Source organism: Somniosus microcephalus, unplaced genomic scaffold (assembly GCF_052327205.1).
Source record: "Somniosus microcephalus isolate GS21.2 unplaced genomic scaffold, FLI_Smic_1.0 unresolved_chr2, whole genome shotgun sequence".
Classification (NCBI taxonomy): Eukaryota; Metazoa; Chordata; class Chondrichthyes; order Squaliformes; family Somniosidae; genus Somniosus; species Somniosus microcephalus.
This window is the reverse complement of record NW_028225180.1, coordinates 83588421-83732599: the sequence shown is the minus strand read 5'-3', so window position 1 is coordinate 83732599 and position 144179 is coordinate 83588421. Positions and strand designations below refer to the sequence as shown.

General features: G+C 48.9%; 2 protein-coding genes across 3 annotated transcripts; one reads left to right on the top strand and one right to left on the bottom strand.

Annotated features, from left to right (window-relative positions):
* Positions 1–56293: 56293 nt before the first annotated feature.
* Positions 56294–105459, bottom strand: LOC147092935 (acylphosphatase-2-like). 2 transcript variants are annotated; one of them, XM_085976257.1, is made up of 4 exons: positions 105279–105459; positions 92416–92432; positions 80151–80260; positions 56294–57193 (listed from the first exon to the last, which is right to left on the bottom strand). In XM_085976257.1, the coding sequence occupies exons 1-4, from the start codon at positions 105337–105339 to the stop codon at positions 57079–57081; spliced, it is 303 nt and encodes a 100-aa protein (XP_085832383.1). In that variant the 5' UTR covers positions 105340–105459; the 3' UTR covers positions 56294–57078. The 2 variants fall into 2 exon arrangements, with proteins under 2 accessions (XP_085832383.1, XP_085832384.1); XM_085976258.1 differs by lacking the exon at positions 92416–92432 and having other exon boundaries at positions 105279–105457.
* Positions 105460–111050: 5591 nt separating this feature from the next.
* LOC147092934 (putative G protein-coupled receptor 75) lies at positions 111051–140897 on the top strand. The gene is made up of 2 exons (XM_085975761.1): positions 111051–111353; positions 138465–140897. The coding sequence occupies exon 2, from the start codon at positions 138530–138532 to the stop codon at positions 140129–140131; it is 1602 nt and encodes a 533-aa protein (XP_085831887.1). The 5' UTR covers positions 111051–111353; positions 138465–138529; the 3' UTR covers positions 140132–140897.
* The last annotated feature ends 3282 nt before the right edge of the window (positions 140898–144179 follow it).

Below are 144179 nucleotides of genomic sequence, written 5' to 3'. Positions count from 1 at the left end.
TTGACCGGACAGTGTAGAGGGAGCTTTACTCTGTATCTAACCCGTGCTGTACCTTCCCTGGGAGTGTTTGATGTGACCGTACAGAGGGAGCTTTACTCTGTATCTAACCCGTGCTGTACCTGCCCTGGGAGTGTTTGATGGGACAGTGTAGAGGGAGCTTTACTCTGTATCTAAACCGTGCTGTACCTGTCCTGGGAGTGTTTGATGGGACAGTGTGCAGGGAGCTTTACTCTGTATCTAACCTGGGCTGTACCTGCCCTGGGAGTGTTTGATGGGACAGTGCAGAGGGACCTTTACTCTGTATCTAACCTGTGCTGTACCTGCCTTGGGAGTGTTTGATGGGACAGTGTAGAGGGACCTTTACTCTGCATCTAACCCGTGCTGTACCTGCCCTGGGAGTGTTTGACGGGACAGTGTAGAGGGAGCTTCACTCTGTATCTAACCCGTGCTGTACCTGCCTGGGAGTGTTTGATGGGACAGTGTAGAGGGAGCTTTACTCTGTATCTAACCCGTGCTGTACCTGACCCGGGAGTGTTTGATGGGACAGTGTAGAGGGAGCTTTACTCTGTATCTAACCCGTGCTGTACCTGCCCTGGGAGTGTTTCATGGGACAGTGTAGAGGGAGCTTTACTCTGTATCTAACCCGTGCTGTACCTGCCCTGGGAGTGTTTGATGTGACCGTGCAGAGGGAGCTTTACTCTGTATCTAACCCGTGCTGTACCTGCCCTGGGAGTGTTTGATGGGACCGTACAGAGGGAGCTTTACTCTGTATCTAACCCGTGCTGTACCTACCCTGGGAGTGTTTGATGGGACAGTGCAGAGGGACCTTTACTCTGTATCTAACCCGGGCTGTACCTGCCCTGGGAGTGTTTGATGGGACAGTGTCGAGGGAGCTTTACTCGGTATCTAACCCGTGCTGTACCTGCCCCGGGAGTGTTTGATTGGACAGTGTAGAAGGAGCTTTACTCTGTATCTAACCCGTGCTGTACCTGCCCTGGGAGTGTTTGACGGGACAGTGTAGAGGGAGCTTTACTCTGTATCTAACCCGTGCTGTACCTGCCCTGGGAGTGTTTGACGGGACAGTGTAGAGGGAGCTTTACTCTGTATCTAACCCGTGCTGTACCTGCCCTGGGAGTGTTTGATGTGACCGTACAGAGGGAGCTTTACTCTGTATCTAACCCGTGCTGTACCTGCCCTGGGAGTGTTTGATGGGACAGTGTAGAGGGAGCTTTATTCTGTATCTAAACCGTGCTGTACCTGTCCTGGGAGTGTTTTATGGGACAGTGTGGAGGGAGCTTTACTCTGTATCTAACCTGGGCTGTACCTGCCCTGGGAGTGTTTGATGGGACAGTGCAGAGGGACCTTTACTCTGTATCTAACCTGTGCTGTACCTGCCTTGGGAGTGTTTGATGGGACAGTGTAGAGGGACCTTTACTCTGTATCTAACCCGTGCTGTACCTGCCCTGGGAGTGTTTGACGGGACAGTGCAGAGGGACCTTTACTCTGTATCTAACCCGTGCTGTACCTGACCCTGGGAGTGTTTGACGGGACAGTGCAGAGGGAGCTTTACTCTGTATCTAGCCTGTGCTGTACCTGCCCTGGGAGTGTTTGATGGGACAGTGTAGAGGGAGCTTTACTCTGTATCTAACCAGTGCTGTACCTGCCCTGGGAGTGTTAGATGGGACAGTGCAGAGGGAACTTTACACTGAATCTAACCCGTGCTGTACCTGCCCTGGGAGTGTTTGATGGGACAGTGTGGAGGGAGTTTTACTCTGTATCTAACCCGTGCTGTACCTGCCCTGGGAGTGTTTGATGGGGACAGTGTAGAGGGAGCTTTACTCTGTATCTAACCCGTGCTGTACCTGCCCTGGGAGTGTTTGTTGTGACCGTACAGAGGGAGCTTTACTCTGTATCTAACCCGTGCTGTACCTGCCCTGGGAGTGTTTGATGGGACCGTACAGAGGGACATTTACTCTGTATCTAACCCGTGCTGTACCTGCCCTGGGAGTGTTTGACGGGACAGTGTAGAGGGAGCTTTACTCTGTATCTAACCCGTGCTGTACCTGCCGTGGGAGTGTTTGACGGGACAGTGTAGAGGGAGCTTTACTCTGTATCTAACCCGTGCTGTACCTGCCGTGGGAGTGTTTGATGGGACAGTGTAGAGGGAGCTTTACTCTGTATCTAACCCATGCTGTACCTGCCCTGGGAGTGTTTAATGGGACAGTGTAGAGGGAGCTTTACTCTGTATCTAACCCGTGCTGTTCCTGCCCTGGGAGTGTTTGACGGGACAGTGTAGAGGGAGCTTTACTCTGTATCTAACCCATGCTGTACCTGCCCTGGGAGTGTTTGACGGGACAGTGTAGAGGGAGCTTTACTCTGTATCTAACCCATGCTGTACCTGCCCTGGGAGTGTTTGACGGGACAGTGTAGAGGGAGCTTTACTCTGTATCTAACCCGTGCTGTACCTGCCCTGGGAGTGTTTGACGGGACAGTGCAGAGGGAGCTTTACTCTGTATCTAACCCGTGCTGTACCTGCCTGGGAGTGTTTGATGGGACAGTGTAGAGGCAGCTTTACTCTGTATCTAACCCGTGCTGTACCTGACCCGGGAGTGTTTGATGGGACAGTGTAGAGGGAGCTTTACTCTGTATCTAACCCGTGCTGTACCTGCCCTGGGAGTGTTTCATGGGACAGTGTAGAGGGAGCTTTACTCTGTATCTAACCCGTGCTGTACCTGCCCTGGGAGTGTTTGATGTGACCGTACAGAAGGAGCTTTACTCTGTATCTAACCTGTGCTGTACCTGCCCTGGGAGTGTTTGATGGGACCGTACAGAGGGACATTTACTCTGTATCTAACCCGGGCTGTACCTGCCCTGGGAGTGTTTGATGGGACAGTGTAGAGGGAGCTTTACTCGGTATCTAACCCGTGCTGTACCTGCCCCGGGAGTGTTTGATGGGACAGTGTAGAGGGAGCTTTACTCTGTATCTAACCCGTGCTGTACCTGCCCTGGGAGTGTTTGACGGGACAGTGTAGAGGGAGCTTTACTCTGTATCTAACCCGTGCTGTACCTGTCCTGGGAGTGTTTGACCGGACAGTGTAGAGGGAGCTTTACTCTGTATCTAGCCTGTGCTGTACCTGCCCTGGGAGTGTTTGATGGGACAGTGTAGAGGGAGCTTTACTCTGTATCTAACCCGTGCTGTACCTGCCCTGGGAGTGTTTGACGGGACAGTGCAGAGGGACCTTTACTCTGTATCTAACCCGTGCTGTACCTGACCCTGGGAGTGCTTGATGTGACAGTGCAGAGGCACCTTTACTCTGTATCTAACCCGTGCTGTACCTGCCCTGGGAGTGTTTGACAGGACAGTGCAGAGGGACATTTACTCTGTATCTAACCCGTGCTGTACCTGCCCTGGGAGTGTTTGACGGGACAGTGCAGAGGGAGCTTTACTCTGTATCTAACCCGTGCTGTACCTGCCCTGGGAGTGTTTGACGGGACAGTGTAGAGGGAGCTTTAATCTGTATCTAACCCGTGCTGTACCTGCCCTGGGAGTGTTTGACGGGACAGTGTAGAGGGAGCTATACTCTGTCTTTAACCCGTGCTGTACCTGCCTGGGAGTGTTTGATGCGACAGTGTAGAGGGAGCTTTACTCTGTATCTAACCCGTGCTGTACCTGACCCGGGAGTGTTTAATGGGACAGTGTAGAGGGAGCTTTACTCTGTATCTAACCCGTGCTGTACCTGCCCTGGGAGTGTTTGACGGGACAGTGTAGAGGGAGCTATACTCTGTATTTAACCCGTTCTGTACCTGCCTGGGACTGTTTGCCGGGACAGTGTAGAGGGAGCTTTACTCTGTATCTAACCCGTGTTGTACCTGCCCTGGGAGTGTTTGACGGGACAGTGTAGAGGGAGCTTTACTCTGTATCTAACCCGTGCTGTACCTGCCCTGGGACTGTTTGACGGGACAGTGTAGAGGGAGCTTCACTCTGTATCTAACCCGTGCTGTACCTGCCTGGGAGTGTTTGATGGGACAGTGTAGAGGGAGCTTTACTCTGTATCTAACCCGTGCTGTACCTGACCCGGGAGTGTTTGATGGGACAGTGTAGAGGGAGCTTTACTCTGTATCTAACCCGTGCTGTACCTGCCCTGGGAGTGTTTCATGGGACAGTGTAGAGGGAGCTTTACTCTGTATCTAACCCGTGCTGTACCTGCCCTGGGAGTGTTTGATGTGACCGTACAGAGGGAGCTTTACTCTGTATCTAACCCGTGCTGTACCTGCCCTGGGAGTGTTTGATGGGACCGTACAGAGGGAGCTTTACTCTGTATCTAACCCGTGCTGTACCTACCCTGGGAGTGTTTGATGGGACAGTGCAGAGGGACCTTTACTCTGTATCTAACCCGGGCTGTACCTGCCCTGGGAGTGTTTGATGGGACAGTGTAGAGGGAGCTTTACTCGGTATCTAACCCGTGCTGTACCTGCCCCGGGAGTGTTTGATTGGACAGTGTAGAAGGAGCTTTACTCTGTATCTAACCCGTGCTGTACCTGCCCTGGGAGTGTTTGACGGGACAGTGTAGAGGGAGTTTTCCTCTGTATCTAACCCGTGCTGTACCTGCCCTGGGAGTGTTTGACGGGACAGTGTAGAGGGAGCTTTACTCTGTATCTAACCCGTGCTGTGCCTGTCCTGGGAGTGTTTGACCGGACAGTGTAGAGGGAGCTTTACTCTGTATCTAACCCGTGCTGTACCTTCCCTGGGAGTGTTTGATGTGACCGTACAGAGGGAGCTTTACTCTGTATCTAACCCGTGCTGTACCTGCCCTGGGAGTGTTTGATGGGACAGTGTAGAGGGAGCTTTACTCTGTATCTAAACCGTGCTGTACCTGTCCTGGGAGTGTTTGATGGGACAGTGTGGAGGGAGCTTTACTCTGTATCTAACCTGGGCTGTACCTGCCCTGGGAGTGTTTGATGGGACAGTGCAGAGGGACCTTTACTCTGTATCTAACCTGTGCTGTACCTGCCTTGGGAGTGTTTGATGGGACAGTGTAGAGGGACCTTTACTCTGCATCTAACCCGTGCTGTACCTGCCCTGGGAGTGTTTGACGGGACAGTGCAGAGGGACCTTTACTCTGTATCTAACCCGTGCTGTACCTACCCTGGGAGTGTTTGACGGGACAGTGTAGAGGGAGCTTCACTCTGTATCTAACCCGTGCTGTACCTGCCTGGGAGTGTTTGATGGGACAGTGTAGAGGGAGCTTTACTCTGTATCTAACCCGTGCTGTACCTGACCCGGGAGTGTTTGATGGGACAGTGTAGAGGGAGCTTTACTCTGTATCTAACCCGTGCTGTACCTGCCCTGGGAGTGTTTCATGGGACAGTGTAGAGGGAGCTTTACTCTGTATCTAACCCGTGCTGTACCTGCCCTGGGAGTGTTTGATGTGACCGTGCAGAGGGAGCTTTACTCTGTATCTAACCCGTGCTGTACCTGCCCTGGGAGTGTTTGATGGGACCGTACAGAGGGAGCTTTACTCTGTATCTAACCCGTGCTGTACCTACCCTGGGAGTGTTTGATGGGACAGTGCAGAGGGACCTTTACTCTGTATCTAACCCGGGCTGTACCTGCCCTGGGAGTGTTTGATGGGACAGTGTCGAGGGAGCTTTACTCGGTATCTAACCCGTGCTGTACCTGCCCCGGGAGTGTTTGATTGGACAGTGTAGAAGGAGCTTTACTCTGTATCTAACCCGTGCTGTACCTGCCCTGGGAGTGTTTGACGGGACAGTGTAGAGGGAGCTTTACTCTGTATCTAACCCGTGCTGTACCTGCCCTGGGAGTGTTTGACGGGACAGTGTAGAGGGAGCTTTACTCTGTATCTAACCCGTGCTGTACCTGTCCTGGGAGTGTTTGACCGGACAGTGTAGAGGGAGCTTTACTCTGTATCTAACCCGTGCTGTACCTTCCCTGGGAGTGTTTGATGTGACCGTACAGAGGGAGCTTTACTCTGTATCTAACCCGTGCTGTACCTGCCCTGGGAGTGTTTGATGGGACAGTGTAGAGGGAGCTTTATTCTGTATCTAAACCGTGCTGTACCTGTCCTGGGAGTGTTTTATGGGACAGTGTGGAGGGAGCTTTACTCTGTATCTAACCTGGGCTGTACCTGCCCTGGGAGTGTTTGATGGGACAGTGCAGAGGGACCTTTACTCTGTATCTAACCTGTGCTGTACCTGCCTTGGGAGTGTTTGATGGGACAGTGTAGAGGGACCTTTACTCTGTATCTAACCCGTGCTGTACCTGCCCTGGGAGTGTTTGACGGGACAGTGCAGAGGGACCTTTACTCTGTATCTAACCCGTGCTGTACCTGACCCTGGGAGTGTTTGACGGGACAGTGCAGAGGGAGCTTTACTCTGTATCTAGCCTGTGCTGTACCTGCCCTGGGAGTGTTTGATGGGACAGTGTAGAGGGAGCTTTACTCTGTATCTAACCAGTGCTGTACCTGCCCTGGGAGTGTTAGATGGGACAGTGCAGAGGGAACTTTACACTGAATCTAACCCGTGCTGTACCTGCCCTGGGAGTGTTTGATGGGACAGTGTGGAGGGAGTTTTACTCTGTATCTAACCCGTGCTGTACCTGCCCTGGGAGTGTTTGATGGGGACAGTGTAGAGGGAGCTTTACTCTGTATCTAACCCGTGCTGTACCTGCCCTGGGAGTGTTTGTTGTGACCGTACAGAGGGAGCTTTACTCTGTATCTAACCCGTGCTGTACCTGCCCTGGGAGTGTTTGATGGGACCGTACAGAGGGACATTTACTCTGTATCTAACCCGTGCTGTACCTGCCCTGGGAGTGTTTGACGGGACAGTGTAGAGGGAGCTTTACTCTGTATCTAACCCGTGCTGTACCTGCCGTGGGAGTGTTTGACGGGACAGTGTAGAGGGAGCTTTACTCTGTATCTAACCCGTGCTGTACCTGCCGTGGGAGTGTTTGATGGGACAGTGTAGAGGGAGCTTTACTCTGTATCTAACCCATGCTGTACCTGCCCTGGGAGTGTTTAATGGGACAGTGTAGAGGGAGCTTTACTCTGTATCTAACCCGTGCTGTTCCTGCCCTGGGAGTGTTTGACGGGACAGTGTAGAGGGAGCTTTACTCTGTATCTAACCCATGCTGTACCTGCCCTGGGAGTGTTTGACGGGACAGTGTAGAGGGAGCTTTACTCTGTATCTAACCCATGCTGTACCTGCCCTGGGAGTGTTTGACGGGACAGTGTAGAGGGAGCTTTACTCTGTATCTAACCCGTGCTGTACCTGCCCTGGGAGTGTTTGACGGGACAGTGCAGAGGGAGCTTTACTCTGTATCTAACCCGTGCTGTACCTGCCTGGGAGTGTTTGATGGGACAGTGTAGAGGGAGCTTTACTCTGTATCTAACCCGTGCTGTACCTGACCCGGGAGTGTTTGATGGGACAGTGTAGAGGGAGCTTTACTCTGTATCTAACCCGTGCTGTACCTGCCCTGGGAGTGTTTCATGGGACAGTGTAGAGGGAGCTTTACTCTGTATCTAACCCGTGCTGTACCTGCCCTGGGAGTGTTTGATGTGACCGTACAGAAGGAGCTTTACTCTGTATCTAACCTGTGCTGTACCTGCCCTGGGAGTGTTTGATGGGACCGTACAGAGGGACATTTACTCTGTATCTAACCCGGGCTGTACCTGCCCTGGGAGTGTTTGATGGGACAGTGTAGAGGGAGCTTTACTCGGTATCTAACCCGTGCTGTACCTGCCCCGGGAGTGTTTGATGGGACAGTGTAGAGGGAGCTTTACTCTGTATCTAACCCGTGCTGTACCTGCCCTGGGAGTGTTTGACGGGACAGTGTAGAGGGAGCTTTACTCTGTATCTAACCCGTGCTGTACCTGTCCTGGGAGTGTTTGACCGGACAGTGTAGAGGGAGCTTTACTCTGTATCTAACCCGTGCTGTACCTGCCCTGGGAGTGTTTGACCGGACAGTGTAGAGGGAGCTTTACTCTGTATCTAACCCGTGCTGTACCTGCCCTGGGAGTGTTTGATGTGACCGTACAGAGGGAGCTTTACTCTGTATCTAACCCGTGCTGTACTTGCCCTGGGAGTGTTTGATGGGACAGTGTAGAGGGAGCTTTGCTCTGTATCTAACCCGTGCTGTACCTGCCCTGGGAGTGTTTGATCGGACAGTGTAGAGGGAGCTTTACTCTGTATCTAACCTGGGCTGTACCTGCCCTGGGAGTGTTTGATGGGACAGTGCAGAGGGACCTTTACTCTGTATCTAACCTGTGCTGTACCTGCCCTGGGAGCGTTTGATGGGACAGTGTAGAGGGACCTTTACTCTGTATCTAACCCGTGCTGTACCTGACCCTGGGAGTGTTTGACGGGACAGTGTAGAGGGAGCTTTACTCTGTATCTAGCCTGTGCTGTACCTGCCCTGGGAGTGTTTGACGGGACAGTGCAGAGGGACCTTTACTCTGTATCTAACCCGTGCTGTACCTGACCCTGGGAGTGTTTGACGGGACAGTGCAGAGGGACCTTTACTCTGTATCTAACCCGTGCTGTACCTGACCCTGGGAGTGCTTGATGTGACAGTGCAGAGGGACCTTTACTCTGTATCTAACCCGTGCTGTACCTGCCCTGGGAGTGTTTCACGGGACAGTGTAGAGGGAGCTTTACTCTGTATCTAACCCATGCTGTACCTGTCCTGGGAGTGTTTGACGGGACAGTGTAGAGGAAGCTTTACTCTGTATCTAACCAGTGCTGTACCTGCCCTGGGAGTGTTTGACCGGACAGTGTAGAGGGAGCTTTGCTCTGTATCTAACCCGTGCTGTAACTGCCCTGGGAGTGTTTGATGTGACCGTACAGAGGGAGCTTTACTCTGTATCTAACCCGTGCTGTACCTGCCCTGGGAGTGTTTGATCGGACAGTGTAGAGGGAGCTTTACTCTGTATCTAAGCCGTGCTGTACCTGTCCTGGGAGTGTTTGATGGGACAGTGTAGAGGGAGCTTTACTCTGTATCTAACCCGTGCTGTACCTGACCCTGGGAGTGTTTGACGGGACAGTGTAGAGGGAGCTTTACTCTGTATCTAAACCGTGCTGTACCTGTCCTGGGAGTGTTTGATGGGACAGTGTAGAGGGAGCTTTACTCTGTATCTAACCCGTGCTGTACCTGCCCTGGGAGTGTTTGATGGGACAGTGCAGAGGGACCTTTACTCTGTATCTAACCTGTGCTGTACCTGCCCTGGGAGTGTTTGAAGGGACAGTGTAGAGGGACCTTTACTCTGTATCTAACCCGTGCTGTACCTGCCCTGGGAGTGTTTGACGGGACAGTGCAGAGGGACCTTTACTCTGTATCTAACCCGTGCTGTACCTGACCCTGGGAGTGTTTGACGGGACAGTGTAGAGGGAGCTTTACTCTGTATCTAGCCTGTGCTGTACCTGCCCTGGGAGTGTTTGATGGGACAGTGTAGAGGGAGCTTTACTCTGTATCTAACCCGTGCTGTACCTGCCCTGGGAGTGTTTGACGGGACAGTGCAGAGGGACCTTTACTCTGTATCTAACCCGTGCTGTACCTGACCCTGGGAGTGCTTGATGTGACAGTGCAGAGGGACCTTTACTCTGTATCTAACCCGTGCTGTACCTGCCCTGGGAGTGTTTGACAGGACAGTGCAGAGGGACATTTACTCTGTATCTAACCCGTGCTGTACCTGCCCTGGGAGTGTTTGACGGGACAGTGCAGAGGGAGCTTTACTCTGTATCTAACCCGTGCTGTACCTGCCCTGGGAGTGTTTGACGGGACAGTGTAGAGGGAGCTTTACTCTGTATCTAACCCGTGCTGTACCTGCCCTGGGAGTGTTTGACGGGACAGTGTAGAGGGAGCTATACTCTGTATTTAACCCGTGCTGTACCTGCCTGGGAGTGTTTGATGCGACAGTGTAGAGGGAGCTTTACTCTGTATCTAACCCGTGCTGTACCTGACCCGGGAGTGTTTAATGGGACAGTGTAGTGGGAGCTTTACTCTGTATCTAACCCGTGCTGTACCTGCCCTGGGAGTGTTTGACGGGACAGTGTAGAGGGAGCTTTACTCTGTATCTAACCCATGCTGTACCTGTCCTGGGAGTGTTTGACGGGACAGTGTAGAGGGAGCTTTACTCTGTATCTAACCCGTGCTGTACCTGCCCTGGGAGTGTTTGACCGGACAGTGTAGAGGGAGCTTTGCTCTGTATCTAACCCGTGCTGTACCTGCCCTGGGAGTGTTTGATGTGACCGTACAGAGGGAGCTTTACTCTGTATCTAACCCGTGCTGTACCTGCCCTGGGAGTGTTTGATCGGACAGTGTAGAGGGAGCTTTACTCTGTATCTAAACCGTGCTGTACCTGTCCTGGGAGTGTTTGATGGGATAGTGTAGAGGGAGCTTTACTCTGTATCTAACCCGTGCTGTACCTGCCCTGGGAGTGTTTGATGGGACAGTGTAGAGGGAGCTTTACTCTGTATCTAACCTGGGCTGTACCTGCCCTGGGAGTGTTTGATGGGACAGTGCAGAGGGACCTTTACTCTGCATCTAACCTGTGCTGTACCTGCCCTGGGAGTGTTTGATGGGACAGTGTAGAGGGACCTTTACTCTGTATCTAACCCGTGCTGTACCTGCCCTGGGAGTGTTTGACGGAACAGTGCAGAGGGAGCTTTACTCTGTATCTAACCCGTGCTGTACCTGACCCTGGGAGTGTTTGACGGGACAGTGTAGAGGGAGCTTTACTCTGTATCTAAACCGTGCTGTACCTGTCCTGGGAGTGTTTGATGGGACAGTGTAGAGGGAGCTTTACTCTGTATCTAACCCGTGCTGTACCTGCCCTGGGAGTGTTTGATGGGACAGTGTAGAGGGAGCTTTACTCTGTATCTAACCTGGGCTGTACCTGCCCTGGGAGTGTTTGATGGGACAGTGCAGAGGGACCTTTACTCTGTATCTAACCTGTGCTGTACCTGCCCTGGGAGTGTTTGAAGGGACAGTGTAGAGGGACCTTTACTCTGTATCTAACCCGTGCTGTACCTGCCCTGGGAGTGTTTGACGGGACAGTGCAGAGGGACCTTTACTCTGTATCTAATCTGTGCTGTACCTGACCCTGGGAGTGTTTGACGGGACAGTGTAGAGGGAGCTTTACTCTGTATCTAGCCTGTGCTGTACCTGCCCTGGGAGTGTTTGATGGGACAGTGTAGAGGGAGCTTTACTCTGTATCTAACCCGTGCTGTACCTGCCCTGGGAGTGTTTGACGGGACAGTGCAGAGGGACCTTTACTCTGTATCTAACCCGTGCTGTACCTGACCCTGGGAGTGCTTGATGTGACAGTGCAGAGGGACCTTTACTCTGTATCTAACCCGTGCTGTACCTGCCCTGGGAGTGTTTGACAGGACAGTGCAGAGGGACATTTACTCTGTATCTAACCCGTGCTGTACCTGCCCTGGGAGTGTTTGACGGGACAGTGCAGAGGGAGCTTTACTCTGTATCTAACCCGTGCTGTACCTGCCCTGGGAGTGTTTGACGGGACAGTGTAGAGGGAGCTTTACTCTGTATCTAACCCGTGCTGTACCTGCCCTGGGAGTGTTTGACGGGACAGTGTAGAGGGAGCTATACTCTGTATTTAACCCGTGCTGTACCTGCCTGGGCGTGTTTGATGCGACAGTGTAGAGGGAGCTTTACTCTGTATCTAACCCGTGCTGTACCTGACCCGGGAGTGTTTAATGGGACAGTGTAGTGGGAGCTTTACTCTGTATCTAACCCGTGCTGTACCTGCCCTGGGAGTGTTTGACGGGACAGTGTAGAGGGAGCTTTACTCTGTATCTAACCCGTGCTGTACCTGCCCTGGGACTGTTTGCCGGGACAGTGTAGAGGGAGCTTCACTCTGTATCAAACCCGTGCTGTACCTGCCTGGGAGTGTTTGACGGGACAGTGCAGAGGGAGCTTTACTCTGTATCTAACCCGTGCTGTACCTGCCCTGGGAGTGTTTGACGGGACAGTGTAGAGGGAGCTTTACTCTGAATCTAACCCGTGCTGTACCTGCCCTGGGAGTGTTTGACGGGACAGTGTAGAGGGAGCTATACTCTGTATTTAACCCGTTCTGTACCTGCCTGGGAGTGTTTGATGCGACAGTGTAGAGGGAGCTTTACTCTGTATCTAACCCGTGCTGTACCTGACCCGGGAGTGTTTAATGGGACAGTGTAGAGGGAGCTTTACTCTGTATCTAACCCGTGCTGTACCTGCCCTGGGAGTGTTTGATGTGACCGTACAGAGGGAGCTTTACTCTGTATCTAACCCGTGCTGTACCTGCCCTGGGAGTGTTTGATGGGACCGTACAGAGGGAGCTTTACTCTGTATCTAACCCGGGCTGTACCTGCCCTGGGAGTGTTTGATGGGACAGTGTAGAGGGAGCTTTACTCGGTATCTAACCCGTGCTGTACCTGCCCCGGGAGTGTTTGATTGGACAGTGTAGAAGGAGCTTTACTCTGTATCTAACCCGTGCTGTACCTGCCCTGGGAGTGTTTGACGGGACAGTGTAGAGGGAGCTTTACTCTGTATCTAACCCGTGCTGTACCTGCCCTGGGAGTGTTTGACGGGACAGTGTAGAGGGAGCTTTACTCTGTATCTAACCCGTGCTGTACCTGTCCTGGGAGTGTTTGACCGGACAGTGTAGAGGGAGCTTTACTCTGTATCTAACCCGTGCTGTACCTTCCCTGGGAGTGTTTGATGTGACCGTACAGAGGGAGCTTTACTCTGTATCTAACCCGTGCTGTACCTGCCCTGGGAGTGTTTGATGGGACAGTGTAGAGGGAGCTTTACTCTGTATCTAAACCGTGCTGTACCTGTCCTGGGAGTGTTTGATGGGACAGTGTGGAGGGAGCTTTACTCTGTATCTAACCTGGGCTGTACCTGCCCTGGGAGTGTTTGATGGGACAGTGCAGAGGGACCTTTACTCTGTATCTAACCTGTGCTGTTCCTGCCTTAGGAGTGTTTGATGGGACAGTGTAGAGGGACCTTTACTCTGTATCTAACCCGTGCTGTACCTGCCCTGGGAGTGTTTGACGGGACAGTGCAGAGGGACCTTTACTCTGTATCTAACCCGTGCTGTACCTGACCCTGGGAGTGTTTGACGGGACAGTGTAGAGGGAGCTTTACTCTGTATCTAGCCTGTGCTGTACCTGCCCTGGGAGTGTTTGATGGGACAGTGTAGAGGGAGCTTTACTCTGTATCTAACCCGTGCTGTACCTGCCCTGGGAGTGTTAGATGGGACAGTGTAGAGGGAACTTTACACTGAATCTAACCCGTGCTGTACCTGCCCTGGGAGTGTTTGATGGGACAGTGTGGAGGGAGTTTTACTCTGTATCTAACCCGTGCTGTACCTGCCCTGGGAGTGTTTGATGGGGACAGTGTAGAGGGAGCTTTACTCTGTATCTAACCCGTGCTGTACCTGCCCTGGGAGTGTTTGTTGTGACCGTACAGAGGGAGCTTTACTCTGTATCTAACCCGTGCTGTACCTGCCCTGGGAGTGTTTGATGGGACCGTACAGAGGGACATTTACTCTGTATCTAACCCGTGCTGTACCTGCCCTGGGAGTGTTTGACGGGACAGTGTAGAGGGAGCTTTACTCTGTATCTAACCCGTGCTGTACCTGCCGTGGGAGTGTTTGACGGGACAGTGTAGAGGGAGCTTTACTCTGTATCTAACCCGTGCTGTACCTGCCGTGGGAGTGTTTGATGGGACAGTGTAGAGGGAGCTTTACTCTGTATCTAACCCATGCTGTACCTGCCCTGGGAGTGTTTAATGGGACAGTGTAGAGGGAGCTTTACTCTGTATCTAACCCGTGCTGTTCCTGCCCTGGGAGTGTTTGACGGGACAGTGTAGAGGGACCTTTACTCTGTATCTAACCCGTGCTGTACCTGACCCTGGGAGTGTTTGATGTGACAGTGCAGAGGGACCTTTACTCTGTATCTAACCCGGGCTGTACCTGACCTGGGAGTGTTTGACGGGACAGTGCAGAGGGACCTTTACTCTGTATCTAACCCGGGTTGTACCTGACCCTGGGAGTGCTTGACGGGACAGTGCAGAGGGACCTTTACTCTGTATCTAACCCGGGCTGTACCTGCCCTGGGAGTGTTTGATGGGACAGTGTAGAGGGAGCTTTACTCTGTATCTAACCCATGCTGTACCTGCCCTGGGAATGTTTGATGGGACAGTGTAGAGGGAGCTTTACTCTGTATCTAACCCATGCTGTACCTGCCCTGGGAGTGTTTGATGGGCCAGTGTAGAGAGAGCTTTACTCTGTATCTAACCCGTGCTGTACCTGCCCTGGGAGTGTTTGACGGGACAGTGCAGAGGGACCTTTACTCTGTATCTAACCCGTGCTGTACCTGCCCTGGGAGTGTTTGACGGGACAGTGTAGAGGGAGCTTTACTCTGTATCTAACCAGTGCTGTACCTGCCCTGGGAGTGTTTGATGGGGCAGTGTAGAGGGAGCTTTACTCTGTATCTAATCCGTGCTGTACCTGCCCTGGGAGTGTTTGATGGGACAGTGTAGAGGGAGCTTTACTCTGTATCTAACCCGTGGTGTACCTGCCCTGGGAGTGTTTGATGGGACAGTGTAGAGGGAGCTTTGCTCTGTATCTAACCCGTGCTGTACCTGCCCTGGGAGTGTTTGATCGGACAGTGTAGAGGGAGCTTTACTCTGTATCTAACCTGGGCTGTACCTGCCCTGGGAGTGTTTGATGGGACAATGCAGAGGGACCTTTACTCTGTATCTAACCTGTGCTGTACCTGCCCTGGGAGTGTTTGATGGGACAGTGTAGAGGGACCTTTACTCTGTATCTAACCCGTGCTGTACCTGACCCTGGGAGTGTTTGATGGGACAGTGTAGAGGGAGCTTTACTCTGTATCTAGCCTGTGCTGTACCTGCCCTGGGAGTGTTTGATGGGACAGTGTAGAGGGAGCTTTACTCTGTATCTAACCCGTGCTGTACCTGACCCTGGGCGTGTTTGATGGGACAGTTCAGAGGGACCTTTACTCTGTATCTAACCCGTGCTGTACCTGACCCTGGGAGTGTTTGACGGGACAGTGCAGAGGGACCTTTACTCTGTATCTAACCCGTGCTGTACCTGCCCTGGGAGTGTTTGACGGGACAGTGTAGAGGGAGCTTTACTCTGTATCTAACCAGTGCTGTACCTGCCCTGGGAGTGTTTGATGGGGCAGTGTAGAGGGAGCTTTACTCTGTATCTAATCCGTGCTGTACCTGCCCTGGGAGTGTTTGATGGGACAGTGTAGAGGGAGCTTTACTCTGTATCTAACCCGTGGTGTACCTGCCCTGGGAGTGTTTGATGGGACAGTGTAGAGGGAGCTTTGCTCTGTATCTAACCCGTGCTGTACCTGCCCTGGGAGTGTTTGATCGGACAGTGTAGAGGGAGCTTTACTCTGTATCTAACCTGGGCTGTACCTGCCCTGGGAGTGTTTGATGGGACAGTGCAGAGGGACCTTTACTCTGTATCTAACCTGTGCTGTACCTGCCCTGGGAGTGTTTGATAGGACAGTGTAGAGGGACCTTTACTCTGTATCTAACCCGTGCTGTACCTGACCCTGGGAGTGTTTGACGGGACAGTGTAGAGGGAGCTTTACTCTGTATCTAGCCTGTGCTGTACCTGCCCTGGGAGTGTTTGATGGGACAGTGTAGAGGGAGCTTTACTCTGTATCTAACCCGTGCTGTACCTGACCCTGGGCGTGTTTGATGGGACAGTTCAGAGGGACCTTTACTCTGTATCTAACCCGTGCTGTACCTGACCCTGGGAGTGTTTGACGGGACAGTGCAGAGGGACCTTTACTCTGTATCTAACCCGTGCTGTACCTGACCCTGGGAGTGCAGAGGGAACTTTACTCTGTATCTAACCCGGGATGTACCTGCCCTGGGAGTGTTTGATGGGCCAGTGTAGAGGGAGCTTTACTCTGTATCTAACCCGTGCTGTACCTGCCCCGGGAGTGTTTGACGGGACAGTGTAGAGGGAGCTTTACTCTGTATCTACCCCCGGCTATACCTGCCCTGGGAGTGTTTGACGGGACAGTGCAGAGGGACCTTTACTCTGTATCTAACCCGGGCTGTACCTGCCCTGGGAGTGTTTGATGGGCCAGTGTAGAGGGAGCTTTACTCTGTATCTAACCCGTGCTGTACCTGCCCTGGGAGTGTTTGACGGGACAGCGCAGAGGGACCTTTACTCTGTATCTAACCCGGGCTGTACCTGACCCTGGAGTACTTGGCGCTAAGACTCAGTGCCTGAAATGAAAATGTGACATCCCTCAGCTGGATGATCACAAAATTCACACCAACAAAAAAAACCTCTCAAACCTACAGAGTTGAAGACACAAAGACCAACTATAAGTAAAAGGGAGCATGGTGCCAGACCAGTGTGGGTGACGGCGATACGGACTGATCCTTGTACAACAGGGCGCTTTCTGCCTCCACCACAAGTCCTGTTACCAATTTACATTCTCTTCCCAGGAGGGAACATTCAGACAAGAATTCCACCCAAATGACCCGTTTCCTGTTTCCCAAAAGATGTTTAGATCTGCTGGCTTCAAAAAAAAAACTGGTGGAGAAATCATACAACATATTTTAAAAGGAACAGATGCTCTTAGCTTTTCTCCTGAATATTCGTTCTTTTATCTCACTGTTTTCATTTGTTTATTAACCTTTATAATATTCCATAGAGGTTTGTCGGACTTTTGTTAGAATTCAGTCAACCTAAACGATGTCAATCGTTTAAATTCTGATAAAAATGAACTTGTTTCAGTGTACTGGTGATAAAAATGACAATTTATTCCATACACACAATTCAACCATTAATCCCACAGAATCACAGAAACCCCACAGTGCAGATAGAGGCCATTTCAGCCCATCGAGCCTGCACCGACACATATCCCACCCGATCCCTGTAACCCCTACACCAACACATATCCCACCCTATCCCCGTAACCCCACGTATTTAATCCCCCTAACACTAAGGGTCAATTTATCATAGCCAATCAACCTAACCCGCACATCTTTGGACTGTGGGAGGAAACCGGAGCACCCGGAGGAAACCCACGCAAACACGGGGAGAATGTGCAAACTCCACACAGACAGTCGCCCGAGGCCGGATTCGAACCTGGGTCCCTGGCGCTGTGAGGCAACAGTGCTAACCACTATGCCACCGTGCTCCCAATAAACCAAACTACTTCTCATTTACTCCCATGTTTTGTCATCCCAATCGACCTTCGCATTTATTCCCATTATATATGGAGAAACAATGGGCCAAACAGTTTCCTATTCGGTTCTTTCGTGTGGAATCATAAAGGACGGGAGGAAAATTGAATGAAAGAAATACAGTAAGCTTGCAAAAGAAAAATTGAACAATTGGAAAAAAAAAGTTGCTATTTAAATTCTGAGCGCTCGAATTTCCAAGCCCCGTGGAAGTGGGTTTGGAGGCGGGAGTGGTGGGAAAATTGAAGAATCGGGGGGCAGGAACCCATCCCGCCCCCAAGCCACCTCTGTGCCAATGTCCCAGGAGGCAAGTACCCGACCTGTGCTGGGAGCCGCCTCCCCGAGGCGGGAAGGGGATTAGTGCCAATTAACTGCCTGTTAACAAATGTGGAGTCTCATTCCTTCAGAATTTAATTAGTGTTGGAGATTTTTAAAAAAAGTAAAAATATTTTCTTTTACTTTTTCTGTCTCTTATATCTCTTGTAATCCCATCTTTCTTTCCCTCTCTTTATTTCTCATTCTGTACAGGTTCCAGATCTAACTTATACTTCCTGGTTTAGACTCTGCCGGCTGGATTTTCTCAGCCCCGAGGAGGCGGGTATGGAGGCAGGACTGCCGGGAAAGTTGCATAATTTGGGGGCGGGTGGCAAACCCACCCCCAACCCGCCTCTGTGCCCTCTTGCCAGGAGGTGGGAAGCCGTCCGGCCCCGGGTCCCGTCTCCTTGGAGGCGGGAAGGGATTAAAGCCTATTAACTGCCTGTTAACAGGTCGTTAACAGGCATAAAATAGGATTATCCCCATTTTTTGTGCTGAAATGCGGGCTTCCCGACCTGGGGGAACCCCGCCGGGTGTAGGAGGTGAGTAGGAGGTCTGCGGGGGGTCAGAGGGGTCTGAAAGTGCGATGTAGAGGTGAGTGATGGGTGCAAGTATGTGATGGAGTGGTAAGTATGTGAGGTGAATGTAAAGTGTTAGAAAATGTTAACTTACCTTTGTTTCTACCTACAGCCTTCAGTTGCTGTGGAGCTGGAGTCCCCCTCCATCTCCATTGTAGAGATCACAGACTGGCTGTTGCATCCTCTGATCCAACAGCCAGCTGGTTTCTGCAAGGTAGAAAGGTTTGATGAGTCCTGAACACAAGGACTCATCAAACTACACAGAATGTCATTTCTTCTTTCAAAAGTTCTTGACAGATGACACGTCAGACGTTGACGTGCTCTGTCACTGACTTCCCCCTAATTGGCCTGCTGAGCCTGCCGGGCGGGCTTAACAAGGTCAATCAGGGGAAATTCCCACTGGTTGGCCAGAAGTCGATGGAGGCGGGACTGAAACCCGACAAGCAGCAGTCCCGCCTCCAAAAGCTCCCCATTCAAAAAATCCAGCCCTGCGTGTCTCTGTGAGGATTCTTCAATCCGATTGGTTGAAGAGCCATGTTGTTGTTTTCCCTGCTCCACACACACCACAGATCCCCCGTAGAAGGCGCCGCGCAGGATGAGATGCCCGATGACAGCAAGACTCCGCTCAAAAGCCCTCAAAAAAACTCTGTGGGCAGCTGTCAGTGTAGTGAATGGCAAGCGCTATCCCTTCGCCGCTGACCACAAAATCCGGGCCATTGTTTCCTAACCACTCACCCAATTAGTCGCTCGTGTTGTTTGTTCCGGTCAGTTGTTATTAAAAAATTCCATCGCACGCAGTGAGATGCTGTATTGGTTATCGGTTATTTCATGAGCTCAATATTTGCTCAAATTTTTTAAAATACATTTTCAAGAATTTACATTCAGAGATATATTTTTTTATGAAGCCACTGTACGATTTCATAGTGCTGATCGCTATCCAGTGAGGCCTGTTACATAACTGCCAGAGTAAGAACAAAGAGATGTTACATTCCAATAATTCCTTAAGTGCTCAGGGAGGAAAAAAAAGCAGATATTCATTTCAAAACAAACAGGAACTACATTTCAGATCTGACAAAAAAATGTTGTTACGTTATACAACCAAAAAATAAGGGAGAACGCTTATCACTTGGAGGGTGCGAGTCTAGGTGGGGTAGAGGAACAAAGAGATCCACGGGTACAAATACACAAATCACTAAAAGTTGTGATGCAGATTGGCAAGGCCATAAAAAAGCAAACCAAGCACTAGGGTTTATTTCTAGAGGGTTAGAATTGAAAATTCTGCAGATGCTGGAAATCCGAAATAACAACAGAAAATGCTGGAAAAACTCAGCAGGCCAGGCAACATCCGTGGAGAGAGAAACAGAGTTAACGTTTCGGGTCAAAACCCTTTGTCCAGACTGAAGAAGCACAGGAAATGAAATAGATTAAAAGGCCAGTTTAGGGGCTGGGAGAGAACAAAAGAGAAGTGAAGAGACATTAAGAGGTATTCAAAACCAGACGAGATGGTGATCGGACTAGTGGAGACAAAAGACGGCTCTAGATTAGGTGTGATTAGCGCATTTTGACCTGAAACGTTGACTCTATTTTCTCTCCACGGATGTTGCCTGGCCTGCTGAGTTTTTCCAGCATTTTCTGTTGAAAAGTAGGGAAGTTATGCTAAACCTGTATCGAATCTTGGTTAGACCGCACTTGGAGCACTGCGTACAGTTCTGGTCGCCATATTATAAAAAGGATACAGAGGCACTGGAGAGGGTGCAGAGAAGATTTACAAGGATGATCCCAGGAATGCGAGGGTATACCTATCAGGAAAGGGTGAACAGGCTGGGTCTCTTTTCTCTTGAAAAAGAGAAGGCTGAGGGGTGACCTAATAGAGGTCTTTAAAATTATGAAAGGTTTTGATAGAGTGGATACAGAGAGAGTGTTTCCACGTGTGGGGAAGAGTATAACTAGAGGCCATCAATATAAGATCGTCACTAATAAATCCAATTGGGAATTCAGGAGAAACTTCTTTACCCAGAGAGTGGTGAGAATGTGGAACTTGCTACCACAGGGAGTGGTTGAAGCGAATAGTATCGATGCATTTAAGGGGAGGCTGGACAAGCTTATGAGGGAGAAGGGAATAGAGGGTTACGCTGATAGATTTAGATGAGGAAAGACGGGAGGAGGCTCGAGTGGAGCATAAATGCCGGCACGAACTGTTTCTGTGTCGTATATCCTATGTAATTCTACGTAACAGAAAACAGTTTCATTGATTTGTTTGCGGTGCAGCGAGGGGGGGGTGGGGGGTCTGTGCGGGGTAGAGAATTTATAATCTAATCATCACATGGAGAGTTTGCTTGTGTGAATGTCAGGTGAGGATAGGTTTGGGCTGTGATGTCCTCAAAGTTGAATAGCCTGCCTCTACTCACTGAACTCACACAAGAGGAATGGGCATGTGCGCAGGGTACTAAAGTATTGCAAGATATTTACAGCACAGAAACTGGTCATTCAGCCCAACTGGTCCGTGCCGGTGTTTATGCTCCACACCAGCCTCCTCCCACCCCTCTTCATCTCACCCCATCAACATAACCTTCTGTCCCTTTCTCCCTCATGTGTTTATCCAGCTTCCCCTTAAACACATCTCTGCTATTCGCCTCAACCACTCCCTGTGGTAGCGAGTTCCACATTCTCACCACTCTCTGGGTAAAGAAGTTTCTCCTGAAATCCTTATTGGATTTAGAAACATAGGAACAGGAGGAGGCCATTCAGCCCCTCGAGCCTGCTCCGCCCATTCAGTGAGATCATGGCGGATCTGTGACCTAACTCCATAAACCCGCCTATGGCCCATATCCCTTAATACCTTTGGTTAACAGAAAGCTATCAATCTCAGACGTAAAATTAACAATTGACCCAGCATCAATTGCTGTTTGTGGAAGAGAGTTCCAAACTTCGACCACCCTTTGTGTGTCCTAATTTCACTCCTGAAAGGCCTGGCTCTTTATTCATGATTGGACTCTTCCACAAGTGGAAACATCTTCTCTACGCCTACCCTATCGAACCCCTTCATAATTATAAAGACCTCGATCAGATCACGTCTTCTCTTTTCTAGAGAAAAGAGTAAGGAGTGTGATGGAACACTCTCCACTTGCCTGGATGAGTGCAGCTCCCAACAACACTCAAGAAGCTCGACATCATACAGGACGAAGCAACCCACTTGATCGGCACCCCATCCACCACCTTAAACATTCACTCCCTCCACCACCGGCGCACCGTGGCTGCAGTGTGGACCATCTACAAAATGCAGTGCAGCAACTCGCCAAGGCTTCTTCGACAGCACCTCGCAAACCTGTGACCTCTTCCACCTAGAAGGACAAGGGCAGCAGGCGCACGGGGACACCACCACCTCCAAGTTCCCCTCCAAGTCACACACACCATCCTGACTTGGAAGTATATCGGCCGTTCCTTCATCGTCGCTGGGTCAAAATCCTGGAACTCCCTCCCCAACAGCACTGTGGGAGCACCTTCACCACACGGACTGCAGCGGTTCAAGAAGGCGGCTCACCACCACCTTCTCAAGGGCAACAAGGGATGGGCAATAAATGCTGGGCCTTGCCAGTAACGGCCCACATCCCAGGAACGAATAAAAACTTTAAAAAATTAAAAATTCAATGTATCCAAGTTCTGAAGTAGGACTTTGACCCACAACTTTCTGATTCAGTGCCATCAGCTGAGCCAAGAAGACACGCATGTGGATGTGTTTTACACACACACAGTCACTGTAGATTGTACGAAGATTATAGTAACTGAATACAATCGTAGTGTTACAGTCAATGCTTTGGTTCAGGTCTTTACAAACCAACCGGAATCAGCGATTCTCTTTTGCCCCGATAATAAATTCAATAAAATAAAAACAAACAACTCTGTCAAAGAGCCAGCACAGGCACGACGGGCCGAATGGCCCCCTCCTGCGCTGTAGGTTTCTATGAATCGATTGAAGTAAAAAAAATTCTCCCCACCCACCCCCCCCTCTCCACCCCCTCAGGCACAGATTCTTGCCGGGTTGCAGTTCCAGTCACTCGACCAATTGGCCACTCCTCGTGAGTGTGTGAACCTTGACAGCAATTGACGGGGTTGTTTTTGTTTGACCTTGGAAGCGCATCACAGGCGGCCAGATCCTGCCCTCCACCCAACAGATACTTGCATTGGAGGCAGTTCAGAGACGATTCACTCGGTTGATTCCTGAGATGAGGGGGTTGACTTATGAAGAAAGGTTGAGCAGGTTGGGCCTATACTCATTGGAGTTTAGAAGAATGAGAGGTGATCTTATTGAAACATATAAGATACTGAGTGGGCTCGACAAGGTAGATGCAGAGAGGATGTTTCCCCTCGTGGGGAAATCTAGAACTAGGGAGCATAGTTTTAGAATAAAGGGTCGCCCTTTGAGAACTGAGATGAGGAGAAATTTCTTCTCTCAGAGGGTCGTAAATCTGTGGAATTCTCTGCCCCAGAGAGCCGTGGAGGCCGGGTCATTGAATATATTTAAGGTGGAGATAGACAGATTTTTGCAAGATAAGGGAGTGAAGGGTTATGGGGAGCGGGCGGGGAAGTGGCTTTGAGCCCCAAGATCAGCCATGATCTTATTGAATGGCGGAGCAGGCTCGAGGGGCCGAGTGGCCTATTCCTGCTCCTACTTCTTATGTTCTTTGTTCTTATGTAACAGGGACGCAAGTTTTAAAAAATTTATTCTCGGGATGCGGGCGTTGCTGGAAAGCCTTGCTTTTATTGCGCATCCCTAGTTGCCACCCCGAGTGGCTGGCTGGGCCACTTTAGAGGGCAGTTAAGAGTCAACCATCTTGGCGTGGGGACTTTTTCTAAATTAGTTTTATGGGATGTGGGCGTCACTGGCAAGGCCAGCATTTATTGCCCATCCCTAATCGCCCTCGAGAAGGTGGTGGTGAGCCGCCACCTTGAACCGCTGCAGTCCGTGTGGTGAAGGTGTTCCCACAGTGCTGTTAGTCATAATCATAATAATCAACTTTATTGTCATTGTTAGTGCACAAGTGCAGTACAACGAAATGTAGGCTTGCAGCTCCCGAGAGTGTACATTTAGATTAAGACATTTAAACATTCAACATACATATGGCTTGTAATACATTAACATAAAAATAACCATAATAAAGTGCATTGGCAGATGTGCAGGCTTTAGAGTTTACTTGTGGAGTTCAGTAGGATGACAGCCCTGGGAAAGAAGCTGTTCCTAAATCTGGTCGTACGGGTGCGAATGCATCTGTAGCGTCTCCCAGATGGCAGGAGGGCGAACAGACTGTGGCTGGGGTGGGTAGGGTCTTTGATGATGGACCGTGACCTCCGTAAACAGCGTTTCTGGTATATGTGCTCTATGGTCGGTAGGGAGGGAGTTCCAGGATTTTGACCCAGTGACGATGAAGGAACGGCCGATATATTTCCAAGTCAGGATGGTGTGTGACTTGGAGGGGAACTGGAGGTGGTGGTGTTCCCATGCGCCTGCTGCCCTCGTCCTTCTAGGTGGAAGAGGTCGCGGGTTTGGGAGGTGCTGCCGAAGAAACCTTGGCGAGTTGCTGGAGTCACAGATAGGCCCAGACCGGGTCAGGACGGCAGAGGTTTCCTTCCCTAAAGGGACATCAGTGAACCAGTCGGGATTTTACGGCAGCTTTGTGGTCACTTCTTATAGCCAGATTGCTTTAAGAACTGAATTCAAATTACCGTGGTGGGTATTTGAACTTGCGCTCTACTGGATTATTAGACCCAGCCTACTGGATTACTAGTCCAGTACACTACCGTACCCCTTTTATTAATGTGCCCCTTTCCAGCAGGGTCACTGGACAGCAGGCACCCTGGATGACTTTTTCACTCCCTGGCAAAGAGGCCCGTTATCGCACCCCTGTTGCTCCCCTTGCCCAGATCAGCGGACTCATAAGAACATAAGACGCAGGAGCAGGAGTCGGTCACCTGGCCCCTCGAGCCTGCTCCGCCATTCAATAAGATCATGGCTGATCTGATCTTGGCCTCAACTCCACTTCCCTGCCCGCTCCCCATAACCCTTGACTCCCTTACCTTTCAAAAATCTGCCTATCTCCACCTTAAATATATTCACTGAGTCCGCCTCCACAGCTCTATGGGGTAGAGAATTCCAAAGATTCACGACCCTCAGAGAAGAAATTCCTCCTCATTTTCAATTTAAAAGGGCGACCCCTTATTCTGAAATTATGCCCCCTAGTTCTAGATTCCCCCACGAGGGGAAAACATCCTCTCAGCATCTACCCTGTCAATCCCCCTTCAGAATCTTATATGTTTCAATAAGATCCCCTCTCATTCTTCTAAACTCCATTGAGTATAGGCCCAACCTGCTCAACCTATATAAAATTCTAACAGGACTAGACAAGACTAGATGCAGGAAGGATGTTCCCGATGGCGGGGGAGTCCAGAACCAGGGGTCACAGTCTAAGGATAAGGGGTAAGCCATTTAGGACTGAGATGAGGAGGAATTTCTTCACCCAGAGAGTGGTGATCCTGTGGAATTCTCTACCACACAAGGCAGTTGAGGCCAATTCATTAAATATATTCAAGAAGGAGTTAGATATATTTCTTAAGGCTAAAGGGATCAAGGGATATGGGGAGAAAGCAGGGACAGGGTACTAAATTTGGATGATCAGCCATGATCTCATTAAATGGCGGAACAGGCTCGAGGGGCCGAATGGCCTACTCCTGCTCCTATCTTCTATGTTTCTATGTAACCTTTCCTCATAAGACAAGCCCTTCATCTCTGGAATCAACCTCGTGAAGCTTCTCTGAACTGCCTCCAATGCAAGTATATCCTTCCTTATCTTCTTCTTCTTCTTAGGCAGTCTCTCGGAACTGAGGGTGACTCGCTTCCACATTAAAAATGAGTTCTCAGGTGACTGATGAGTCCAATGCGGGACAGTCTCTGTCACAGATGGGGCAGACGGTGGTTGAAGGGGCGGGTGGGTGGGGTGCTTGGGTTGACGTGCGCTCCTTGCGCTGCCTGCGCTTGGCTTCCGCTTGCTCCCGGCGAAGAGACTCGAGGTGTTCGGCACCTTCCAGATGCTCCTCCTCCACTTTGTGCGGTCTTGGGCCAGGGATTCCCAGGTGTCGGTGGTGGGGATGTTATACTTTTTCAAGGAGGCTTTGAGGGTGTCCTTGAAGCGTTTCCTCTGCCCACCTGGGGCTTTCCTGCTGTGCTGGAGCTCCGAGTAGAGTCTCGTATCGGGCATGTGGACGATGTGACCCGTCCATCGGAGCTGATCGAGCGTGGTCAGAGCTTCGATGCTGGGGATGTTGGCCTGAGCAAGAACACTGACGTTGGTGCGCCTATCCTGCCAATGGATTTGCAGGATCCATTCCTTATATACTCAGTATATACTCAGCACAGGCTCAGGACTGAATCTGAAACCTTCTGGTCTGCTTAGATCCACGCCAGCTGGTGCCTTTTACCTGCTGGTCCGTTGTCGGAGTGGAGGAAAAACGCTGGCTCTTTAAAAGGAAAAAAATACCAAAACGGTTTGTGATGCAATTTCTAGCGGCCCCAGTAATGAAAGAGTTTGTCCAGTCCCCTGGCCTTGTGATGTTTTCAGATTTGCGAGCGCGACTGATTGGCACTGGCGAAGTACTGAAGAAATATTGCAGGCGTTGGAACTGACTTTAAGGACACTTAGTGAAAGTAAAAAGTAATAAATCTAACGTATGTAAACATTACACGGTGTCTTTGTTTCCAGCCTGTTCCCTGACTGAGCCCCACTAAGTGTGAGGCTGTGAGCCTCAATGAAAATGTTTTCTTGGCATCTTAGTTGTTTAGATATCGGATTCCGTTCCATGACTGATACCGTCTGTAGCAGAGATAAGAGCCTCACAAAAAAAAAACCCACACGCTGTGTATTGAACTGTGGCATTCTTAACTTCAACAACTCCCAAAGTAAGGGGGGGTGTGAGAAACAGAATTTTTTTTTACATTTGCCCACCACCCCCCCACCCCTCCCCCCGATGCCTTCCAGGCTGGTTAACAAAATTGAGGCTCATGGAATAGGTGGGTCAGTGGCAGCTTGGATAAGGAATTGGCTTAAGGACAGAAAACAGCGAGTTGTGGTAAATGGCTGTTTTTCAGACTGGAGGATGGTAGACAGTGGTGTTCCCCAAGGGTCAGTGCTGGGGCCACTGCTTTTTTTGATATATATATAAATGATCTGGATATTGGAATACAGAGTAGAATTTCTAAATTTGCCGATGACACCAAACTTGGGAGTGTGGCAAACAGCGAGGATGATACCAATTGACTGCAACAGGACATAGAAAGGCTAGCAGAATGGGCAGACAAGTGGCAGATGGAATTTAATACAGAGAAGTGTGAGGTGATGCATTTTGGCAGAAGGGACAGGGAGAGGCAATATACACTTAATGGCACAGTTTTAAAGAGTGTGCAGGGACAGAGTGACCTGGGAGTTAATGTGCATAGGTCCCTGAAGGTGACAGGACATATTGAGAGAGTGGTTAACAAAGCATATGGGATCTTGGGCTTCATAAATAGAGGTATTGAGTACAAAAGTAGAGAAGTTATGCTGAACCTTTATACAGCGCTGGTTAGGCCACAACTGGAATATTGCGTCCAGTTCTGGTCACCACACCTTAGGAAGGATGTGAAGACCCTTGAGAGGGTGCAGAGAAGATTTACCAGAATGGTTCCGGGGATGGGGGATCTTAGCTACAAGGATAGGTTGGAGAAGCTGGATTTGTTTCCATTACAGCAAAAGAGGTTGAGGGGTGATTTGAAAGAGGTGTACAAGATTATGATGGGTTATGAAAGGCTGTTCCCACTAGTTGATGGTACAAGGACTAGGGGACACAGATTTAAGGTTTTGGGCAAGAGATACAGGGGGGACGTGCGGAAAAACTTTTTTACGCAGCGAGTGGTGAGGACCTGGAACTCGCTGCTGATGGAAGTGGTGGAAGCGGAGACACTCAATGTTTTCAAGGGGAGACTGGATAGGCACTGGAGGGAAATAAACTTGCAGGGCTACGGGGATAGAGCGGGGGAGTGGGACTGACTGGATTGCTCTAGAAAGAGCCAGCGCGGAGTCGATGGGCCAAATGGCCTCCTTCTGTGCCGTTCTGACTCTATGACTATTTGTCCCCCTCTCCAACACTGAAGCCTATTGTTCCTCTAGCTGAGATCAGCTGCCTTAGCGCTGAATTGAACGTCAAACCTGGGACCTCGCTAGAATGTACGGCTCAGTACCACTCACATGAGCCATCAAGGAGCTCCTAAAATATCTTCTATTTAAGTTATTTTTTTCCTTTACCCCCCCCCCCAACCTTGCCCCAACAAGTGTGGCTGGAAGCACAGTGATCTACCGTGTCGGAGCTCCGAGTACAGCGCTTGTTTTGGGAGTCTTGTATTGGGTGACAATGTGACCCATCCATCGGAGCTGATCAAGCGTGATCAGAGCTTCGGTGCTGGGGATGTTGGCCTGAGCGAGAACATCGACGTTGGTGCGCCTATCCTGCCAATGGATTTGCAGGATCTTGCGGAGGCAGCGTTGGTGGTACCTCTCTGGTGCTATGAGGTGCCTGCTGTACATGGTCCATGTCTCTGAGGCATACAGGAGGGCGGGTACCACTGCTGCTCTGTAGACCATGAGCTTGGTGCCGGGTTTGAGGTCCTGGTCTTCAAACACTCTCTTCCTCGGGCGACCGAAGGCTGCACTGGCACACTGAAGGAGGCAGTTCCAGCACGTGCTGTGACTGCATTCACAGGTCTGACTCCAATGGTGCAGGTCTTGTCGTTTTAGCACCACACCACAGGAAGACTCACTGGGATAAACGGCAGCTCTCTCTAACACAGGTGGTGACAGCACTGCTCTGAGAGCAGAAAATAAAAGTGTGACTGATAGCCTCCGGTTCTGCTGTAACAGCTGAGTACCACCCTGAGGGCCATGTTTGTCAAAGAGAGAATCTCCGCCAGTTTCAAAAAATGCACAGCGCCGGGACAGTTCCAGTGCCGCTATATTCTTGCAGCATCAAGGTAAATAATATGGGTCGTTTTCCGAGTGGCAGGCAGTGACTAGTGGGGTACCGCAAGGATCGGTCCTTGGACCCCAGCTATTCACAATATATATTAATGATCTAGACGAGGGAACTAGATGTAATATCTTCAAATTTGCAGACGACACAAAGCTGGGTGGGAGGGTAAGCTGTGAGGAGGATGTCATGAAACTCCAGTACGATTTGGACAGGTTGGGTGATTGGGCAGAAACATGGCAAATGCACTATAATGTGGATAAATGTGAGGTTATCCACTTTGGTGGCAAAAACAGGAAGGCAGATTATTATTTGAATGGCAATAGATTGGGAGAAGGGGAAGTGCAACGAGGCCTGGGTGTCCTTGTGCACCAGTCGCTGAAGGTAAGCATGCAGGTGCAGCAGGCGGTTAAGAAGGCAAATGGTATGTTGGCCTTCGTAGCGAGAGGGTTCGAGTACAGGAATAAGGATGTCTTGCTACAGTTGTACAGGGCCTTGGTGAGACCACACCTTGAGTATTGTGTGCAGTTTTGGTCGCCTTATCTGAGGAAGGACGCTCTTGCCATGGAAGGAGTGCAGCGAAGATTCACCAGGCTGATACCTGGGATGGCAGGAATGACGTATGAGGAGAGATTGCGTCGATTGGGCTTATACTCACTGGAGTTTAGAAGATTGAGAGGGGATCTCATCGAAACCTATAAAATTCTGTCAGGTCTGGACAGACTAGATGCTGGAAGGATGTTCCCGATGGTCGGGGAGTCCAGAACCAGGGATCATAGTCTAAGGATAAGGGGTAGGACATTTAGGACTGAAATGAGGAGGAATTTCTTCACCCAAAGAGTGGTGAACCTGTGGAATTCTCTGCCACAGAGGGCGGTGGAGACCAGTTCATTAAATATATTCAAGAAAGAGTTGGATATATTTCTTAAGGCTAAAGGGATCAAGGGATATGGGGAGAAGGCAGGGACAGGGTACTGAATTTGGATGATCAGCCATGATCTCATTGAATGGCGGAGCAGGCTCGTGGGGCCGAATGGCCTACTCCTGCTCCTATCTTCTATGTTTCTATGGAAACCGTGCTAATCAGCAAGGCCGTCCATGACAGTCTCAAGGTGGTTTAATTTACCATTGAGCTGGATCGGATGGCATAATGCATTTAGACCACCGGCGCAAACCTCCAGAGAGCTGCAGGACTCATGTTCCCATCCGCAATCAATTCTCCACACGATGAGTTCCACACGGTGGGGAAGGGAGAATGCAACCACAGTTTACATTGATACAGCGCCTTTAACGTGGTAAAACGTCCCAAGGAGCTCCCACAGGAGCGTCATCAGGCAATGTGACACCGAGCCACATAAGGAGATATTAGGACAGGCGACCAAAAGCTTGGTCAAAGAGGTCGGTTTTAAGGTGCATCTTAAGAAGAAAGAAAGACTTGCATTTCCACAGCGCCTTTCATGATCACCGGACGTCTCAAAGCGCTTTACAGCCAATGAAGTACTTTTGAAGTGGGGTCACTGTTGTAATGTGGGAAACACGGCAGCCAATTTGCACACAGCAAGGTCCCACAAACAGCAATGTGATAATGACCAGATAATCTGTTTTTAGTGATGTTGGTTGAGGGATAAATATTAGCCCAGAACTCCCCCTGTTCCTCTTCAAAATAGTCATAGAGTCATAGAGTTATACAGCACAGAAAGAGGCCCTTCGGCCCATCGTGTCTGCGCCAACCATCAATCCCTGTCCAGTCTAATCCCATTTTCCAGCATTTGGTCCATAGCCTTGTATGCAATGGCATTTCAAGTGCTCATCCAAATGCTTCTTGAATGTTGTGAGGGTTCCTGCCTCTACCACCCTTTCAGGCAGTGAGTTCCAGATTCCAACCACCCTCTGGGTGAAAAAGTTCCTCCTCAAATCCCCTCCAAACCTCCTGCCCCTTACCTTGAATCTATGCCCCCTTGTTATTGACCCCCCTACTAAGGGGAAAAGTTCCGCTTTATCTACCCTATCTATGCCCGTGGGCTAGTGGCCGTGGGAGCATTTACGTCCACCCGAGAGAGCAGATGGGGCCTCGGTTTAACGTCTCATCCGAAAGACGGCCCCTCCGACAGTGTGGCGCTCCCTCAGTACTGCCCCTCCGACAGTGCGGTGCTCCCTCAGTACTGCCCCTCCCGATAGTGCGGCGCCCCCTCAGCACTGCCCCTCCGACAGTGCAGTGCTCCCTCAGTACTGCCCTTCCGGCAGTGTGGTGCTCCCTCAGTACCGCCCCTCCGACAGTGCAGTGCTCCCTCAGTACTGCCCTTCCGACAGTGTGGTGCTCCCTCAGTACCGCCCCTCCGACAGTGCAGTGCTCCCTCAGTACTGCCCTTCCGACAGTGTGGTGCTCCCTCAGTACCGCCCCTCCGACAGTGCAGTGCTCCCTCAGTACTGCCCTTCCGACAGTGTGGTGCTCCCTCAGTACCGCCCCTCCGACAGTGCGGTGCTCCCTCAGTACTGCCCTTCCGACAGTGTGGTGCTCCCTCAGTACCGCCCCTCCGACAGTGCGGTGCTCCCTCAGTACCGCCCCTCCGACAGTGCGGTGCTCCCTCAGCACTGCCCTTCCGACAGTGCGGCGCTCCCTCAGTACCGCCCTTCCGACAGTGCGGCGCTCCCTCAGTATTGCCCCTCTGACAGTGCAGCGCTCCCTCAGCACTGCCCTGGAGTGTCAGCCTAGCTTTAAGTGCTCAAGTCCCTGGAGTGGAACTTGAACATAAGACATAGTAGCAGGAGTCGGCCATTCGGCCCCTCGTGCCTGCTCCGCCATTCAATAAGATCATAGCTGATCTGATCTTGGCCTCAACTCCACTTCCCTGCCCGCTCCCCATAACACCTTGACTCCCTTATCGTTCACAAATCTGTCTATCTCCACCTTAAATATATTCAATGACTCCGCCTCCACAGCTCTCTGGGGAAGAGAATTCCAAAGATTCACGACCCTCTGAGAGAAGAAATTCCTCCTCATTTCCGATTTAAATGGGTGACCCCTTATTCTGAAACTATGCCCCCTAGTTCTAGATTCCCCCACGAGGGGAAACATCCTCTCTGCATCTACCCTGTCAATCCCCCTTCAGAATCTTATATTATAGAACCCACAAGCTTCTGACTCAGAGGTGAGTGTGCTACCACCCACTGAGCCACAGCTGACACCAAAGGAGGAAAGAAAGGTTTAGGGAAGGAATTCTAGCGTTTAGGGCCTAGACGGCTGAAGGCACGGCCGCCAATGGTGGAGTATTGAAAATCAGGAATGCGCAAGAGTCCAGAATTGGAGGAGTGCAGAGATCTCAGACGGTTGTAGAGCTGGAGGAGATTACAGAGATAGGGAGGGGCGAGGCCATGGAGAGATGTGAAAACAAGGATGCAGAAATGAAGTAGGCGGTTTCCGTACAGGGAGGAAGAGAATATCAGCAACGTTGGACCAATTTAGCGCACCTCCTTGTCATGCAGGAGAGGACTGGGTTGGCTGTTTCTCTTGGTCCAGGGACTGGTCTACTGTGCAAACAGAAACTAGGTACAAAAATATATATTTGTGATAAGGATTTTTATTTGCACCCATTCATGACAGTGCGAATAGGTTCAAAAGAGAATTGATGCGTTTTTGGATAGAAGGAAGATGAAGGGGTCTGAGCTGAGAAATGTTGGCGATATTAGTGGATGACACTTAGCATGTTCGTACGAGATGCCTTTGTTAGCCACTTTGAGAAACAGCTTATCATCCGCATTAAAATGACAAAAGAATTTCACATGGACTTGTTAAGTGTTCACTCAATGATACTGCAACATTAATAGGTAGGGACAGGCTTGTAGGGCTTAATGGCTTGTTCTTGTTCATAAGAACCCTTGAGGGCTAAATTCAGTTGATTTGCGCCTCCCGTTAAGAGGGCGCTAACGGGGCGCAAATCAACTAGTGCCTGGGCGCGGCGCCGCTAACGCCTCCTGCGAAATTCAGTGGGAGGTTAGCAGCGGCGCTAACCGTTAGTGGTGTGTGGCGCTGGGCCACCGGCGATGACATCATCGCCGTGCGCAGCGCCCCGCTCGCGCCCCGGCTGTAATATTGGGTGTCGCCCCCCCGATTGACCGCCGGGCGCTATGTCCGCTGAGGTCGGGGGGGGGGGCCTACCTGCGGCCGGGGCGGCGCTAGTTAAAGAGGGGGTGGTGGGCGGCCATTTTTGTTGCTGGCCGCCTGCCAGCACCTGCCCCCGGCTCCCGTGAGGCCCCCCGTGGGGTGCCGGCTGCTCTCCGTGAGCCCGGCACTCCTCTTGAGTGCCAGGCTCGTTTGCCGGCACTCCCGATCCCTGGTGGCCCAGCTGGGCCCCGGGTCGCGCTACGCCAGGCCCCTCCCCTTTAATAAGGGGAGGAAGGCCTGCAGTATCGCGGCACGTAGCACCACGATATTGGCTCGCAGCGCCCCAAGAGGGATGCGGGGCGCTTCCAGTAGGGCCCCTCCTCCCTCTCAGAGCGCTTCCTGGGAAAATCGGCCGCGGGGGCGCTAACTTTTTCGGGGTGCTAAAATTACCCCCTTATCTTCTTGCTTGCTTGTTCTGGGACCCATGGAAATCAATCCCCCAGCCAAAAGGTGACCTCTTCTGGTACCAGGCTTCATCTGGCTACGAGATCAGCTCTTCGTAATTCTCCCTCCAATTTTCATACCATTTAAGAAAACGTCAAGGGTGCGACAAGACCATATGACCCACCAAAGCTCATCCCTCCGGTGCTCCGGCCAATGCACCCAAGCACTTTGAATTCCTCTCGAGTCTTGGATTCCATTATCCCATCTGGTAGATTATTCCAAAATGTTTATCGGTCTTTGACCAAAGACATTTTTTTTTCTCAGATCTGTTCCGAATCTACTTTTTCACTCATTTCAATCTATGTCATCTTGCCCTACCGTCCTGACTCAGCTTGGCGTAATATTCTGGGTTCATCTTATCTATATCATTTAATATTTTACAACCCACTGTCCATTTTACGTTCCTTGTCCTCGACACTCTGTCCTGATAGCCCAGCTAGGGTCAGTAACTGCAGAATCTTGCTTGGGAAACATGCCAGCTTTTTGTTTATGTCAAGTAAATGCTATTTTTGCTCCAAACCATTCCTTCTTTCAGTTAAATCTGGATTATGAAGTCTTCGCTCACAGTGTCTTGGCGCTAACCAAATACCTAGTAACATCTTAGAAATTAATGAGTGCTATACCTCGATGAGAACTGTTCTGTGGTAGAGCTTAAATGGCTAATTTTACCTCAATATTTCTGTGAGAAAATAGGAATTTCTGTCTTTATGTGCTGTCAAGTGGCTAACCTGAAATGGAGGCTGTTCTCTTAACTAGATACAAAATGGAGGACAGCAAAACAAGAGGAAAGGCCTCTTGTTCAGAAACTAGTGGTTAGCACTGTTGCCTCACAGTACCAGGGACTCGGGTTCGAATCCGGCCTCGGGCGACTGTCTGTGTGGAGTTTGCACATTCTCCCCGTGTTTGCGTGGGTTTCCTCCGGGTGCTCCGGTTTCCTCCCACAGTCCAAAGATGTGCGGGTTAGGTTGATTGGCTATGATAAATTGACCCTTAGTGTTAGGGGGATTAAATATGTGGGGTTACGGGGATCGGGTGGGATATGTGTCGGTGTAGGGGTTACGGGGATCGGGTGGGATGTGTGTTGGTGTAGGGGTTACGGGGATCGGGTGGGATATGTGTTGGTGTAGAGGTTATGGGGATCGGGTGGGATATGTGTCAGTGCAGGCTCGATGGGCCGAAATGGCCTCTATCTGCACTGTGGGGTTTCTGTGACTTCTGTGATAAGAGCTATGCTGATGGCCAAGAGAGCACGTTTGAAATGAAAGAGATGTAGCTTAAATCGTTGAAGAGCAGTCTGGGGGAAATAGGCAAAGGAAGCCAGCAGTCCCAAGCCATTATTCCTTTGTCTGCCAAGTTATGAAGACTAAAATCATCCTCTATTGCAAATATCTCAAGGGGGTTGGAAATGCAAAGGGGAGGAAGTTCTGCTTCAGCTGTACGTAGCCTTGGTAAGACCCCATCTGGAGTGCTACGTTCGGTTTTGGGCATCGCACCTCAGGAAGGATATATTAGCTCTGAAAGCGGTGCAAGCACAGATTCAGCAGAATGACACCGGGGCTAAGAGGTTTCAATTATGAGGCTGCATTAACATGGCTTGTATTCCCTTGAGTATAGAAGATTGAGGGGAGATCAGATCGAGGTGCTTAAAACGTTAAAAAGGGGTTTGAGAGGGTAGATACAGGGAAGCTACTTCCTCTGGTGGGGGAATCAGGAACGAGGGGGCATAATCTTAAAATTAGAGCTAGGCCGCTCAGCTGGGAAATCAGGAAGCACTTCTTCACACAAAAGGGTAGTAGAAACCTGGAATTCTCTCAAAAGGCTGTGGATGCTGGGGCAATTGGAGCTTTCATGGCTGAGATCAATATATTTTTATTAGGCAAGAGATAGGGGGGGAAAAATTCGGTTGCTTTGCGCCTCCCATTGGGCGCAAAGTAACTAGCGCTCTGGGCGCGGCGATGTTTGCACCGCTCGCGAAATTGACCAGACATTTTGTGGCGGCGCTAAACACTACCGCCATGATCTCCTGCGCCCACAGATCGTGACACCAGTCGAGCGTGCAGCGCCCCGGACCAGATATTGAGTGGCGCCCCCTGCCTTTCCGCCTGCCGCTAGCAACGACAGGTTGAGGGGAACGCTTTGCAGTCGGGAAGGGACTGGGGGAGCGCTATTTAAAGGCGGACGCTTCCTGTCTTCTGAGAGAGAGAGAGACTTCTGGAGAGATTCAATGCTGTGTGAATGAGTTTTGGGTACTGAGCAGCACTTTGCAGGTTCATTTTGATTTGACCTTCCTTGCATCGATTTATAAGAGACTATGGGGGCTGCACTCTGAGCTCTTTCCCTGGGCCTCTCCATTGTTCTTTCCAGCAGATTTGATGTACAGGTCTCTCCAGACCGAGATTCAAGGCTGCAATTAGCAAGGTGTGGATGGAGAAAAAGATCGACCCTCCCCTTTAAGAACTGGCCGGCGCCAGTGTGTCTGTGTTCCATTGCTGACTGACATCACATGAGCTTCGCCACCGCTCTGAGGTAGCGCCTCGCTCCTCGGCGTTAGCGCCTTAAGAGAGGTGTGTAGCACCTGATTTAGCGCTCCAATCTCCTCCAGGGGCGATAGAAGCCATGTTTGCAGTCGGAGGCGATAATTAGCGCCAGGCGCTAAACTTTGTGCCTGGCCGATAATTGCGCCCCAAACGGGGCAACACCGAATTTTTCCCCCATGGAGCCAAGGCGGGTAAATCGAATTAATGTACAGATCGGCCGTGATCTAATTGAATGTTGGATTAGGTGCGAGGGGCTGAATAGCCTCCTCTTGTTCCTAAATAATTAACTCATTATTCCCAGCACCTCAGAACTGAGCAACTCCTTATCTAACTGTTTTCCCTACCTCCTACAATCGACAGGCTTTTACAACCCAAACTTGGCAGCATCTGATCACTCCTTTCTGATTTACGTTGTCTTCTCCCTTACTCGTTCGGTATTATGGATCTCAGCCCTTCATGTAGGCTTCTCAGTAAAAGAAAAATAGCGAACAACACTGAGATAGCAAGCTCTTCGTGTTCCGATCATAGGAACAGGAGGAGGCCATTCAGCCCCTCAAGCCTATTCCGCCATTCAATTCGATCACGGCTGATCTGTATCTTAACTCCATCTACCTTTCTATATTTCTATACCATCTATATTTCTTAAGGCTAAAGGGATCAAGGGATATGGGGAGAAGGCAGGGACCGGGTACTGAGTTTGGATGATCAGCCATGATCTCATTGAATGGCGGAGCAGGCTCGAGGGGCCGAATGGCCTACTCCTGCTCCTATCTTCTATGTTTCTATGTTTACCTGCCTTGGTTCCGTAACCCTTAATACCCTTGCCCAACAAAAATCTATCAATCTCCGTTTTGAGATTTTCAACTGACACCGGCCCCCCACCGCCGACAGCTTTTTGAGGGGAGAGAGTTCCCGATTTCCGCTTCCCTTTGTGTGAAGAAGTGCTTCCTGACATCGCCCCTGAACAGCCTGGCTCTAATTTCGATGCTGGGATGGGTTAGAGAAAGATTGGGATGGGGCAGAGTGGGCCGTGGCCTCGGCAGTAGAACACAGTAGAGGCAACCAGGATTGGCTTCAAAGACGTCGTGCACTTAATTACAGAACCAGGTTTGATACTTACTTTATCCCAATTCTGATTCCATTTGCCCAGTAACAGCCTGGAGTCTAATCTGCATCAGACAAAAGCTGTATCATGAGATACTTTGCGCATCTGCTATCATTGAATCACACAGCACAGAAGCCCATTCGGCCCATCGTGCCTGTGCCGGCTCTTTGAAAGAGCTCTCCAATTAGTCCCACTCCCTGCCCCTGCTCTTTCCCCAGAGCCCTGCACATTGCTCCTTTATGAGAACATATCCTTCTGAAAAGTTACTATTGAATCTGCTTCCACCCCCCTCCCCCCAACCACCCCTTTTCAGGCAGCACATTCCAGATCACAACAACTCGCTGAGTTAAAAAAATGTTGTCCTCATCGTCCCCCTGGATATTTTTTTGCCAATTATCTTGACTCTGTGTCCAGCGGATTTACAGGTTCCTGACAGTGCCGCACGCTCGCTGACCAGGCAGGGCCCCGTGTCAAAGCCGATACCTCCACAGTCAGCGTGTCTGGGCTTTCTCATTCAGGGGCAGAGCCTGCTGTGCTCCGTGTGAATGGGAAGTGTCAGATACTGTTTGTCAGGAGCGCAGGCTTGTGATCGCACACAGTAACCGTTCATCCTTCCGCTCCATTTGCTTTCCCCTGCCAGCCATCAGCCTTTATTATTGTTAAGATTAAGCTGACAACGGCCTCGGGGCAACCATCAGACCTCTGATCGACCCAGACAGTCGGTTTTTTTTTTGTGAAAAGAAAACCCATATGCAGTAATAATTGTGCTTTTAACTCCTTTTCAATAAAAAAAGGGTCTCCCGTCGTGTGGTGAAGGGGCTGACTCATGGGGTACCACGGCTACCAGTTGCCTACCAGCATCTCACCAACATGGCCAATCATGGCATGACTTAAGTGTCCCCAGGCTACTGGACTTGAAGGCATCACAACAACAACTTGTATTTATATAGCGCCTTTAATGTAGTAAAACGTCCCAAGGCGCCGCACAGGAGTGTTATAAGACAAAAATTTGACACCGAACCACATAGAGAATTAGGGCAGATGACCAAAAACTTGGTCAAAAAGGAGCGTTCTGAAGGAGGAAAGGTTTAGGGAGGAAATTCCAGAGCTCAGGGCCCAGGCACTGAAGGCACGGCCGCCAAAGGTGGAGCGATTAAAATTGGGGGATGCTCAGGAGGCCAGAATCGGAGGAGGCTGGAGGTTACAGAGATAGGGAGGAGCAAGGACGCCATAGAGGGATTTGAAAACAAGGATGAGAATTTTAAAATCGAGGCGTTGCTCAACCGGCAGCCAATGTAGGTCAGCGAGCACAGGGGGGGGGGTGACGGGCAAACGGGACTCGGTGCGAGTTAGGACACGGGGGTGGCTGAGTTTTGGATGGCCTCGGGTTTACGTAGGGTGGAACGTGGGAGGCCGGCCAGGAGTGCGCTGGCACAGTCGAGTCATCACAGATGAGCCGAGTCCCCGTCCTCACCCGATATCCACAACCACACCCACCATCCAGCAGGGCTCACTGAAGGGCGATCAGGAAGCAGAAACCCTGGCTGATTGTAGTGGCCACCCCCCACCGCCCCACCCACCCGAAAGACAGACTTGCATTTATACAGCGTCAGGGCATCCCCCCAACAAAGTGTTTTCAACCAATGAAGCTCATTGAAACTTATAAAATTCTGACAGGACTGGACAGACTAGATGCAGGAAGGATGTTCCTGATGGTCGGGGAGTCCAGAACCAGGGGTCACAGTCTAAGGATAAGGGTTAAGCCATTTAGGACTGAGATGAGGAGGAATTTCTTCACCCAGAGAGTGGTGAACCTGTGGAATTCTCTACCACAGAAGGCAGTAGAGGCCAATTCATTAAATATATTCAAGAAGGAGTTGGATATATTTCTTAAGGCTAAAGGGATCAAGGGGTATGGGGAGAAGGCAGGGACAGGGTACTGAATTTGGATGATCAGCCATGATCGCATTGAATGGCAGAGCAGGCTCGAGGGGCCAAATGGCCTACTCCTGCTCCTATCTTCTATGTTTTGAAGTGTGATGTAGATGCGGAAGCCATGTTTTTACACAGCAAGCTCCCACAGGCAGCAATTAAATAAATGGCCAGGTCATCTGTTGAGGTTTTTTTTTTGCTGCATGAGGAAGCTCTGAAGGCGGCCACCCTCAGTGCTGCTCCACTGCACCGCCACATTGGGTCCGCACTGCAGCACGCCTGGTCGGAAGTGGAGGCAGACGTGGGACCACAGCTGGCTGGTACTGTCACTAGCCGTGTCAGCCCTGCGGTGAGTGAAAACTTCGGTGCCAGCAGAAAATAAAATTAAGAAAAAAAAAACGCGGTTTGAACGAAGCTTCTTACCCGTCCTTTAAGTTTTCTTCTGTATGCTGCTCAGCGCCCAGCAAGCCTAGAGACCCATTTGCAAGAGCGGTAAATAGAAATGGCGAGCGCCAAGTGTAAAGGCCAAGAAAACGATAGGGAAGATGATAATGCATCAGTTTCAAACCGTTTGCAAGCTCTCGCCTGAAACAGCTGCTCACCCATATCTCCGCCCAACCACTGGCCTGCTGGGAATGTACAATTTAAAAAAAATTTGTTCCCGGGATGCGGGCGTTGCTGGCCAGGCCAGCATTTATTGCCCATCCCTAATTGCCCTCGAGAAGGTGGTGGTGAGCAGCCTTCTTGAACCGCTGCAGTCCGTGTGGTGAAGGTGCTCCCACAGTGCTGTTAGGGAGGGAGTTCCAGGATTTTGACCCAGCGACGATGAAGGATCGGCGATATATTTCTAAGTCAGGATGATATGTGACTTGGAGGGGAACTTGGAGATGACGGTGTTCCCATGCGCCTGCTGCCCTTGTCCTTCTAGGTGGAAGAGGTCGCGGGTTTGGGAGGTGCTGCCGAAGAAGCCTTGGCGAGTTGCTGCAGTGCATCTTGTAGATGGTCCACACTGCAGCCACGGTGCGCCGGTGGTGGAGGGAGTGAATGTTTAAAGTGGTGGACGGGGTGCTGATCAAGCGGGCTGCTTTGTCCTGGAGTATCTGTTTTAGCTATGCATAAAAGAGCTGGAAACTTGGGGTTACATCCCCTTTTCTGTGCTGTTATGCCCTGTGAATTAGTGCACAAAGAAAGAAAGACTTGCATTTCTATAGCACCTTTCACAACCTCAGGACGTCCCAAAGCGCTTTACAGCCAAGGAAGTACTTTTGAAGTGCAGTCGCTGTAATGTAGGAAACGTGGCAGCTGATTTGTGCACAGCAAGCTCCCACAAACAGCAATGTGATCATAACCAAATAATCTGTTTTAGTGATGTTGATTGAGGGATAAATATTAGCCCCAGGACACCGGGGAGAACTCCCCCCTGCTCGTCTTCGAAATAGTGGCCGTGGGATCTTTTACGTCCACCTGAGAGAGCAGACGGGGGCCTCGGTTTGGCGTCTCATCCAAAAGACGGCACCTCCGACAGTGCAGCGCTCCCTCAGTACTGCCCCTCCGACAGTGCAGCGCTCCCTCAGTACTGCCCCTCCGACAGTGCAGCGCTCCCTCAGTACTGCCCCTCCGACAGTGCGGCACTCCCTCAGTACTGCCCCTCCCACAGTGCAGCGCTCCCTCAGTACTGCCCCTCTGACAGTGCGGCGCTCCCTCAGTACTGCCCCTCCGACAAAGCGGCGCTCCCTCAGTACTGCCTCTCCGACAGTGCAGCACTCCCTCAGTACTGCCCCTCCGACAGTGCGGCTCTCCCTCAGTACTGCCCCTCCGACAGTGCGGCGCTCCCTCAGTACTGCCCCTCCGACAGTGCGGCGCTCCCTCAGTACTGCCCCTCCGACAGTGCGGTGCACCCTCAGTACTGCCCCTCCGACAGTGCGGCGTCCCTCAGTACTGCCCCTCCGACAGTGCGGCGCTCCCTCAGTACTGCCCCTCCGACAGTGCGGCGCTCCTTCAGAACTGCCCCTCCGACAGTGCGGCGTTCCCTCAGTACCGCCCCTCCAACAGTGCAGCACTCCCTCAGTACTGCCTCTCTGACAGTGCGGCGCTGCCTCAGTACTGCCCCTCCGACAGTGCGGCATCGCTCAGTACTGCCCCTCCGACAGTGCGGCGCTCCTCCAGAACTGCCCCTCCGACAGTGCGGCGCTCCCTCAGTACCGCCCCTCTGACAGTGCGGCGCTCCCTCAGTACTGCCTCTCTGACAGTGCGGCGCTGCCTCAGTGCTGCCCCTCTGACCGTGTGGCGCTCCCTCAGTACTGCCCCTCCGACAGTGCGGCGCTCCTTCAGAACTGCCCCTCCGACAGTGCGGCGTTCCCTCAGTACCGCCCCTCCAACAGTGCAGCGCTCCCTCAGTACTGCCTCTCTGACAGTGCGGCACTGCCTCAGTACTGCCCCTCTGACAGTGCGGCGCTCCCTCAGTACTGCCCCGCCGACAGTGCGGCGTCCCTCAGTACTGCACCTCTGACAGTGCGGCGCTCCTCCAGAACTGCCCCTCCGACAGTGCGGTGTTCCCTCAGTACCGCCCCTCCAACAGTGCGGCGCTCCCTCAGTACTGCCTCTCTGACAGTGCGGCGCTGCCTCAGTACTGCCCCTCTGACAGTGCGGCGCTCCCTCAGTACTGCCCCTCCGACAGTGCGGCGCTCCCTCAGTACTGCCCCTCCGACAGTGCAGCGCTGCCTCAGTACTGCACTGCAGTGTCGGCCTAGATTAGGTGCTCAAGTCTCTGGAGTGGGACTACAAAAACCACGACCATCTGACTCAGAGGCGAGGGTGCTAGCCACTGAGCCACGGTCGACACCGCAACAAGGAGCGGTAACAGCAGGAAATCAACCCCCAACCTCTTAAAAAGAATAGTCTTTTTGTGTAAATCTGCTATTTTTTTGTCTGGGCTGTTTAGTCTTGTGCCTTTCAAATTGCCTGGTCTTGTTCTGGTCAGTTATGTTTAACAGAACCAGTTCGCAAGAGCCTGGGGAACAGCTGTGTGATCACAGTAACAAAGGCCAGATGGCCTCTGCTGTCAAGGCAAACAATTCCCTCTATCTGCAGAGTTACAAATCAGCAGCAACTCCCTGGGATTCTGCAGCCTGCACCGTCCCCACTGTTTATTTTGTAAAGCCGCCTGAAGTTGAAGCCGGCGATCACAGGTTAGTGCAACCTCACGCGCCGTGACATCAATGAGAAGTTAAAATAAAAACGGTCCTCTTGTTACTTCTTTTCTCCGATCGTCTCCCGAAGCCATTCTCGGTCGGGAACGGGTTCCGCAGGATCCAGCGGCCCTGCCTTGCCAACATGGCCATCCTTCGTGTGTGAGTTCAGACAAGTGCTAGCGGGCTAATCGGATCTGCCCAATCCTGACTCCACTGCTCATAGAATCGTACAGGAGGCCATTCGGCCCATCGTGCCTGTGCCGGCTCTCTGAAAGAGCTCTCCAATTATTCCCCATTTCTTTCCCCACAGCCCTGCTATTACTTCCCTTTTCAAGAATTTATCCAATTCCCTTCTGAAAGTTACTATTGAATCAGCTTCCACTGCCTTTTCAGGCAGCGCATTCCAGATCACAACAACTCGCTGCGTTAAAACAAAAGGAGAAGTGCAACGAGACCTGGGTGTCCTTGTGCACCAGTCGCTGAAGGTAAGCATGCAGGTGCAGCAGGCAGTTAAGAAGGCAAATGGTATGTTGGCCTTCGTAGCGAGAGGATTCGAGTACAGGAGCAAGGATGTCTTGCTGCAGTTGTACAGGGCCTTGGTGAGACCACACCTTGAGTATTGTGTGCAGTTTTGGTCGCCTTATCTGAGGAAGAATGTTCTTGCCATGGACGGAATGCAGTGAAGATTCACCAGATTGATACCTGGGATGGCAGGAATGACGTATGAGGAGATATTGGGCCAATTAGACTTAAATTCGCTGGAGTTTAGAAGAATGAGAGGGGATCTCATTGAAACTTATAAAATTCTAACAGGACTAGACAGACTAGATGCAGGAAGGATGTTCCCGATGGCGGGGGAGTCCAGAACCAGGGGTCACAGTCTAAGGATAAGGGGTAAGCCATTTAGGACAGAGATGAGGAGGAATTTCTTCACCCAGAGCGTGGTGAACCTGTGGAATTCTCTACCACAAAAGGCAGTTGAGGCCAATTCATTAAATATATTCAAGAAGGAGTTGGATATATTTCTTAAGGCTAAAGGGATCAAGGGATATGGGGAGAAAGTAGGGACAGGGTACTGAATTTGGATGATCAGCCATGATCTCATTAAATGGCGGAACAGGCTCGAGGGGCCGAATGGCCTACTCCTGCTCCTATCTTCTATGTTTCTATTCTTCTCATCTCCCCTCTGGTTCTTTTGCCAATGATCTTAAACCTGTCCCTCCTGCCACTGGAAACAGTTTCCCCTCATTTATTCTTTATCAAAAACCCCTCGCGTTCGCAAACACACATTTTCCAGCAGGGTTGAATGGCTCGTGTTCAGGAGCGGGAACCCCGCACTGATCTTTGCCCTCAATAACACGGGAGACTGAGGCCAACTGCAGCAGGCCAAATGTTGACCCAGTTGAAACCAGCACAGACTGGGAGTCAAGCCTGGATCCTCCCAGGGAGAAAGCTACAGAGAGAGCTAAATATTCTTCTGGGGGGAAAAAAAAATCTCTATTTGTGCTCTCCAAGGGCAATATTTGTATGGGGACATTAAAATATTATTCATCCATTTTTGTTTCATTTTGGGACTGCAGTCATATCGTTAGGTGGCGACGTCCCACAAAGGGCAATGAGATGAGCGAGCGGTTAATCTGTCTTTTGGTGGGGAAGCAGTCTTGCCCAGGACGCCAGGAAAACTCCCTGCTCCTCTTCAAGCATGCCACAGAATCTGTAACAAGGTCTTGGTTTAGTATCTTGGCTAAAGGGGCAGCACTTGGAACAACTGAGCACTCTCTCAGTACCATACTGGAACGTCTGCACACACAGAAATTACATCACGGAAACAGGTCGAAAAACAGTCAGTGTCGGTGTCTGTCCGCCACGTGAGCAGTAGCCCTAATCCCGTGTTATCCCTTATCCTGTTATCCCCCACTTGCCTTCAACCACCTGTCTAATCTAGTCTGAAATGTTGACATGGTCTCTGCTCCAATCACTAACTCCGGTCCTGCATTCCACAGCCCTCTGTGCAGAAATGTTTCTCCTGCTCGCTCTCCTAAATTTATTCGCTCCTGGGATGTGGGCGTCGCTGGCGAGGCCCAGCATTTATTGCCCATCCCTAATTGCCCTCGAGAAGGTGGTGGTGAGCTGCCTTCTTGAAGCGCTGCAGTCCGTGTAGTGAAGGTGCTCCCACAGTGCTGTTAGGGAGGGAGTTCCAGGATTATGACCCAGCGACGATGAAGGATCGACGATATATTTCTAAGTCAGGATGGTGTGCGACGTGGAGGGGAACTTGGAGATGGTGGTGTTCCCGTGCGTCTGCTGCCCTTGTCCTTCTAAGTGGAAGAGGTTGCGGGTTTGGGAGGTGCTGACGAAGAAACCTTGGTGAGTTGCTGCAGTGCATCTTGTGGATGGTCCACACTGCAGCCACGGTGCGCCGGTGGTGGAGGGAGTGAATGTTTAAGGTGGTGGATGGGGTGCCGATCAAGTGGGCTGCTTTGTCCTGGATAGTGTCGAACTTCGAGTGTTGTTGGGAGCTGCACTCATCCAGGCAAGTGGAGAGTATTCCATCACACTCCTGACTTGTGCCTTGTAGATGGTGGAAAGGCTTTGTGGAGTCAGGAGGTGAGTACAGAATACCCATCCTCTGACCTGCTCTTATAACCACTTACATTTAGTTTTATATCTATGTTGTCTTGTTCGAGAGCTCATCAATCACTGGAAACAGTCTGTTTCTGTCTACTCTGTCCCATCCCTTAATAATTTTAAACACCGCCATCAAATCACCCCTTAAAATCCTCTGTAGTAATGGAAACAACTCCATTTATTGAGTATTTATTTGTATTTCCTCAGACCAGGCAGAATCCTAGTGAATCTGAACTGTACCCTCTATACTATCACACAATTAATACACACAAATTTCACAAACTTTCAATTGCTCCAATATCTTCCCCTTCCCTCATAAACACTGTGGGAAGGTAATTTTACTCTGCATTTAACCTGATCTGGGAGTGCTTGATGGGGCAGTGTGGAGGGAGATTTACTTTGCTTCTAATCTGCCCTGTATCTCACCTCAGCAGTGTTTGAAATGGAACGTGTTCTATTTCCCAGCACGAACATACCTCACTTGGGTAAGTACATTTTGTTTTTAAAAGAAGTGTGATAATGTTAACTGTGATATCAGCTAGCTTTAGCAATGGAGTGCTGGGATTCATTCATTCAGTGTCAGCCGTGGTTCAGTGGGTAGCACTCTCGCCTCTGAGTCAGAAAGGTTGTGAGTTCGAGCACAAATATCTAGGCTGACACTCCAGTGCAGTACTGAGGGAGCGCCGCACTGTCAGAGGGGCAGTGCTAAGGGAGCGCCGCACTGTCGGAGGGGCAGTACTGAGGGGGCGCCACACTGTCAGAGGGGCAGTACTGAGGGAGCACCGCACTGTCAGAGGGGGCAGTACTGAGGGAGCGCCGCACTGTCGGAGGGGCGGTACTGAGGGAGCGCCGCACTGTCAGAGGGGCGGTACTGAGGGAGCGCCGCACTGTCAGAGGGGCGGTACTGAGGGAGCGCCGCACTGTCGGAGGGGCAGTACTGAGGGGGCGCAACACTGTCGGAGGGGCAGTACTGAGGGAGCGCCGCACTGTCAGAGGGGCGGTACTGAGGGAGCGCCGCACTGTCGGAGGGGCGGTACTGAGGGAGCGCCGCACTGTCGGAGGGGCGGTACTGAGGGAGCGCCGCACTGTCGGAGGGGCAGTACTAAGGGAGCGCCGCACTGTCGGAGGGGCAGTACTGAGGGAGCGCCGCACTGTCGGAGGGGCAGTACTGAGGGAGCGTCGCACTGTCGGAGGTGCCGTCTTTCGGATGAGACATTAAACCGAGGTCCTGTCTGCTTTCTCGGGTGGACGTAAAAGATCCCATGGCACTATTTTGAAGAGCAGGGTGTCCTGGTCAATATTTATCCCTCAATCAACATCACTAAAACATATTATCACATCGCTGTTTGTGGGAGCTTGCTGTGCGCCAATTGACTGCCGCATTTCCTACATTACAACAGTGACTACACTTCAAAAAAAGTACTTCATTGGCTGTAAAGCGCTTTGGGATGCCCGGTGGCTGTGAAAGGTGCTATATAAATGCAAGTCTGTCTTTCTTTCAAAAGGGCTCAGAATTTGAATTGCAGCCAAGTTTAGCTAATTCTCCATCTATGAGAAAGACAGTTCTATCATTAACAAAGTTAAACTTTTTTAGGGAGACGGATCCCACAGTTCTGAAAGCAACCTGCCCTTTGAACAGAAGAATAGTGCACGGGACTGTCGAGGGGAGAATCTTGTTTTAATGATTGATGTGAAAGGTACAGCTTAGACAGTCTGGGCGCGATCCTGCCAGCCCTGGGGAGGCAGAACTGCTGGGGAAATGGCAGAATTTGGGGGCGGGTGCCCAACTCGCCTCCGTGCCATTTTGCCAGGAGGCGGGTAGCCGACCCGCGCTGGGTCCCGTCTCTTTGGAGGCGGGAAGGGGATTACAGCCACTTAACTGCCTGTTAACAGGCAGATAAGAGGATTATCCCTATTTTACCCACACAAGAGTGGGCTTCCCAAAGGCTGCGAACCCCGCCAGAGTCACCAAGGCGAGCAGTGGGTCTGCGGGGGTCGGAGGGGTGCAAAAGTGCGCTATGAAGGTAAGTGATGGGTGCAAGTGTGGAGAGGTGAGTATGTGAGGTGGGTGAAAAGTGTTAGGAAAAGTTTACTTACCTTTGTTTCTTCCTGCAGGCTTCAAGAGTTGGGTATGCGGAGAGATGACAGATGGCTGCTGCATTCTCCAATGCAGCAACCATCTAATTTCTGCTTAAGAAAGAGGTTTGATGAGGTCTTGAAATCAAGAACTCATCAAACTACAGAGAATGTCAGTGTTTGACAGCTTGACAGAGCTGTCAAATGATGACAATTCATCTGTCAAAAATATTTGACAGAATAAACGTCAGACGCTGACGTTCTCTGTAACCGGCTTTCCCTTAATTGGCCTGCAACAAGGTCAATCAAGGGAAAATAGCGTGGGTTGGTTACAAATCGATGGAGACAGGATTCCAACCCGACAAGCAGCAGTCCCGCCTCCAACGCGCCCCCATTGACAAAATCGCCCCCTTTGTGGCTGAAAGACAGTGCAAGGAGCTGTAGTTAGGAGCACAGCAGGTGAAGTAAAATAAGTAACATCCCTTCTGTTGTCAGAATATGCAAAAATACATTCTTCTCGTCCTCCAGTCCCCCAAAAGACGGAGTGAATTATGAGGAAAGACTGCTGAAATATGGGGTCTTGCGTCCTGAAAGAAGGCAACTGAGAGGGGAGCTTACCTAAAGCAGTGAACGGTAGAGAAAGAGTAAATTCTGAACGCTACTTCAAGGTATGACATGAAACTAGGGCAAGGGAGCACAGATTCAAACTGGTGAAAAGCAAATTGTGGAAGGATATCAGTCAGCTCTTCTTAACTCAAAGGCGGATCAACACATCGAATGGACTTCTGGGTGGGGGGGCAAAAATCTTGGGTATCATGTAAAGGAGCCTGTACACTGCAGCCGTGCAGATGCTAAACCGGCTTCCTGGCAGCTCACTCCCCGCTTTTACATCCCCAACCCCGCACTACTCGCCAACTAATAACGGGCAGAAGTGGAGGGGGCAAATTCCTTGGCAGCTCGCACAACCCGCGACAGAGTGGTCCCCGCTGCCTCAAGGATGAGGTGAGTTTGGCTGTGTATGTTTCTAATTGCAGCCGAAATAAGGGAAATGCTCGTTTTGCCATCATATTCAACGCTATAACATTAAAGACCAGTTCTCTACCCCAGAGGGCTGTGGTTGCTCAGTCATTGAGTATATTCAAGGCCGAGATCGATAGATTTTAGGACTCTTGGGGAATCAAGGGATATGGGGATCGGGCGGAAAAGTGGAGTTGAGGTTGAAGATCAGCCATGATCTTATTGAATGGCGGAGCAGGCTCGAGAGGCCGTATGGCCGACTCCTGATCCTATTTCTTATGTTTTTATAATTTAGATTCTCTAAAATCAATATTTGTAGGGAAATGGTGTGAGGGAAATTGACGGGATTGAAGGCCGATAAATTCTCAGGGCCTGATGGTCTACATTCTAGGGTACTTAAGGAAGTGGCCCTAGAAATAATAGATGCATTGCTGGTCATCTTCCAAAATTCTATAGACTCTGGAACAGTTCCCATGGATTGGAGGGTAGCTAATGTAACAGCACTAGTTAAAAAAGGTGGTAGAGAAAAAACAGGGAATTATAGACCGGTAAGCCTGACATCGGTAGTGGGGAAAATGCTAGAGTCCATTATAAAAGATGTAATAGCAGAGCACTTGGAAAACGGTGACAGGATCGGACAAAGTTAACATGGATTTACAAAAGGTAAATCATGCTTGACTAATCTACTGGAATTTTTTGAGGATGTAACTGGTAGAATAGATAAGGGAGAACCAGTGGATGTGGTGTATTTGGACTTTCAGAAGGCTTTCGATAAAGCCCGCATAAGAGACTAGCATGTAAAGTTAAAGCACATGGGATTGGGGGTAAGGTACTGACTTGGATAGAAAACTGGTTGGCAGACAGGAAGCAAAGAGTTGGAATAAACGGCTCTTTTTCCGAGTGGAAAGCAGTGACTAGTGGGATACCGCAGGGATCGGTGCTAGGACCCCAGTTATTCACAATATATATTAATGATCTAGACGAGGGAACTAGATGTAATATCTCCAAGTTTGCAGACGACACAAAGCTGGGTGGGCGTGTGTGCTGTGAGGAGGATGCAGAGAAACTCCAATACGATTTGGACAAGTTGGGCGATTGGGCAGATGCAGTATAATGTGGATAAATGCAAGGTTATCCACTTTGGTGGCAAAAACAGGAAGGCAGATTATTATCTGAATGGCAATAGATTGGGAGAAGGGGAAGTGCAACGAGACCTGGGTGTCCTTGTGCACCAGTTGCTGAAGGTAAGCATGCAGGTGCAGCAGGTGGTTAAGAAGGCAAATGGTATGCTGGCCTTCATAGCGAGAGGTTTTGAGTACAGGAGCAAGGATGTCTTGCTGCAGTTGTACAGGGCCTTGGTGAGACCACACCTTGAGTATTGTGTGCAGTTTTGGTCGCCTTATCTGAAGAAGGATGTTCTTGCCATGGAGGGAGTGCAGCGAAGATTCACCAGACTGATACCTGGGATGGCAGGAATGACGTATGAAGAGAGATTGGGTCGATTAGGCTTATATTCGCTAGAGTTTAGAAGAATGAGAGGGGATCTCATTGAAACTTATAAAACTCTAACAGGACTAGACAGACTTGATGCAGGAAGGATGTTCCCGATGGCGGGGGAGTCCAGAACCAGGGGTCATAGTCTAAGGATAAGGGGTAAGCCATTTAGGACAGAGATGAGGAGGAATTTCTTCACCCAGAGAGTGGTGAACCTGTGGAATTCTCTACCACAGAAGACAGTTGAGGCCAATTCATTAAATATATTCAAGAAGGAGTTAGATATATTTCTTAAGGCTAAAGGGATCAAGGGATATGAGGAGAAAGCAGGGACAGGGTACTGAATTTGGATGATCAGCCATGATCGCACTGAATGGCGGAGCAGGCTGGAGGGGCCGAATGGCCTACTCCTGCTCCTATCTTCTATGTTTCTAGGTTTCTGCTATGGGGTTGGGGGGCAGCGGGGAATTGTAGTACTTTGTAGTTGGACAAGCTAAGAATAGCATCTTCGCTGCATTTATCTTGTGACTGCGCTGTACAAACCATTAGCTGGTAAAGCTGATGCAAGTACAATATTATTTATATATTATATATTTTACAATCATTGCGCAGGATCAATTTACTCGTTTGCAGCTTTGTCTCACGTTCAGGGTAGAAGTGCTCTCCATCTGGAGTGAACGATGGTGAGAAGGGCCCTGGTGGCTGACAGAATGGTGTCAGATGCACCGGCTGCATGTAGCCTCAATCTTTTTTTAGTAATTAGTTCACAGTCTCTCAGCTGCCCGAGCTGTTGGGAGAGGTGGCAATGCCAAGTGGACACGATCTGTTCTGAGCCAACATGAACCTTGCCACCAACCCTGTGGACAATCAGCTACCCTCGAGGGAAGAGGAGACAAACAGAAAGGCCAAGCTGTCAATCCAAACTGTCAGGCAAGGAATACATAAAATGGTCAATCTCCCATTGCTTAGTTCATTATAATACACTGTGTCAGCCGTGGCTCAGTGGGTAGCACCCTTGCCTCTGAGTCAGAAGGCTGTGGGTTCAAGTCCCACTCCAGAGACTTGAGCACAAAAAACCTAGGCTGACACTCGAGGGCAGTGCTGAAGGAGCGGGGCAGTGCTGAGGGAGCGCCGCATTGTCGGAGGGGCGGTACTGAGGGAGCGCCGCATTGTCAGCGGGGCAGTGCTGAGGGAGCGCCGCATTGTCGGAGGGGCGGTACTGAGGGAGCGCCGCATTGTCAGCGGGGCAGTGCTGAGGGAGCGCCGCACTGTCGGAGGGGCAGTACTGAGGGAGCGCCGCATTGTCAGCGGGGCAGTGCTGAGGGAGCGCTGCACTGTCGGCGGGGCAGTACTGAGGGAGCGCCGCACTGTCGGTGGGGCAGTACTGAGGGAGCACCGCACTGTCGGAGTGGCAGTACTGAGGGAGCTCCGCGCTGTCGGAGGGGCAGTACTGAGGGAGCGCCGCACTGTCGGTGGGGCAGTACTGAGGGAGCGCCGCACTGTCGGAGTGGCAGTACTGAGGGAGTGCCGCACTGTCGGAGGGTCAGTACTGAGGGAGCTCCGCGCTGTCAGAGGGGCAGTACTGAGGGAGCACCACACTGTCGGAGGGGCACTGCTGAGGGAGCGCTGCACTGTCGGTGGGGCAGTACTGAGGGAGCACCGCACTGTCGGAGTGGCAGTACTGAGGGAGCTCCGCGCTGTCGGAGGGGCAGTACTGAGGGAGCGCCGCACTGTCGGTGGGGCAGTACTGAGGGAGCGCCGCACTGTCGGAGTGGCAGTACTGAGGGAGTGCCGCACTGTCGGAGGGTCAGTACTGAGGGAGCTCCGCGCTGTCAGAGGGGCAGTACTGAGGGAGCACCACACTGTCGGAGGGGCACTGCTGAGGGAGCGCTGCACTGTCGGTGGGGCAGTACTGAGGGAGCGCCGCACTGTCGGAGGGGCAGTACTGAGGGAGCGCCGCACTGTCGGAGGGACAGTACTGAGGGAGCGCTGCACTGTCGGAGGGGTGGTACTGAGTGAGTGCCGCACTGTCGGAGGGGCGGTACTGAGGGAGCTCCGCGCTGTCGGAGGGGCAGTACTGAGGGAGCGCCGCACTGTTGGAGGGGCCGTACTGTCGGAGGGGCAGTGCTGAGTGAGTGCCACACTGTCGGAGGGGCAGTCGTGATAAGGCGCCGCACTGTCGGAGGGGCGGTACTGAGTGAGTGCCGCACTGTCGGAGGTGCAGTGCTGAGGGAGCACCGCACTGTCAGAGGGGCAGTGCTGAGGGAGCACCGCCCTGTCAGAGATGCCGTCTTTCGGATGAGACTTTAAACCATCTGTCCTCTCAGGTGGATGTAAAATATCCTACGGCACTATTTCAAAGAAGAGCAGGGGAGGTATCCTGGGGCCAATATTTATCGCTCAATCAACCTCACGAACACAGATTAGCTGGTCACGATCTGCTTGCTGTGTGCAAATTTCCTACATGACAACAGCAACTACCCTTCAAAAGTACTTCATTGGCTGTAAAGCACTTTTGGACATCCAGTGGTTGTGAAAGGCGCTATAGAAATGCGAGTCTTTCACTCCATCACGAACTGTAAAGACACCAAACTGCAGTTCGCCCGATTGCCCAGTCGATAAAGCGTCTATCTGCTGCAGTATTGAATCGCACACTGGAAGGTCCCCAGTTTAATTCTTGCTCTAAGTTAGTTCTTATACCAATCTGTAAAGCACTGATCTCTATGTTAAAGACCCTATTTTAATACGTGTTGTTATTCTTAAGTTCCGCAGCTGGGATTGGCTCCCGTACCTCTGGGCTACAAAGTGGAAAATAAATCAACCAGGACTCATGCAGACTAGATGCAGGAAGGATGTTCCCGGTGGTCGGGGAGTCCAGAACCAGGGGTCACAGTCTAAGGATAAGGGGTAAGCCATTTAGGACAGAGATGGGGAGGAATTTCTTCACCCAGAGAGTGGTGAACCTGTGGAATTCTCTACCACAGAAGGCAGTAGAGGCCAATTCATTAAATATATTCAAGAAGGAGTTGGATATATTTCTTAAGGCTAAAGGGATCAAGGGATATGGGGAGAAAGCAGGGACAGGGTACTGAATTTGGACGATCAGCCATGATCGCATTGAATGGCGGAGCAGGCTCGAGGGGCCGAATGGCCTACTCCCGCTCCTATCTTCTATGTTTCATGCTCCTGGTTACTATCCAGTGACTCCTGGAACATTGTGTGAGAGAATGTTGGCTTACGTCAGGTCTGGGCTTCGTTGTGATATCCCACCCCTCATTGAGTACCTGGCATTCACGGTCCAGGCACAAACATGAACAAAGGACAGTTTTGGGCAGGGTATAGAAGTGCTCCTGGTGCCCCAGGATGGAACTGCACCTCAACAGGAACCAGCTGCACTGGTTATGTCTTGAACACTAGTAACCTTCTGTTTTGTTCATTAATAACTAGACATTCTTATTATGAACACAGCTAGCTTCTAGCTAGTCATTTATTCAGTACACGTTCTCTAGGTACAGTATCTGTAGAGATGCAGCATGTGTGCAGGCTGCCATCTTGACTGTTGCCTTGTGGGTAGCCTAGTGCCTCATGGGTAATGTAGTCTTAATATCTATACAGCTGGGTAGTGTAGTCTTATATACATACAGCTATACGGCTCCACCTAGTGTCCACTATAGAATGACATGCTATTGATCACTACACCTTCCACTGATGAAAGTCTTCTTTAGCCTTCTTTTCCCCACCTCCCTTTTTTTGTTGTTGCTCGGTCTGCCTTTCTTTGCGTGTGTCAGCTGTGGCTCAGTTGGTAGCACTCCAGTGACTTGAGCACAAGATCTAGGCCGGCACTCCAGCTCAGGCACACAGTCTCAGCATTAAGCAATCCCGGTCGGATGTAGTAAGGCTAGAGAGGCAAAGTAACGCTTGCTCCACACTGTCCCACCAATGCGCCTCTGTCCCAAACTTCTATTCTGCCCGTGTGACATTCCAGCTAATGGAATTGCTGGCCTGCTAATGAGATGCTGGCTTTTATATCTGGAGGACTAGAATACAAGGTGGTAGGAAGTTAGGCTGCAGCTGTACAAAGCCCTGGTTAGGCCACACCTGGAGCACTGTGAGCAGTTCTGGGCACTGCACCTTAGGAAGGATATATTGGCCTTGGAGGGAGTGCAGCGTAGGTTTACCAGAATGATACCTGGACTCCAAGGGTTAAATTATGGGGAGAGATTACACAAACTAGGGTTGTATTCCCTGGAATTTAGAAGGTTAAGGGGTGATCTGATTGAAGTTTTCAAGCCATTAAGGGGAACAGATAGGGTAGAGAGAGAAACTATTTCCGTTGGTTGGGGAATCTAGGACTAGGGGGCACAGTCTAAAAATTAGAGCCAGACCTTTCAGGAGTGAAATTAGGAAACACTTCTACACACAAAGGGTGGGAGAAGTTTGGAACTCTCTTCCGCAAACGGCAATTGATGCTGGGCCAATTGTTAATTTTAAATCTGAGATTGATAGCTGTTTGTTAACTAAAGGTATCAAGGGATATGGGCCAAAGGCGGGTGGATGGAGTTAGGTCGCAGATCAGCCATGAATGGCGGAACAGGCTCAAGGGGCTGAATGGCTTCCTCCTGTTCCTATGTTTCCAATTCCCACACCAGCTATCCTGTGGTCTCTCTCTCTCTTTGTGAAACTGCCAATTTAGTACCAAATTATGGGGCAGTTTTGTGCAGCTGGCCCACGCCCACCCTGCAGTGCTACCTAAACTCAATTCAGCAGAAAGGAGTTTACAAACCGTCAGTCTGGGGTTGACTTGAACTCAGATCCTCAAGATGAAAAGCTAGTGTCAGATCCACCGCCTCACTCAATCCCCTAAAATTGTACTTTAATTTTGTTAACTGAACAGTAAGAGCCAGCATTAGGACTCGAGGGTCCACAGGAACCCATAATACTTCAAATAGATGTTGCAGTGGGGGATCATCCTGACGTAAGAAAACTACTAGGCACTTGGTCTAAGTATTAAACAAGACTTTAATCAACCGTTTTTCAACATGGAGATCTAGTTGTGTCCTTCACTAGTTCCTGTTAAAGAATGTCCTGAGCAAGCTGGGCCCATGCCCGAGTATTTATACTCTCCCTGGACAGCGCCACCAGCAGGCCGCCCAGTATCATTTCATAAGTAATTTCCACATACAGGAAACTTTCTGGTATCCGGCAGTGACGGGACCGAGCTGGTGCTGGTCGATCAACACTGCCGGAAAAACGAGCGCTAATGTTAAAACATACGGAGCTTTTGAGCTCCGTCTGAAGCAACAAACCCTGACAAAAAGGTCGGCGCAGCTTGCAAGCGTCTCTGTAGCTAAGCAACAGCTTCAGCTAGACGCTTGCAGAGCCAGGACTGGAGAAAAAAGAGCAACGAAAAGTAAAAAAAAGTTATCTGAACCGACTCCTGAATTTTGCCGGTGGATAGAGCATTCCGGATATTTAACCTCCGGTTAAACGAAAGTTTCCTGTAAATGACAAGATTCATGTCACATCCTCCATCACCAAACTAAAAACATTTTTCAAAACAGCTCCCAAGAATAAAGTTTAACATCGGAAACATTCATCTGTCTTTTTCTCTTTCGTATGCTGGTATTTACACCATTTCCTGTTTGTGTATAAAATAATGACTTCCTTCTCCGCATGTTCTCTTGCCTCTCGTTTGGCAGCGTCTCTCTCTTGAGCCTCACGCCAGGCTAACTTCTTTTCATTAGTGCGCACTCTAGGCAGAACTGCACCTGTGTGTTACCAGAGCCACGAGTGGAGCTGTGCCAGGCTGAGTTGGTCCTTTCTTGCAAGGAGTCTGTGTTTCCTCATGTTTGGGGCTGTGTTAGGATAGAAGACTCGCACCTACTCTCAGCTGCAGCCATCTGGACAAGCGCTGACAAGCTGCCCACAGAAGGTTCGGGATCCCTTTATCATTTGGCATGATTGGGGATTCCCTCTGCAAGCCCAATTCTAACTTTGATTGCATCCACTTAAAAAAAAAAGATATTTAGGTTATGTAAAATATTCTTTTTAAAAAGATAATTCAAAAACAAACTTTCCTAATGGGAGAGGAGATTCTGCTTGGCTCTTCTGGTAGCACTTCTGTCTTGGGCTTGAAGGTTCCTGGGTTCAAGCTCCACACCAGGATTTCAGCTGATGGCGCTTCTACAAAGCGGGGGCCTCCGGGTCCATGTGCTACCTCCATGTGCCGCTGTCCCGCCTTCACACGCTAAAATGGAACCGGCCTCCATAAAGCCCGGTGGCCAAATTGGAGACTGAAAGCAAACATGCAGGTGCAGCAAGCAGTTAGGAAGGCAAATGGTATGTTGGCCTTCATTGCAAGAGGATTTGAGTACAGGAGCAAGGATGTCTTACTACAGTTGTACAGGGCCTTGGTGAGACCACACCTGGAGTACTGTGTGCAGTTTTGGTCGCCTTACCTAAGAAAGGATATACTTGCCATAGAGGGAGTGCAGCGAAGGTTCACCAGACTGATTCCTGGGATGGCAGGACTGTCGTATGAGGAGAGATTGGGTCGACTAGGCCTGTATTCACTAGAGTTTAGAAGAATGAGAGGGGATCTCATTGAAACATATAAAATTCTGACAGGGTTAGACAGACCGGATGCAGGGAGGATGTTTCCCCTGGCTGGGGGGGGGGGTCTAGAACGAGGGGTCACAGTCTCAGGATACAGGGTAGGACATTTAGGACTGAGATGAGGAGAAATTTCTTCACTCCGAGGGTGGTGAACCTGTGGAATTCTCTACCACAGAAGGCTGTGGAGGCCAAGTCACTGAATATATTTAAGAAGTAGATAGATTTCTAGACACAAAAGGCATCAAGGGGTATGGGGAGAGAGCGGGAATATGGTATTGAGATAGAGGATCAGCCATGATCATATTGAATGGCGGAGCAGGCTCGAAGGGCCGAATGGCCTACTCCTGCTCCGATTTTTCTATGTTTCTATGAGACCCGCTGGTTCCATGCATGTGCAAACCAACCTCCGCTACCCAATGAATGGGCCTCCCCCACCCCACCCCTCCTTTCCCAGCCTCTGTACTTGCTTAAAACCCATTACATCTCCAACCTTTGCCTGACCTGAAACGTCAACTCTGTCTCTCTGCGGGTGCTGCCCCGACCTGCTGAGCGTTTCCAGCATTTGCTGTTTTTATTTTGGATTTCCAGCCTCCGCAGCATTTGGCTTTGGTGTCATTGTTGTCTGCTGTACCGAGTATCGTGGGTTGAAGAACAGATGGTAGAACTTTGAGGGGGTGAATTTCTCGATGCTTGTTTTTTTTTTTAATTGCAGGAGCCCAAAATGACACGACACTTAACAGGGACGATGTGCTGTAGGGTGCCAATACTTACCATAAACTGTGGTGGTCACCCACAAAATAATTTTAATGACATGATTCAGCCCGACAAACAGCACTGAGCTAGAACGTGATGCTTATAAACCATTAACTTCAGACAACCCTCACAATTACATTTACTATTCCAGTTTAATACAGACAGTTTACATCAGATTTAAGCACTTCCAACAAAATCATCTGAGGATGAGGTTTCTTCCTTGAAGTGCAAAGCTGCTCAAAGTAGTCAGTAAAGGTGTTTTTATATTACTGCGGTGCTGTTGACTCTAGCATGCAGGGCTCACCCAGTCAACAGCACTTCCTAGTGTAAATCGGCCAACCTACCTTGTTCTAATAGCAGGGGAGACCCACTTTGGATCTGCCATCAGTGGAACCAAGTGGCCAGCAGGAGACTGGTGGCAGAAAAGCACAAAACCAGTATTGGTTTTAGTTTTAGCATCGTGCTCTCAGGACTTGGACTGCGCTGAGCCACAAAGCAAAAAAAAAAAAAAGCGCCTTGCGAAGTCTGCAAGAACAGGGTGACTCGTTCCCTGCGGGGAAGGGACAGGCCTCCATTCAACAACATTCCTCATAACGTCTGAGGAACCAGGAAACATCCTGAAGCTCTGTGGCGCAGCAGAACAGAGCGCCAACAGGACACCCTACTGTGCTGTCGGCGTAAAACAGTATTCATAAGGTGCATGGAGGTTGACTGCCAGACCCCAAAAACAGAAAGAAATTATGGGAAAAATAGATCAAGTAACAATATGGATAGCAAGCAACCTACTCCCCCTTCCCCTCCAAGTCTCCAACCCCTCAGATTCTATAAATCATTCTCCCTCTCCTCCAAGCTAAATGACATCGGAGGTGGTGTTAGCAAAGTTCTAGCAAGTACCAGTTGTTGGGATATCTCAAGAGTTTAGTATCTGGTTGAGAAAGTGTGAAAATCCAGTTTGGAGATGTCTCTCTCGCTTGAGAAGTGGGCTTGGTCGATCCGAGACATTGGGCTGCCCACAGATTTCAGCCAGTTCATCCTGCAACAGGGAACAGAAAAGAAATGATTGGAGTCTGGCATTAGAGACATGAAAAACCAACTGATAGAGACAGTAGATAACTAGTGTTGGCATTTGGTAACTGTCCTTGCATCTGTGACACCGAGGATGTGCTCAGTGTCAAACAGTATCAATGTCCTGGATGAAAAGTGAAGGTACATTTTTGAAGTGCTGAGAAAACAAGGATTATAGTAGAACACAGCGTGCTGAGTCTTCATTTCAACACAGTCAACATCTGATGACTTGTTCGGCATCTCATGCCCAAAAATCGTACATTGTTCTTTATGGCTCTCCCTGCGCCACAAACCATTCCACAGGTGAAAAGGTTGGCAGACTACCTGCTTCCAAAGCATTTGTTACTCAATAACCCAGTTCCCAGGTTTGCCACAGCGGCCGAGGCTTACTTCCCTGACAATTTTACCCAAATCGTGGGTGAAAGTGCTTGGCGCTCCATTCGGCATCTCTCCAGTAGCACGGCCAGAGATTGGGCAGTGCCCTTGTGGGGGAACAATGGGCGCGTCACTAGATTGGGCAGTGCCCTTGTGGGGGAACAATGGGCGCGTCACTAGATTGGGCAGTGCCCTTGTGGGGGAACAATGGGCGCGTCACTAGATTGGGCAGTGCCCTGGTGGGGGAACAATGGGCGCGTCACTAGATTGGGCAGTGCCCTGGTGGGGGAACAATGGGCGCGTCACTAGATTGGGCAGTGCCCTGGTGGGGGAACAATGGGCACGTCACTAGATTGGGCAGTGCTCTGGTGGGGGAACAATGGTCACGTCACTAGATTGGGCAGTGCCCTTGTGGGGGAACAATGGTCACGTCACTAGATTGGGCAGTGCCCTGGTGGGGGAACAATGGGCACGTCACTAGATTGGGCAGTGCTCTGGTGGGGAAACAATGGACACGTCACTAGATTGGGCAGTGCCCTTGTGGGGGAACAATGGTCACGTCACTAGATTGGGCAGTGCCCTGGTGGGGGAACAATGGACACGTCACTAGATTGGGCAGTGCTCTGGTGGGGGAACAATGGACACGTCACTAGATTGGGCAGTGCTCTGGTGGGGGAACAATGGACACGTCACTAGATTGGGCAGTGCCCTTGTGGGGGAACAATGGTCACGTCACTAGATTGGGCAGTGCCCTGGTGGGGGAACAATGGTCACGTCACTAGATTGGGCAGTGCCCTGGTGGGGGAACAATGGTCACGTCACTAGATTGGGCAGTGCTCTGGTGGGGAACAATGGACACGTCACTAGATTGGGCAGTGCTCTGGTGGGGGAACAATGGACACGTCACTAGATTGGGCAGTGCTCTGGTGGGGGAACAATGGACACGTCACTAGATTGGGCAGTGCTCTGGTGGGGGAACAATGGGCACATCACTAGATTGGGCAGTGCCCTTGTGGGGGAACAATGGTCACGTCACTAGATTGGGCAGTGCTCTGGTGGGGAACAATGGACACTTCACTAGATTGGGCAGTGCCCTGGTGGGGGAACAATGGGCACGTCACTAGATTGGGCAGTGCCCTGGTGGGGGAACAATGGGCACGTCACTAGATTGGGCAGTGCCCTTGTGGGGGAACAATGGACACGTCACTAGATTGGGCAGTGCCCTTGTGGGGGAACAATGGTCACGTCACTAGATTGGGCAGTGCCCTGGTGGGGGAACAATGGGCACGTCACTAGATTGGGCAGTGCCCTTGTGGGGGAACAATGGGTACATCACTAGATTGGGCAGTGCCCTTGTGTGGGAACAATGGGCACGTCACTAGATTGGGCAGTGCCCTTGTGGGGGAACAATGGGCACGTCACTAGATTGGGCAGTGCCCTGGTGGGGGAACAATGGTCACGTCACTAGATTGGGCAGTGCCCTGGTGGGGGAACAATGGGCACGTCACTAGATTGGGCAGTGCTCTGGTGGGGGAACAATGGACACGTCACTAGATTGGGCAGTGCCCTTGTGGGGGAACAATGGGCACATCACTAGATTGGGCAGTGCCCTTGTGGGGGAACAATGGGCACATCACTAGATTGGGCAGTGCCCTTGTGGGGGAACAATGGACACGTCACTAGATTGGGCAGTGCTCTGGTGGGGGAACAATGGGCACGTCACTAGATTGGGCAGTGCCCTGGTGGGGGAACAATGGACACGTCACTAGATTGGGCAGTGCCCTTGTGGGGGAACAATGGACACGTCACTAGATTTGGCAGTGCTCTGGTGGGGGAAGAATGGGCACGTCACTAGATTGGGCAGTGCCCTGGTGGGGGAACAATGGGCACATCACTAGATTGGGCAGTGCCCTTGTGGGGGAACAATGGACACGTCACTAGATTGGGCAGTGCCCTGGTGGGGGAACAATGGACACGTCACTAGATTGGGCAGTGCCGTGGTGGGGGAACAATGGTCACGTCACTAGATTGGGCAGTGCCCTGGTGGGGGAACAATAGGCACGTCACTAGATTGGGCAGTGCCCTGGTGGGGGAACAATGGGCACGTCACTAGATTGGGCAGTGCTCTGGTGGGGGAACAATGGGCACATCACTAGATTGGGCAGTGCCCTGGTGGAGGAACAATGGGCACGTCACTAGATTGGGCAGTGCTCTGGTGGGGGAACAATGGGCACATCACTAGATTGGGCAGTGCCCTGGTGGGGGAACAATGGTCACGTCACTAGATTGGGCAGTGCCCTGGTGGGGGAACAATGGTCACGTCACTAGATTGGGCAGTGCCCTGGTGGGGGAACAATGGGCACGTCACTAGATTGGGCAGTGCTCTGGTGGGGGAACAATGGGCACATCACTAGATTGGGCAGTGCCCTGGTGGGGGAACAATGGGCACGTCACTAGATTGGGCAGTGCCCTGGTGGGGGAACAATGGACACGTCACTAGATTGGGCAGTGCCCTGGTGGGGGAACAATGGTCACGTCACTAGATTGGACAGTGCCCTGGTGGGGGAACAATGGACACGTCACTAGATTGGGCAGTGCCCTGGTGGGGGAACAATGGACACGTCACTAGATTGGACAGTGCCCTGGTGGGGGAACAATGGGCACGTCACTAGATTGGGCAGTGCCCTGGTGGGGGAACAATGGACACGTCACTAGATTGGGCAGTGCTCTGGTGGGGGAACAATGGGCACGTCACTAGATTGGGCAGTGCCCTTGTGGGGGAACAATGGGCACGTCACTAGATTGGGCAGTGCCCTGGTGAGGGAACAATGGGCACGTCACTAGATTGGGCAGTGCTCTGGTGGGGGAACAATGGACACGTCACTAGATTGGGCAGTGCCCTGGTGGAGGAACAATGGACACGTCACTAGATTGGGCAGTGCCCTGGTGGGGGAACAATGGGCACGTCACTAGATTGGGCAGTGCCCTTGTGGGGGAACAATGGTCACGTCACTAGATTGGGCAGTGCCCTGGTGGGGGAACAATGGACACGTCACTAGATTGGGCAGTGCTCTGGTGGGGGAACAATGGGCACGTCACTAGATTGGGCAGTGCTCTGGTGGGGGAACAATGGGCACGTCACTAGATTGGACAGTGCCCTGGTGGGGGAACAATGGACACGTCACTAGATTGGGCAGTGCCCTGGTGGGGGAACAATGGACACGTCACTAGATTGGACAGTGCCCTGGTGGGGGAACAATGGTCACGTCACTAGATTGGGCAGTGCCCTGGTGGGGGAACAATGGTCACGTCACTAGATTGGGCAGTGCCCTGGTGGGGGAACAATGGGCACGTCACTAGATTGGGCAGTGCCCTTGTGGGGGAACAATGGTCACGTCACTAGATTGGGCAGTGCCCTGGTGGGGGAACAATGGGCGCGTCACTAGATTGGGCAGTGCCCTGGTGAGGGAACAATGGGCACGTCACTAGATTGGGCAGTGCTCTGGTGGGGGAACAATGGGCACGTCACTAGATTGGGCAGTGCTCTGGTGGGGGAACAATGGGCACGTCACTAGATTGGGCAGTGCCCTGGTGAGGGAACAATGGGCACGTCACTGGCTTGCTTTTAACGGTGGCGAATTCTGTTGGAGCACCAAAGTGGCGTGCCACCCCCAATCGTCCATTCTTCTCCATAATTGATATCGTCAAGCCTCTGACAATGCAGAATTATGAGACGCCACAGTTTTTGCAAATGGACCAGCAACGAGATCTAGACTGGGTTGTTTGTTCAGATTCAGGTATTTTGAGCACTCAAGTCATACTGCAATTGAACTGTAAGGTATAAAAAGGAGCGGAATACAAACCTAAATTAGTTTACTATCCAAAAACCCACTTATAGCCCATATATCACAGAAATCACAGAAACGCCACAGTGCAGATAGAGGCCATTTCGGCCCATCGAGCCTGCATCGACACATATCCCACCCAATCCCCGTAACCCCTACACCAACACATATCCCACCCTATCCCTGTAACCCCACGTAGTTAATCCCCCTAACACTAAGGGTCAATTTATCATAGCCAATCAACCTAACCCGCACATCTTTGGACTGTGGGAGGAAACCGGAGCACCCGGAGAAAACCCACGCAAACACGGGGAGAATGTGCAAACTCCACACAGACAGTCGCCCGAGGCCGGATTCGAACCCGGGTCTCTGGCGCTGTGAGACAACAGTGCTAACCACTATGCCACCGTGCTGTGGCATAGTCCAGTTGTTGCTGGGCAGTGAACTTCCTCAAAGGCTTCGTGGGTAAATACATCACTTGATGTACAACACAGAAGACCAGAAGAATTGAGGTTTGATCCATAGAAATATAGAAAAATAGGAGCAGGAGTCGGCCATTCAGCCCTTCGAGCCTGCTCCGCCATTCAATATGATCATGGCTGATCCTCTATCTCAATACCATATTCCCGCTCTCTCCCCATACCCCTTGATGCCTTTTGTGTCTAGAAATCTATCTATCTCCTTCTTAAATATATTCAGTGACTCGGCCTCCACAACCGTGTGTGGTAGAGAATTCCACAGGTTCACCACCCTCTGAGTGAAAAAATTCCTCCTCATCTCAGTCCTAAATGTCCTACCCCGTATACTGAGACTTTGACCCCTCGTTCTAGACCCTGCTGGATCAACCACACCAGCACTACAACTGACCTCAGGACCCGAGCTAATGAGGGACAGGCGGCCAGTGTTCTCCCTTCTGCTAACCGGTGATCCCCTGCAAGAAAATGTCTGTGTGCGGACTTTGAGTAAGGACAGGATTAGGCTTGGCTGTGAGGTCTTCTACGGTTGGAAGAACTGAAACTCCGGCAAGTGGTGTCCGACAAGCGCTGCTCCACGCTAAAGGAAGAAAATGAACGAGAGGATCACCCGGGCCACTCTTGCGCCCCTTCTGGAGGCCAGAGTGACCGAGGCACGAGTGTCAACTGGCCGCAAGTTCCCCAACTGATTTTAGAATGGTTGTTTGAGAAAAGGCAAAAAAAAAACACCCTCAAAAAGACAAATTGGGAAAATATTAATGACAACAGTTAGGCCAGCCTTGCTGAGCAGAGACAGGAATTGTATCTCCGGACCACATGGCCCACAGCAATATACATACTCGCCAGATCAAATGGGCAGGCCACAAATACCCAGCAACGCACATAGGAACTGGAACAGTACAAGACTCTAAATTACCCATTGTGAAGTCATAGGCATTGAAGTTATGCCAAGCAATTATTAATCTATCAACTTTTAATGAGATTCTTTTGCCTGCTATTTTAATGAAAGCATTAACTAAAACAAACACAGGTTAATTTCTCCATTAATATATACTACATATTAATATATCATACAAAGTGTGTTCAGCATTCATACGGTGTAATTTCAAGGCTTTAGTGGACAAAGGCAATGCATGGTGGAAGTGCGACTCCACAGAGTTTCAGACTGTGTCACACAGATTGTACAGTACATATGGAGGGCATAAAACACCACAGCACAATGAAACAATTATGCTAATCACTGCAATTTAATTTTGGCCTGACATGATTCCTTCACTGTAAGCCACTCACTTACACTACCATAACATAACCTTATCCTGATTATGTTTCAGCTGATGAAAATTACTCGTTTATACGGTGGCAATGTGACCGGCATAGACTGGCGGGGCTGAACAGCCTGTTTCTGTGCTGTATATTCTATGTAGTCCTGCACTACTTGAGTACCAATCTGACTAAGGTCCAGCATTGACGGACTTGCTGGAGAGCAAGCTTAAACCGACTCATGGGCCCCCCACAAACACTGGCCCATAAGGGAGGCTGCATCGGGCTGTGCAGAAGTGGGCTGAGGCTGCAGGGCGAGATTGGAAGTTTAGTCTCTGCAACCTCGGTCCCCTTTGAAAGAAAAAAGACTCGCATTTCTACAGTGCCTTTCACAACCACGGGACGTTCCCAAGCGCTTTACAGCCAATGAAGTACTTTTTTGAAGTGTAGTCGCTGTTGTAATGTAGGAAATGCGGCAGCCAATTGTGCACAGCAAGGTCCCACAAACAGCAATGTGATAATGACCAGATTATCCATTTTATTGATGTTGATTGAGGGATAAATATTGGCCCCAAGACACCGGGGAGAACTCCCCTGCGCTCCCTCAGTACTGCCCCTGACAGTGCGGCGCTCCCTCAGTACTGCCCCCGACAGTGCGGCGCTCCCTCAGTACTGCCCCTCCGACAGTGCGGTGCTCCCTCAGTACTGCCCCACTGACAGTGCGGCACTCCCTCAGTACTGCCCCACTGACAGTGTGGCACACCCTCAGTACTGCCCCTCCTACAGTGCGGCGCTCCCTCAGTACCGCACCTCCGACAGTGCGGCACTCCCTCAGTACTGACCCTCCGACAGTGCGGCGCTCCCTCAGTACTGCCCCTCCCACAGTGCGGCGCTCCCTCAGTACTGCCCCTCCGACAGTGCGGTGCTCCCTCAGTACTGCCCCACTGACAGTGCGGTGCTCCCTCAGTACTGCCCCACTGACAGTGCGGCACACCCTCAGTACTGCCCCTCCTACAGTGCGGCGCTCCCTCAGTACCGCACCTCCGACAGTGCGGCACTCCCTCAGTACTGACCCTCCGACAGTGCGGCGCTCCCTCAGTACTGCCCCTCCCACAGTGCGGCGCTCCCTCAGTACTGCCCCTCCGACAGTGCGGTGCTCCCTCAGTACTGCCCCTCCGACAGTGCGGCGCTCCCTCAGTACTGCCCCTCCGACAGTGCGGCGCTCCCTCAGTACCGCCCCTCCGACAGTGCGGCGCTCCCTCAGTACTGCCCCTCCGACAGTGCGGCGCTCCCTCAGTACTGCCCCTCTGACAGTGCGGTGCTCCCTCCGACAGTGCGGCGCTCCCTCAGTACTGCCCCTCTGACAGTGCGGCGCTCCCTCAGTACTGCCCCTCCGACAGTGCGGCGCTCCCTCAGTACCGCCCCTCCGACAGTGCGGCGCTCCCTCAGTACTGCCCCTCTGACAGTGCGGCGCTCCCTCAAGTACAGTACTGCACTGGAGTGTAAGCCTTATCCCAATTTGACCGATCACACAACCTTCTGACTCAGAGGCGAGGAGTGCTACCCACTGGCTGACATACGCAGTTGCATTTTGTAGTGCGTTTTGCAGGTGCTTTAGCTTCCCTGAGCTGCCACCGTTTCTAAGAAATAGTTGCGAGTCGCCGCAATGGTCAGATCCACATTGAAGATTCTTTTGTTTGCTCATTTCCAATAGCGCAGGAAAGGAAGAACCCATGGTTTCAATGACCCAATCCTTTTCATCGCTTCAGCATAAGAGCATAAGATATAGGAGCAGGAATAGGCTATTTGGCCCCTCGAGCCTGCTCCGCCATTCAATAAGATCATGGCTGATCTGATCTTGGCTTCAACTCCACTTTCCTGCCCGCTCCCCATAACCCTCGACTCCCCTGTAGTTCAAATGTCTCTCAATCTCTGCCTTGAATATATTCAATGACTCCGCCTCCACAGCTCTCTGGGGTAGAGAATTCCAAAGATTCACGACCCTCAGAGAAGAAATTCCTCCTCATCTCTGTTTTAAATGGGCGACTCCTTATCCTGAAACTATGCCCCGAGTTCTAGATTTCCCCACGAGGGGAAACATCCTCTCAGCATCTACCCTGTCGAGCCCCCTCAGTATCTTGTATGTTTCAATAAGATCACCTCTCATTCTTCTAAACTCCAATGAGTACAGGCCCAACCTGCTCAACCTTTCTTTTCATAAGTCAACCCCCTCATCTCAGAAATCAACCGAGTGAATCGTCTCTGAACTGCCTCCAATGCAAGTACAGTAAACTCTTGTTTAAACGGCACTTAATCATCCGGAATAGAGTCATAGAGTTATACAGCACGGATAGAGGCCCTTCGGCCCATCGTGTCTGCGCCGGCCATCAAGCCCTGTCTAATCTAATCCCATATTCCAGCATTTGGTCCGTAGCCTTGTATGCTGTGGCATTTAAAGTGCTCATCCAAATGCTTCTTAAATGTTGTGAGGGTTCCTGCCTCCACAACCCTTTCAGGCAGTGAGTTCCAGACTCCAACCACCCTCTGGGTGAAAAAGTTCTTTCTCAAATCCCCTCTAAACCTCCCGCCCTTTACCTGAATCTATGCCCCCTAGTTATTGACCCCTCTACTAAGGGAAAAAGCTCCTCAGCATCCATCCTATCTATGCCCCTCATAATTTTGTACACCTCAATCATGTCCCCCCTCAGCCTCCTCTGCTCCAAGGAAAACAAACCCAATCTGCCCAGTCTCTCTTCATAGCTGAAGCGCTCCAGCCCTGGTAACATCCTGGTGAACCTCCTCTGCACCCTCTCCAACGCGATCACATCCTTCCTGTAGTGTGGCGACCAGAACCGCACACAGTATTCCAGCTGTGGCCTAACCAGTGTTTTATACAGCTCCATCATAACCTCCTTGCTCTTGTATTCAATGCCTCGGCTAATGAAGGCAAGTATCCCATATGCCTTTTTTACCACCTTATCCACCTGTTCCGCCGCCTTCAGGGATCTGTGTACTTGCACACCCAGATCCCTCTGACCCTCCGTCTTGCCTAGGGTCTTACCATTCATTGTGTATTCCCTTGCCTTGTTAGTCCCCCCAAAGTGCATCACCTCGCACTTTTCCGGGTTAAATTCCATTTGCCACTGTTCCGCCCATCTAACCAACCCATCTATATCGTCCTGCAGACTGAGGCTACCCTCCTCGCTATTTACCACCCTACCAATTTTTGTATCATCCGCGAACTTACTGATCATACCTTTTACATTCATATCCAAGTCATTAATGTAGACCACAAACAGCAAGGGACCCAGCACCGATCCCTGTGGTACCCCACTGGCCACAGGCTTCCAGTCACAAAAACAACCTTCGACCATCACCCTCTGCCTTCTGCCACTAAGCCAGTTTTGTATCCAATGTGCCAAGGCACCCTGGATTCCATGGGCTCTTACCTTCTTGACCAGTCTCCTGTGCGGGACTTTATCGAAGGCCTTACTGAAATCCATGTATACCACATCCACTGCGTTACCCTCATCCACACACCTAGTCACCCCCTCAAAAAATTCAATCAAATTAGTCAGACATGATCTTCCCTTGACAAAGCCATGTTGACTATCCCTGATTAATCCTTGCCTCTCCAAGCGGAGACAAATTTTGTCCCTCAGGATTTTTTCCAATAATTTTCCTACCACTGATGTTAGGCTCACTGGCCTGTAGTTCCCTGGTTTTTCCCTACTTCCCTTCTTGAATAATGGTACTACATTAGCGGTTCTCCAGTCCTCTGGCACATCCCCTGTGGCCAGAGAGGTCCTGAATATATGTGTTAGAGCCCCCGCAATCTCTTCCTTTGCCTCACACAGCAGCCTGGGATACATTTCATCCGGGCCTGGGGATTTATCCATTTTTAGGCCAGCTAAAACCGCCAATACCTCCTCCCTCTCGATGTTAATATGTTCGAGCATATCACAGTCCCCCCGCCCTATTTCTATGTCTACATCGTCCTTCTCCATAGTGAAAACAGATGCAAAAAATTCATTCAGAACCCCTCCTACATCTTCCGGCTCCACACACAGATTGCCACTTTTGTCCCTAATGGGCCCTATTTTTTCCCTAGTTATCCTCTTACCCTTAATATACTTATAAAACATCTTAGGATTTTCCTTTATTTTGCTCGCCAGTGTTATTTCATGGCCCCTCCTTGATCTCCTAATTTCTTTTTTAAGTATCCCCCTGCACTTTTTGTACTCCTCTAGGGCTTCCTCCGTCTTTAGCCTTTTGTATCTGCCAAAAGCCCTCCTTTTTTTCCTAATCCATTCTCGTATATCCCCTGACATCCAAGGTTCCCTGTGGTTTTTGGAACCACCCTTGACCTTTACGGGAACATGTTGCCATTGTATGATCTCAATCTCCCTTCTGAAAGCCTCCCATTGCTCCGATGCGGATTTTCCTACAAGTAGCTGATCCCAGTCCATTTTGGCCAGATCCTGCCTTATCCTATTAAAATCGGCCTTCCCCCAATTTAGAACCTTTATTTCCGGCCCATCCATGTCCTTTTCCATGACCACCTTAAATCTTACCATATTATGGTCACTGTCACCAAAGTGCTCACCTACTAGCACTTTTTCCACTTGGCCAGCCACATTCCCTAGAATTAGGTCCAGTACCGCCCCCTCTCTTGTAGGACTTTCTACATGCTGGCTCAAAAAGCTCTCCTGGATGCACTTTAAGAATTCTACACCCTCTGAGCCTTTCACACTCTGACTATCCCAGTTAATATTGGGGAAGTTGAAATCCCCCATTATTATTACCCTATTATTTGCACATTTCTCTGAGATTTGCCTACATATCTGTTCCTCTATCTCCCCCTGACTGTTTGGAGGCCTATAGTACACTCCCAGCAAAGTGCTTGCCCCCTTTTTGTTTTTAAGCTCCACCCATATGGCCTCATTAGAGGAACCTGCTAATATATCATCCCTCCTTACTGCAGTAATTGACTCCTTAATTAATATTGCGACACCCCCTCCTCTTATACCTCCCCCTCTGTCTCGCCTGAAGATTCTGTACCCCGGAATATTGAGCTGCCAGTCTTGCCCCTCCCTCAACCATGTCTCCGTGATAGCAACAATATCATACTCCCATGTGTTTATCAACACCTTCAGTTCATCCACCTTATTTGCAAGACTCCTTGCATTAAAATAGATGCCATCCAGCCTTATATGTTTGCCCTGTCTACCAAGCTGACTTGTTTTTTTCTCTATAATTGGCGGCACATCACCCCCTATTTCAGCTCCCCTCTGTATCCCATCCCCCTGCCAAGTTAGTTTAAACCCCCCCCCCCAACAGTGCTAGCAAACCTCCCCGCAAGGATATTTGTCCCGCTCTGGCTCAGGTGCAACCCGTCCGACTTGTACAAGTCCCACCTTTCCCAGAAGCAGGCCCAGTGATCCAGGAAAGTAAAACCCTCCCCCCTACACCAACTCCTTAGCCACGCATTCATCTGCTCTATCCTCCCATTCCTATACTCACTAGCACGTGGCACTGGGAGTAATCCAGAGATTACAACCTTTGAGGTCCTGCTCTTTAATCTGTTACCTAGCTCCCTAAATTCTTGATGCAGGACCTCATCTCCCTTCCTTCCTATGTCGTTGGTCCCAATGTGGACCACGACCTCTGCCTGCTCACCCTCCCCCTTAAGAATGCCCTGCAGCCGCTCAGTGACATCCCTGACCCTGGCCCCAGGGAGGCAACAAACCATCCTGGAGTCACGTTTGCGGCCACAGAAACGCCTATCTGTTCCCCTTACGATAGAATCCCCTACCATTATTGCTCTCCCACTCTTTTTCCTCCCTTCCTGAGCAGCAGAAGCTTCCCTGGTGCCAGGAAGCTGGCTGCTGCTGCCTTCCCCTGGTAAGTCATCCCCCTCAACAGTATCCAACCGGCAAAATAGATAACCGGCAATCTTGCCGAATCCATCCAGCACTCGTTTTGCCGAGTCCGAGTCTCCCGCGGTGGCCGAGTTAGTCAGTGGTTTTTATTTTTGTGTGTTAAAAATTGCCTTGGTAGGTCTACCTCTCTGTTATCCAGAATGTTTCATCAACCGGCACCATCCTGGTCCCGGAGGTGCCGGATAAGAAAGAGTTTACTGCCTATCCCTCCTTAAATAAGGAGACCAAAACTGTACGCAGTACTCAAGGTGTGGTCTCACCAATACCCTGTACAGTTGTAGCAGGACTTGCCTACTTTTATACTCCATCCCCCTTGCAATAAAGGCCAACACTCCATTAGCCTTCCTAATTACTTGCTGCGCCTGCATGCTAACTTTTTGTGTTTCATGTACGAGGACCCCCAGATCTCTCGACCGCAGCATTTTGTAGTCTCCCTCCATTTAAATAATAATTCGCTTTTTTAGTCTTCCTACCAAAGTGGATAACCTCACATTTTCCCACATTATACTCCACTACTCGACTAGAGAGAGGCGGGGCACACATTTTCCCTTTATTTCCTTTTGAAAGCCTGCACAGGCCTCGTGCAAGGCAATGTCACAATTGCAAAGAAGTCATCAGAGGCAATGCGTCACCCTCAAACTGCCCACAGTCAATGCAAGATCTGAACTCCTGCATAACGTAGATGAAGTGTTGGATAAAAACTTTTTTCCACAGTGGATTATTATTTAAATGGAGGTTACAAAAGACTACAGTTCAGAGGGACCCGAGGGTCCTTGTGCATGAAACACAAAAAGTTAGCATGCAGGTACAGCAAGTAATCAAAAAGGCAAGTGGAGTGTTGGTCTTTATTGCAAGGGGGTTGGAGTATAAAAGCAGGGAAGTCCTGCTACAACTGTACAGGGTATCGGTGAGACCACACCTTGAGTACTGTGTACAGTTTTGGTCTCCTTATTTAAGGAAGGATATACTTGCATTGGAGGCAGTTCAGAGACGATTCACTCGGTTGATTCCAGAGATGAGGGGGTTGACTTATGAAGAAAGGTTGAGCAGGTTGGGCCTATACTCATTGGAATTTAGAAGAATGAGAGGTGATCTTATTGAAACATATAAGATACTGAGGGGGCTCGACAAGGTAGATGCAGAGAGGATGTTTCCCCTCGTGGGGAAATCTAGAACTCGGGGGCACAGTTTCAGAATAAAGGGTCGCCCTTTTAGAACTGAGATGAGGAGGAATTTCTTCTCTCAGAGGGTCGTAAATCTGTGGAATTCTCTGCCCCAGAGAGCCGTGGAGGCTGGGTCATTAAATACATTTAAGGTGGAGATAGACAGGTTTTTGCAAGGTAAGGGAGTGAAGGGTTATGGGGAGCGGGCAGGAAAGTGGCTTTGTGCCCAAGATCAGCCATGATCTTACTGAATGGTGGAGCAGGCTCGAGGGGCCGAGTGGCCTATTTCGGCTCCTAATTCTTATCTTAAGGGAGGGAGCATAATGGTGAAAAATAAATGACGACTAGAAAAACCTGGGCTATTCATCCACAAAAGCAAACCACTGCAAGAACAGCTCATGGAGTGTTTAAGATAGCAAATGGGATTGAGAAGGCAAATCTGGAACACGGCTGCAAGTTAAGCCAAGAGGGCAGGACGCGTGGGCAGAGGTTCAAACTAGTAAAATGCAAACTAAAGACCGTCAGGAAGTTCTTCACACAAGACTGAGCAACAGATGGAACCGACTTCCAGATAGGGCTGTGAGGGCAGAAAACCCAGCAGCGTTTAAGAAATTGTTACGATGGGGGGGAGGGCTTTCTGGATGATGAACTATGTTGAGCTGATGGCGCTCCCGGTCCGCTTCGCTCTTGTGAACCCCATCATGTCAGCAAAGGGGCATCTACGCAAAAAACATCTGCTGACTGGCTGCCGCGAAGTAAAAGATACAAGAGGAAGATAGGAAGTGACAAGACGCCAGTAAGTGGGCAGGTTGGTGGTTGTAACATTTATGATAAAGCTACAATGTGGATGAATACGTTCCCATTTAAGTACTGTATATTTTTCACTGTGCTATAGCCAAGTTGATGTGGCATATTGATTACATCTACACATCAGAAAACAAAAAAATAATTATAACAGGAAAGCCTTTCCAGCAAATCTATTGCCATGTACAAACTTTTATCCTATTGCTCCAACAGGCACCCCCCCCCACCCCCACACCTCCTCCCCTTAAATAAAATACGTTAAGATGAAATATCACCCCTCAAAGACTAACTGACGTGACCCAAGGGCACTTTCGTGTACAATATAACTCTTGGCTGTTTGCAGGCACTTGAGACACCACGACTGCCCATTTAAGCTTCCAGTAAGTGCAATTTATGCTTAATGCACATTAATGGGGCGACTACAAACCGGTAACTTCATCCACAGGATTGGAACACAGACAGACTGCAGCATCAGGGTGCAGGCTACAGGCAACCCTGGAGTGTTGTCCAACGATAAACAAGCTAAACTTGACTGAACCAAAATAACACTGCTACCAATTTTGCACCCGCGCTAGACAGTCTCTTAGATTCAGCGCCGCCAGTCTCCGCCATTAGCTGATCGTGCATCATTTACGATCAGGAGTTTATCTTTACTGCCCGATATCCAGTGTGACCCCGGGGGGTACTTACAACAAAACTCCACATTACGTGTATTGGAGATTGTAATCGCACAGGAATGTTTGTTTCTTCTACTTCCCAGAGAGGCAGACTGATGAACACTCTACCGAGACAAGGCCAATTATATAACCAACAGGCTAATTTATTTCATATGTAATGCGAACGAATACAATAACCTTTACAGCAAATTGCAACCTATTTTGTAACACCTCATTAAAAAATAACAACGTGCGCCACACTATCCCTGTTAGTGGGCCATATACGCCAGTAATTTATTTTCCGAGCTGTGTCTGACCTCATTGTGTCGGACTTCCTGACTAGATCTCTGTAGGCTCTGTTTCTGACTCCCGTTTCTAGCTGGATAGAAAGCCCAAGGTTTGAGCTCTGATCCTCCCCAGCACCAGTCGCTGAAGGTAAGCATGCAGGTGCAGCAGGCGGTTAAGAAGGCAAATGGTATGTTGGCCTTCGTAGTGAGAGGATTCGAGTGCAGGAACAAGGATGTCTTGCTGCAGTTGTACAGGGCCTTGGTGAGACCACATCTTGAGTATTGTGTGCAGTTTTGGTCGCCTTATCTGAGGAAGGATGTTCTTGCCATGGAGAGAGTGCAGCGAAGATTCACCAGGCTGATACCTGGAATGGCAGGAATGACGTATGAAGAGAGATTGGGTCGATTGGGCTTATATTCGCTGGAGTTTAGAAGAATGAGAGGGATCTCATTGAAACTTATAAAATTCTAACAGGACTAGACAGACTAGATGCAGGAAGGATGTTCCCGATGGTCGGGGAGTCCAGAACCAGGGGTCACAGTCTAAGGATAAAAGGGTAAGCCATTTAGGACAGAGATAAGGAGGAATTTCTTCACCCAGAGAGTGGTGAACCTGTGGAATTCTCTACCACAGAAGGCAGTTGAGGCCAATTCATTAAATATATTCAAGAAGGAGTTAGATATATTTCTTAAGGCTAAGGGGATCAAGGGATATGGGGAGAAAGCAGGGACAGGGTACTGAATTTGGATGATCAGCCATGATCTCATTAAATGGCGGAACAGGCTCGAGGGGCCGAATGGCCTACTGCTCCTATCTTCTATGTTTCTATGTATCCAGGGATTGGAAAGCTGAGCTGGCAAACAAACCGGCCAGCGCCCTCCTCGGAGTGGGCTCTGGCGGCTAACCCCACCGAGCCTGAAAGAAGCCTTTCCAACATATTATGTGTGAACGTTTACTGGAATGACTTTAATAAAACCTCCAGTGTCTCAAGCTGATGTGGTGTGCAGCAAACACTTTGTATATCTGGATCCAATGCCTTATGTGCTAAATGCTCATCAGCATCTTCAAAGGCATCAAGCTAATATGAACTGATTGAAAATCCCTTTGAGGCCAAATACCTTGAATCGTGACACGCATATGACGTAAAGATGTCTCCAGGTGTAGTGATTTCATTATAAGCAACTTAGACTGTGTTATAAGAACATAAGGATTAGGAGCTGGAGGAGGCCATGTGGCCCCTCGAGCCTGCTCCGCCATTCAATAAGATCATGGCTGATCATCGACCTCAACTCCACTTCCCCGCCCGATCCCCATATCCCTCGATTCCCCTAGAGTCCAAAAATCTAACGATCTCCGCCCTGAATGTACTCAACGACTCAGCATCCACAGCCCTCTGGGGCAGAGAACTCCAAAGATTCACCGCCCTCCGAGTGAAGATTGCAAAGATTCACCGCCCTCCGAGTGAAGATTGCAAAGATTCACCGCCCTCCGAGTGAAGATTGCAAAGATTCACCGCCCTCCGAGTGAAGATTCCAAAGATTCACCGCCCTCAGAGTGAAGATTCCAAAGATTCACCGCCCTCAGAGTGAAGATTCCAAAGATTCACCGCCCTCAGAGTGAAGATTCCAAAGATTCACCGCCCTCAGAGTGAAGATTCCAAAGATTCACCGCCCTCAGAGTGAAGATTCCAAAGATTCACCGCCCTCAGAGTGAAGATTCCAAAGATTCACCGCCCTCAGAGTGAAGATTCCAAAGATTCACCGCCCTCAGAGTGAAGATTCCAAAGATTCACCGCCCTCCGAGTGAAGATTCCAAAGATTCACCGCCCTCCGAGTGAAGATTCCAAAGATTCACCGCCCTCCGAGTGAAGATTCCAAAGATTCACCGCCCTCCGAGTGAAGATTCCAAAGATTCACCGCCCTCCGAGTGAAGATTCCAAAGATTCACCGCCCTCCGAGTGAAGATTCCAAAGATTCACCGCCCTCCGAGTGAAGATTGCAAAGATTCACCGCCCTCCGAGTGAAGATTCCAAAGATTCACCGCCCTGAGTGAAGATTCCAAAGATTCACCGCCCTGAGTGAAGATTGCAAAGATTCACCGCCCTCCGAGTGAAGATTCCAAAGATTCACCGCCCTCCGAGTGAAGATTGCAAAGATTCACTGCCCTGAGTGAAGATTGCAAAGATTCACCGCCCTCCGAGTGAAGATTGCAAAGATTCACCGCCCTCCGAGTGAAGATCGGAGTTATGGATTCAAAACCTACAGATTCAATCACCAGAGGTCAGCAAAACAAGTCACACTCGTGGGAGAAAAGCCACTAGGCCAAGTACAATAGTCCCACCTTAGCCTGCAAAACTGACAAATGGCACTCCTGGCTCAAGGTCAAAGGAAATGGATAGGGGTGCCTTTCACAACAGGGGGTTAAGTGCTGAGCAACCAGCCTCCTGGTGCTTCTTGAAGAGCTTGAGAAAGTTTTCAGTGACAGACAGAGCATCATTTCAATGAAGGTCACAAATAACATAACCGAGAACGTGGTCACCATACCAAATCCAAAGAAGCCAGCTCTCACTGCAGCTCCCAAAATAATACAATTCCAAGACCTAGGCATTAACCATGAGACAGTGAGGAGCAAAAATAGAACAAGTCCAAAAGGCAGCAGAAAAATGCCAGTCATATTCCCTGCAAAAAGGACAAATTCAACAGAGAGAAACTAGGTCGGCTCGATCAATTGCAGAAAATGTGGCTCACACCCAAGGGAGATGACATAGAGTCATAACGGCACAGAAGGAGGCCATTCGGTCCATCGATCCGTGCCGGCTCTCTGTAGAGCAATCCCAGTCAGTCCCATTCCCCCGCTCTATCCCCATAGCCCTGCGGGTTTATTTCCCTCCAGTGCCTATCCAGTCTTCCCTTGAAAACATCGAGTGTCTCCGCTTCCACCACTTCCGTCGGCAGCGAGTTCCAGGTCCTCGCCACTCGCTGCGTAAAAAAGTTTTCCCTCACATCCCCCCTGTATCTCTTGCCCAAAACCTTAAGTCTGTGTCCCCTAGTCCTTGTACCATCAACTAGTGGGAACAGCCTTTCCCCATCTAGCCTATCCAAACCCGTCATAATCTTGTGCACCTATATCAAATCACCCCTCGACCTCCTTTGCTCTAATGAAAACAAATCCAGCTTCTCCAGCCTGTCCTTGTAGCTAAGATTCCCCCATCCCCAGAAACATTCTGGTAAATCTCCTCTGCAGCCTCTCAAGGGCCTTCACATCCTTCCTAAAGTGTGGTGACCAGAGCTGGACGCAATACTCCAGTTGTGGCCTAACCAGCGCTTTATAAAGATTCAGCATAACTTTCTCTACTTTTGTACTCAGTACCTCTATTTACGATGCCCAAGATCCCGTATGCGATCTACAAAAACAACAGGCTGGAATAATAAGCTTGCAATTGATTCTTTCAGTTTTTAAAAACTTAGCGTTTTTGTAAAGCAGCTTCCCCCCATTGTGCAGTATCTGGGATGGCAGGACAGTGAGAGCCACCTTGCAGAAGCTACTCGTATTGTTCAAGGGCTCACTGTTGAGTTGTGCCGACTTTTCCCTTCCCACCCCTGCTCCCAACGTTGAACATAGAAACATATTAGATAGGAGCAGGAGTCGGCCATGCAGCCCCTCGAGCCTGCTCTGCCATTCAATGCGATCATGGCTGATCATCCAAATTCAGTACCCGGTCCCTGCTTTCTCCCCATATCCCTTGATCCCTTTAGCCTTAAGAAATATATCCAACTCCTTCTTGAATATATTTAATGAATTGGCCTCAACTGCCTTCTGTGGTAGAGAGTTCCACAGGTTCACCACTCTCTGGGTGAAGAAATTCCTCATTTCTGTCCTAAATGGCTTAACCCTTATCTTTAGACTGTGACCCCTGGTTCTGGACTCCCCCGCCATCGGGAACATCCTTCCTGCATCTAGTCTGTCCAGTCCTGTCAGAATAAGTTTCAATGAGATCCCCTCTCATTCTTCTAAACTCCAGCAAGTACAGGTCCAATCGACCCAATCTCTCCTCATACGTCATTCCTGCCATCCCAGGTATCAGCCTGGTGAATCTTCGCTGAACTCCTTCCATGGCAAGAACATCCTTCCTCAGATAAGGCGACCAAAACTGCACACAACACTCAAGGTGTGGTCTCACCAAGGCCCTGTACAACTGCAGCATCCCACAGCAACGCACACCATCTATTACAAACTTTGCACATTAACTCCCAAAGCAGTGGGTGATTGGCAGGCACAATGGGCAACTCTGGGACTTGTACCCATTAATGCCCCATCTTGAGAGAACCATCGAATGGTTACAGCACAGAAGGAGGCCATTCAGCCCGTCGAGCCCGTGCCGGCTCTCTGCAAGAGCACTTCAGCTAGTCCCACTCCCCCGCCCTTTCCCCGTAGCCCTGTAAAAAAAATTCCTTCAGGTACTTATCCAATTCCCTTTTGAAAGCCACAATTGAATCTGCCTCCACCACCCTTTCAGGCAGTGCATTCCAGATCCTCACCACTCGCTGCGTAAAAAAGTTTTTCCTCATGTCGCCTTTGGTTCTTCTGCCAATCGCCTTGAATCTGTGCCCTCTGGTACTCTACCCTGAGCTAGTAGCCCTCCCATTTAATTTGAAAGAATTCTCACAGCCCTCAGCCACTCGTGTGTCACACTCTACGTGTAATAGGTTCGCAATACGATCTGGATCGTATCTGTGAATGTGCGACTTCCGCCTTATGAAATCAGCCCTTGTGGCAGCTTTAGTAGAACACATCTTTCAATTCCATAAACAGTGTACATTTATAACCTGACCTCATTCACACACCTTCCCCCAATGAATTTCCGAGTTCATGCTAAATGGTCTTTTAAAAATAGCACACCTGCCCTAGTTTACTGTAAGAGAAAGGACAAATCTTTAAAAAGATCCTAGTGTCCAAAAGAAAAGACTACAGAATTTAGCAACGTCCAAAGCACAGGTTTGTTAATTTTGTCCTTTAATCTAATTGATGAAGTAATTAAACTTCAATTAAGTGCATTAATTTCTTCTAGAAACTTTAGCTGATTGGATGCTCTTAAGGGGCACACTTTAAATAGGCCACTTGTATCATTGATGCTTTAATATACCCGATTACCTCCGTTACTGACACTTAGATACTCAATTATTTCCGTTACTGACACTTAGATACTCGATTATCTCCATTACTGATGTTTTAATACCTGATTATCTCTATTACTGACACTTGCCAGCCCTGGGGAGGCGGGACTGCCAGAAAAATGGCAGAATTTGGGGGCGTGTGCCATCTTGCCAGGAGGCGGGTAGCCGTCCCGAGCCGGGTCCCGTCTCCTTGGAGGCGGGATGGGATTACAGCCGCTTAACAGGCAGAAAATAGGATTATCCCCTTTTTGCCCTCACAAGTGCGGGCTTCCCGAAGGCTCCGAAACCCGCCAGGGTCACCGAGACAAGTAGTGGGTCTGCGGGGGACGGAAGGGTCCAAAAGTGTGCTGTGGAGGTGAGTGATGGGTGCAAGTGTGGAGAGGTGAGTATCTGAGGTAAGTGCAAAGTGTTAGTAAAAGTGTACTTACCTTTGTTTCTTCCTGCAGGCTTCAGTCGGTGTGTATGCGGAGAGTCTCGGGTCTCCGCATGGAGATGACAGATGGCCGCTGCATTCTCCAATGCAACAACTGACGTAATAAAACTCACTACGCACTTGGTTTGAGCATAAAGCAAGGCTTTAATCAACTTGTTTCAGAACATGGAGGTCTAGTTGTATTTTACTAGTTCCTTGTCTTACAAAATGTCCCTGGCAAGCTGGGGCCGACGCCCGAGTATTTATACTCCTTGGATGGCGCCACCAGCTGGCCGTCCAGCGTTATTTCACGAGTAGTTTTTTGATGAATGATGAGATTTATAACAACAACCATCTAATTTCTGCAAAAGAGGTTTGATGTGTTCTATTCAAGAACTCATCAAACTAGAGAATGTCAGTGTTTGACAGCTTCACAAAACTGTCAAACGATGACAATTCATCTGTCAAAATTTTTTGACTTAACAAGGTCAATCAAGGGAAAATGGCGCAGGTTGGCCACAAGTCGATGGAGGCGGGACTAAAACCCGACAAGTGGGAGTCCCGCCTCCAAAAGCTCCCCATTGGCAAAATCCAGCCCTTAGATACCTGATTATCTCCGTTACTCACACTTTAATACCCGATTACCTAAGTCACTGATGCTTTAATGTAACTGGCCATTTCTGCCACACCCCAACCCTGAGCAGGCATCCTGCACCCAGGCCTTTGCTAATGGCACTCTAAAGCCTGCGGAGCAGATTTTCTGCTGTTGCATTTGGGCGTAAATAATCACCCGGGCAGAGCGCACAGAGGAAGATCAGATGGGAGGATTGCACAGCCATAGGTCAACCCGATTTTCTGTTCATTAATTTAAACAAGTGGACAATCAGGCAGGCTCCATTAGAGGTGGGTGATCCTCCCCGGCCGAGTGTCCTCCATGTGTCCCACCCACGCAGTTAACACCCAGAGAAACCTCAGTGTCTCACACTTCAATCCTCCACCCCCCCCACACCACCCCCGGGTCAGGATTCTCGAGTCAGAAATTTCAAACATAAGGCCTCACCCCTCACATGTGTTCCAACGCCAATGGCCTGTGCCATATCTGGATAGGTTAAATCTATCCATAGATTTGTTCAGCGCACTTTAAAGTGTCACACGGAGCCAGACATTAACAGGCACTTTCCAAGCTGTCACTAAGCAACAGCTACATTCTAAATAACAACAGAAAACGCTGGAAAAACTCAGCAGGCCAGGCAACATCCGTGGTGAGAGAAATAGAGTCAACGTTTCGGGTTGAAACCCTTCGTCAAGACTCATTTTCTGTTGTTATTTTGGATTTCCAGCATCCGCAGTATTTTGCTATCGTAACAGCTAAATTCTTACTGGCCCGATGCTGTGTTCACCCAACGACATTTAGCCTTTGCGACCTTAGAGCGACACAGATCTACCTTAAAGCAGTAAGGTATTGTGCGTTACACAGTATAACACTCTTTGTTCTTATGAAAATGCGTATCATTGACTAACTATGAGCAATGAGATCCAGCAGTTTTTTTTTTAAACCAATATATTTTGCACATGATCACATCCAAAGGCAAGCAGATAAAGCACACAAGTCCACTCTCCAGAGCTTCCCGGAGATATTGACCTGCTCCCCGACACCACCCACAAATACTGAACACACTCCCTGGGACCGCCCCTTTACAAATGCTCACACTTCTCCCAGCGATCCCTTATTATCCTAATGTATGAAAGCCAGTGTCAGTTACCCAAAGGACAACGGCGCTATCATTGCAGAAAATTGATTTTTTTAAAATTAGTATATAGCAACAGAAATGCTGTTGCTTCTCTTTTCATTTCACAATCAATGTAGCGCAATGGTGAATTGTGCGACCAAATTCAAATCTCAAAGACGCACGCTGAATATTGCAACATACTACAGGTAGGCTACCCTTTATCCGGACTTCCGAAAACTGAAACCCTCTAAAAACCGAAGGTTTTTTCGTTCAGCGTAAGTCGTGCGTACGAACGAAAAAACCTTCGGTTTTTAGAGGGTTCCGGTTTCGGAAGTTCGGATAAAGGGTAAGTCGTGCGCACGACCCCCCGCCGACCCCGACAACCGCCGACCCCCCCGCGGACCCCGCCGGCCCCGACAACCGCCGAACCCCCCGCGGACCCCGCCGGCCCCGACAACCGCCGATCCCCCCCGCGGACCCCGCCGGCCCCGACAACCGCCGATCCCCCCCGCCGACCCCGACAACCGCCGACCCCCCCGCCGGCCCCGACAACCGCCGACCCCCCCGGCCCCGACAACCGCCGATCCCCCCCGCGGACCCCGCCAGCCCCGACAACCGCCGACCCCCCCACGGACCCCGCCGGCCCCGACCCCCGCCGACCCCGACTGACTCACGCTGAGCGTCAGCGTAAGTCGTGCGCACGACCCCCCGCCGACCCACCTTCCGAAATCCGAAATTCTCCTTTATCCGAAACTCGGCTGGTCCCGAGGTTTTCGGATAAAGGATAGTCTACCTGTACTTACATAAAGTTGACTTTTTCAACGGATCCCTGCACCTGTCCCGTCACTGTGCCTCCTGCTGTGTTCTTCACCCAGCCAACCAGGCCTAGCTTCCTGGCCTGCTCCTCAGTGTACTGAAACAAAAAAATCAAAGGATAAAGTATTACCAAGAGTGCGAGACAACACAGCGGGGGGCGGGGGGAAACAATTTTTTAAAAACAGAATACACAATGTGTGACATGAATCAGTCATTCATGAAAGAAAGACTTATGAAATAATACTGGGCGGCCTACGGGTGGCACTGTCCAGGGAGAGTATAAATACTCGGGCACGGGCCCAGCTTGCGCAGGACATTCTTAACAGGAACTAGTGAAGGACACAACTAGACCTCCATGTTGTAAAACAGTTGATTAAAGCTTTGTTTAACGCTTAGACCAAGTGCCTAGTAGTTTTCTTACATCGATGTGTAAAATACAAATTTCTATTTATACATAGGGCCTTCTCATTAGTTACACACCGCCTGACAACTCGGGCATCAGGGAAGCTCGATGACCAATGTGTAAGGAGTGGTGCCGATCTATGAGCCCAAACTTCCAGAGGCCTGCGCGGTGTGCAGGATTCCTGCTTGGTGGTGCTTCAAGAGGCTTCTGAGACAGTCACAATGGAATCTCGGTTGATTCCCGAGATGAAAAGGTTGTCTTATGAGGAAAGGTTGGGCCTATACTCATTGGAGTTTAGAAGAATGAGAGGTGATCCGATTGAAACATACAAGATTCTGAGGGGGATTGACAGGGTAGATGCAGAGAGGATGTTTCCCCTCATGGGGGAATCTAGAACTTGGGGGCATAGTTTCAGGATAAGGGGTCGCCCTTTTAAGACGGAGATGAGGAGGAATTTCTTCTCTCAGAGGGTCGTGAATCTTTGGCATTCTCTACCCCAGAGAACTGTGGAGGCTGGGTCATTGAATATATTCAAGGCGGAGATTGACAGATATTTGAGCTACAGGGGAGTCAAGGATTATGGGGAACAGGCGAGGAAGTGGAGTTGAGGCCAAGATCAGATCAGCCATGATCTTATTGAATGGCGGAACAGGCTCGAGGGGCCGAATGGCCGACTCCTGCTCCTATTTCTTACGTTCTTATGAATCAGGAAACAGGCCAATGTGAGCAAGGTGGACACTCGGTTATAATCTACTTTCACTGTTGTTTTACTGTGAGCTTGTGCTGAAATATTAGTTTTGCTGACATAGGGTTGGAAAGCATACGGACTGTTGGTTGGCTGCAATTAAAAGGGGAGCCTGCAGTTCCCATTGCATGAAAGGTCAACGTTCAGGAGGTCAACCAGACTGGCCTGGTCTCAGTTACTTGTCAGATGACTGCTGGCTGACGGCACTGCAAAACCGGAACTCCTCAGGGGGACAGTTCTCCGATCATCATACCCAAGCTAAAGTTCCTTGGAAGAATCAGAAGCCGTTCATCCTCAAGAAAGACAGCAAGCCCTTAACGGCCATGGGGAAAGAGATAATAGCCTGTGGTAATGGCCCATTTATCAGGCCCAGATTACGCATTTCCAAATTGCAGTTGAGCATCTGTCCCTGCGACTAGCAATGTCGCAACAATTGTGCAGAAGAGATCCAACGGCGCACACATTAAGAAGGAAAGAAAGACTTGCATTTCTACAGCCCCTTTCACGACCACCAGATGTCCCAAAGCGCTTTACAGCCAATGAAGTACTTTTTGAAGTGTAGTCACTGTTGAAACGTAGGAAACGCGGCAGCCAATTTGCGCACAGCAAGCTCCCACAAACAGCAATGTGATAATGGCCAGGTCATCTGTATTTTTTGGTGTGATGTTGATTGAGGGATAATTATAGGCCAGGACGCCCGGGAGAACTCCCTGGCTCTTCTTCCAATAGTGGCCGTGGGATCGTTTACGTCCAACTGAGAGGGTAGACGGGGCCTCGGTTTAACGTCTCATCCGAAAGACAGTACGGCACCTCCTCAGTACTGCACTGGAGTGTCAGCCTAGATTTTTGTGCTCAGATCTCTGGAGTGGGACTTGAACCCACAACCTGCTGACTCAGGGGCAAGGGTGCTACCAACCGAGCCACGGCTGACACATAAGGAAAACACGAGGCTCACAATATAGAGACTATAAACACGGACGTAAGAAAACTACTAGGCACTTGGTCTAAGCGTTAAACAAGGCTTTAATCAACTGTTTTACAACATGGAGGTCGAGTTGTGTCCTTCACTAGTTCCTGTTAAGAATGTCCTGCGCAAGCTGGGCCCATGCCTGAGTATTTATACACTCCCTGGAGAGCGCCACCCGTAGGCCGCTCAGTATTATTTCATAAGTCTTTCTTTCATGAATGACTGATTCATGTCAAACACGGTTTTTGTTTTATTGAGAAACCTAGGTGAAAGGTTAAGGCTTCTTGTGCAGAACAACACTGACACGTAAACAGGGGAGAAGATGAGGTAAATCAGGAAGTAGTGATTGGCTGACACCAAACTTGTGGTTTAAAAGCCTGTAAGACAGCACGTAGAAGGGAAGACTGAGGTAGAGGTAAGAAGCTCCACAATTTTGATGTCCTGGGAAAGAAGCTGTTAGAATAGCAGACGGCGTGGTCAGTTTGGATTTGAACAGACGGAGGGCTTGAGGGAAAGGAAGGCCATCTATGACCGTGTATTTGATAGAATCTCCTCCTTGCCATCAGGTCTTGTGTCACACAGATCAGCGAATAGGATGAGACGGTACCCAACGGCAGCCGCTGTCTCTCAGGATGACAACACATTCAGACCTTCCTGCCACCCCCTCCAATGTCTGCACAAGCGAGAAAAATAGGCAGAGCCAGGATAGCTACCAAAGTAGCACAGTCTGCAGGAAGACCATCTCAAGCCTCTACTCACAGAGACTGGTGGCCCCTTCAATCTCGGGAGCCTGTCACGGACAAACTGTAGCCCGCTACCCCTCAGTGCCACTGCAGGAACATTAGATTGTATAGTACGTCGGTCATGCAATGTCAACAAGGGAAAGGATGACAAGGAGTAGCAATAGACAGTGATCTCATTCAGTGCAATAAAAATTAGTATAGCACTTCAGCTCTTGTGGCGTTGGACAGAAGGCAGGCATCATACTTTTGGCTGTTCAGGAGGAGGTGAAACAGTGTTGAGGGAAAATGGAAGATCTAAGAAAGGAAGTTCATGAGATGGCCTTCTCAATGAGAGCCTGCGAGCAGCTCTCACCACGGGCAAAGGTGATTCAGCAGCTGCACCCTGTATGTTGTATCTTCGCTTATGTTCATTGCCATCTTCCTCAGGATCGTCCATATTGACTCCTCATTGTACTGCAAAGCGGTCCACTTTGTAGTACGAGGAGTCAACGTGGACGATCCAGAGGAAGATGGCAATGAACATTACAACGAGGAGTCAACGATGCAGAAGACTTTGGCTGGATTGTTTTCTACGATGCCCCTTGATGTGTCTAACTACAGGAAACTCTTTGGTATCCGGCACCGACGGGACCAGGATGGTGCCGGTTGATTAAAAATTCCGGATGATGAAGAGGATTATCTACCGAGGCTATTTTTAACAAACAAAAATTAAAAAATCAAGAAATGTGCAGTATACAGTAATTGGGTACTCACCTACACCGTGGGAGAGTCAGACTCCTGGTGTTCGGACTTCCAACAGCGCCAACAAGCCGAGTTTACCCCCCACTGACTAACTCGGCCACCTTCGGGAGACGCGGACTCGGCAACATTGCCAGTTATTGAGGTGTTGTTTTCGGAGTATGAATTTTGCCGGTTAATCGAGAATTCTGGATATTTAGGTGCCGTTTAAATAAGAGTTTCCTGTACCTGAATCCTTACTTCACCCATGCATATGTGAAGCGAACCTTCGGCTTAGTGGTAGCATGACCGCCTCTGATTAAACCAGGCTCCAGACCGTCCCGGCAAGTGGAAACGGGAGCTTTGGCTCGGAATTCTGGGTCGACATCCAGCGGGATACTTGCACGTTGGGTCCAGTGGGTGCGGATTGCCGCTCCTGGATCGTGTGGGTTGTGGGAGCGCATTAAGCGCCGTAGCGGCTGGTATAAAGATGGTTACGGCGGTGAAAAGAGCGTTCATGTCTCTGTCAGACTGTTAAATCAGCCTGCGATTCCTTTCACTACCTCACGATATTCTCCAAGGGAGAAGTGTGAAGATACAAAAAGAACAACAATGCATATGTGACAACTCTACCACCTCTTCCTCGGTGAATCTCAGCCTCAGAATACATTGTCTCTCGGATTAAGTCCAGTTATGGCTATATGCGCAGTTAAGAGGGCAACGATGGATGACACAATCCTCCTATGATGTAATCTGTCTTTCCGGACATCAAAAGTACGAAAAACAATTTGAGAAAAGATGTAAAACTAAGTGCATTTCAAGACAGTGTTAGCCGCCCTGGACGCCATTATTTGGGTGCAGTGAAGAAACAGCGCACTTCCTGTGTGTGTGTGTGTGTGTGTGTGTGTGTGTGTGTGTGTGAAGGCTGGAGAATGGGATTGATGTCGAAATGGAAACCACACCGAGTTCTGGAAGGGGCTTCCTGAGCCATTCATTTCACTCGTGGAAATTTGCGTCTTTTGGACTGCTGACTGGGGTCCAGCGCAGCTGATCTCCGCCCACATTTCCGTTCCGCAGCATCCTGACCGCGCACCTTTATAGGGCACTGGAAACGAACACCTGGGCCCCTTGTACCTGCAGCACTTCCGAGACATTTCTGAAAGACGCCATAAATCTTTCTCATGATAGTGTGATTTACAATCCCACGTTTTTGCAGCAGATCAGTATCTTAGTGGTAGATTCAGAAGCAGTGTTTCCAGTTCTATCACTAAAGGGGGAGAAAAGTGTAGGCGACAAACATCCGCTCACTATTGGTGCCTTCAATAAAAAATAAGGTAAATATTCACTTATAAACATTATGGGGGAAAAATTCAGTTGTTTGCGCCTCCCATTAGCGCCTTAAGAGGGTGCAAAGCAACTAGCGCCTGGGCGCGGCGATGTTTGCGCCGCTCGCGAAATTAACTAGACATTTTGCGGCGGCGCTAAACACTACCGCCACGATCTCCTGCGCCGGCAGGTTGTGACGTCAGTCGAGTGCGCAATGCCCCGTTAGCGCCCCGGACCGGATATTGAGTGGCGCCCCCTGCCTTACCGCCTGCCGCTAGCAACAACAGGTTGAGGGGAGCGTTTTGCAGTCAGAAAGGGACTGGGGGAGCGCTATTTAAAGGCGACCGCTTCCTGCCTTTTTTTTGTCGGTGACATTTTTGCACCATGCATTCTGAGAGAGACTTCTGGAGAGATTCAACGCTGTGTGAAGGAGTTTTGGGTACTGAGCAGCACTTTGCAGGTTTATTTTGATTTGCCCTTCCTTGCTTCGCCAGCGCTCTGAGGTAGCACCTCGCTCCTCGGCCTTTGCGCCTTAAGACAGGTGTAAAGCGCCTGATTTAGCGCTCCAATCACCTCCAGGGGCGATAAAGGCCAAGTTTGCAGTCGGAGGCGATAATTAGTGCCAGGCGCTAAACTTTGCGCACGGCCGATAATGGCGCCCCAAACGGGGCGATACTGAATTTTCCCCCCTATATTTTTATACGTCCGAAGCAAATCTGTGATGGTGCCATTTGGTGATGCTGTGCCTATTGTGGGAAATTAGTATTAAGGTTTGCCATGTATGTCACGCACTCCTTATTTGGGCAACACCATTCTGTGCCCAAATAAGGAGTACATGACATATACAGAAAACCAGAAGCTGCAGATCTCCGTCCCTATATCTACAGCATCACTGGTGCACTGCGAGGGAAATTCGCTTTAACCCTGACTTTCCGTGGGCAAAGCCACAGGAAATCCACTAGTGTGTTATAAAACCACTTGACATTTCGGGTGCTTGTTGTTAAGTGCTTCCGCAGCTGATTCATTGCACATTGCTGCTCCTTTGTGTATCTTACTTGTGTTTTTCCTGTTGTCATAACTCGAGTCCTATGTAACTGTAGCAAAAATGTGTGTGCATACATTAGTCCAAAATTATGGGCCATAAATGTAAGATAGTCACTAATAAATCCAATAAGGCATTTAGGAGAAACTCAGAGTGGCGAGAACGTTGAACTCGCTACCACATGGAGTGGTTGAGGCAAATAGCATAGATGCATTTATTGGGGAAGCTCGTTAGGTACACGAGGGAGGAAGGAATAAAAGGGTATGGTGATATGGTTTGATGAAGTAAGGTGGGAGGTGGCTCGTGTGGAGCATAAATGGCGACATAGACCAGTTGGGCTGAATGGCCTGTTTCTGTGCTGTAAAATTCTATGTAAAAGAGCAGTTAACATGCTGAGGTATCAGGCAGATGGTAGCATTTTATTTACCACCCAACTTAACATGAGTATAACTTCAAAGGTTTTTTTTTAATATAAAAAGTGTCAGCTGTGGCTCAGTGGGTAGCACTCTCGCCTCTTGAGTCAGAAGGTTGTGGATTCGGAGCCCCACTCCAGGGACTTGAGCACAAAAATCTAGGCTGACACTCCCAGTGCAGTGCTGAGGGCTTGCTGCACTGGCGGAGGTGCCGTCTTTCAGAGGAGACGCTAAACCGAGGCTCCGTCTGCTCAGGTGGACGTAAAAAATCCCATGGCACTATTTCGAAGAGCAGGGGGAGTTCTCCCTGGTATCCTGGGGCCAATATTTATCCCTCAATCAACATCACTAAAACAGATGATCTGGTCATTATCACATTGCTGTTTGTGGGAGCCCATGAAAGAATGCTTCCTGTACCAGTGCGCTTCATTTGAGGGCTGAGGGGTGACCTAATAGAGGTCTTTAAAATTATGAAAGGTTTTGATCGAGTAGACAGAGAGAGAGTGTTTCCATTTGTGGGGAAGAGCAAAACTAGAGGCCATCAATATAAGATAGTCACCAAGAAATCCAATAGGGAATTCAGGAGAAACTTCTTTACCCAGCACGTGGTGAGAATGTGGAACTCGCTACCACAGGGAGTGGTTGAAGCGAATGGTAGAGATGCATTTAAGGGGAGGCTAGACAAGCGTATGAGGGAGAAGGGAATAGAGGGTTATGCTGGTAGAGTTAGATGAGGAAAGACGGGAGGAGGCTCGAGCGGAGCATAAACGCCAGCACGGACAGGTTGGGCCGAATGGCCTGTTTCTGTGCCGTATATCCTATGTAATTTCCCATGCAATAAAAACATGGGTACAGTTTGGCAGGGTATACACATGTTTCCCACGCGGTGTCCGCTGGCACGCTCGAGGCCTTCGCGACCGGTGGACGCTGCGGGGACTGGAGTGTATCATCACCCCGGCCAATGAAATTTTAATTTAATTTGTTAAGGTTCTTTTAAAGTTTGTTTTAGTGCACCAATCAAAAGAGTACACATGTTTCCCAACAAGGCAAATTCCCAGTCTCAACGGTTGAGCAACAAATATTGACGCAAAAAGATACTGAGGGGGATTGACAGGGTAGATGCTGAGAGGTTGTTTCCCCGGGCTGGAGAGTCTAGAACCAGGGGTCACAGTCTCAGGATAAGGGGTCGGCCATTTAAGACCGAGATGAGGAGGAATTTCTTCACTCAGAGGGTGGTGAATCTTTGGAATTCTCTACCCCAGAGGGCTGTGGATGCTGAGTTGTTGAGTATATTCAAGGCTGAGATCAGAGGAAGGATGTTCTTGCCATGGAAGGAGTGCAGTGAAGATTCACCAGGCTGATACCTGGGATGGCAGGAATGACGTATGAGGAGAGATTGTGTCGATTGGGCTTATACTCGCTGGAGTTTAGAAGATTGAGAGGGGATCTCATCGAAACCTATAAAATTCTGTCAGGCCTGGACAGACTAGATGCTGGAAGGATGTTCCCGATGGTGGGGGAGTCCAGAACCAGGGGTCATAGTCTAAGGATAAGGGGTAGGACATTTAGGACTGAAATGAGGAGGAATTTCTTCACCCAGAGAGTGGTGAACCTGTGGAATTCTCTGCCACAGAGGGCGGTGGAGGCCAGTTCATTAAATATATTCAAGAAAGAGTTGGATATATTTCTTGAGGCTAAAGGGATATGGGGAGAAGGCAGGGACAGGGTACTGAATTTGAATGATCAGCCATGATCTCATTGAATGGCGGAGCAGGCTCAAAGGGCCTACTCCTGCTCCTATCTTCTATGTTTCTATGATAGATTTTTGGACTCGTGGGGAATCAAGGGATATGGGGAAAGTGGAGTTGAGGTAGAAGATCAGCCATGATCTTACTGAATGGCAGAGCAGGTTCGAGGGGCCGAATGGCCGACTTCTGCTCCTAGTTCTTATGACCGGCATCCCGGCCACACTCTGCCGCACAGGGACTGAAGGATGGAAACAAAAATAAGGATGTCCAGCAGAGAAGCCTCTTGCACTTCACGGTTTTCTGGAATCACCAAGAAATCCACAATTGAGGGGGAGGCATTGGAGACGATGTGTAAGCATCAAGTTCAAAGAGAATGCTGTCTCCAAGAGTTTGAAATGAGTCACAGGCAATCCAACGGTGAAAAAAATACAACTAGAAAAGCACTCAACAGGACAAAATGTCTGAGGATTAGTCTTTCCTTACACAACAGAACATCACCATCAAAACCAAGTGATGTTGATGGTAGAAAACAAATGACTACAGATGGTGGTCATGGGCGCTGTAGGAATGTCTAGTTCCTATCCAAAGACTGAGGTCCACTCAGGCGCTTAAACAAAACGAAGTTTAATGGAAACTAACAGGTTTAAACAAGTAACTGCAGGAGAACATCGAGTGTAGGTCTATTCAGTTCGGAGGCTCCACGAGGACTGCTGGATGGTCCCGTGGTTGACGTCATGACGTCATCACGTTCTTGCCGCCAGTGGGGGATCACGTGATGTACGGCGTGACGTCATCGCGTTTACCCACGCTGTTAAAAGTAATCACGCTCTGTACAAGTAAACAGTATAAATAAAGATACAGACTCAGGCTGTAGCTAACATGTTGTTAAAGGGAATTATATACAAACGATCAGAGTCCTTTGGTGGCTCTGCCACAGCGCAAAAGATCTCACATAGCGCAGGAAGCGAACATCATCCTGATTGGAGACACCGCTGCCCATGGCTGGACTGGCAACCTTACCAATGGCACCCAGAGTATAAAATCATAGCAGATGGCACAAGGGAAAAAAGTGCTTTAACAGCCACTTTCTTTTGCTCCTCAATTATGGAAAAATAATTGTCCTTCAACAATTATCAGGGACCTTACCTCTCAACACATATAGGACACTAATTCTTTGTTCTCCAGAAAGGGTCTTTCACTATAATTTCATTCAGTCCAAACCTTAATTGGTGAAATCATACTTCTTTCTAATTGAGCGCTTTGGTCAAGTTACTCTTTAATTGGCATTGTGTGAGATTGATCGAATGTCAAAACAAGAGGCCTGTCAATCATAATTATCAAGGCAGCTGTGACAAGCCTCACGCGGAATATTTCGTTCCTAACAAGGCAAAACCATTCCCAGCTGAAGCAAGGGCTTTCCATAAAACAAACACTTATCTCATCTGATCTCCCCAAAAAATGTACCTTTAAGTGAAAACAAAGCAAAACTGCTTTCTTATTCTTATGAATGGAAAAGACAATAACCTGAAAGTTACATCGAAGAATAAGTTATTACTTTTATGTAGAGATTTTAAAAAAGCTATTTGGATGAGAAAATTCATACACTCAGGTTTAGAGTTTACATCATGAAATAAAACCTGTATTTCGGAGGGAGAGAACGTACCATTTACATTCACATACAGGACAACCTCCCAAAACTCCATTGTCCACCATGACTCGCGTAACACGAGGATCATTATGAAACCTGAATCAGGAGTTCTGAAAAACACCATGGGATTCCCTGGCTTTTTTTTTTTAAACGGCTGGTCTCCGCCAGACACCAAAATTCTCACCTTGATACTGAGCGGCATTCAAATTCATTCTTTGTTTCCCTTCTCATTTCAGCCAGTGCATTCCAGTTCACTGCTGCTGCGATGTTCCGTCGCTGCGATATTGAGATGGCAGTTCTCCCCTCCCATTGCGGAATGGCCTGTCTCTGTGCTGTACGTTATAGGTCATTCTATAGGCATTTAAGGGGAGGCTTGATGCATACATGAGGGGGAAGGGAATATAGGGATACGGGGGCGGGGGCAGTGCGGGAAGACATAACTGGAGTGGGAGGAGGCTCATGTGGCGTATGAACGCTGACATGGATCTTCACGTGCAAGCGCAGGAGATGCAACACCTGCCCTTTTACCTCCTCCCTTCCCACTGTCCAGGGCCCCAAACACTCCTTCCAGGTGAAACAGCAATTTACTTGTACTTCTTGCAATTTAGTACACTGTATTCACTGCTCACGATGCGGTCTCCTCTACACTGGGGAGACCAAACGCCTCCTTTCAGTCCGTAAGGGTGACCCCGAGCTTCTGGTCGCCTGTCACTTTAATTCTCCGCTCCACTCCCACTCTGACCTTTCCGTCCTCGGCCTCTTACACTGTTCCAATGAAGCTCAATGTAAGCTCGAGGAACAGCACCTCATCTTTCGATTAGGCACTTTACAGCCTTCTGGACTCAACATTGAGTTCAACAATTTCAGACCATAACCTCTGCCCCTATCTTTTTTTTCTCTCTCTCACACGGCAGCTGTTGATCATTCTGCCATTGCCATTTACACTTCATCTAGAGTCTTTTGTTTCTTAACTTGTCTTATTACCATCTCCTTTTGCCTTGCATCATCATCACATTTGTCTCTTAATCTCTCCTGCCTTCCAGCCTATCACAGACCTTCCCCTTTTGTTCTTTCCTCCCCTCCCCCCTTTCCCTGCCCCTAAAATTGCTTAAAAACCTGTTCCATCTCCAACTTTTTCCAGTTCTGACGAAGGGTCATCGACCTGAAACGTTAACTCTGTTTCTCTCTCCACGGAGGCTGCCTGACCTGCTGAGTGTTTCCAGCAATTTTCTGTTTTTATTGCTGACATGGACCAGTTGGGCCGAACGGCCGGTTTCTGTGCTGTAAATTTGATGTCATTTTAAATCTGCTGTCCCTTCGCCAGATTTTCCTTTCCAGCGACAGAGCTGCTGCAAGTGTGGCAGGTCAGAAATTTTGACCGGGTGCTGACCCCGGCGAATTTTCCAGGACACAGCTGATGATAAACACCAACATCTTTGTTGAAAGACAGTTGTTTGTAAGTGATTGCTACTCACTCGGAAGTACTTTATTTGGTCCTTGTAAATTGCTCTGCTTATTACAAAAAATACCGACCTAAATTTTTCCGAGTGTGTGCCAGCGGCAAGGAATCTCATCTGCCAGACACCGGCAATGTGCCTGTGATTTTCTGATACGCAGCAGGCGAGATTCCTTGCCTCTGGCGTGCACTTAAAAAAATGTAGGCCATTCTGTATCATCTTTCATTCAAAAAACCCCCAGCAAATTGGATTGTTGCTGATTTTATACCACTGTTTCACCTGAATGGATTTGTGAAAGGTAGGACATGGCTGACTAATCTAGTTGCATTTTTTGAGGAGGTCCCTAGCATGGTGGGTAGGGATGAAAGAACTTCCTGCTATTCTCCAAAGAACATAAGACGTAGGAGCAGGAGTAGGTCATCTGGCCCCTCGAGCCTGCTCCGCCATTCAATAAGATCATGGCTGAGCTGATCATGGCCTCAGCTCCACTTCCCTGTTCAAGAGCACCAAAGGATGTTTAACGTCTGAATAGGCAGACGAAACCTCCCTTAGTACCACACTGAAGTGTCAGCCTGGATTATTACGTCTAAATGATGATACGGGGCTTGAACATTCAGCCCCCCAGAGGCAAAATTCTACCAAATGAGGCAAGTTGAACACAGTTGCTGGACTATTAATATTATTTTCAGGAAGAGGGGGGAGAAGAGGTATCAGGCGACAACATCAAAGTTAAATCCAATTCAAGGAAAAGACCATCAAGTCTAGAATTGATTGGACAAGTCTACAGCACAATGTATGGATTTGTTGATCTTATCTGTCTTCAGCTTTAACTATTATTTTGAAGAGGCGAGCAAGTTGCCTTGTAAAATGAATTTGGAGATTCAAAAGGGTCGCTCATTCATACACTTCTTCCTCTGAGAATGCAGGTATTGATTCCCCCTTCGAGAAATACATACTCACAGTTGACACACTGTACCCTGGCAGACTTAGCTAGCTGTGCTGAGAATTGGGCTCCTTGGGGGGGGAGGTTTCAGCATTCTTACCTTTCGAAAAAAGACACCTAGAAATGGAAGGGAATAAAAAAAAAAAGAATCATTCATGATATTCAGCAGGGTAACGCAGCTGTAATGCTCACATCGCGAAACGGTTTCCCAGGTTGAGCAGTCCGAAGGTAAGGAGTTGAATGCCGATAAGATATTTTGCTCAGGCCCTGGGCCGAGCTGGCCCCTCGGGCGGGAAGGTCAATCCGGCACTTTGGATACCCAGAGTTGCCGGAACTTAATGCCTCTTCCGTATCAGATGAGCTGAGAACCCTCCATGGGGAGTGGTGGCTGACTCTCATCCTGTTAAGTTCAACGTCTGCAGAGCGCTCGGCGTCACCAATTAAAAATGGACGCATTTGCTTAGCTGTTTCGCTCAACGTACTGCAGTGATTCTTGTTCCGTTTGTTGAATTGTTTTGTTACTTCTATCACACATCAGTAAATACTTCCACAAATAAGTTTTTAAATGAAAATAATTCTTGTCCTCAGCCCCGATTTTAATTGTTTCCCCATCACAAGAGCTGCCTTGACACTAGACAGAAAGTCAATGACCTCTGAAATTACGCTACACGCAGCATTTGCCTACAAACGTTTTAACAGATGCATATGAAATTTCTTTGTCCACCATTTTAGCAGAGGCGTCAACAAGTTCATTGGAGACAAATGAATGCCTTTGCTAAAGGAATTTGATCATTAACACAGCGGGTCCATTTTTTTGTTTCTGTTTTCGGCGTTGATTGAGCGGGTGGTGGGTGAAGTGATCGCACTGCCCGCCCGAGAAAGCTTGCTGGCGGCCCAAACCACTTTTTGTGGTCAGGCTTCATCAGAATGATACTGGCGAGCAGCTCGCGCTGAACGAGGGCCGGCACCGGGGTATGGGCGGGAAATCGGGCGGCTCCTCTGCCGAGTCGAGTAGGACGCGGGTCCTTGAAGGGCGGGGAGCAATCCCGGGACGGGGCACAGAGGGGCCGGCAGTGGGAGGGAACATTTTTGTCAGGTCGCGGTTGTGGGGGGGGGGGGGGGGGGGGGTGGGCAGGAGGGAAGGGGAAAGGTAAATCTGGAAGTAGTGGTTAGGTGATAGAATCATAGAAATTTACAGCACACAAGGAAGGCCATTCGGCCCATCTTGTCAGTGCCAGCCGACAAAGAGCTCTCCAGCCTAATCCCACTTTCCAGCACTTGGTCCGTAGCCCTGTAGGTTACGGCACTTCAAGTGCACATCCAAGTACAGTAAACTCTTGTTTAAACGGCACTTAATCATCCGGAATTCTTTAATAGCCGGCAAAATTCAGGAGTAGGTTTTGAGGCTTCCGCCCCGGAAGGAACGGGGCAGTAGTGTCCCGAAAATGGTGGGGAATGACTTACCACTTGTTCCCGCCGTCGCTGTGGGTGCTGCAATCTTCCCCGCACAGTGTCAGCTGGCCATCCAACCAAAGAGGGACCCAAAGATAAGTTTTACTGTATATTTGTGGGGCCAGAATAAGCAGGTGTGCTCCTTCAGCTTTTACATTACCAGCTTGGGCCATTGGCACTCCATGTCCCACCTCCCGTCCTTGAGTTCGGAACACCCCCACAAAATTACCTTCTTCTGGTCTAAGGTCAGCCGATATATAAATTGCCTCGGTAGGTATACCTCTCCGTTATCTGGAATTTTTATTCAACCGGCCCCATCCCGGTCCCGTAGGTGCCGGATACGAAAGAGTTTACTGTACTTTTTAAATGCGACGAGGGTTTCTGCCTCTACCACCCTTTCAGGCAGGGAGTTCCAGAACCCCCACCACCCTCTGGGTGAAAAGATCTCTCCTCAAATCCCCTCTAAACCTCCGACCAATTACCCTAAATCTATGCCCCCTGGTTATTGACCCCTAGCCCAAGAGAAAATATCGGCAAAGCTGGTCAGGAACGTTTATCTCAGGGGCCTACAGCTAGCTCTCTGTTGCTCAAGGCTCAGCGCCACTGGACGGAGTGCATGCTCTGCCCAATGGAAGAGCAAAATTGCATCGGGTCCTAAATACGGCATTTGACCCGGGTTTCAATATTTTAATGAGGCTTCCGCCTGTTTCGAGCGGGAGCATTGGCTGCCTATTTCGAAGCCGGCTCAAAAATCGAGTCAGACAGGCCTCGGGCAGCAAGGTAGATGTTGTTTTAAAAATTCTTTGTCTGGCTACCGTCCCCTTTGCGCTGTGAAAAAAATCGCCTCCTGTAAGTCTCCATGCACGAATGTGACATAGCCCAATGTCAACCTACATTGTATTCCCTTTGAAATGAATGCAAATCTGAACCTGGAGAATTTATATTATCTTTATTACTCTTTGTAGTCTGACTTTTGCTCTGATCCTTTTTTTTTCTTATCTTTAGGTTATAATTTTTACCATTATTTTGACCGGAATCCTACCCCGCCACCCTCTCTCCCCACCTTTACTGGTTTAAAGTCCTTTCAATAGTCTGCTATCTGCTATTTTAATGGACATATTTACCTACTTTTAAATGGGTTGAAGTCTATGCTAAAATGGTGAACAAAGAAATATTATATGAAGATGCCGAGCTTTTGTATATTAATACCAGAGAGAGGAATTTCAAGGCCTTAGAGAGAGAGAGTTAACCTATGAAACAACAACTTGCATTTATACAGCACCTTTAACGTGACAAAACGTCCCAAGGCTCTTCACAGGAGCGTTATCAATAAAAACATTTTGACACTGAGCCACAGGAGGAGATACAAGGACAGATGCTTGGTCAAAGAGTTTTAAGGAGCGTCTTAAAGGAGGAGAGAGAGGCGGAGAGGTTTAGGGAGGGAATTCCGGAGCTTGGGGCCCAGGCGGCTGAAGGCACGGCCACCAATGGTGGAGCGATTAAAATCAGGGATGCTCAAGAGGCCAGAATTGGAGGAGCGCAGAGATCTCGGGGGGGGGGGGGGGGGGGGGAGGAGATTACAGAGCTAGGGAGGGAGGGCAAGGCCATGGAGGGATTGGAAAACAAGGATGAAGATTTTTAAATTGAGGCACTGTCGGACCGGGAGCCAATGTAGGTCAGCGAGCAGAGGGGTGATGGGTGAACGAGGCTTAAGATATGGGCAGCAGAGTTTTGGATGAGTACAAGTTTATATAGGGTGGAAGATGGGATGCCGGTCAGAAGAGCATTGGAATAGTCCAGTCTAGAGGTAACAAAGGCATGGAGGAGGAGTTCAGTAGCAGTTTAGTTGAGACAGGGTCGGAGTCGGGCGATGTTATGGAGGTGGAAGTAAGCAGTCTTGGCGATGGAGCGGATACGTGGTCAGGAGTTCATTTCGTGGTCAAACACAAGGTTGCGAACGGTCTGGCTCAGTTTCAGACAGTTGCCAGGGAGAGGGATGGAAACGGTGGTCAGGGAACGGAGTTTGTGGCTGGGACATATTTATCTACGTTTAAATGGGTTGGCGTCCAATGCTAAAATGGTGAACAAACTGCAATTGTAGTCTAGTTGCAGCGCAACGAGCAGCAGCCACGACGACCCGCTGCAGCACGTCGGCCGGCAGCTCCATGGCGGGAAACTCGCAGTCCAGACTGGGAGGAGGGGAGCCGGGCATGGCAGCCAGAGGTCGGATCGTGAGCGGGAGAAGCAGGCCACCACACGTGGAGCCGGCAACAGTGAGGAGGAGGCCGCGGTGACGAGGAGGACGGAGCGGCTGAGGGACGTCGCGCTCCCACTGCCACGGGAAGCCATTGTATTGACTCTCTGAACGCGGCGCTGTATGTACAGCTGACGCGTCCCTACGGGGAGTAAGCATTCCATTATAATTGTACTTGTACTGGTTACATATGGCAAATAAAATTGAACTGAACTGAAATGGAGGTCTTAGTTACGTAATAGAGACTATTCTCCAATCACCAGCTGGAACACAGCAGATTAATTTTAGATGCTATGAATCCAACTGCTCTCTGGCTAGAGTGGGAATGATCTGCTCGGATAATGGAGCTTGTTGACTTAAGGTAAGAGACTACAGGCGTCTTCATGGGCTCTGCACTGATCTATTTCACGGAGGAAGCTTTGCTCTCGATTGCTCAGGGTGATTTCATTGTTTGCAACAGAAGACTTCTAGACTCATTTCTACATCGGCTGTTCTCAATTCACACGAATCATCCTGCAATCTACTGCTGTAGAGGTTTGAGCTCAGCAGCGATTACTAAGAGGCCTGCGTTATGTAGGTTACAGTAGAACCAGTCTGTGTTTCAGATGTTCAGCATGTAGCACCACCCAGAGGAAGAAATTGCACATCAATTTAAAAATCCAACGCCCTCATGAATTCATTGGTACATTATCACTGTTCCCAGGAGCAGACCCTTTCCCAAACGTAAACAGAAAAAAAGACAGTGGGACCAACTGCGGACTCAGTGACATAAATGGAGCTCTGTTCCTTTTTTGCCGAGACATATTGCAATTGAAAAGAAGGTTTTTTTTCTTTCTACAGGTGAAGCAGACTGTAACCCACTGAAGCGAACGTATTTCTTTTTTGATTAATGAGACAGATTGCAACCTATTGAATGGAATAAAGTTGTGATTCTTTTAAAAGGGCACATAGATTTGTAATATACAAAGGAAGATGGTTGTGGTGGTTGAAGGTCAATCATCACAGCCCCAGGACATCGCTGCAGGAGTTCCTCAGGGCAGTGTCCTAGGCCCAATCATCTTCAGCTGCTTCATCAATGATCTTCCCTCCAACATAAGATCAGAAATGGGGATGTTCGCTGATGACTGCACAGTGTTCAGCGCCATTCACAACTCCTCAGATAATGAAGCAGTCCATGCCCGCATGCAACAAGACCTGGACGACGTTCAGGCCTGGGCTGGTAAGTGGCAGGTAACATTCGCATCACAGGAGTGCCAGGCAATGACTATCTCCAACAAGCGAGAGTCTAACCATCGCTCCTTGACATTCAACGGCATTACCATCGCCGAATCCCCCAACCATCAAAATCCTGGGGGTCACCATTGACCAGAAACTTAACTGGAGCAGCCACATAAATACTGTGGCAACAAGAGCAGGTCAGAGGCTGGGTATTCTGCGACGAGTGTCTCACCTCCTGACTCCCCAAAGCCTTTCCACCATCTACAAGGCACAAGTCAGGAGTGTGATGGAATACTCTCCACTTGCCTGGATGAGTGCAGCTCCAACACACAAGCTCGACACCATCCAGTGCAAAGCAGCTCGCTTGATCGGCACCCAATCCACCACCTTAAACATTCACTCCCTCCACCACCGGCGCACCGTGGCTGCAGTGTGGGCCATCTACAAGATGCACTGCAGCAACTCGCCATGGCTTCTTCGGCAGCACCTCCCAAACCCACTGACATGAATCTTGTCATTCATGTGGAAATGACTTATGAAATGATACTGGGCGTCCTGCTGGTGGCGCTGTTCAGGGAGAGTATAAATACTCGGGCACGGGCCCAGCTTGCTCAGGACATTCTTTAACAGGAACTAGTGAAGGACACAACTAGAACTCCATGTTGAAAAACAGTTGATTAAAGCCTTGTTTAACGCTTAGACCAAGTGCCTAGTAGTTTTCTTACGTCACACACGACCTCTTCCACCTAGAAGGACAAGGGCAGCAGGCGCATGGGAACACCACCACCTCCAAGACACACCATCCTGACTTAGAAGTATATCGCCGATCCTTCATCGTCGCTGGGTCAAAATCCTGGAACTCCCAACCTAACAGCACTGTGGGAACACCTTCACCACACGGACTGCAGCAGTTCAAGAAGGCAGATCACCACCACCTTCTCAAGGGCAATTAGGGATGGGCAATAAATGCTGGGCCTTGCCAAGCGATGTCAACATCCCATAAACAAATTTTAAAAAATTATTAAAGCGATATCCATTGTTCAATTTTGCGGCACTCAGCAATAATAAAGTGACCTGCAGCCGGAAACATCAACAAATGTCCCCTACAGTCAAATATGGCTGCAGTTCACAAGGCCACTCATAAAACAAGCGTCCGCATCACAACACCCAAACTGTTTCTCAAATAGGTACAAGGCCTTAGCCTCCACCGACCTAACCGAAGACCATTGCACCTCTCAATCACATCGGGTCTTTCTGGGATCAAAGCAGCCTTTCCCTGAATTGATCATTTAAAAAAAAAATTAAAAATATAATCAACTTCATTTTCTTCGATCTCATTATTTATGGGTGAATCTTGTGCTCAGTCCATTTCTGCTTTGTGTCACAGATGAAGAAACTCAAGCACAAATTAACATCCAAGGTGACATTCCCATCTGGTCGACTCCCAAATGGCAAGTTCCCAGTCTTGGCTGGATCATTGGATGAAAACATCAATCCTAGGCAAGGTGCTTTGCCACTGGGATAAGAGAAACGCTTGGGGATGATCCGGTTAACATCCTGATTTTGTTTAAACGCTGATTTCCCCCCCCCCATTCATCCTCGGGATGAGGGCATCACTGGCAAGGCCGGCATTTATTGCCCGTCCCTAGGTTCCCTTGAGAAGGTGGTGGTGGGCCGCCTTCTTGAACCACTGCAGTCCATGTGGTGAAGATAGGGCGTTCCAGGATTTTGACCCAGCGACAATGAAGGAACGGCGATATATGTCCAAGTGAGGATTGAGAGAGAGAGAGACCTGGGAGGGGAGCTTGGAGCTAATGATGTTCCCATGCACCTGCTGCCTTTGTCCTTCTTGGCGGTAGAGGTCGCGGGTTTGAGAGGTGTTGCCGAAGAAGCCTTGGCGAGTTGCTGCAGTGCAGCAGGCTCGGAGCTGCTCAGTGCAAGAGTGCTGAACCGGCATCAAATAATGCCAGTCATTAATGATAGTATGAAGTTGAGCTAACATCAAATGGAGACATTCATTAATCAAGCATGCTTCAGTGGCTGTGTCAATTCAAACAAGTGTGCATCAATTCCGCTTCTTTGCAATCACAAGAGTGATTGCTTCTTCAAAGCCAGATCCCAGACTGTGCCATCAACATTCACTATCTAAATGAAATTATCGATAGAAATGCACAAAAAAGGGCCATTTATTTTTTCCTCCCTTCTCTCCTGAAGATACCAACTTCCGCTGGAATACAGTCTGGCAGGCGACAGCAGCCCTTTGCTAACGCTCCTAAATGATTATCCTCAGGTGAGCCTCGAGTATCTGACCACAGGGAGGAGAGCGGTGTCACAAGCGAGCCTCATCCTACTCCCAGCCAGTGGGCGAGGGACAAATGCTCAGAGTGAAACTGTAAACCTATTCTTTTTGAATGGATACATGATGGCGTCGATTTTTCGTTCACAGGTCTAAATTAGTTGTAAACGATTTGGAACTGACGCTAATCCCACCAAAAGGTCAAGTGCACATAACAACAGCTTGTATTTACATAGCGTCTTTAACATGGAAGCAAGTCCCTCGGCACTTCACAAAAGGTAGAATCAAAAAATGGGCGCCCAGCCAAAGGAGATATTCGGAGGGGTGACTACAGCTTGGCAAAAGTCGTGGGTTTTAAGGAGAGGGAGGTGGACAGGCAAATGGGTTTAAGGGAGGGAATTCTAGGGGCCTAGGAGGCAGTTGGCAATGATGGGGTAACAGGAGGGGTGATGTGCAAGAGGCCAGAGTCAGAGGAAATGAAAGTTCGGGGGAGGGGGAGCTGTAGGGCTTACAAATGTACGGAGGGGGCACAGAAACATAGAAGATAGGAGCAGGAGTCGGCCATTCGGCCCCTCGAGCCTGCTCCGCCATTCAATGAGATCATGGCTGATCATCCAAATTCAGTACCCTGTCCCTGCTTTCTCCCCATATCCCTTGATCCCTTTAGCTTTAAGAAATATATCCAACTCCTTCTTAAATATATTTAATGAATTGGCCTCTACTGCCTTCTTTGGTAGAGAATTCCACAGGTTCACCACTCTCTGGGTGAAGAAATTCCTCCTCATCTCTGTCCTAAATGGCTTACCCCTTATCCTTAGACTGTCACCCCTGGTTCTGGACTCCCCCGCCATCGGGAACATCCTTCCTGCATCTAGTCTGTCTAGTCCTGTTAGAATTTTATAAGTTTCAATGAGACCCCCTCTCATTCTTCTAAACTTTACAAGCCCAATCGACCCAATCTCTCCTCATACGTCATTCCTGCCATCCCAGGTATCAGCCTGGTGAATCTTTGCTGCACTCTCTCGATGGCAAGAACATCCTTCCTCAGATAAGGCGACCAAAACTGCACACAATACTCAAGGTGTGGTCTCACCAAGGCCCTGTACAACTGCAGCAAGACATCCTTGTTCCTGTACTCGAATCCTCTCGCTATGAAGGCCAACATACCATTTGCCTTCTTAACCGCCTGTTGCACCTGCATGCTTACCTTCAGCGACTGGTGCACAAGGACACCCAGGTCTCGTTACACTTCCCCCTTCTCCCAATCTATTGCCATTCAGATAATAATCTGCCTTCTTGTTTTTGCCACCTGATGTGCCTTCAATAACCACAAAACTAGAAGTTATAGACTTTAACAAGTTGGCTTTTAATCACTAAGATCAGAGCTAACATCTCAACACACTGACTGGCTCGCAGGAATGAGTCATACAGATCCTGGGATCTTTATGTAAGAGAAGTCAGGGGCGGAGCCAAGAGCCAAGACCTGGAACCTTCCAGGTTAGTCAGGAAAGAGGAAGTGAAACTATACACCGTGTGGGGGAGGGTAATATACATGAGTGCAAAACGGATACAGGCAAGAACGAATACAGGCAAGACAAACAGATTTCATTACACCACCAAAGTGGATAACCTCGCATTTATCCACATTATACTGCATCTGCCCAATCACCCAACCTGTCCAAATCATACTGGAGTTTCTCGGCATCCTCCTCACAGCACACACGCCCACCCAACTTTATGTCGTCTGCAAACTTGGAGATATTACATTGAGTTCCCTTGTCTAGATCATTAATATATATTGTGAGTAGCTGGGGTCCTAGTCCACAGAGGGATTTTTATAAACAACGAGGACGAGAGTTTTAAATTTGAGGTGTTGGGGGATTTGTGTCGGTCAGCAAAGGCAGGGGTGGTAGGCAAGCGTGACTTGGTACAGAATAGAATACCGGCAGCAGAGTTTCGGATGAGCTGCAGTTTGCGGAGAATGGCGGATGGAAGGCCGCCCAGGAGAGCATTGGAATAGTCAAGCCCGGAGGTGACAGAGGCACGGGTGAGGATTTCAGCAGCAGGTGGGTTGAGATGGGGTTGAAGGAAATCAAGCAGCCATTTTTGGAGAAAATCTGGCATCAGTAGCTCAGTTTGAAGTCAAATAGGACACCAAGGTCTGAGACAATGGCCAGGAGGGGGATGTGGTCATTGCCATGGGTGTGGAGTTAGTAGCGAAAAAGAATAGAAAAGACTTGCATTTATATAGCACCTTTCACGACCATCGGACGTCCCAAAGCGCTTTACAGCCAATGAAGTACTTTTTGAAGTGTGGTCACTGTTGTAATGTAGGAAATGCAGCAGCTAATTTGCGCACAGCAAGCTCCCACAAACAGCAATGTGATAATCTCCGGATCATCTGTTTTAGTGATGTTGGTTGAGGAATAAATATTGGCCCCAGGACACCGGGGAGAACTCCCCTGCTCTTCTTCAAAATAGAGCCATGGGATCTTTTACCTGAGAACACAGATGGGGCCTCGGTTTAACATCTCATCTGAAAGACAGCACCTCCAACAGTGCAGCACTCCCTCAATACTGCCCCTCCGACAGTGCGGTGCTCCCTCAGTACTGCCCCTCCAACAGTGCAGCGCTCCCTCAGTACTGCCCCTCCGACAGTGCAGCGCTCCCTCAGTACTGCCCCTCCGACAGTGCAGCGCTCCCTCAGTACTGCCCCTCCGACAGTGCAGCGCTCCCTCAGTACTGCCCCTCCGACAGTGCAGCGCTCCCTCAGCACTGCCCCTCCGACAGTGCAGCGCTCCCTCAGTACTGCCCCTCCGACAGTGCGGCGCTCCCTCTGTACCGCCCCTCCGACAGTGCGGCGCTCCCTCAGTACCACCCCTCCGACAGTGCGGCGCTCCCTCAATACTGCCCCTCCGACAGTGCGGCGCTCCCTCAGCACTGCCCCTCCGACAGTGCGGCGCTCGCTCAGCACGGCCCCTCCGACAGTGCGGCGCTCCCTCAGCACGGCCCCTCCGACAGTGCGGCGCTCCCTCAGTACTGCACTGGGAGTGTCAGCCTAGATTATGGGCTCAAGTCTCTGGAGTGGGACTTGAACCCGCAACCTTCTGTGGTAAACCACTGTTATTGTTGTTCACCGTTGTTGTTGCACACTGTTGTACCTATGCATGCCTCAGCATGTCTCTGCTGGCTCCGCCCCTGGCTCCACCCACAGGCCCAGGTATAAAGGTGACCGCTCTGCAGCCCCCTGCCTTCTTGGAACCCAGTCAACCACGAGAGGCATGCTCTGTTCTTTGCTAATAAAAGCCTTTAGTTACTCTCCTAACTCTCCGTCTTTTATGAGTAATTGATAGCGCATCACCTTCTGACTCAGAGGCGAGAGTACTACCCACTGAGCCACGGCTGACTCAGCGAGCGCCAACAACAATGGTTTCCCAATGTTTACCTGGAGAAAATTGCAATTCGTCCAAGACCGGGCGTTTGAGGAGCACAGAGGCAATGGAAAGATCGAGACAGGTGGCGGAGAGGTAGAGCTGGGGCTCGTGAATGTACACGTGATAGCTGAACCCATGTCTACAGATGGTGTCACCGTGGGGCAGTGTGTAGATGAGGAAGAGGAGGGGCCAAGGATGGATCCTTGTAGGACTGGGGGGGGGGGTGGGGGGTAAAGAGTGCAACGGCTGGAGAAGAAGTCATTGCTGGAGATGCTCTGACTATGATTGGAAGAATGGAACCAATCGAGGACAACCCCATTGGACAGTGGAGGGGCGGTTTTGGGAGATGGATGGTGTGGGGAACCTTATCATCGTCTGCAGAGATATAGAAGAGGACAAGGATATATAATGCACTACGGTCACAGTGACAGAATGTCATTTGCCATTTTGGTTAGAACCATTCCGCTGCCATGGGAGGGGTGGAGACCTAATTTGAGAGATTCAAACACGGGAGTTGCGGGAGGGATGGGAACGGATTTGGGAGGCAACAACATATTCGTGGGCTTTGTGGCAGAAAGGGCCCAGACGTGGCAGAAGAGCACTTAGCTGAACCATCGCAGGCCTTTGAAAGGCCCTCCAGCCTGAAAGGTCTACTCAGACACCCTTCTGCAAGATTTCCTGGGTGTACTGGGAACGTGGCAACCAGCACACCTACCCGCCTACAAAATGAAACTGGTGAGGCCAAAATGAAGACAGCAATGCAACAAAACTCTTATTAGTTTCTTCAGCCCCTATCACATACAGTATATATATTTTCTTATTTTATCCACAATTTTTGTTTGCCTTTTTTTTCTTCTTCCCTCCCACAGGGCAGCCGTCCTTCATTCCGCCAGCGCAATTCACACCCCATCTAGAGCCATCCTTTGTTTCTTAACCTGTCCCATTACCACCTCCTCTCGCCTTCAATATCTCTTAATGTCTCTCAATGTCTCCTGCTTTCTATCCTATCGCTGACCTTCCCTCTTGTTCTTTCATCCCCTCCCCCTTTTCCCAGCCCCTAAACCTGCTTTCCATTTCCTGCTTTTTCCAGTTCTGACGAAAGGTCATCGACCTGAAACATAGAAGATAGGAGCAGGAGTAGGCCATTCGGCCCCTCGAGCCTGCTCCGCCATTCAATGCGATCATGGCTGATCATCCAAATTCAGTACCCTGTCCCTGCCTTCTCCCCATATCCCTTGATCCCTTTAGCCTTAAGAAATATATCTAACTCCTTCTTGAATATATTTAATGAATTGGTCTCTACTGCCTTCTGTGGTAGAGAATTCCACAGGTTCACCACTCTCTGGGTGAAGAAATTCCTCCTCATCTCTGTCCTAAATGGCTTACCCCTTATCCTTAGACTGTGACCCCTGGATCTGGACTCCCCGGCCATCGGGAACATCCTTCCTGCACCTAGTCTGTCTAGATAACGTTAACTCTGTTTCTCTCTCCACGGATGCTGCCCTGGTCTGCTGAGTTTTTCCAGCGTTTTCTGTTGTTATTTCGGATTTCCAGCACCCGCAGTATTTTGCTATCGTCTTAGTTGATGTTACAAGGCATACCGGCCACTAAAGCCAAACCCAGTGCCATGACGCACAGTAACCACGTCAATTTTCTCCTCTCACCTCCCCCCACCCCGCCCCTTCCATCCGGAGTGGATGATTTTACCTCCCCGCTAATCCAAGGGCACTATGGCTAACTGTAGCACCTCAGTTACTGCTTCAGCTTACATCACTGAAACTCAGCGAAGCCTGGAAGACGACTATGGCACCTTCTGCTGTGGTTTAGTGCTTGACCCACTAGGCCATCGGGGTAGCTTAGGGATCATTCATTCATGACAATTTGTTTCTTCCCCCCCAAAAAAATAAAATCAATATCCGGTACAGTGAACGGACCTCTGAAGCATGGCATTAAAAAAAATATTACAGCGCAGCATAACTCAAAGCATCGCTGAAATGCAAGGGGCGTGTTTATTTTCATACATAAAAGGCCAAATTTTAATTATAGAAGTTAAAAGCCATCACTGAAAAATGAGAGATTTATAAAGCAGTTTGATGTTCTAAATTACCGGCATCTCCTTGGCATTTGCTGCTTGTGATAGCAGCTGGCTTTTGCAGCTCGAGTCAGTTTAGCTGTGCTATTTTCAGCAGACACAACCCCCCCCCCCCCCCCACCATCCCCGCCCCCCCCTTAGTCTAGCCAGAGCAAGGAGATGAAATAAAATCGAAAAGGATTTGCAGGAAAGGAGTCTCGCCCTGTGTTATACCAACCCTGCACATCCCCGAAGATCTCGTAATCCACGGATTTCAGTCCCGTCGTGGAGGAGCTCATCTCTGAAGCCAGCAAGTTCAACCTGGAGTGCGCTGCAATCTGATAGCAGAGCCACTGCTTCTGGCTATGGTCTCTGCAGGATACTGATGGGAACAAAATCCTCCTGTCAGCGAGAGAGAGGGAGGGAGCGAATGAACAAGCGAGAGAACAATGAAGATAGAGTGAGGACTGAAGCATATACGGAGTTTCCATCATACAGTATTATATTGTGTGGGCTTGCACCGCTTTACATTGTGGTAGACGTATTTCATTCGAGAATTTAGCACTGTTTTACCATACATTGGGGCAATAAGTTGCTCTGGTTTGTGTAAAATTTTATGCATTATTTTGTTCACCCATTTAAACGAGTTAACAACTGGTGTGAAATAACGCACAAAAGAATTTTACGCAAGCACGCTGCCAGATGATAATGAACCCTTTGTGCTTTTTCACTTTCAGTTTTTACTCATTTTTCAAAGTACTGTAGTGAGATTTTGAAATTGCAATATTCAAAATCTTATTACATACAGATTTTCACCCACGAGTCAACAGCCTTGCTGATGTGCTGGATTTTCTCATATTTACCATGCTAGCCAGCTGTCAGCTTCACTATTCCCTGTTAGAATCAGGCTGTCCGTGACCTCTTTCTCAGATATGATATAATTGGGATTACGGAGGCATGGCTCCAGGGTGACCAGGGCTGGGAATTCAACATCCAGGGGTATTCAATATTCAGGAAGGACAGGCAAAAAGGAAAAGGCGGTGGGGTAGCATTGCTGGTTAAAGAGGAGATTAACACAATAGTAAGGAAGGATATTAGCTCTGATGATGTGGAATCTGTATGTGCAGAGCTGAGAAATACCATGGGGTAGAAAACGTTAGTGGAAGTTGTATACAGACCCCCAAACAGTAATGCTGAGGTTGCGGTAGGCATTAAATGGGAAATTAGAGTCGCGTGCAATAAGGGCACAGCAGTGATTATGGGTGACTTTAACCTACATATAGATTGGGCTAACCAAATTAGTGACAATATGTCCAGGAACCAACTAGAGATCAGGTCATTTTAGACTGGGTATTATGTAATGAGAAAGGATTAATTAGCAATCTTGTTGTGCGAGGCCCATTGGGGAGGAGCGATCATAATATGATCGAATTCTTCATTAAGATGGAGAATGAAGTAGTTGATTCAGAGACTTGGGTACTGAATTTAAATAAAGGAAACGATGGTATGAGGCGCGAGTTGGCTAGGATGGATTGGGGAATGTTACTTAAAGGGTTGACGGTGAATAGGCAATGGCAAACATTTAAAGATCGCATGGATGAACTACAGAATTTGTTCATCCCTGTTTGGCATAAAAATAAAAAAGTGACTCAACATTGGCTAACAAGGGAAATTAGGGATAGCATAAGATCCAAGGAGAGGACATATAAATTGGCTAGAAAAAGCAGCAAACCTGAGGACTGGGAGCAGTTTAGGATTCAGCAAAGGAGGACAAAGGGATTAATTAAGAGGGGGAAAATAGAGTATGAGAGTAAGCTTGCAGGGAACATAAAAACTGACTGTAAAAGCTTCCATAGATATGTGAAGAGAAAAAGATTGGTAAAGTCAAGCGTAGGTCCCTTGCAGCCAGAATCAGGGGAATTTATAATGGGGAACAAAGACATGGCAGACTAATTAAATACATACTTTCGTTCTGTCTTCACAAAGGAGGACACAAATAAACTCCCAGAGATGTCGGGGAACATAGGATCTAATGAGAGGGAGGAACTGAATGAAATCAGTATTTGTAGGGAAATGGCGTTAGGGAAATTGATGGGATTGAAGGCCAATAAATCTCCAGGGCTTGATAATCTACATCCTAGGGTACTTAAGGAAGTGGCCCTAGAAATAGTAGATGCATTGCTGGTCATCTTCCAAAATTCTGTAGACTCTGGAACAGTTCCCATGGATTGGAGGGTAGCTAATGTAACCCCACTATTTTAAAAAGGTGGTAGAGAAAAAACAGGGAATTATAGACCAGTAAGCCTGACATCGGTAGTGGGGAAAATGCTAGAGTCCATTATAAAAGATGTAATAGCAGAGCACTTGGAAAAGTGACAGGATCGGACAAAGTCAACATGGATTTACAAAAGGTAAATCGTGCTTGACTAATCTACTGGAATTTTTTGAGGATGTAACTGGTAGAATAGATAAGGGAGAACCAGTGGATGTGGTGTATTTGGACTTTCAGAAAGTCCTGCACAACAGACTAGCGTGCAAAGTTAAAGCACATGGGATTGGGGGTAAGGTACTGACTTGGATAGAAAACTGGTTGGCAGACAGGAAGCAAAGAGTTGGAATAAACTGGTCTTTTTCCAAGTGGAAGGCAGAGACTAGTGGGGTACCGCAGGGATTGGTGCTACGACCCCAGTTATTCACAATATATATTAATGATCTAGACGAGGGAACTAGATGTAATATCTCCAAGTTTGCAGACGACACAAAGCTGGGTGGGCGTGTGTGCTGTGAGGAGGATGCAGAGAAACTCCAATATGATTTGGACAAGTTGGGCGATTGGGCAGATGCAAGGCAAATGCAGTATAATGTGGATAAATGCGAGGTTATCCACTTTGGTGGCAAAAACAGAAAGGCAGATTATCTGAATGGGAATAGATTGGGAAAAGGGGAAGTGCAACGGGACCTGGGTGTCCTTGCACACCAGTCGCTGAAGATAAGCATGCAGGTACAGCAGGCGGTTAAGAAGGCAAATGGTATGCTGGCCTTCATAGCGAGAGGATTCGAGTACAGGAGCAAGGAGGTCTTGCTACAGTTGTACATGGCCTTGGTGAGACCACACCTTGAGTATTGTGAGCAGTTTTGGTCGCCTTATCTGAGGAAGGGTGTTCTTGCCATGGAGGGAGTTCAGCGAAGATTCACCAGGCTGATACCTGGGATGGCAGGAATGACGTATGAAGAGAGATTGGGTCGATTAAGCTTATATTCGCTAGAGTTTAGAATAATGAGAGGGGATCTCATTGAAACGTATAAAATTCTAACAGGACTAGACAGACTAGATGCAGGAAGGCTGTTCCTGATGGCGGGGGAGTCCAGAACCAGGGGTCACAGTCTAAGGATAAGGGGTAAGCCATTTAGGACTGAGATGAGGAGGAATTTCTTCACCCAGAGAGTGGTGAACCTGTGGAATTCTCTACCACAGAAGGCAGTTGAGGCCAATTCATTAAATATATTCAAGAAGGAGTTAGATATATTTCTTAAGGCTAAGGGGATCAAGGGATATGGGGCGAAAGCAGGGACAGGGTACTGAATTTGGATGATCAGCCATGATCGCATTGAATGGCGGAGCAGGCTCGAGGGGCCGAATGGCCTACTCCTGCTACTATCTTCTATGTTTCTATCCTTGGCGTTTGCCTCCTGTCTCTCCCAACCTCTTTACGTCTCATTTGGGAAGCAAGGGTACATACGAACATACGAATTAGAAGCAGGAGTCGGCCACTCGAGCTTGCTCCGCCATTCAATAAGATCATGGCTGATCTGATTACTCCACATTCCCGCCTACCCCTTTCACCCCCTTGCTCACCAAGAATCTATCTACCTCTGCCTTAAAAATATTCAATGACTCTGCTTCCACCGCGTTCTGACGAAGAGAGTTCCAAAGACTCACCTCCCTCGTGAGAATTTTTTTTTCCTCATCTCAGTCTTAAATGGGCGACCCCTTATTTTTAAACAGTGACTCCTAGTTCTAGATTCTCCCACAAGAGGAAACATCCTCTCCACATCCACCCTGTCCAGACCCCTCAGGATCTTATATGTTTCAATCAAGTCACCTCTTACTCTTCTAAACTCCAGTGGATACAAGCCTAGCCTGTCCAACCTTTCCTCATAAGACAACCCACCCATTCCAGGTATTAGTCTAGTAAACCTTCTCTGAACTGCTTCCAACGCATTTACATCCTTCCTTAAATAAGGAGATCAATACTGTACTGTATTTAGGGATTGAATTATTTCTGAATAGTTTTGAATAATTAAAGGTCACGAGCATTAACTGTCTTTTTTGGAGGTCCCAATACGGAGGACAAAAGTACAACATGGAACGGCGTGCAAGTCAAGTAACACATCAGGCAGCGACTGCAGGTTTGTAACCAAACCCTGGGGTTTAGGTCATGGTTATAAATGACCATATGAACCCTTGATTAGAATAATACTGCCTTGTAACTTCTTTCAGATAGGCAGTATTCTGCAGCAAATATTTGGCACAGAAAATAGTCAATTTATCAACAAGATTCATCCAGAAACAAACACACCTTTTTAAAAGTCTAATAAATTTTGCTTAGAATATGCTCCTGTCATGCATTTTCCATTGCATTTGTTCAGATCAAACACTTTCTGTTACTAACATTTTCTAAACGTTTTTACATACGAGCAGGCGGACACTTTTTACCACTCAATGATTAAAAGGTTAGCCAACCAGCCTGCTTCCAGTCTTCCACCAAACTCCGACCCAGACTACGATTGGGAGCTCAGGACTTCAGCAATTGCTTCGCAGCTACAGTAAGGGCCACCCAAAATGTACATAAAGTTCTTTCTAAGGTTTCAGACTACAAAGGAGATATCAACATTTATTCTGTTTCTGTCTTTTGCGTCAGTCAGTGGCTCGCACACTCGCCTCGGAGAGGGAAGGTCATGGGTTCGAGTCCCACTCCAGAGACTTGAGCACAAAAATCCAGGCCAACACGTCCAGTGCAGTACTGAGGGAGCGCCGCACTGTCGGAGGGGCGGTACTGAGGGAGCGCCGCACTGTCGGAGGGGCGGTACTGAGGGAGCGCCGCACTGTCGGAGGGGCGGTACTGAGGGAGCGCCGCACTGTCGGAGGGGCACTGCTGAGGGAGTGCCGCACTGTCGGAGGGGCGGTGCTGAGGGAGCGCCGCACTGTCGGAGGGGCAGTGCTGAGGGAGCGCCGCACTGTCGGAGGGGCAGTGCTGAGGGAGCGCCGCACTGTCGGAGGGGCAGTACTGAGGGAGAGTTGCACTGTCGGAGGTGCCGTCATTGGATGAGGCGTTAAACCGAGGCCCTGTCTGCCCTCTTAGGTGGACGTAAAAGATCCCACTGCACTATTTCGAAGAAGAGCGGGGGAGTTAATCCCAGTGTCCTGGGCCCAATATTTATCCCTCAACCAACATCACTAAGAAACAGGTTATCTGGTCATTATCACGTTGCTGTTTGTGGGAGCTTGCTGTGTGCAAATTGGCTGCCGCGTTTCCTACATTACAACAGTGACTACACTTCAAAAGTACTTCATTGGCTGTAAAGCGCTTTGGGACGTCTGATGGTCGAGAAAGGCGCTGTAGAAATACAATATAAATTTTACAAATACAATTTGTAGGTACCGAGTGTACACGCATATGTGTGAGATTATGCAATGCCGAGACCCAAAACAGTAATGAGCGAATAACCCATGCAGAATCAGAGGTTGGGTTAAAAATTCGTTCTTTTAAAGAAAGGGTCCCGAATGATAATCATTAGTGTGTCAAATTGAATTTATCGCGTTAAGGAAACATCTGTCCATTGGCAGGTTTACCAATCTGGACTGACCCGTCCATAAGAGCATCAGGGCGATGGCTTGGAAGCAAAACACATTTCTAATTCGCACGTACTTGTAGTTTCCATGGAAACGCTCCTTAGAAACAGGAGATTGCTCCAGAGTGCTGCATCAGATGAAAAAAAAAGTGCTTGTTTAACAATGAGACTGCAATGTATGTCAGTGTATTGAATGGATTAATTGCATTTTTTTTTTTTCCAGGCCCGTGTTTGGCTTTGCGGTTTTTTGGGGGGCATCTGGATGGGTTTCTGGCCACCGTTTGATGCAACTTGGTATGTTTTTTGGTCGAGCCTGAGAATTTCCAAATCCCTCAGTCATCAATGTCAAAACCTGCAGTACCACGTCTGAATGCCAGATTGCTTCTCCCGTCTCGTGGCGGTTTAGCACACTATCCATCACAGCCAAGATGTGACCCGATGATCAAAAACAAACTGACTGGTATGTATTAAGCACTTCATTCATTTCTGAATAAATGACCGCGTTACTAAGAAGCTGTCGTTTCATTGCAAAATCGATGGTAATGTAATCATCTATTGAAGTAGCAATAGTATATGTTTGCCTTTAATTTTGTGGCATTAATATTAAAAATGTAATGCTTTGTGTTTTTAAAAAAAAAAACCTTTGTTGCAAATGGCCCTACTGAATGTGTTTTTCCTTTAGTCCAATTGTAAAGGTGTTACATGCTTAGAGCAGTACAATACTGAACTGATTATGGGTGCTATTATGCATAATTTGCTTGAAAATAAATACATGTGATGATCAAGTATGTAGGTTCATGGCATGTGAATGTTATATCTTATATGTGTAACTGTGTGCGTACATATCAAGCTGCAGTACATAACAGGAGCACGGGGAGGGAAATGTGCAAGGAGGGCATTTAAAAACCAGGGGTGAGAATTGCTCTGGTCGCAACGTGTGGAGATAATGTGAACGCCTTCATGAAGCTTTCCTCTCCACCATTTCGAGCAAAATTATAAATGTGTTCTTTCAGAGCAGCCGGTATGTAAATATTTGCAGTGCTTTCCCAAGGATCGCAGGGCTGGGCCAGTGGGATCTTGCTTTGTGCAGGATAGTTTCGTTTGATGGATGAAGACTATGTTACAAGACTTGGCGGTCATCTAACTTTCTTCTTCAAGTGTTACCTCGTGTTCAAGATGAGGCAGCTGGTCAGGACAGATGTGGCAAATTAGAAGTCACCCTTGTTTGGTAGGTCAAAGCAATAATTTTTAGTATCGACATGGGTGCAGGCTGCTTCTAGCAGCAGCCCTGTAGCTGTCTAAAGTGATTTGTGGTTTTAAGATTAGATTACAAAGTGGATTCAGGTTTAAATGCTTAATCATGCCCAAAGGTTTCTTACCTATTTGGAGTATTTTCTGAGGAGTGCACCGAACATCACTTTAAGCAGAAAAAAAAGTGACTTGCCATAGAGGGAGTGCAACGAAGGTTCACTAGACTGATTCCTGGGATGGGGGGATTGTCCTATGAGGAGAGATTGAGTGGACTAGGTCTGTATTCTCTGGAGTTTAGAAGAATGAGAGGTGATCTCATTGAAACATACAACATTCTTACAGAGCTTGACAGGGTAGATGCAGGGAGGATGTTTTCCCCTGGCTGGAGAGTCTAGAACCAGGGGTCACAGTCTCAGAATAAGGGGTCGACCATTTAGGACTGAGATGAGGAGGAATTTCTTCACACAGAGGGCGGTGAATCTTTGGAATTCTCTACCCCAGAGGGCTGTGGAGGCTCAGTCGTTGAGTATATTCAAGACCGAGCTTTTTGGATATTAAGGGAATCAAGGGATATGGGGATAGTGCAGGAAAGTGGAGGTGAGGTCAAAGATCAGCCATGATCTTATTGAAGGGCCAAATGGCCTACTCCTGCTCCTATTTCTTATGTTCTTATGATATAAGGATTTCATGATATGGTTAACTGACAGTTAATGCAAGTTATAACAGGAGAAGGAAGAGAAGCAGATCATCATCCAGAACCCAGAGCTGCCACGTGCCCTCCTACTTCCCCATCTACGAGACCCCCAACAACCTCCCTTCTCATAATTCGGAGTGCTCCTTTTTCATAAGGAGCGAGAGGGTGGCGGTTTGGGAGTCCGCCACCTGTTACAAATCTCTCTCACCTGCAATGGACTTCCTTGTCCTTGAAAAAGAAAAAAGGGGCTATTACCCTTTGTTAGCATGACATAGTTGTATCTAGTTCTCAATCTGCAGGTCATTAGGGACATGCTGACATGTGCAAGCAACAGGCAGTTACTCACCATGCAAGGCTTTTTATAAGCTGAGAGCAGGCGAGGATGTGCATGAAGGAACACTTGCAAGTGACGGCTGAGGAACTAAAGGGCACCACGCTCCATCATGGGCACTGATGGGTAGTTTAACAGATTGCATTCTTGAAAGGTGTGGCCGACTGCTCTTACCTTGACTGACCTGGCAAGGTTAGTGAGCTTTTTTCCCCAGAATGGACCAGAGGAGAGTTGACAGTCACTGCCTTGGCCGCCCCATTGCCAGGTCCCCTGAGCAGCTCTCCTGGGTAGACCTGCGCCACTCCATTCCAAACAAGGCCTCCCTCCTCTGCTTTACCCCCTGCAGCAGCCACTTCCGTGGATCCGTCTGACATACAGTTGCGAGACTCTAAACATCTTCCCTTGACATTCAATGGCATTACCATCGCTGAATCCCCCACTAATCAACATCCTGGGGGTTACCATTGATCAGAAACTGAACTGGACCAGCCATATAAATACTGTGGCTACAAGAGCAGGCCAGAGGCTGGGAATTCTGCGGCGAGTGTCTCACCTCCTGACTCCACAAAGCCTTTCCACCATCTACAAGGCATTCCTGGATGAGTGCAGCTCCAACAACACTCAAGAAGCTCGACACCATTCAGGATAAAGCAGCCCGCTTGATTGGCACTCCATCCACCACCTTCAACATTCACTCCCTCCACCACCGGCGCACTGTGGCTGCAGTGTGTACCATCTACAAGATGCACTGCAGCAACTCGCCAAAGCTCCTTCAACAGCACCTTCCAAACCCGCGACCTCTACCACTTAGAAGGACAAGGGCAGCAGACGCATGGGAACATCACCACCTACAAGTTCCCCTCCAAGCCACACACCATCCTGACTTGGACCTGTATCGCCGTTCCTTCACTGTCGCTGGGCCAAAATCCTGGAACTCCCTTCCTAACAGCATTGTGGGTGTACCTACACCATATGGACTGCAGCGGTTCAAGAAGGCGGCTCACCACCATCTTCTCAAGGGCAATTAGGGATGGGCACTAAATGCAGGCGTAGCCAGCCAGTGACGCCCACATCCCATCAATGAATAAAAAAAAAATACAGGGAGCTCTCTGCCCTCCAGCTGATGTCATAGACATTTTTTGGCCAAGAACTTCGTTAGGGGCTCGAAAACCAATGATGATGATGCCTAACCTTTTAACCCCGGTAAAGATCTTTAAATCCTGTAGCAGAATGCCATTTCCTGCTTCCCACAGTCAAGCTCTCAATCCGTTGCATTGCTCACACCCGGAACTCACCCTAAATATTAAAAAGTTGCTGATCCCAGAAATTGCAGTGAGGTCTGCACTCTTGACATCAAGTCGATGCGATTTGCATTCCACCCTATTTCCAGTTGGGATTTTTCCTGATCACAATATTTGACCCGACACTTTAATACCAGGGCAACTGGAAAATTGTAAAGACGGTCATTAAACTTTCAGGGATTTTCCCTCCTTTCCCTTGGATATGTATTAGCACTCTGTTACTAAATTAGATTGTTAAAATCATTTTAAAACAGTTTTATCGAATACAAAATGGTTATGAAATTGTTAATTTCCTGTCCCTTCCCAATTCGCAGACCCGCTGTGGTTCCTTTTCCTGCCCTGTTCACAGTAGCACTCTTTTCCCTCTTCCTCAGTTCATACTGGTACTTTTTGTCCCAACTCCCTTCCCTCACCCCTCCCCCTTCTCGGTTCACAGAGCCGGTCTTTTAAGATTTACTCCTCAGCACTACTCCTGGCTCCCCATCTAATGCCGCTGCTGCTCCCGGGGATGGAAACATCGAAGATAGGAGCAGGAGTAGGCCATTCGGCCCCTCGAGCCTGCTCCGCCATTTAATGTGAACATGGCTGATCATCCAAACTCAGTACCCTGTCCCTGCCTTCTCCCCATATCCCTTGATCCCTTTAGCCTTAAGAAATATATCTAACTCCTTCTTGAATATATTTAATGAATTGGCCTCCACTGCCTTCTGTGGTAGAGAATTCCACAGGTTCACCACTCTCTGGGTGAAGAAATTCCTCCTCATCTCTGTCCTAAATGGCTTACCCCTTATCATTAGACTGTGACCCCTGGTTCTGGACTCCCCCGCCATCAGGAACATCCTTCCTGCATCTAGTCTGTCCAGTCCTGTTAGAATTTTATAAGTTTCAATGAGATCCCCTCTCATTCTGCTAAACTCCAGCGAGTATAAGCCCAATCGACTCAATCTCTCCTCATATGTCATTCCTGCCATCCCAGGTATCAGTCTGGTGAATCTTCCCTCCATGGCAAGAACATCCTTCCTCAAATAGGGAGACCAAAACTGCACACAATACTCAAGGTGTGGTCTCACCAAGGCCCTGTACAACTGCAGCAAGACATCCTTGCTCCTGTACTCGAATCCTCTCGCTACGAAGGCCAACATACCATTTGCCTTCTTAACCACCTGCTGCACCTGCATGCTTACCTTCAGCGACTGGTGCACTTCTCCTGATCTGGCACATCTATTGCAGTAGAATAGGTAGCAGCCAAGAACAGCAGTGAGGTTGAGTTGGGAAGCAGAGCAGGATGATTTTTTTGATGGGGAGAGGGGGAGACATCAAGGTGGCATGATGATCATAGATAATGCGACAAAAACAGTCACGATTTTCTAGTGGCCCTGGTCAAAACACGTTTAGGATCCACAATCAATTCTGATTTGTGTCGAGATTAAAAAGGTTTAATGATGATTTCCTGGTGCAAATGAAATTCCAAGATCACCTTACATAAGGGTGTGAGATGAGGAACAGCTCAGTCATCATATCACGATGGCATACATCAGTTTGAAAACTCACGTCTTATTGACTCCTCAGTTGAAAGAAGAAATTTTAAACACAGTTCAAGGTGGAGCATGAATTGAGGAAGCAGCAGATTTAAATCTCGAGGATGGAAATCACTCGAATGAGATTTCCAAACTCATAATGTGATGCTCAAGAAAACCGTTCCAAACGTAGACATGGAAGGTGGCACTTGAAATTACTTTGTTTCAGATCCAAGCTCAGCAAATGCTGGACAGATTTCAGGATGTAAGGGATCTCAAAGGCTAATGGATCTAGTTTGTTTTGGCTAAATATCAGACAATATTTCCCCCCCCATTTTTGCACCATACTCTTAACTGTTGGAACGTTTTCTCGAATCCAGAAAAAAAGTCATCCTTTGGCTTGTTCCCTTTCAATAGCCAGGGCATGAAAGACAAGCTGACTGGGTTCAGATGATAACTGGGATAACATGTGCACCATCCCAAATACATGTTTGGTGTATTCTCACACAATGTGATGTTGCAGTACAACTTTGGAGTCCAGGGAGTGAGGGGCTTTTTTCTCCCCAAACTTGTTCCCTCCTTCCACAACCCTTTCGTTCCATTTTAGGGAGTGGTTCTATGGGTGCCAGGAACACTCTGGTACCTTCTCCAAATGGCCCCCCATTATTCATAGTGTTGACAGTGAAGGTAGGCTGGCTCTCCAGCTGTGCGCGGCAAGACATTAGAGTGGTGCTCGATTCGAGTGTACATCCAGCATCGAAGCTCTGACCACGCTCGATCAGCTCCGATGGACAGGCCACATCAGCCGCATGCCCGATACGAGACTCCCAAAACAAGCGCTCAACTTGGAGCTCCGGCACGGCGAGAGAGCCCCAGTTGGGCAGAGGAACCGCTTCAAGGACACCCTCAAAGCCTCCTTGAAAAAATGCAACATCCCCATCGACACCTGGGAATCCCTGGCCCAAGACCGCACAAAGTGGAGGAGAAGCATCCAGGAAGGCGCCGAACACCTTGAGTCTCTTCGCCGGGAGCAAGCGGAAGCCAAGCGCAAACAGCAGAAGGAGCGCACGTCAACCCAAGCACCCCACCCACCCACCCCTTCAACCACCGTCTGCCCCACCTGTGACAGAGACTGTAGGTCCCGCATTGGACTCATCAGTCACCTGAGAACTCATTTTTAATGTGGAAGCAAGTCATCCTCGGTTCCGAGGGTCTGCCTAAGAAGAAGACAACGGCTTCCAGCATAGGCCATAACAAGCGGGAGTGGGGAATCTTTGGCAACTGTGTCCACACTAAGCCAAGGGCACTGAGGCAAAGTGTAGTGCCCAAATGCTGCTCTGGCTGAGATCAGTTTACTCAGCCTTCAATGTTATCAAATACTGAACCTGGGTCTGCGTGATTCACTCGATAAACTTACTGAGGTCTCACAAAAAGAGTAGGTCTCGATGTGGCACTGGCACTAAGTGGAGGGCTTGTGTTGTGGGACCAAACGGTGAGATGTGTAAAGGCCCAAATATATATTTGTTTAAGATCAAAATTGCTTTTGTGTGAGCAACCAAAGAAAATCTGTGGTGCAGTGCTGTGGCTATGGCACCAATGCCCAAGTTTGATAACATAGAAACATAGAAGATAGAACATAGAAGGCCATTCGGCCCCTTGAGCCTGCTCCGCCATTTAATGAGATCATGGCTGATCATCCAAACTCAGTACCCTGTCCCTGCCTTCTCCCCATATCCCTTGATCCCTTTAGCCTTAAGAAATATATCCAACTCCTTCCTGAATATAGTTAATGAATTGGCCTCAACTGCCTTCTGTGGTAGAGAATTCCACAGGTTCACCACTCTCTGGGTGAAGAAATTCCTCCTCATCAGTCCTAAATGGCTTACCCCTTATCCTTAGACTATGACCCCTGGTTCTGGACTCCCCGGCCATCGGGAACATCCTTCCTGCATCTAGTCTGTCTAGTCCTGTTAGAATTTTATAAGTTTCAATGAGATCCCCTCTCATTCTTCTAAACTCCAGCGAGTATAAGCCCAATCGACCCAATCTCTCCTTATACATCATTCCTGCCATCCCAGGTATCAGTCTTGTAGTGTATGTACTTTGCAGAAGGAACTATATTCTGCAGCCCCTGTATACTGCAGTACCAGTAGTGACCACCCCTGTATATAAGCCTGTGTAGTAACTTTGCATAGTTAGTTCCAGTTTGTCTCCACTCAGTAAAGACCTGTTATAACCAACTCCTGCAGTCCGTGTCTCAATTACACACAGACATAATACTGGCGACGAGCAGATCCGAACTTACCTACAGTCTGCACCACCTCATGGGGATCCATCCCTGAAGCAAAGTTGTCAGAGGTCGAGGCCAGAAGGAAGAAAAGAAAAAAAAAACAATCAGAAGAAACGGGCGTCGACCATGGGCAACCGCCTCTGATTCATCGGAGTGAAAGATTTGCAGGAGAGGCTGTTGAGAGCGGGGCTTGGCTATCCTGTCGATGGTGTTCCAGCTAATCGGGCTGGTGGCAGGTAGTACACTGATCCTTCCTGGGCTGCGGCGGGCTAGAGCTCGATCGGGTGGCTTTTCAACGGGGCCGAGCAGCGTTGTCGGGAAGAGGAGAGAGAGACAGAGAGGGTGGAGCACACAGGGCGCGGCCGGTGCTACGAAGCCGGGCAGCGTACAGACCCGAGAAGAGGGAGGAAAGTGTCCCGCAGGGTTGCTCCGACGACGGGGAAATAAAAGAAATTAGAAGCGCAGAAAGCCACGAGGAGCTGCAGTTTGCCATGGGAACCGCGGAGAGCGGTGTTAGCAGCAGCGCGGGGGGAAGTGCGCGAAGACCATAGGGCGTCGCCATCAAGGCATAAAACGCCAGCAACAGCGGAGAAGACGGGAAGCGCGGGAGGCGCCATTTTGTTAAATCGGGGAAGAAGGCAAAGCGCGGGAGGCGCCATCTTAGATTTCCAAGATGCCGAAGACAGGCAATATCACTGCCTTCGATAATGCAATAGAAGATTGGACCACGTATGTGGAAAGAGTCAAAGTATATTGCGAGGCAAACGAAGTAGCCGATGAGAAAAAGGCATCGGTACTACTAAACTTAATGGGCGCAAGAACGTACGGCCTATTGCGGAACCTGATTACTCCAGCCAAACCGATGGCGAAGAGTTTTAACAAAATTGTTGATATCCTACAGGAACACCTAAATCCTACACCGCTGCTGATAGCAGAAAGATTTAAATTCCACAGGAGAAATCAGCATAAAGATGAGAGCAATGCTGATTACCTTTCGGAACTATGCAAGCTATCAAAGCACTGCCAGTTCGGAGCAGGACTGGCAGATACCCTACGGGACAAATTGTCTGTGGACTCCTGAGTGAAGGAACCCAGAAGAGGTTACTCTCAGAGAAAGAGCTGACGCTCGATAAGGCTTTCAGCGTGGCAGTATCGTACGAAGCAGCAGCAAGGGCAGCTGCGGAAATACAGCAAAAGCCACAGGAATACGGCACCCATGAAATGACACGGGGATTTGAAAAATGTTATCGCTGCGGCAGAACAACCCATGACCAGAAGGACTGCTGGTCCAAGGACAAAATATGCAGGCAATGCGGAAAGATGGGACACATTGCACGAGTTTGCAGGTCTGGGAAGAAGACTAACGACAACAAAAAGGCTACTAAGGAACAGTACGGGAAAGTACAAAAGATGACGGACAGTAGTTCCAAAGACCAGATGAGCGATAGTGAATCCGGGAACAAGAGACTAAGCTGTCTCAAACTTCACAACGTAATCGCAAAAGAGGATCACCGAACCATTTGGGTCACCCTCACGATAGCAGGGTCCCAAGTCAAAATGGAATTGGATACAGGATCAGCCCTGACCGTCATGAATCGACGAGACTACGAGCGGCTATTCTCACACATACCCTTGAAAGAGACATCCATTGTCTTGAAGACGTATACGGGCCAAAAAGTATACCCCAGAGGGAAAATAAGGGTGCCTGTCGAATACAACGGCAAGGAAATACAGAAATTGTATCTGTACATACTGCAAGATGGTGGACCACCGTTATTGGGACGTGAATGGATCAGAAAGATAAGTTTAGACTGGCACTCCATTCAGGCACTGACGGTGGCTGGTAAAAAGGATGACGACGTCACACCTGGACGATTGTCAAAAATCTTAGCTAACGCCAAAGAGGTATTTTAACAAGAACTGGGAACTCTTAAAGGCGTAACCGCCTCGATAAAAATAGAAGAGAATGCAATTCCCAAGTTTTTCAAAGCAAGTCCGGTACCATATGCAATTCGCCCAGCCGTCGAGGCAGAGCTGGAGAATCTGGAGAATGCAGGCGTGTTATCTAAGGTAGACTGGAGCGAGTGGGTGACACCCATCGTTCCTGTCATGAAGAAAACGTTAAACAATAAGTCTGAAGAGCCAAGGAAGGTTCGCATCTGTGGGGACTTCAAGGTGACGGTGAACCCAGTCCTTCACACAGTACAATATCCTCTCCCGAGGATAGAAGATATTTTCGCCTCACTATCTGGAGGGAAGCGTTTTACAAAAATTGACCTAGCACAAGCATATTTGCAGATGGAGGTTGAAGAATCCTCTAGGAAGTATCTCACGATAAACACTCACAAAAGTCTTTACCAGTATAATCGACTAGTATTCAGAGTAGCATCAGCTCCGGCGATATGGCAAAGAACGATGGAACAAGTCCTGCAAGGGATTCCGGGGACTCAGTGTTACTTGGACGACATCCTAGTGACAGGTGAAGATGACAGTGAACACCTTGCCAACCTAGAGCAGGTGCTCACTAGACTAAGAGAACATGGGCTACGAGCCAATCGCCCCAAGTGCGAGTTTTTTAAGAAACAGATATCGTATTGTGGCCACGTGATTGATGAAGAGGGGTTACATAAGTCCCCTGACAAAATTGAAGCGGTAGTTAAGGCTCCAGCGCCCAAAAATGTGTCGCAACTGAGGTCATTCCTCGGATTGGTGAATTACTACCATAAGTTTTTGCCGAATTTGTCCACAATTCTGCACCCACTGAACGCCCTACTACAAACTGGAGTAGCATGGAAATGGAGCGATGAATGTAAGCGGGCCTTTCAGAAGAGTAAAGACCTAATCACTTCAAGAGAAGTATTGGCTCACTACAACCCATCACTACCGATAAGACTGGCGTGTGATGCGTCTCCCTACGGCATTGGAGCGGTACTGTCACATAAATTCCTTGATGGTTCAGAGAGGCCGATAGCTTTTGCGTCACGCTCGTTAACTTCAGCCGAGCGTAACTACGCCCAGATTGACAGAGAGGCCCTCAGCCTGGTGTGGGGGGTGAAGAAGTTCAATCACTACCTGCACGGTCAGAAATTTACTCTACTAACTGATCATCAACCTCTTGTCTCCATTTTCAACCCTCAGAAGGGCGTCCCGATAATGACAGCACAACGGCTACAGAGGTGGTCCCTTTTCCTAGGGGCACACCAATATGACATCGAGTACAAAGGAACTAAACAGCATGGGAATGCTGATGGATTGTCGCGCCTACCGTTGCCGACGGTGGAAGAAGCACCTGCAGTGGATCCAGTGGAGATATTCCACTCGACCATAGTCGAACGTCTCCCTGTGACGAATGCAAACATAGAAAAGGAAACGCGAAATGACCCGACACTCTCCTGGGTCTATGATTTAATGGTGAAGGGATGGCCAGCATATGGCGAACCACTGTTGCCAGCATTCTCACCGAGAAGAGAACAGCTGTCAGTGTGCAGAGGAACCTTGATGTGTGGATCCAGAGTAGTAATTCCACCCAAATTGAAGGATAGAGTGCTCAATGAGCTTCATGAGGGTCATCTGGGAGGGGTAAAAATGAAGAACTTAGCCAGAGCGTTTGTGTGGTGGCCGGGAATCGATAGAGAAATCGAAGAGATGACCAAGAGCTGTGCAGGATGCCAGAAGGACCAAAACGCCCCACCACAAGCTCCTCTGCATCCATGGGAGTGGCCCTCATCTCCATGGCAAAGGGTGCACATTGATTTTGCTGGTCCATTTATGGACTTGATGTTTTTAATTGCGGTGGATGCACAAAGTGGCCAGAGGTAATAAAAATGTCCTCAACCACCACAGAAAAAACTATCACAGTCTTACGAACCATATTCGCCAGAAATGGGCTGCCTGAACAGATTTGCTCCGACAAAGGACCACAGTTTGTGTCTGAAGAGTTCCGGAGGTTCTTAAAGAACAATGGTGTTAAGCATTACACATCCGCCCCATATCATCCAGCCACCAATGGATTGGCTGAGAGGTTCGTTCAAACATTCAAGAAGGCTATCAAGGCAATGTGTAATGAAGACATACCCCTACAACACAAGGTGAATAACTTCTTGTTTGCCTACCGGAATGCGACACATGCGGTTACCAACCAAACTCCAGCCATGATGTTCTTCAATCGAAGACTACGATGCCGCTTGGATTTGGTTAAGCCAAACATAAGAGATGTGGAGAACAGGCAGTTTCAGAATATGAATGAAAGGCCGACCAGGAGTTTTAAGATAGGTCAACCAGTTTTGGCCCGGGACTACCGCGCAGAGAAATGGCAGCCAGGAACGATCTGTACACGGCAAGGACCTCTAATGTATACCGTGGACGTTGGAGAGAGCATTGTAAGACGCCATGCTGACCAGATTCTAGAGTCACTGGAAAACGTCAATTCCACACCAAGATCCGATACACCTGGTGATGAAACCGAAGTACCAATTGCATCTACCTCAGAAGCGGGAATATTGGAAGCAGACGAACCCAAAACGACGTTGATTCCGAATCAACTCTGCCAGAAGAACCTGATACCCCAAAGAGGCGTTATCCAGACAGAATCAGGAAGCCTCCTCAAAGACTGAACTTATAATTGCTTAACTTCAGCTAATGTATATGACAACTGTAATTGTAAATATGTTATTTAATTATTAATCGAATGTTATGTACTGTTTAGCTAAAAGGGGAGGAATTGTAGTGTATGTACTTTGCAGAAGGAACTATATTCTGCAGCCCCTGTATACTGCAGTACCAGTAGTGACCACCCCTGTATATAAGCCTGTGTAGTAACTTTGCATAGTTAGTTCCAGTTTGTCTCCACTCAGTAAAGACCTGCTGTAACCAACTCCTGCAGTCCGTGTCTCAATTACACACGGACATAATAAGTCTGGTGAATCTTCGCTGCACTCCCTCCATGGCAAGAACATCCTTCCTCAGATAAGGCGACCAAAACTGCACACAATACTCAAGGTGTGGTCTCACCAAGGCCCTGTACAACTGCAGCAAGACATCCTTGTTCCTGTACTCGAACAAGTTAATTCAGAATGTGGCAAGTAACATTCGCACCACACAAGTGCCAGGCAATGACCATCTCCAACAAGCGAGACTCTAACCATCTCCCCTTGACATTCAATGGCATTACCATCGCTGAATCCCCCACTATCAACATCCTGGGGGTTACCATTGATCAGAAACTGAACTGGACCAGCCATATAAATACTGTGGCTACAAGAGCAGGCCAGAGGCTGGGAATTCTGCAGCAAGTGTCTCACTTCCTGACTCCCCAAAGCCTTTCCACCATCTACAAGGCAGAGTTAAGGAGTGTGATGGAATACTCTCCACTTGCCTGGATGAGTGCAGCTCCAACAACACTCAAGAAGCTCGACACCATTCAGGATAAAGCAGCCCGCTTGATTGGCACTCCATCCACCACCTTCAACATTCACTCCCTCCACCACCGGCGCACCGTGGCTGCAGTGTGTACCATCTACAAGATGCACTGCAGCAACTCGCCAAGGCTCCTTCAACAGCACCTTCCAAACCCGCGACCTCTACCACTTAGAAGGACAAGGGCAGCAGACGCATGGGAACATCACCACCTACAAGTTCCCCTCCAAGCCACACACCATCCTGACTTGGACCTGTATCGCCGTTCCTTCACTGTCGCTGGGCCAAAATCCTGGAACTCCCTTCCTAATAGCATTGTGGGTGTACCTACACCATATGGACTGCAGCGGTTCAAGAAGGCGGCTCACCACCATCTTCTCAAGGGCAATTAGGGATGGGCACTAAATGCAGGCCTAGCCAGCGACGCCCACATCCCATCAATGAATAAAAAAGAGATATTGTCCACAATGGAATACGGTCCACACTAAGGGCTGTAATAGTATTTGCTCATCCACAAAACCTAATTTACATTAATAACCGTTCTAAAAGGTTTGTGCAAGGGTAAAAGTATCTGATAGGACCACTGGAGATATTCTTCAGTTCATTGTTTTACCTCATTAGCCTAATGAAAACTGAAAGGGATATTTAACACCAAATTAATATACTGCAACATATGTTACCTTCCTGCACAATGCATAATTTCTCAGTAAAACCCTCTGTTCCTCGTCATCCGGTTAACAAATTCTGCGCTTAGCTTTTTTCTCATGTTATTCCGAGATGAATTGGTCTGAAAACACTGCAGTTTATACAATGAAAATATACCTTTGGTCCATTCAGGATTAGAAGGGACTTGACAAAATTGATCCAGGCAAATAATTCACAATGATGATGGGCTCAAATACCAGGGAACGCTAGTTAAAAATTCAGAAGGGAAATCAGACTGGACTTTTTCGCCCAAAGGGGAGTTTTGGATAAGTCATCAAGAAAAGACACTGAAGTAAAGAAAGACTTGCATTTATGTAGCGCCTTTCATGACCACCGGGCGTCTCAAAGTGCTTTACGGCCAATTAAGTACTTTGTGAAGTGGAGTCACTGTTGTAATGTGGGAAACACAGCAGCCAATTTGCGCACAGCAAGCTCCCACAAACAGCAATGTGATAATGACCAGATCATCTGTTCCTTAGTAATGTTGATTGAGGGATAAATAGTGGCCAGGACACTGGGGAGAACTCCCCTGCTCTTCTTCGAATTAGTGCCACGGGATCTTTTACGTCCACCCGAGAGGGTAGATGGGGCCTCGGTTTAACGTCTCATCTGACACACAGCACCTCTGAGAGTGCGGCGCTCCCTCAGTACTGCACTGGGAGCGTCAGATTTTTGTGCTCAAGTCTCTGGAGCGGGACTTGAACCTACAACCTTCTGACTCAGAGGCAAGGGTGCTACCCACTGAGCCAGTATAAATGGGTTCAACAGGTAACTAGAGGTGTTTCTGAACAGCAAAGAGATTAGATATATTGACAGTTCAGTAAAGTAATTTTCTTTGCCTGTGTACACAGGCCTTCAAACAGGCTGTGTGAATATTAACAGACAAATGCGTAACAGGCTCAGAATTCTTTTAGCTATTTTAATAAAAGCTTCATTTAAAATATAATACTTGGAGAGGTGTGGAGGTAAATATAGTACAGGAAACTTTGTAATATCCGGCACCGACGGGACCGAGCTGTTGCCGTCCCATCAAAACTGCCGGACAAACCAGCGCTAATGTTAAAACATACGGACCGTATCTAGTGATGCGCTATCAATTACTCATAAAAGACTGAGAGTTAGAAGAGTAACTAAAGGCTTTTATTAACAACAGAATGGAGGTCTGCCTCGCGTGGTCGACCGGTCCATGATACTAAGGGCTGGGGAGCAGTCACCTTTATACTAGGACCTGTGGGAGGAGTCAGCCGAGGCATGTCCAGGCATGTACACAGTGGAATACAAACAGGACAAACAGGAATACAAACAGTGGTTTACCACATCTAGCAACAAACCCTGTTGCTGCAACAGCTTCTAAACAGTCGGCCGTAGCTTGCAAGCATCTCTGTAGCTAAGCAACAGCTTTAGCTAGACCTTGCAGAGCCTGACTGGTGAAAAAAAAGCAACGAAAAGAAAAAAAACTTACTGAACCGACTCCTGAATTTTGCCAGTGGATCGAGCATTCCGGACAGTTAACCTCCGGATAAACCAAAGTTTCCTGTAACTGGCAGTAGGAGTAGAGGGTGCATTTTGTATAAAAAGGTTACTGCACAAGATAAGAGCTCACGGTGTTGGGGGTAATATATTAGGTTGGATAGAGGATTGGCTAACTAACAGAAAACAGAGTCGGAATAAATGGGTCATTTTCAGGTTGGCAAACTGTAACTAGTGGGGTGCCACAGGGATCAGTGCTGGGGCCTCAACTATTTATATTAATTAATTAATGACTTGGATGAAGGAACTGAGTGTACTGTTGCCAAATTTGCTGATGATACAAAGATAGGTGGGAAAACAAGTTGTGAGGAGTATACAAAGAGCCTGCAAAGGGATATAGATAGGTTAAGTGAGTGGGCAAAAATTTGGCAGATGGAGTATAATGTGGGAAAATGTGAGGTTATCCACTTTGGTAGAAATAATAAAAAAGCAAAATATTATTTAAATAGAGACTACAGAATGCTGTGGTACAGAGAGATCTGGGTGTCCTCGTACATGAAACACAAAAAGTTAGCATACAAGTACAGGAAACTTTGTGATATCCGGCACTGACGGGACCGAGCTGTTGCCGATCTATAAAACTGCCGGACAAACCAGCGCTAATGTTGAAGCATACGGAGGTTTTCAGCTCCGTATCTGGCAACAAACACTGTTGCTTAGCAACAGCTTCTAAACAGTCTGCCCGTACCTTGGAAGCGTCTCTGTAGCTTAGCAACAGCTTCAGAGAGACTTTGCAGAGCCTGACTGTTGAAAAAAAAGCCACGAGAAGGAAAAAAACCTAACAAAACGGCTCCTGATTTCTGCCGGTGGATCGAGGTTTCCGGACATTCAACCTCCGGATAAACCAAAGTTTCCTGTAATTAGGAAGGCAAATGGAATATTGGCCTTTATTGCGAGGGGTTGGAGTATAAAAGCAGGGAAGTCCTGCTACAACTGTACAGGGCGTTGGTGAGACCACACCTGGAGTACTGCGTACAGTTTTGGTCTCCTTATTTAAGGAGGGATATACTTGCATTGGAGGCAGTTCAGAGAAGGTTCACAAGGTTGATTCCTGAGTTGAAGGGGTTGTCTTATGAGGAAAGGTTGAGCAGGTGGGGCCTATACTCATTGGAGTTTAGAAGAATGAGAGGTGATCTTATTGAAACATAAGATTCTGAGAAGGTTTGACAGGGTAGATGCAGGGAGGATGTTTCCCTCGTGGGGGAAATCTAGAACTAGGGGGCATAGTTTCAGAATAAGGGGGCACCCTTTTAAGATGGAGATGAGGAGGAATTTCTTCTCTCAGAGGGTCTTGAATCTTTGGAATTCTTTACCCCAGAGAGCTGTGGAGGCGGAGTCATTGAATATATTCAAGGCGGAGATAGACAGATTTTTGAGCAACAGGGGAGTCAAGGGTTATGGGGAGCGGACAGGAAAGTGGCGTTGGGCCCAAGATCAGATCAGCCATGATCTCATTAAATGGCGGAGCAGGCTCGATGGGCTGAATGGCCTGTTCATGCTCCTGAAAAACTGGCGAAGGTAAATGTAGGTCCTTTACAGTCAGTGACGGGAGAATTTATAATGGGGAATGAGGAAATGGCAGAGAAATTAAATAAATACTTTGTTTCTGTCTTCACGGAGGAAGACACAAAAAACCTCCCAGAAATACGAGAAAACCAAGGGTGTGACGAGAATGGGGAACTTAAAAAAATTATTAGTAAAAAAACAGTACTAGCAAAATTAATTAGACTAAAAGTCGATAAATCCCAAGGACCGGATGACCTACATCCTAGGGTTTTGAAAGAGATGGCCATTGGGATAGTGGACGCATTGGTTGTCATCTTCCAAAATTCTATAGATTCTGGAACGGTTCCTGCAGATTTGACGATAGCAAATGTAACCCTGCTATTTAAGAAAGGAGGGAGAGAGAAAACAGGGAACTGCAGACCTGTTCGCCTCACATCAATAGTTGAGAAAATGATGGAATCTATTATAAAGGATGCAATAACTGGGCACTTAGAAACTAATAGTAAGATTGGGCAGAGTCAACATGGATTTATGAAAGGGAAATCCTGTTTGACAAACCTATTGGAGTTCTTTGAGGATGTAACTAGTGGAGTAGACAAAGGGGAACCGGTAGATGTGGTGTATCTGGATTTTCAGAAGGCCTTCGATAAGGTCCCACACAAGAGGTTGGTGAACAAAATTAGGGCACATGGAATTGGGGGTAATATACTAGCATGGGTTGAGAATTGGTTAACAGACAGAAAACAAAGAGTAGGGATAAACGGGTCTTTTTCACGATGGCAGGCTGTGACGAGTGGGGTACCACAAGGATTGGTGCTTGGGCCCCAGCTATTCACAGTCTATATCAATGATTTGGATGAGGGGACTAAATGTAACATTTCCAAATTTGCTGATGATACAAAGCTAGGTGGCAGTGTCAGTTTCGAAGAGGATGTGAAGAGGCTTCAAGGGGATCTCGACAGGCTCAGTGAGTGGGCGAGAACATGGCAGATGGAATCTAATGTGGATAAATGTGAAGTTATCCACTTTGATAGAAAAAACAGAAAGGCAGAGTATTTCCTACATGGTGAAAGATTGGGGAATGTAGATGTTCAAAGGGACCTGGGTGTCCTTGTACATGAGTCACTGAAAGTGAATGTGCAGGTGCAGCAAGCCATTAGGATTTGAGTACAGGAGTAAAGAAGTCTTACTCCAATTATATAGGGCCTTGGTGAGACCACACCTGGAGTACCGTGTACAATTTTGGTTGTCTTACCTAAGGAAGGATATACTTGCCATAGAGGGAGTGCAACGAAGGTTCACTAGATTGATTCCTGGGATGGCGGGACTGTCGTATGAGAAGAGATTGAGTAAACTAGGCCTGTATTCTCTTGAATTCAGAAGAATGAGGGGATCTCATTGAAGCATACAAAATTATTCCAGGGCTTGATAGGGTGGATGCTGGGAGAATGTTTCCCTTAGCTGGGGAATCTAGAACCAGGGGCCACAGCCTCAGGATAAAGGGTAGGCCATTCAGGACTGAGATGAAAAGAAATTTCTTCACACAGAGGGTGGTGAATCTTTGGAATTCTCTACCCCAGAGGGCTGTGGAGGCTCAGTCATTGGGTATATTCAAAACAGAAGTCGATAGATTTCTGACTAGTAAGGGCATCGAGGGATATGGCAATAGGGCCGGTGAATGGAGTTGAGGCAGAAGATCAGCCATGATCTCATTGAATAGGCTCGAAGGGCCGAATGGCCTACTCCTGCTCCTGCTCCTATTTCTTATGTTTTCTCAGTTCCTATTATCAGTTAGAAAATTTATCTGTACACCTCTCCTAAAAATATATATTGATGTCCATTAGTCAAATAAGATTAACTATAAGTTTTAGAACAGCGCACAGGAGAAACGTTGTCGAGAAACTTTTTAAGAACAGAGGATTGTGAAGCTGTGAAATGCACTACCAGAGTTAGTGATGAAGTAGCAGGAAAGGCAGATAAAGGGATATGGGAGCAGGGTGGGCGCTTGGGATTAGGACTACCGTTGGGGTGGAGAACAAACACCAATGCGGTGTTTGCCTAATAGCCTGCTTCCGTGTTGTATGTAATGGAAAACCTGGGATTTATATCAAGATTACAAAGAGAAATTACGCACTTTAGGAAAGATTTCAAAAAGGTGAGCATGTGCCAAGTAAGCAGAAGAATGCCAATTTGCACTATCGATTGCTAACATGGTAACTCTCTGCTCCTCTCATGCCACTCCGAGCAGAGCCAAGAACATAAGAACTAGGAGCAGGAGTCGACCATTCGGCCCCTCGAGCCTGCTCCGCCATTCAATGAGATCATGGCTGATCTTCAACTTCAACTCCACTTTCCTGCCCGATCCCCATATCCCTCGATTCCGCTAGAGTCCAAAAATCTATCAATCTCAGCCTTGAATATACTCCACGACTGAGGGCGCGGTCTTGCCAGCCCTGGGGAGGTGGATTTGGAGGCGGGATTGCCGGGAAAATGGCAGAATTTGGGGGCGGGTGCCCAACCCGCCCCCGTGCCATCTTGCCAGGAGGTGGGTAGCCGTCCCGCGCCGGGTCCCATCTCCTTGGAGGCGGGAAGGGATTACAGCCACTTAACTGCCTGTTAACAGGCAGAAAATAGGATTATCATTTTGCCCTCACAAGTGTGGGCTTCCCGAAGGCACTGAAACCTGCCAGGGTCAGCAAGGCAAGTAGTGGGTCTGCGGGGTCCAACTTGTACAGAAATCTATTTTATAATAATTTATTTTTAATTCTTAAGCAATTAATTCACGAAGCTGCCTGACCACATTGTACACTGCATATAGATCAGCCCATAGCTTCTAACATTCCACAGTTTTTAATTGCATTGCTCATTGACGGTACGGTCATTCATCTATTAAGATTTAATATCCAAAAGCACAGTGATGGGTGCAAGTGTGGAGAGGTGAGTATCTGAGATAAGTGCAAAGTGTTAGGAAAAGTGTACTTACCTTTGTTTCTTCCTGCAGGCTTCAGTCGGTGGGTATGCGGAGAGTCTCGCACCTCCGCGGTAGAGATGACAGATGGCCGCTGCATTCTCCAATGCAACAACCATCTCATTTCTGCAAAAGAAAAAGAGGTTTGATGAGGTCTTGAATTCAAGAATTCATCAAACTACAGAAATGTCAGTGTTTGACAGCTGCACAGAGCTGTCCAACGATGACAATTCATCTGTCAAAAAATTTTGACAGATGAAACGTCATACGCTGACGTCCTCTGTAACCGGCTTTTCCCTTAATTGGCCTGCTAAGGTCAATCAAGGGGAAATAGCGTGGCTTGGCCAGAAGTTGATGGAGGCGGGACTGAAACCCGACAAGTGGGAGTCCCGCCTCCAAAAGCTCCCCGTTGGCAAAATCCAGCCCCAAGCATCGTCAGGGGAGAATATAATGAAGGGTCAGTCATCCTGGGGTGCTCGCGCACGTCCGAATGTCAGGCAGTCAGAGCAAAAATTAAAACAGGAAACTCTGGAAATGAACAGCAGGTTGGTCAGTTACCCCAAAGGCACCGAAACCCGACCACATTGTCCCCTGGTGTTAGCCCCGGCCAGGATCAGCCAGATCAGTACAGGTTGAAGCCGCAAAAAATTCCCGGTTGGTGCTGAGCCACCAGAGACAGCATCAGGTTCTCCTGCTATAGAGGTGTTGGCACAGTGCACCCTGCAGATCTCCAACCCTCCCCCACCCCGCCCCCGCAACTGACTGGGGAGCAACAGAATAACGGGGGTGAGGTGGGCAGTGATGTTTTCTCCCCCCTTCACTGGTTCATCAGTCCCGTCCGTGTGCTGATGGTCAGGCTGTTTACACCAGGGAGGGAGAACCGCACAACTGGGAGTCAGCTGCAATCCTCGTGTGTTTCCCAACCCCAATTTTTTGTTCTTCTTCTTTCCTGAAGCCTCATACTCAATACTAGGGTAGAACTGCTGGACTCCACAGGAAGCACCTGGTTGAGTTTAACATTTGATGCATCTTTTAATGTTTAATGCCTTTGTTACAACAGGGTCGTCGTCATATGTGTCTTCACACTGTTCCCTTTGGGGAACTGTATGAAGTGGTGGAAGGATTTCTGGCCACGATTAACGCTCCTTCCGTGACCGTAACCATCTTCGTACCAGCCATTAGGGTGGTTAGTCCTATGGCGGGAGGGTTATACGGGCTCCCACAACCCATACGAGGGGGGGGGGGTGCCACCCACACCCACGGACGCAAGTATCCCGCTGGATGTCAACCCAGAATTTAGAACCGGAGCTCTGACTCCACTTGCCGGGACTGTCTGGAGCGGGGTTCGAAACCCTACGCCTTCTGGCCCAGCGGCGGGGATGCTACCGCTACGCCAAAGGCTCACTCCACTACAGGGTTATAGCCTATGAAACCCAGGCAGAGAGGACCTGCGGGAAGGAGGGAGGAGGACAGTAGGAGTGTGTGTGTGTGTGTGTGCGCGCGCGCTAGGCCAATGTAGCAGAGCCTGGTCTCCAATCGTCTTGGATCCCCTTGCCATTGGACCAAGACTTTGCTCTGTCAAGCCCGTGTGGTAGCTGGTGTGCAACGGCCACCCCACGTTAAAAGAATTCACGCACAGGCATCTTTCACCCTTTAAAATGAAGTTCGGGACCTGGAACGTCAGGACCCTCATGGACAACCCCAACAGCGAGAGAGACTGTCGGTCCTGCATTGGACTCATCAGTCACCTGAGAACTCATTTTTAGTGTGGAAGCAAGTCATCCTCGGTTCCGAGGGACTGCCTAAGAAGAGGTCAGTGCCTTAAAAATACAAAGTTAACATTTCAGATGTGCACCTTCTGTTAGGTTAATGTTTTGAATCTACAAAATCCCATCTTTCTCTATTAAAGTGATGACAGGCCAGCAATTTCTATTTTCCATTTGCAGCATTTTCAAATTTAAAATAAAATCTGTGGCAGGAGGCCGGTGAGTATATTTCCACCCATTTCTTCATTGGCGATATTATGAGGTGCAGAGAGCTGTTGGATGGGGGAGGGGGAGACGAAAATAATTTAAATGATTTTTGTTAAATAATGTATAAAGCTGAAGGCAGACTAACTGCAGGTAGAGGGGAGGCGGCATGCAGCACTGTCAGGATCCACCATTTTTATTTATAGAATAGTTGTCATGGTTTTTCCTGCAGGGGCTGATTTTTATTGGTTAACTAAGGTTTCCTGACCTCAACATGTTGCTTGGTGATAGTGCAGTTTCTAAGGACATAGTTATCATTTGCTGCACAATATTTAGTAGCGTGTAGCTGACAAACAAAACTGTTTTCAGGAGCGTTATCAGACAAAATGCAACACCGAGCCACATAAGGAGATATTAGGACAGGCGACCAAAAAGCTTGGCCAAAGAGGCAGGTTTTAAGGAGCGTCTTCAACAAGAGATGGAGAGACGGAGAGGTTTAGGGAGGGAATTCCAGAGCTTAGGGCCCCAGGCAGCTGAAGGCACGGCCGCCAATGGGTGGGTGAAGGAAATCAGGGATGCGCAAGAGGCCAGCGGAAGAATAGCATTTGACCGAGTCTGGCATCAAGGAGCTCGAGTAAAACTGAAGTCAGTGGGAATCAGGGGGACAACGCTCCACTGGCTGGAGTCATACCTAGCACAAAGGAAGATGGTTGTGGTGATTGAAGGTCAATCATCACAGCCCCAGGACATCGCTGCAGTGTCCTAGGCCCAACCATCTTCAGCTGCTTCATCAATGACCTTCCCTCCAACATAGGGTCAGAAATGGGGATGTTCATTGATGACTGCACAGTGTTCAGTGCCATTCACAACTCCTCAGATAATGAAGCAGTCCATGCCCGCATGCAACAAGACCTGGACAACGTTCAGGCTTGGGCTGATAAGTGGCAGGTAACATTCGCTCCACAGAAGTGCCGGGCAATGACTATCTCCAACAAGTGAGAGTCTAACCACCGCCACTTGACATTCAATGGCATTATCATCGCCGAATCACCCTCTATCAACATCCTGGGGGGTCACCATTGACCAGAAACTTAACTGGACCAGCCACATAAATACTGTGGCAACAAGAGCAGGTCAGAGGCTGGGTATTCTGCAACGAGTGTCTCACCTCCTGACTCCCCAAAGCCTTTCCACCATCTACAAGGCACAAGTCAGGAGTGTGATGAAATACTCTCCACTTGCCTGGATGAGTTGCAGCTCCAACAACACTCAAGAAGCTCGACACCATCCAGGACAAAGCAGCCCGTTTGATTGGCACCCCGTCCACCACCTTAAACATTCACTCCCTCCACCACCGGCGCACCATGGCTGCAGTGTGTACCAGCTACAAGATGCACTGCAGCAACTCGCCAAGGCTTCTTCGGCAGCACCTCCCAAACCCCTGACCTCTTCCACCTAGAAGGACAAGGGCAGCAGGCTCATGGGAACACCACCACCTCCAAGTTCCCCTCCGAGCCACACACACCATCCTAACTTGGAAGTATATCGCCGATCCTTCATCGTCGCTGGGTCAAAATCCTGGAACTCCCTCCCAAACAGCACTGTGGGAGCACCTTCACCACACGGACTGCAGCGGTTCAAGGCGGCGGCTCACCACCACCTTTCTCGAGGACAACTAGGGATGGGCAATAAATGCTGGGCCTTGCCAGCAACGCCAAGACCCCATTAAAAAAAAACCAAAATCAGTTCTATGAAAATTTCACACGATGAGCTACATCTCATGGTCCAATTATATTTCTGGAGGGGGTGGGGGGGGGGGGAAGAACAGGCGCACAACCTTGTGTATTTTCTGACCGGTGCTGTTCCCATGTGAAAACGTAACATAATTATGCTAAATTCTTCGCTCTTTTCATGCAGACATCAACCCTTTTGCTTTAGATTGACTTGAGCAGGCATTAACAAGACACACAAGTGGGGCTTGGGACAAATACATTCTGCCTTTATACCGGAACAAGACTGGTCAGAAAGTATACCCCAGAATGCTCATCAGGAAACAAGCTCAATTAATTACTGGAAAATTCAACTCAATGAATGAAAACATAAATTATAAAACGACAAGATTACAGTTCTTTAGTTCACACTGTGAATGAAAAACTTGATTGGCAGTCCTGAATATCATTCTAATTCCACTTTATATAGTTAGTATTGAATATGTACATAAATTTGCTGTTTCCCGATAAAATAATTTGAAAACAACAAAGGACATCTGTGCGTTGAAGTATTCAAAACATTAAAGCAATTCTTCAAAACAGAATCTTGAAGCTTCATGAAAAAGAGCAATTTCAATATATGAAACTGACAAAATTTTCAGTCCTTGCACGAACAATCCAGTGTGTCAGTATTTTAACTGCTGTGGGTATTGTAACTACTACGTGGCATCAATAAGCTAACAAATATATTAAAAAGGGCTGCCTGTGGGGGGGGAGAATGTGTAGTGTAATGGGTTAAGAGAATAGTCTTTCACCTCCAGGACCTGGCCTGAGAGAATGAAAGTCCACTGGCTGTATCTGTCCTATGAAATGAGCTTTGGTAGTCTCAATACTGTGGTAGTCCGGTTTCCAAAATCCCACAACACATAATTGTTCCCAATGTGGCAACATTTAGCAGTCTCAGACCTAATTTGGCACATAAGACCATAAGAATTCGGAGCAGGAGTAGGCCGTACGGCTCCTCGAGCCTGCTCCGCCATTCAGTAAGATCATGGCTGATCTTCAACCTCAACTCCACTTTCCCGCCCGATCCCCATATTCCTTGATTCCCCTAGAGTCCAAAAATCTATTGATCTCAGCCTTGAATATACTCAACGACTGAGCCTCCACAGCCCTCTGAGGTAGAGAATTCCAAAGATTCACAAGCCTCTGAATGAAGAAATGTCTCATCTCAGTCTGAAATGGCCGACCCCTTATCCGGAGACTGTGACCCCTGGTTCTAGACTCTCCAGCCAGGGGAAAACAATCTCAGCATCTACCCTGTCAATCTCCCTCAGAATCTTCTATGTTTCAAAGAGATCACCTCTCATTCTGCTCAACTGCAGAGAGTATCGGCCCAATCGACTCTGGATCTGAGAGAGGCCATGGGTTGGCTGTTGCGGGAAAATGGGGGAAAAAAACTGTCATAGTAGCAGTGTTTAATTCTGACACTGGGGGGGCGCTGATCTTCTGTGTACGCCCTGCCGACAAGAATCTTGTCCACTGGGTGCGTGGTCAGGAAGTCGTGGGCGGTGTGCGTGGTCAGGAAGTCGCGGGCGGTGTGCGTGGTCAGGAAGTCATGGGCGGTCTGCGTGATCAGGAAGTCGTGGGCGGTGTGCGTACAATTTCACCGATATGTACAGCTGACAAGCGAGGCTCCTCATTGACTGTACACAGGAGGAATGGGTGGTGCAGTGGGATCAGGCAGCGAACCGTGGAAAATCAGCCCTTAGGTGCCCAAGATACAAAATGTTCCACTTCAGCAATGCTGAAGCCCCTCGCCTTAAAAATGTAAGGAATGGTCACCGCATAGATACAGACTTGGGCTATTGCACAGGGTGAGCTCCTACCCCTATGACTCCTGGGCTGCCATAGACGTCAAGCAGAGCCATGTTGCTTCTTTACAGAAAAGGAGATGAAGCTGCTTTGGGGGTGCAGTAGCAAAATAGTTATGTTAATGGTCTAGAGGCCTGGATTAACGATCTGGAGACATGAGTTCAAATCCCACCATGGGAATTAGGAAAATGAATTAAATAAATCTGGAATTAAAAAGCTAGTATCAGTAATGGTGACCATGTATCTACCGCACACGGTCACTAACTAACTTACGATTGTCATAAAAACCCATCTGGTTCACTAATGCCGTTTAGGGGAAGGAAATATGCCGTCCTTACCCGGTCTGGCCGATATGTGACTCCAGACCCACAGCAATGTGGTTGACTCTGAAATGGCCTAGCGAGCCTCTCAGTTGCACCTAACGTCACTGCGGGGGCACCTTCACCACACGGACTGCAGTGGCTCAAGATGGCGGCTCACCACCACCTTCTCAAGGGGAATAGGGATGGGTGATAAATGCTGGGCCTTGCCAGCGACGCCCATCGAAACATAGATGATAGGAGCAGGAGTAGGCCATTCGGCCCCTCGAGCCTGCTCCGCCATTCAATAAGATCATGGCTGATCGTCCAAACTCAGTACCCTGTCCCTGCCTTCTCTCCCTATCCCTTGATCCCTTTAGCCTTAAGAAATATATCTAACTCCTTCTTGAATATATTTAATGAATTGGCCTCTACTGCCTTCTTTGGCAGAGAATTCCACAGGTTCACCACTCCCTGGGTGAAGAAATTCCTCCTCATCTCTGTCCTAAATAGCTTACCCCTTATCCTTAGACTGTGACCCCTGGTTCTGGACTCCCCCGCCATCAGGAACATCGTTCCTGCATCTAGTCTGTCTAGTCCTGTTAGAATTTTATAAGTTTCAATCAGATCCCTTCTCATTCTTCTAAACTCCAGTGAGTACAAGCCCAATCGACCCAATCTCTCCTCATACGTCATTCCTGCCATCCCAGGTATCAGCCTGGTGAATCTTCGCTGCACTCCCTCCATGGCAAGAACATCCTTCCTCAGATAAGGCGACCAAAACTGCACACACTACTCAAGATGTGGCCTCACCAAGGCCCTGTACAACTGCAGCAAGACATCCTTGCTCCTGTACTCGAACCCTCTCGCTACGAAGGCCAACGTACCATTTGCCTTCTTAACCGCCTGCTGCACCTGCATGCTTACTTTCAGCGACGGTGAACAAGGACGCCCAGGTCTCGTTGCACTTCCCCTTCTCCCAATCTATCGCCATTCAGATAATAATCTGCCTTCCTGTTTTTGACACCAAAGCCCACATCCAATGAATGAAGAAAAGGAGATGAAGAGAAAGGATATAGGTTGCGTCACCCTGCCCTGCCTTGATTTGGCACCTAGTAATTGTTCATAGAGCAGGAGAGCTCTCAGACCATGTCACCTCAGTATGAGAATAGCACGTAGCATTTGGGAGAGAGGAAGATGTAAGCCATAAGGTGCAAAAATGTATTTGTACAAAAGACCTATTTCAAGGCCCTATTATTTGCAAATTTATAGTTTTACAGCTTTCCAGAAGTGAACGGTTTTCCACATGCATTGTGCTGCCTTCCTTTAGGAATTGATGTTACTTTTCCAGTTAATTCAGGGGTTTGAGTAATTTGGGTCGATTTCCATTGTGTGCCGCCACCTAGTGGATATTTGGTACCTAGCAAGTGCAGTAAAGCGCAGTAAAGTAAACTGTATATCACAGACCTGCAGCTCGACACATGGTCTGGGAAGTTATTTTCTTGTTACGCTCCGGCCTTGGACACTATTTGTCTGTAAGTACTTGAGAATGTTATAGATGATTAGTGTACACTATATTTTGCAGAAAATGTTTAGTTTGTAACTTTTCTCTGTAAGCAAACTTACACAGCTAGCCGTGAAGTGCTCGCTCTCTGTCTAGCTGGTTAACTTGTAGCTGTATTTTGATGCACTATGTACAGGGCTAATTTAAAGTGAATGTAAGAGAATGCCTTTCAGTTTGCTAAATGTATATTCACAGTAAGCTGTGTTTCCACGTGTTTTGGTAAGTTACATGCCAAATGTACTGTGTTGCTCAGGCGTACCTAAATTTGTGTATGCATATCAGTTATGTGCTTGTCATAGAGTCATAGAGTAATACAGCACGGATAGAGGCCCTTCGGCCCATCGTGTCCGCGCCGGCCATCAAGCCCTGTATACTAATGTGTGCTTCCATTTCTGTATTGTATTTCAGTTTCACAATAAGAATCTTTCAATAAAGTTTACAAGAAAAGTCAAGCCTTGTGATTTTTATGGGAAGATATCAAGTTGTTAGCTACCTGTCTAGCTCTGCATAGGAACGCGCTGCAAGGGCAGAAAATGCATCATAACAGACTTTCCTTGTCTTCTGAATAAACTATATCCTTTTGTTCCACACATTGTATCCTCTTTCCATATCAGAAAAGCTGTAAAATACTTTTTTCTGATTCCAGGTACCACAATAAATCCGTCAAAACGCATTCAGAGACTGCTACCGTTATAAGTGAACTCTACATCAATGGCTATCCAACCATCTTTTATAAATGAAAAACACCTTTTCAGTATGAACACAACGCCCGAGTGTATTTTCCCGGTGCTCACCAACTGCTCGCCAGGCAAGAATCAAACAGAAGTCCAAACAGCAGTCCACAGAGCGACGCTGGCCACCTGCACCCTGCTGCTCCTGCTGGTGTTCTGTCTGGGGTCCTACGGGAATCTAATCGTCTTTTGCTCCTTCTTCAATCCAGCGTTCAGGAAATTTAGGACACATTTTGATTTCATGATCCTGAATCTGTCTTTTTGCGACCTCTTTGTCTGCCTCATCACAGCCCCCATGTTTGGCTTTGTGATGTTTTCGGACAACGGGAGCAGCATGTCGGACGCTTTCTGCTTCGCATTCCACCTCACCAGCACAGGGTTCGTCATAATGTCCTTGAAAACGGTGGCCGTCATCGCCGTCCACCGTCTGCGGATGGTGCTGGGACAGCAAGCTAACCACTCCTCCTCATTTGTCTGTACCCTCCTCCTTACCGTCATCTTGTGGGCCATTAGTTTCACCTTGGCCACCTTGTCAGCCATGACGAAATACCACAGCTCCAAGTTCTGCGTGCCGCTGCTGGGGCTCATCAATGAAGACGGCAAGGCCATTTTGTACACCTATGTAGTGGACTTCACCCTCTGTGTGGGCATTGTTGCCATTTCTTACGCCATGATTGCTCAAACTCTGCACAAGAACGCACAGGTACGGCGCTGCCCTGTGATTACAGTGGTCAACACCAAGAGGCCCGACTGTTTTTCCCCTCCGGAAGGATCAGTGCCCTCTTTATACAGAAAACAGAGAGGCAACAAAGCACCCCATGTGCAGACACACCTGTATACGCACAACCAAAGTAAAAATGCCTCCACCTCCAATAAGAAGCTAGAACAGACTGTGAACCTTTCCGCTGTCAAGGACTCCAAAGCAGTTGTGACCTGCATTATGATACTACTATCAGTGGTCTGCTGCCTGCCACTGGGTATCGCTCTGGTGCACGACGTCTTATCGTCAGAGAGCAGTTTCATCATCTACCAGTTTGAGCTCTGTGGGCTGACCTTGGTATTTTTTCGGTCGGGCCTCAACCCGTTTATCTACTCCCGCAACAACTCTGGTCTCCGCAAGAAGGTGGCTTGGTGCATGCAGCTGGTGGCCCTGCTGCTGTGCTGCAAGCAGAAAACCAGATTGAAAGCAGTGGGCGACGGCAGCCTGGTCGTGAACAGGAACAAGTCTTCTCATCACGACACCAATTCGGCCTACATCCTCTCCCCCAAATCCCAGAAAAAGCTGGTGGACCAGGCCTGCGGGCCGAGCAACTCCAAGGACGTCTTCACCTCGGTTGAGCACCAGCAAAAAGCACAGAGCGCCTCCACGCCCATCAACACGCGGATCGAGCCTTACTACAGCATCTACAACAGCAGCATCTCCCAGGAGGACAGCACGCCTACCAGCCTGCAGCCCAAGAGGCACACCTTTGGCTCGGCTCAGTCCTACTCTGGAATGTACTACCACATCTCAAAAACCTCCGATTTCGCGCAGGACTGCAACAGCGCTTCTGCCAAACACATCCCCATTCCATCCGTCTAGACCAATTGGCGTTCCACACGAATGCCAAAATGGCACTAGACAAAACATGAAACACGAAGTCGGCAGGGTCAAGAATCGCTTGCTTGGAAGCAGGCATCTCTGTTGACGCAAGGACATTGCTAATTGTAGGGCAATTTACTGTCTGTACTGTTAAGTTATCAAATATAACAATGAACACTGGTTAATAGCTAACAAATCTGTAAAAATCTGGTGCAGCATGGCTTATGTATGTCTCACTGCCAAATCATGTATGCTGTAAATTGTATAACTGTACCCCCAGAATGTGGATATTTGAGAGCAGGACGGGCTGTGTTGGTGGCAGAGAGACTGGTATTCATTAAATTGACTTATTGAAGAACTGGAAACCATGTGCAATGCCATATAAATGATTCATCTCCCGTGTAATAGTTGTGCAATGCTTGCCTGGTCGTCATTGAGAGAAGCAAAACTGGCAAAAGCGGGTCGTTTCTTAACCTGCTCAATCGTATCTTCCAACAAGCAGCATCACTTGGAGCATCCCCTACCTTCTAACAGAGTAGAACTGTGTGCAGCCAGTGGTATAATGAATAGCAATAATGGGCTACATGTGGTGCTCTCCATTTATGTCACCCAATAGGGAGTTCTCCACAAAAATGACATCTTCCAGACTGCATAAGAACATAGGCTCAGAAATTCGGGTCGGGGGCTTCCCGCGGGTGCAAGCCTCCGACCGCCACTTCCCTAGCGCGCCAGCCGTTGAGCTGTGGGCTCGCGTGGGGTTCCGATCCTGGGCCTGCTTCAACTGCCAGCGCGCAGTGCTTGCGTATCCCAGGGGCGCAGTTAGTTCGAAGCGTCCCCTGGGATCACGTGGGCCATGGAGAGCCAATGGTAGCAGGGAATGCTTCATTCATAAGTTTGACAGGAAGAGCTGTCAAAACTATAAAACAAATCAGCCCCAAAACATGACTAAAACTTCAAATAATTTTTTTTTTTTTTTTAAATCGCATTTTTAAAATAACTATAAATTACATAAAATAACTATTTTAAACAATAATTTAAATTTTTGAAAAATTAATTACAGTTTCTAACGGGGCTAAAAATAAACTTACCTTTCTTTAAAGTATTTAAAAATAATAAACCTGTGGAAAAAATGTTTTAATTTTACTTACATAGAAACACAGAAGATAGGAGCAGGAGTAGGCCATTCGGCCCCTCCAGCCTGCTCCGCCATTCAATGCGATCATGGCTGATCATCCAAATTCAGTACCCTGTCCCTGCCTTCTCCCCATATCCCTTTAGCCTTAAGAAATATGTCCAACTCCTTCTTGAATATATTTAATGAATTGGCCTCTACTGCCTTCTGTGGCAGAGAATTCCACAGGTTCACCACTCTCTGGGTGAAGAAATTCCTCCTCATCTCTGTCCTAAATGGCTTAACCCTTATCCTTAGACTGTTACCCCTGGTTCTGGACTCCCCTGATCATCGGGAACATCCTTCCTGCATCTAGTCTGTCGAGTCCCATTAGAATTTTATGAGTTTCGATGAGATCCCCTCTCATTCTTCTAAACTCCAGCGAGTACAAGCCCAATCGACCCAATCTCTCCTCATACGTCATTCCTGCCATCCCAGGTATCAGCCTGGTGAATCTTCGCTGAACTCCTTCCATGGCAAGAACATCCTTCCTCAGATAAGGCGACCAAAACTGCACACAATACTCAAGATGTGGTCTCACCAAGGCCCTGTACGACTGCAGCAAGACATCCTTGTTCCTGTACTCGAACCCTCTCGCTACGAAGGCCAACATACCATTTGCCTTCTTAACCGCCTGCTGCACCTGCATGCTTACTTTCAGCGACTGGTGCACAAGGACACCCAGGTCTCGTTGCACTTCCCCTTCTCCCAATCTATTGCCATTTAGATAATAATCTGCCTTCCTGTTTTTGACACCAAAGTGGATAACCTCACATTTATCCACGTTATATTGCATCTGCCATGCTTCTGCCCAATCACCCAACCTGTCCAAATCTTACTGGAGTTTCTCGGCATCCTCCTCACAGCACACACACCCATCCAGCTTTGTGTCGTACTTAAATCACCACTTACCTTGTTAAAAGCAGGCCTTGCGACTGCTTTTTAAAAGTGTAACTCCTGGAGACTTACCCTCCCGGAGAAACCTGCAAAAAAAACATAAGTTCGATGTGCACGCGCAGCCTCTCCGGCGCACACGTTCGACCTCTGAACCCCTTCTTTCAAGGGAACGGAAGTTCCAGTTTCCCGCGCGTACTCACCCGTGGGGACCCGAATTTTTGGGCCAATAGAAATAGTAGCCGGAGTAGGCCACTTGGCCTCTCGAGCCTGCTCCGCCATTTAATAAGATCATGGGTGATCTTGGGCTCAAAGCCACTTCCCTGGTTATCCACTTCGGTGGCAAAAACAGGAAGACAGATTATTATCTGAACGGCAATAGATTGGGAAAAGGGGAAGTGCAACGAGACCTGGGTGTCCTTGTGCACCAGTCGCTGAAGGTAAGCATGCAGGTGCAGCAGGCGGTTAAGAAGGCAAATGGTATGTTGGCCTTTGTAGCGAGAGGGTTCGAGTACAGGAACAAGGATGTCTTGCTGCAGTTGTACAGGACATTGGTGAGACCACACCTTGAGTATTGTGTGCAATTTTGGTCACCTTATCTGAGGAAGGATGTTCTTGCCATGGAGAGAGTGCAGCGAAGATTTACCAGACTGATACCTGGGATGGCAGGAATGACGTACGAGGAGAGATTGGGTCGATTAGGCTTATATTCGCTAGAGTTTAGAAGAATGAGAGGGGGTCTCATTAAAACTTATAAAATTCTAACAGGACTAGACAGACTAGATGCAGGAAGGGTGTTCCCGATGGCGGGGGAGTCCAGAACCAGTGGTTACAGTCTAAGGATAAAGGGTAAGCCATTTAGGACAGAGATGAGGAGGAATTTCTTCACCCAGAGAGTGGTGAACCTGTGGAATTCTCTACCACAGAAGGCAGTTGAGGCCAATTCATTAAATATATTCAAGAAGGAGTTACTGTAGATATATTTCTTAAGGCTAAAGGGATCAAGGGATATGGGGAGAAGGCAGGGACAGGGTACTAAATTTGGATGATCAGCCATGATCTCATTAAATGGCAGAACAGGCTCGAGGGGCCGAATGGCCAACTCCTGCTCCTATCTTCTATGTTTCTGCCCGCTCCCCATAACCCTTCACTCCCTTATCTTGCAAAAATCTATCTCCACCTTAATGACCCAGCCTCCACAGCTCTCTGGGGCAGAGAATTCCAAAAATTTACGACCCTCAGAGATGAAATTCCTCCTCATCTCAGTTCTAAAAAGGCGACCGTTTATTCTGAAACTATGCCCCCCGAGTTCTAAATTTCCCCACAAGGGGAAACATCCTCTCTGCATCTACCTTGTCGAGCCCCCTCAGTATCTTATGTTTCAATAAGATCGCCTCTCCTTCTAAATTCCAATAAGTACAGGCCCAACCTGCTCAACCTTTCTTCATAAGACAACCCCTTCATCTCAGGAATCAACCGAGTGAATCGTCTCTGAACTGCCTCCAATGCAAGTATATCCTTCCTTAAATAAGCCTCTCTATAAAGTATAAAACTATGCAACAGAAATACCAAAAGTCTTCCTTTATATCACTTAGGGAAGGAAACATTTTAGCAAACAATGGGCTGAGAACATAGCCCAAGTACTACACTGCCAGAACCGCTGGTACATGTGCATACAGGGCAAGAGGCCCATGCAGAATGGTCCCACTCAAAGACAATACCCTGAAGGACTGCTGCAGGGAGGTCTCGCAATGAACAGGGGGGGGGGGGCTCTGTTCAAAGGAAGGGGCCATCCTGCAATGAAGAGCAGTGCTAGAGCCGCATGGAGATGACAAGAGTGAGTAAATGCTGTTTCACCCATGACCAGGTTGGGAGAAATTTGGTGAATTTGGCATCTTTACCAAGGCAAGTGCGCCGACATGCACCTTAGTTTCACAATATTTTATAGACTTCACTTTAAACTAAGTTTGGTATTCTTTCAGA

Excerpts from the sequence above, each read along its gene's own strand:
- LOC147092935 (XM_085976257.1), bottom strand. The coding sequence starts at position 105,339 with ATGAGCTCCTCCACGACGGGACTGAAATCCGTGGATTACGAGATCTTC. Across the intron at positions 57,194-80,150 it reads GTTGAAAAAGTCAACTTTAT|GATGAACTGGCTGAAATCTG; the intron begins GTAAGTACAGGT and ends TCCCTGTTGCAG.
- LOC147092934 (XM_085975761.1), top strand. The coding sequence starts at position 138,530 with ATGGCTATCCAACCATCTTTTATAAATGAAAAACACCTTTTCAGTATG.